Below are 144179 nucleotides of genomic sequence, written 5' to 3'. Positions count from 1 at the left end.
GTTATCTCAGTCAGATGCCTGGTCTATCTGTGGTCTCCAAATACTTGCTTTTCAGGAATACATTCCACTTTTTTGCCTGCTACCCTTTGTCCATACAGTATTTTGTGGTTAAAAAATAAAAAAAAACTCCAGGCCACATATTGAAACAGTCTGTCATGTCCATTTGATGTCTGGTCTATCTGTGGGCTACAAAAACTTGTTTTTCAGGCATACATTCCACTTTTTTGGCGTTGTGTTAGCCTACTTCATGACAGCAATTTTCTTTTCAAAAAATAAAAAAAGGCCACATATTGAACATTGTGGTTTTTCTGTCAGACGCCTCCTCTATCTGTGGTTTAAAAATTGTTCCATTTGAGTGCTCCTTTGAACTGGTTTTGGTGTGTCTTACCCTAGTTATTAATAAAATTTGTTAAAACCAAATAAAAAAATTACCAACATTCCATTGAATTAAAAGTGTGTTTTTTGGCACACTGATCACATATCACTTTTCTCAAAATTAATCCATTTATATTGAACTTTTAAAATATTTCCGTAGTCCATTTAAAATGGGCAAGGCAAGGTACAGGGAAGTGGACGTGATGCTGAAGGTTCATGCAGAGGACGAGGCCGTGGCCAAGCTGAAAGTGGGCCACAACAAAGACTCAAATCTTCTTGCTTTACCTTCTTGTCACAGTTTCTAGGGGACTGCAGCACACTACTATTGAAGCCAGAGCAGTGTGAATCTTGAAGTGGGGCAAGATGAGATCGCATGTAGCAATGCCCAAAGATTTGAGCAGCCACGGTCACACAAAGGCAATGGTGGGAAAGTGTCACAAGAGTTTGCCGATGATGAGACACAATTGCCAGAAAGTCAGGAGGAGAAGCAGGATGCAGATGTGGAAGATGAGGTGGTGGATGACATAGTAACTGACCTAACCTGGTAGGAGGACATGCAGAGCGAGGACAGCAGCACACATGGGGAAGGAGGCATATCACCCCAACAGGCAGGAAGAAGCAGTGCAGTAGCTGCAGACAGATGGCATGCATCCATTCCCCGTAACACCAACATGACAGAAGTTGCCATTTCAACTGTTAGATCTTTCCGAGTCTGGTTATTTTTTAAAAACTCTGATGATAACCCCAAACAGGCCATTTGCAGCACCTGCCATGCCCACATCAGCAGGGGTAGCAAAACTACTAGCCTGGCCACAACCAGCATGATCAGGCACATAGCAGCAAAGCACCTGACTTTGTGGGCTCAACCCCAGGCTCCAGGATCGCTGTCTGCAGGTAACACCACTGCTTCTTCCACTGTCTTGCATATAAGCCAATTCCCAGTCCACGGTGCATGCAAAGATGTCTCGTGCCCTGCACCTGTTGTTGCCTACAGTCAACCAGCACCATCATCAAGCCTGTCCACCTCCTTGTCCCGGCACAGCCTTCAGTTGTCTATACCCCAGTAATTGGAACGCAAGCAGAAATACTCAGCCAATGCCCCATAGGCCACAGTACTAAATTCTCACATTTATCTGCTTGTGCTCAAAAAGTTGCCTTTTAGGCTAGTTGAGATGGAAGCTTTCTGCAACCTGATGGTGGTGGCCGTCCCAAGGTTCTCGGTCCCCAGTCACCACTATTTCTCCCGGTGAGCCGTACCAGCAAAACACCAGCACGTGTCCAACAATATTACCGTGCCCTCAACTATGCTGTTACTGGGAAAGTCCACCTAACCACAGACAGGTGGGCAAGTGCTTGTGAGCAGGGATGGTACATCTCACTAACGGCACACTGGGTTAACAGAGTGGAAGCTGGGACCCAGTCAGACCTTGGGATGGAACACATCCTCCCGATGCCGAGGATTGCGGACCCTACTTCAATCAGGGTGGCATCCACAGTCTACAGCTCCTGCACCTCCTCCTCCTCCTCTTCAGCCTCCATCTCTGAAATTAGCACATCTGTCAGAAGCTGGAAGCACTGCAGCACTGCCTCAGCCAAGCGGCAAGAGGCTGTGCTGAAGCTCATCTGCTTAGGTGACAAACCGCACAATGCTGAAGAGTTATGGACAGCACTGAAAAAGCTGTCAGATTTTTGGATGACACCGCTGAACCTACAGCCAGGTATGGTCATGTGTGACAATGGCCGGAACCTGGTGACAGCGCTGAGGCAAAATAGATCAATGGCCAAACTTATCTGTGCTAAAAAACAAGGAAATGTGAAATATGTGAAATGTGAATAGCATACTGGCTTATGAACTTTATGAACACATGAGATTTTTAGCACAAGCTCTGAGGCAAAGTGAGCTCACACACGTTCCTTGCCTGGCCCATGTGCTTAACCTCATCATTCAACGTTTTCTCAAAAGCTCCCCGGAGCTGCCAGATCTGCTAGTGAAAGTCAGCTACAGCTTCAGCCACCCTTGCCTTGCCTCAGCAGCGTTTGCTTCTTCCGGCTCACCGACTGATGTGTGATGTCCCACGCATTGGAACTCTACACTACATACAGTATGTTGGAAAATATTTGAGAGCAGGAGAGGGCAGTTGTTGACTACCAGCATCAACAAGGCTGTCGTTATTCAGTTCCGACTCCACACATAAGACCTCAGGAGTGTTCATGGGTATGCACCATCCTCCAAAACTTTGAGGACTGAACCAAGATGGTGAGCGGACATGATGCCATAATTAGCATCACCATCCCACTTCACTGCATTCTGAAAGCCTCTCTGCTCACAATTAAAGAGGATGCATTACAGGTGGAGCATGAGGACATGGAGCAAGGAACCATACAGGGTGATTACACACAGCCCAGCCTTATGACGTGGATTGGTAGACAATGAGGAAGAGGAGGAGGGGTTAGAACAGGAGTTACTTTCCTCTTCTATAGACGGTTTTACAAGCACAGCTGTCGTACCGTCTGTTCAGCGTGGATGGCCTGAGCACAGAGAGGAGGAGGATGAGGAGGAGAAGGACAGCATAGTCAGTTGTGCTGTCGGTGAGGATACGGAAGTCTTGCCTGTTAGCAGTCTGGCATGCATGGCTGACTTTATGTTGTGCTGCGTTTCTCGTGACCCTCGCATTATTAAAATTTTCGGTGACACTCATTACTGGTTGATGACATTTCTAGACACATGCTACAAGGTGAACTTTCAATCTCTTCTTCCAGAGGCAGACAAATGTACTAAAATGGTGCAGTACCAGAGGGCCCTTGTAGCGGTATTACTAAAAAAATTCCCATCTGAGAATGCTGGCAGTAGATGTTAGAGTTTGTTGTACAACCAAGGAGTACAAGCGAGAGAGACAGAAGTACAATCCAGCACAGGCATGGGAACAATGGCAAAGTTCTGGGACAGTTTTCTCAGACCCTCCCATCGCGCTGGCACAGAGGTAAGGGATGCTGTCACAAGAAGTGCAATGCTTGGGAAGATGCTGAGGGAGTACCTTGCTGAATGTGCAAATTTGTCCTCCGAGATTCCTCTGTGCCTTTTAATTATTGGGTATCCAAGCTGGACATGTGGCATGAACTGGCTCTCTATACCTTGGAGGTCCTGACCTGCCCTGCTGCTAGCGTTATGTCAGAGCGGGTTTTTAGTGCCCCTGGTGGAATTATAACTGATAAGCGCATCCGCCTGTCAACTGAAAATGCTAACAGGCTTACTCTTATAAAAATGAACAAGGGCTGGATTGGGCAAGACTTCTGTACACCACCGAATGAAAACAGGGAAACATAACCTCAAATACATTGTCTTTTTTGTGGAGGTGTATTCTCATGCACCTCTTCATAACCAATAACCACACATGGGTATACGCTTCCTGATTTGGTCAATTTGGTGTTATCCTCCTCCTTATCCTCATCCTCATCATTCACAACCACTAGAACACGAGGGTTAGCATATTCTGTGATGCAAAAGTCACTCAATTTTTGTGCAAGGGTGCTTTTATGATGCCCGTTACTAATTTGATACAAAAAAAAACTTTACTCCCCCAGGGGGAGATGTTTGTCAGCCAATACATTTAGTGCATGGGCATTACGAGTCTAGGAGACCTGCTCCTTTAAATTAGGCCGAGTTTTTAGTGAGGACTTCCTCCATGTCTCATTCTCTGCCACTAGAGCACCAGGGTGAACGTGTTCTATGCTGCTACAGCAAGTCAATTTTTTGGCAAGGGTATCTATGATCCGCATAAAAAAAATTAAAAATGTGCCCACCTTGGGGAAATGTTTGTCAGCCCATGCACTTAGTGTATAGGTGTCACAGAGTTACTGCGACAGAGCAGTACCAGAAGACCACAGCGTCTGATGGCTCCTGCTTTGCCACTGAGGAGAAGCACTTCTCCAGTGTATTAAATGTGTTTGTTGTCAGGACAGTGGTTAATCGGCCATGTGGAAATCCCTGCTTTCAGCTGTGCTCGGTTAACCACTCCTCTCTCCTATAAAAGCTAGGCCTTCTGAACAGATCCTTGTCTGAGTTAGCACTTGCTAGAGACAGACCTGGAGAAAGGAGAGCTGGTGTCTGAAGAGCTGGAGGAGTTTATTGTGCGACTGTTGCTTGGTTTGTACGCTTGGAAATTCCTCATCCTTACCTGCCTTATATTTTTTCCCCGTCCTTCATACCCTGGTGAATACCTCTGTTATTTGTGAGAGTATATTTGTGTGAGTGGAATTTTCTTTTACCCTTGTCTTTGTTCCCCTGTCTGTCAGGTTGGTGTACTGCGGTACACGGTAGCACCTCTCTTTCCTGGGTGGGGAAGGGGACAGACGCAGGGCTGCAGTTAGGAGATATGGCAAGGGTGGAGGCCCCGGCATCCTCGCCATCTCAGGTATCCTTGGGAACAGGGTGAGTTAGGGCACCCCCTAGTGCTAGGGCCAGGAAAGGTGCCCCTGGTCCCAGTTTACTCGCCAGTCCTATCATGACAATGGGCATTATAAGTCTAGGAGACCCGCTCCTTTAAATTGGGCCTAGTTTGTAATGAGGCCTTCCTCCATGTCTCATCATCCACCGCCACTAGATCACCAGGGTTAACGTGTTCCGCGCTGCTACAGCTGGTCAATCTTTTGGCAAGGGTGTCTATGATCCCCATAAAAAATTTTTAAAAAAATGTACCCCTCATGGGTAAATTTTTTTCAGCCCATGCACTTAGTGTATGGGCATTTCAAGTCTAGGAGACCCGCTCCTTTTTAATGGGACAGGCTTTTTTTTAGGAGGCTATCCTCCATGTTTCTTCCAAGGGGGGATTGAGGTGCGTGCAAATTTGGGTCAAGGCGGCTCTAGCATTCAATGAATAAGGAAACGGTATGGCAGAACCAACTGAAGAATGTGAAGTGGGTTTTCCTGTGGCCATCCAGTACCTGGGTTCAAAGGATTCTTGGGGTGCATATGACTTGATTAGCTGGGCAGGCCTAGCATTCAATGCAACATTTTTTCAGGAAGCCCTCCTGTACCTCTCGTGAAAGGGGTATTAGGGTACGCTGTAATTCTTGGCAGCCAAGCCACTCACTGCATAGGCAATAACAGCATAGGAGACCCACTGTTTAATAATGGCCCTTTAGGAATATTAATGCCGCCTGAAGCCCCTCTAAAAATAGGCTTTGTGACTTTAAGAGTCCCTCCTTCATAAATGAAACAAGATGTGTCTCCTTATGTGTCACACACCACATGGCCAGCTAGAGTTGTTAAAAGTTACAATGACATTTCCCAGTGAATGCATTTGTATTGGTTGAAAGCAATGTTAAAGTTGAAAAACGCATCAAAAACGCTGCGTGTGAACATAGCCCAAGTGGTGGAGGAACAATTTGGTCTGGGGTTAATTATTTTGCCTTATATGCAAGTCATTACCCTGGAAAGGATGTGCCTTAACATATTTCCCAGCAAAATACATTTTGGTTTCGTTTTTGTATGTTTTTTGGTGCACCTGTAAAAATGGCGTGAAACTCTGACAACATTGCTTACAGCTGTGACCTAGGAGTCAGAAATGCTTCCAGGGGCGATCCCCATGATGTTACCGTGTCAGTTGAGCAGTGTTTCCATCATTTTCTGATGCTTTTTGACCTTAAAAGGACCCCCCGGGGATCACTGTAAAAAATGCTTTGGTTTCCCATAAACTTACATTGGGCTCGTTGCTCGTGTCGAGTACCCGAGTATTCCAATTTGCTCAACCCGAGCAATTAGCACCCAAGGATTTTAGTGCTCGCCCATCACTATCCATGTATAGATTACAGGAGTTTGAATGCTATTAACATCAAAAACAATTACCCTCTACCGCTCATCTCAGAGCTCTTCGACAGGCTGCGAGGAGCTAGGGTATTTACTAAACTAGATCTGCGTGGTGCGTACAACTTGATACGAATATGCTCCTGCTGTCTTCCAAGACTTTGTTAATGACATCTTCCAGGAGTTGTTATCCACTTCAGTGGTTGTCTATCTGGATGATATTCTTCTCTTCTCTTCAGATATTGATACCCACCGTAAGGATGTCTGCAAGGTCTTCAAACTCCTGCGTGCCAATTCCCTGTATGCCAAATTGGAAAAGTGTGGGTTTGAACAGGAGTCCTTGTCTTTCCTAGGCTATATTATCTTGGCCAAAGGTTTGGCCATGAATCCTGCCAAACTGAAGTCCGTGATGAACTGGCAGGAACCACATTCCCTTTAAGCGGTGCAGCGCTTAATGGGGTTCATCAACTATTATCGCCAGTTCATCCCTCACTTTTCTACCTTAGTGGCTCCTCTGGTAGCCCTCACCAAATAAGGAGCTAATCCTAAGGTGTGGTTGGAGGAGGTCTCCAAGGCATTTACCTCCGTGAAGGCGCATTTCACTAGGGCTCCCATGGTACATCTCCCTTCATATTGGAAGTGGATGCCTCTTCCGTCGGTGCCGGAGCTGACGGAACGCTCAAGGTTGTAAACATCCATGTTTTTTCTTTTCAAAGACCTTCACACTGGTGGAGAGGAACTATTCCATCGGGGACAGGGAGTTACTGGCCTTGAAGTTGGCCTTCTCGGAGTGGAGACATCTCCTAGAAGGGGCTCGATTCCATTTCCAAGTTTTCACCGACCACAAAAACCTGCTGTACCTGCAGACGGCTCAGCGGTTGAACTCTCGCCAGGCCAGATGGTCCTTATTCTTCTCCCGATTTAATTTCACCCTTCATTTTCTCTCTGGGGAGAAGAATTTCCATGCTGATGCTCTATCCCTTTCCGTTGTCTCATCTGAGGAGGTGGACGAGCCTCGGCTTATTGTCCCGTTGGAGAGTCTGTGAACGGTAGCTCCGGTTTCGCTTTCCTCTGGGCAAGACTCTAGTACCACAAAATCTGTGCCCAGAGCTCCTCTCTTGGGCTCACATGTCTAAGTTGGGTGGACAATTCGGGACTAAAAGGACATCTGAGCTTCTGGCAAGGGCATATTGGTGGCCGTGAATGGCGCGTGACGTCAGGGACTACGTCCAGGCATGCACCAAGAATCAGCCTTCCTGGCAGAGGCCCGCAGGCTTCTTACATCCTCTGCCGGTGGCAGATAGGCCCTGGGAGATGGCCGGGATGGACTTCATTGTGGGTTTGCCCAAGTCCCATAACAAAACAGTCATCTGGGTAGTCACTATTCATTTCTCCAAGATGGTACATTTAGTTCCCCTTCCGCGGGGACTGTCGGCAAGGGCTATGGCAGTGCTTTTTGATAAACACGTCTTCCATCTACACGGCATGCCTGACAAGATAGTCAGTGATCGGGGTCCCCAGTTCGCTTCTCGGCTCTGGAGAGAGCTCTGTCGGCTGCTCAGTATTGAGCTTAATCTCTCTTCAGCATATCATCACGAGATGAATGGGTTGGTGGAGAGGGCCAATCAGACTCTGGTCACATGCTTACGGCACTTTGTCACTGCCAGGCATGATGACTGGGCATCCTTGTTGACAGGGGCAGAGTTTACCTTTAACAATGCCATTGCAGACTCTACAGGGCAGACTCCATTTCTTCTTAATTACGGTCAGCATCCATGTGTTCCCGTCCCCATGCCAATTTCGTCCTCCAACTCTAGGGTGGTAGACTGGGCTATGGAGTCTCATGACATCTAGGACCACACACAGGATGCCATCAAAGCCTCAAAGGAGAGAATGAGGGTCTTTGCTGATGTGCATTGCCGCCCCACTCCTGTCTTCGCGCCCGGCAACTTGGTATGGTTCTCAGCCCGTAATATCAAGCTGCGTGTAGAGTCCACTAAGTTTGCTCCCGATATCTAGGTCCTTTCAAAGTCCTTGAGCAGGTAAATCCTGTAGTATATCGCCTGTCCCTTCTGCCGCACCTTAATATTACTGACACCTTTCACATCTCCATCTTGAAACACATTCACAAGTCCCGGTTTTCTGAGTCTTCTGCCGGGACTTCGAGTACGTCTTTGGATGAGTATGAGGTGAACGCAATTGTTGGCTCCAAGGTGGTGCATGGCAAAAAATGTTTTTGGGTCCACTGGAAGGGTCATGGGCCGGAGGATAGGACCTGGGAGCCGGTTGAGCACATTCGTGCCCCCCAGATTATTGCAGCCTTTGGGCGTGGCAAGGCTCACAGGGGGCTCTAGGAGGGGGGTAATGTTAGGCGCTGGGATTCTCCCTTTGCACAGGATGGATACCAAGCCTTATCTTCTCCTGCAGTCTGCCATTCAGTCTCAACCGCAGTGGATGCTGCTCAGCAAGGACGTCGGTCTCAGCATCTTGCTCAGACTAGGGCTGTGCGCATTGTTACCGCTGCCTTTGCAGGTTCAGCTATGGTAACTAACAATAGACAGAAGTGAGCAGCCATTCCTGAGACTAAGTCCAGGATTCACTCTATTGAGCATGCTCGTCAGGTGGCAACCTCTCATTGGTGGTCGGTCGTCAGATGCTCAGGTCCTGTGCTGGCTCCGGATTGGTCCACGAGCAAGGTCCTTTCTGATTGGCACAATCTATAAAAGGATCTTTGGCATGCCCATCGGTGTGCTAAGATCATGTGTATTTGCTGTATGTGTGTAGGTGGGACAGTTACCACTCTGTATGCACGTGTGCCTCTATTAGCAGCACGGGTGCGTTTCTAGTCAGGCAGTGTAGGGTAGGAACTCCCACTTGAACCAAGCATCTACACCGGGCATCCTCAGGCGCAGTGTTCAAAAGCTACCAAGTGTTAGAGCAGGTTCAATTACCAGCATAGTGGAAGGAGAGTTATAGGGACCCCAACTAGCTGAGATTGCTCTCAGTTTTTGTACTGCTCTGTGGAGCAACAGTCAGGCACGTTGCACTCTTTTCACACCGAGTGACATTTAACTTGGTGTGTTTACAGTGCTTACTCACAGCTACATTCTGCTATTGTCCTCTAGCTGAGCTGCGGTTTTTCCATCACGGACGGTGGACCCCGGGTTGCGATCGCACCTTCCCATTACTTACATTTGGTGCTATCCACAAACCCCAACAGTGTGTTCCGTCCCAGGGTCTGACTGGGTCTCAGATTCCACAATGTTCACCCAGTGTGCTGTCAGGGAAATGTAACATCACTGGCCACAAGCATTTGTCCATTTGTCATAGCGTTCGTCAGGGCACGGTTAATGTTATGGGATACGTGTCTGTGTAAGGCAGGGACAGCACACTAATAGTGATAAGCTAGTTTGTTCGGAAATTGATCACCTAACAAATTCGGCACATTCAGATTCGTGATCAGAAACATGAGCAAAATTTATAAAATTGGAAAAATTTGGTAAGATTCGGTAAAAAGTGCGGTAAAATATTTGCATTGCCACAAAATTTTTTCAGAACTTTAGCAATGATAATGGTGATATATCAGATTCATCAGCGTTTGGCACGTGTTTGATGAGGGTGAGGGGGTTTGCAGAGCTCTGAGGTGCGGCATTCTTGTAAACAGTACTTGTAATTTTTTTCCTCACTTTATGTGTGTACATTGCTGCTAGTCAATCAAAGAGCAGGAAACACCCACAGTGTCCTGACACAATGGCCAGTGTGGCTGTGAAATTGACCTTTCAGGATTTTTTTTGCCATTACTGAGGTCCACAGACAAAGCCAGCAGGGCACATGTCATACAAGAGTGTTGTGCACTGCTTCTATTGTGCTCCATGCACAAGTATAGCATTCTAAATCTTTTTTTTTTCACTAGCTAAATGTAAAACAGCCTGCTGTATCCCACCTTGTCATTTAGTACTGTGGTGATATGAAACTGTCTGCAGACACGTAGTGATGCAGCCACAATGAGCAAAGCATCCTCAGCCACAACTGTGGCTGTAACCAGTAGCATCTGAGGTTATGCATTTGTATTATCAAGTATCAATAGAACCAAACAAAACGAAACGACCAAACAGGTGTCACTTATGATCCAGCGAAGGCGTAAGACCAACACATGTGTACCAAATTTAATCTGAATATCAAATTATAATAAACCTTTTGAAATCAAAATAGGAATAATAAGTTTGTTTACTGAGGCTGAAATAGGAGGAGGAGACTCTATCACACTAGTATAAATGGGGATCATTTCTTAGGCTGTCCCAAACACCGAAGAATACAAAAGAAAAATTTAAGTCAGACAATGCTCTGATTTTGTCCAATCCAGTTGGACCAAGGGGTCCAGATCTTTAGGAAAGGTCGTGAGAGAGCATTTCCCAGCTTGTCAATTCTTCCAGATGAAAAATATCCCTAACCTTCTCAATCCAATTCCCCAGGGATGGTGGGGTTGTTTGCTTCCTTTTCAACGCAATCAGATGTTTTGCTGCTCCCAGCAGTAGAGGTGGGAGATTGTATTTCTTAGGTTTAAAATTCGGTGAGGGAAGAGACAGAAGGACTTCTGGGGCTGTGAGATCCGACTTCAAAACTTCCATGGCTCTCATAGATTGATTGATTTGATGCCAGAATTACTGAAGTTTCTGACAAGACCAAAAAATGTGTGTTGGTGTACCCCTAGAAGACTTACATCTCCAGCACATTGGAGAATCAGTGAGGCCTAAATGAAAAAGCCTCTCCGGGGTATAATACCAACGTGATAGTATTTTATAAGCAGATTCCTGGAGTAGGATGCATCTAGAAAAGCCGTGTGAGTTCGAACAAATTCTCTGTATGTCTTCGGATGATAGGGAAATTCCGAGTTCAACCTCCCAGGAATGGAGGAACATGGGTTTAGTATTGATTTTAGAGACTAGGAGGTTAACGTAGACTTTTGATAATAATCTCGGGATAGGTGGCTTAATTTTGGTCAGTAAGTCCAACCAAAGCCATTCTGAGGGTGGAGTGGATAGTGTTTGAACTAGTGTCATAAAATATGTCACATGTGCCTGTTGAATAAAATTACATGGACGCTTTGAGGCCTCTAAGGGCCATGAGTTATAACATGGAATCTTGCTACTTAGTAAGTGGGAGATTGGTATATTCAGAAGGGAGGACCATAAACCATAGGGGTCTGTGAAATCCAGATCGAAGATGTATGGGATCAAACCAATTCGAATTTTGTCCAGGAGAAGACCAGAAGGTGGCTGATTAGGAATCAGTGAGCATTTAATTAGAATGGTCGTGGAAAGGATTTAATTAAAGCTTATGTTTGAGGTAGGGTAATTGGTCCATAAGAATTTTTCCAAATCCTGACCCAATAATTGCATTTCAAAATGTGCTTGTGCGTCTTTATTTACCAAATGTGTTAATTTTAACCATCTGGTTATATGTATGGCATGATAATACGATTGGAGATCCGGAAGGCCCAGGCCCCCTTGTTGTTTTGGGAGGATAAGTGTCTTAAAGAGTAATCTAGCTTTTTTAGCTTTCCAGATGAATTTTGAGATAATTTTATTTAGTGTGTTAAAGAAAGATTTCGGAAGTGAGATGGGAACCATGTTCATGACATAGAGGATATTGGGTAGGATATATGACTTAATAATGTTCACTCTACCTATCCAGGACGGACAGGCTAAGTCAAATGAGGTGAGAAGGCTTCTAATGTTCTCCAGGATAGGGAAAAAGTTATGAAGGAAAAGAGAGTTTGGGTCTTTGGAGATAAAGATGCCAAGATATTTAATTTTGTCTTTAGGCCATTTAAAGGGCAAAGTATTTTTCAGGAAGTGAATATCCAATGCGTTTGCTGAAATATTAAGGGCTTCGGACTTATGAAGGTTGATCTTAAAATTAGAAAGGTCCCCAAATAACCTGAAGGTTTGTAACAGCTTTGGGAAAGCGGTAAGAGATCGTATGCAAAGGCCGCTGCTTTTACTTCTAATTGGTTTATTCTAACTCCTCTGATTTCCCTGTCTTGCCTAATATGTTGTATAAGTGTCTCCATGACCAGAATAAATAAGGAGGGGGAAAGAGGGCAAGACTGCCTAGTACCATTGCTTATCTTAAAGGATTCTGATAGGATTCCATTAACTCTGACTTTAGCCGTGGGTTGAGCATACAAGGACATTAAAGCTTCAATAAATGGAGCGGGGAAGGCAAATTTCTGTAAGACACACACCAAATAGTGCCAACTTATACAATCAAAAGCCTTCTCGGCGTCAGTAGAGAGAATCGCGAGTGGCTGATGAGTATGTTTTGCATAGGAGATGGCCTGCAAAATCCTGGTGGAGTTGTCTTTACCTTCTCTGCTTCTTACGAACCCAGCTTGGTCGGGGTGGATCAGGTCCGCCAAAACCAAATTGATTCTAGTTGCCAAGAGCTTGGCCCATAATTTAACGTCTGTGTTAAGCAATGATATAGGGCGGTAACTGCTGCACAGGGTGTCATCGCTCCCCTCCTTAGGGATTATTGTAATATAAGCTTCTAAGGTCTGGGGAGAGGGTGTTGTGCCTCGTAGGAAAGAGTTAAAGAGTTCAACTATGCATGGGATTAAAATATCTGCACATTTTTTGTAGTAGACTATGGGAAAGCCGTCTGGACCTGGGGATTTCCCGTTTGGGATAGTCGCTAATATATCGGTCACTTCTTGGGTCATGACTTCTTTCAAGACTAAGGCTTGGCCCAGAGGGGAAATCCCTGGTAAAGAGAGTGGTGTAAGGAAGTTATGTATGTTCTGTGAAGCCTGGAGGAGGTCTATCATGGAAACGGGTGTGTCTAAATTATACAGCGAGTGGTAGTAATTTTGAAAGGCTTGAGCTATGTCCTTTGATTTGTTAGTTCTAACATTGCCGTTTAAGCGAATCTGTTTTATGAAATATTTTTCTTTTTGTTTTTTAAGTAACCTGGAAGTAAGTTTACTACCTTTGTTGATGTGCATATAGACTTTTTGTGTACATTGTGCAAACATTTTACCAGTAGAAATGTTTAGTAGATCTTTAAGTCTGCCACACAGAGCACAAAGGTCAGCTAGTGAACATTCAGATCTATCTTTTTTATGAAGCCTTTCCATCAGACCAATTTGATGTAAGAGAGAATAGATTTCCTTATTTCTCTCTCGTTTAATGTAGGCGCTCAATGCTATTAGTTCACCCCTAAGGACTGCCTTGTGGGTTTCCCAAATAATGGGAGTAGTGCCGTTCTCCAATATATTTTCTCTAAAAAATCTAGTGATAGAGACTTTTAATTGGGATACATGGTTCTTATTGTCTAATAGGGAATCGTTTAATCTCCATGTCGGGACGGTTCGTTGAAGAGAGGTGATACATAATTTTAGAAAGATAGGAGCGTGGTCTGATATTGTGATAGAACCTATTGATGTGTCTTCAATTAGTGAAACAGATGAAGATTGCAACAATAAATAATCTAGTCTTTGATATGAGTTATGTGGTGTTGAATAAAAAGTAAAGTCTTTTGTAGTGGGGTGCAGAAGTCTCCATGGATCAATCAGATTTAATGAATTTAGGTTGTGTGAAATATTTTTCCTCTTGTTTAGTGGTATGGAGGACTTGCCATTTGAAGTATCAAGATGTGGGTTTAGTGTTAAGTTAAGGTCTTCCCCTAGAACCAAAAGACCCTCCTTGAACAAGGCCAGTGTATCTAGGGTTGTAGATAACCAACGCACTTGTCCATTGTTAGGGGCATATAGATTCCCGAATGTGATCATGGTATTGGCTAGGAAACCTTTCACAAAGATCTATCTACCATCTGCATCTGCTAGGGTGTCTTTTAAAGTGAAAGGAAGCCCTTTTTTTAAAGCAATGCTAACTCCCTTTGTTGCTGAGGGAGAGCAGCTATTGAACCATGTAGGGTAGTGAGAAAATGATGTGTTAGGGGCTCTGCCTACCTTGAAATGTTTATTAGAAAAATACTGAAGCACCACTATAGTGGGTATTAGAGGGACATATATAACACAGGTTCCCTCTTCATGCCTTAAAGGCCACTCAGGATAACTCCAAGCCAAGATATATACAGAAAAACGGAGCAGAAATATCCACAACAACATATTTATGTATAAAACCAATAAAGTTTATTTGAATAACTCATCAATATATATATACATATACAAAATACTACGGACGCTGTATGCAGCCCGCAGATATATGGAGGTAACACAAGAGGGGAAAACTAATGGTAGCCAATCACAAGGAGGAGCGGCACCATCATTGTGCCCAGTAAGACCTACCCCTAATTCAATAAGGTGCCCAGCACAGAGCCATTTGAATACCATGCAGCATCTCACAATATCTCCTGTTCCTAGTCAGTGACCAGCCAATGCATCAATAGGCGATGTGCTAAAATCCATAGGGCTTACCCATAATGAAGTCCTGGATAGAGTCTCTCCTCCTGGTGTGGCCCCCTGGACGCGCGTTTCGCGTTGTCGCTTTTTCAACAGGGCTTGTGATTGGCTACCATTAGTTTTCCCCTCTTGTGTTACCTCCGTATATCTGCGGGCTGCATACAGCGTCCGTAGTATTTTGTATATGTATATATATATTGATGAGTTATTCAAATAAACTTTATTGGTTTTATACATAAATATGTTGTTGTGGATATTTCTGCTCCGTTTTTCTACCTTGAAATGTGTTCCCTGGAGGAAAAGAATCAGTGCACCACTTTTCCGAAGTAATATGAGTATTTGACTACGCTTTGCAGGAAGGTTAATACCTTTTACATTGAATGAGGCCACCGTGACCGAGTCTCCCTGATTCTTTTCAGTCATTCGTAATAGGAGTAGGAGGTCTTAACACCAGAAGTGTACACCTGAGGTAGAATAACCAATTAATTAACATGAAACTATATACATAAATGGATCGCCCCCAGGCGCAGGGCAATGGGGTACTCGGCACCGGGTCCCTCGGTCTCGGTTCTGGGGATGTCACGGTGGCCCGACCCGGTCCGTGGCCCTGCTGAGGGGCGCCCAATTAAAGGTTTAGGTTAAGTTTGTACGGTGTTCGTGACGCCACCTGTGGTATTCGGTCAGGGTGACCGACGCTGCTGGGGGTCCACTGGGGTGATGGAATGGCAGCCAGATGGTATACCTTCCCACAGGTGAAGTATGTCCCCAGGGCTTCCCAAAGTATGTGGATGATGATAGTGGTCGTTGTAAGGCGCGATGAATAACGAGGACACAAAGGTTGCAGTCTTCCTATTCCTATTAGGTATATACTCACCCTCGGACGCGCCCTGCTTCTTTCCGGCAGCCTTCCTTCCTAAGAATGAGCACGTGAAGGACCTTAGATGATGTCGCGGCTTGTGATTGGTCGCGTGACCGCCCATGTGACCGCTCGCGACCAATCACAAGCCGCGACGTCACCGCAGGTCATTCACGCGCTCATTCTTAGGAAGGAAGGCTGCCGGTTAGTACCAGGGCGTGTCCGAGGGTGAGTATATCAATATTTTTTATTTTGATTCTTTATTTAACACTTAAATATGGATTCCGATACCGATTCCCGATATCGCAAACATATCGGAACTCGGTATCGGAATTCCGATACCAGATTCAGAAGATCGCCGACCTCATGGCCGACCCCACACAGGGGTCGGGCCGGGTTTCATGAAACCCGACTTTGCCAAAAGTCGGCGACTTCTGTAAATGGCCGACCCGTTTCGCTCAACCCTACTAACAACCTTTGTAGATGTTTCTGATGTTCTCTCTCTCTGTCCCCCAGATGATATGGATAGGACAACCCGTATGACGGGGTAGGCCTGGAGTTAATTTATAGGGACCCTAGAGACGCCCCTCTCCCACAATTGCCTCTGTGTCTTCTTAGGTATTTAGGTTGGGCAGCCAACTTGGAATTGACTGTCCTGCCGTTGTCTGGAGTAATGCGTAGAGTCAGTACTCCCTCGGTGTTCCGGCCACCTGCTACGCGCCTCAGAAGGAGGCTGCTGATCTCGGGGCAGGACTCCTCCCGGTATTATCTCCTTGTGCTGTGACTTCGGTTCTCACTCTCCACAATATACTTTGCTTCGTGTCCTTTCTTAGGATGCTGCCGCAATGATGTGCAGGCGCAGCTCCGTAACGTTCTATCTCTTGCTAGGCCTCTGTCAGGATCCCACCCCCGACAGGACCTCTCTGGGTCAAACCCAGGCTGCTTCTCCCTCGATGTTATCTGGTCGAAGCCCAGTCTGCTTCTCTCTCTAAGGGTACCGTCTGACAGTGGCACTTTGGTCGCTACCACGGCACGATCCGTGACGTTCCAGCGATATACATACGATCTCGCTGTGTCTAACACGCTACTGCGATCAGAGACCCCGCTGAGAATCGTACATCGTAGCAGATCATTTGAAACTTTATTTCGATGTGTTCGCTTGTAACCAGGGTAAATATCGGGTTACTAAGCGCAGGGCCACGCTTAGTAACCCGATGTTTACACTGGTTACCATTGTAAATGTAAAAAAAACAAAAACACTACATACTCACATTCCGGTGACTGTCACGTCCCTCGCCGTCAGCTTCCCACACTGACTTTGAGCGCCGGCCGTAAAGTAAAATCAGAGCACAGCGGTGACTTCAGCGCTGTGCTGTGCTTTACGGCTGGCACTGACACAGTGGCCCTGCGCTTAGTAACCCGATGTTTACCCTGGTTACCCGGGGACTTCAGCATCGTTGGTCGCTGGAGAGCTGTCTGTGTGACAGCTCTCCAGCGACCACACAACAACTTACCAACGATCACGGCCAGGTCGTATCGCTGGTCGTGATCGTTGGTAAATCGTTTAGTGTAATGGTACCCTAACTTCCTATCCAACCCACCAGTTTTACCCGTGTGTGAGGAGTGCCCTAGTAGATAGACGCTTTGCTCCCCCTGGTGGACTGGAGTGTAAAGTGTAGTGTGTGACTGTGATACCTGGCTAGGTGAACTCCTTTAGTACCATCAGACGTAACATCACTCCCCCTGGTGGAAGAGCGACATTACTGCAACGACCAGGACTCTGGGGTGCTGCATAAACATTCTCATCTTTGGCGGGGGGGATTAAAGACCCCAACATTAAAGATGAGACATAAATAGACCCAATCAGCAATCGAAGAAGATAAAACAGAAGAAACAGCCTCAAAAGCACTCACAAGAAATTGAGCTCAACCAAAAATTGTCCTCTTCCTCCAACACCCACAAACGACATCGACATTGGTGAACAGTACAAATATTAACAATCAATGTCAATAAACAATGTAAATATAAAAGGGGTATTGATGAGGATGAGAGGTCACCGGAAACCCTGTTCAGATCCAAGGAACAACAATGGCTCCTCGTCCACCAGTAGAACTCAAGGACGGGTTCAGGTCCGACGAAATAGAGAGAAAAAGAAAGACCCTAGAGCAGTTCATGTTAGATGTCTTTTGAAGGAGTTCTTCTTGACCTTTGGCGAGGTGGATTTCTTCTTTGTGGACCATTCCTGTTACCTGTCTAGTTTCGGAATGTCCAGTCCAAGATCCATAGGCATCCAGGAGGGAGCTTGAATCGGATTAATATTCAATAAGTCCCAAGAGTTTTCCAAATCTTCCTGGGTTCGAATGGTGACTTGACGTCCATCTTTAGTGATCCCGATACCGAATGGAAAGAGCCATTTGAATCGTAGTCCGTTAGCTACCAGTAGATCTGTCAGCGGTTTCAAAATTTTCCTCTTAGATAGAGTAGAGGGTGAAATATCCTGAAAAATTAGAAAAATTTGTGTCCGCATACATCAATGGGGATTTCTCTCTGGCTCCTGCCAAAATTGCAACAGTGTCAAGGTAATTTAGAAGACCACAGATGATACCCCTGGGTGGATCAGAGATTATAGGTTTCGGTCTGAGCGCTCTATGGACTCTTTCAATTATAATAGCGTCCGCTCGGTCTTGGCTCAAGATGGTGGAGAAAATCTCTTTGCAGACTTTATTAAGTGATACTGGGGCAAAGGACTCTAGTATACCCCTTAGTCTGATATTTTTCCTCCTACTTCTGTTCTCTTGATCTTCTATGGCCAGAGAGACTGAATTTATGTGTTTTTGGTGAGCCAATAGGTGTTCTCTCATCATATCAGAGGCTTCAATCATGTCACACTGTGTGCTTTCCAGTGTTTCCACTCTATGGCCAATGTGTTTCACATCGGACCTCAGGCCCGCAACATCTTCAATCAAAGGTTTCATGCTGGTTGCTAACAGTTTTTTCATGAAATTTCGCGAGATAGGGACCTGATCTTCTGTTATAGATTCGCATTATGACTCATCCGGACTAACGTCTGAGTTTTCGGGTAATACCGAGGATTCATTATCCTGTCCTTGTAATTTGTCCATAGACCGTCTAGCCTATGATTTTTTCATTAGAATTTTATCAAGTTCACCGCGTGGGGTAGACTTCAGGTTTACAGAGGGGTTTCTGGTTAAGCTTTTAGCCCGTTCTTTACTGGAACGCACCATAAACGCACCATTTTATTAGCGGTTGAATACAGGCGTGCTGTGATCGCTGATTGGGTCCACAAATGTGGTTAGATACACATATTCATGGAATAGACTTTATTCAAGAAATTCAAGATGAAATGGACACTAGGTGTCACTGTTGCATCATTAAGAAGATATATTTGAGTTCAAGCTCTTGTAACCTCAGTTTGTTAGAGGACAATAAATGTAGGCTCCAAGACAAAATATATAGGAAGTTTGCCCCTCACTGTGATTCACCAGGGGGTTCAGGGGAACAAAACGCCCTAGCTCCAGAATGACAGGCAAGCAGTGCTTTATGATTGATGTCTGTGGGAGTGCATTGCTCGGTATGATAAGGTAGGTGAGAGTTGTCCACTGTGTGTCCCCAGGTGAGAGCACCATTCCAAGGACACAAGCAAAACTAGGTGTAATGTCTAATATTGCCTTTGATCAACTGATAGGTCAAGCCGAGGTTACCTCAAGTCCAGAATTAATGTTCTAGATGCTGGCTGTAATAGATGTTATGATTATAGAGTCTAAAGGAGCTAAATGCTGGGTACACAGTTCAGATCGATCATATACCCCCTTTAGGGACAGTCCAGAAGCCACCAGCAGAGCTATGAACACTGCTGAAAAGCTATTGTCCCGAAATTGAGCTGTTATCAGCCACTAGGTGCAGCGTTGAGTAATACTGCTGCTGGAGTATGGTGCTTTATTGGGGCTGATAACTAAGGTTGTGGCCATGTTATTATGTAAAGGCCGTTACCCCTGTGGGCGTGTAGCACTCAGTCACAGTCATACTAGGGGGTTAAAGTTCGAAAGCCCCGCAGCTCCCGGGACTTCCTACCTTCCAGCCTTGTTTTCTCTGCAGAGGGTCCGATGCGCTGCTCTGAGTCCTCCCTTTGATTTCCAGCGAGACTGCTCTGGTCATGCAGGGCTCCGGGGAGTTACGGCACCTTTAGTCAGCGTAGGAGGATCTGGTCCAACTCCAGACAGCCAGGGAGACCGGGGAAGTATGTAAAGGGGTGGAACGCCTGTATAAGTAGGAGATCCGGTATTTCAGAGGGTCCTCCACGGGTGGCTACCCTTGATTCTTGATTGGAGGTCAGGGTCTGAGGAGGATCAGAAGTCCTCTTGCTGCCAGCAAGAAAAGTTTATAAAAGAGCTGGTGGGTGAGCCACTTAGTAGCCCGGGGGTGGGCCTCAGCCATGCGGTCCAGGCAAAGTTCTCCAAGCTGCTCCAAAAATGATAATTTTGATATCAAAATACTCCTGCTGATGTGTGGAGGAGGTGTGTAAATATAGAAAAAATTATTTCTTGCCGCGATGAATGTCGATTTGTGAGCCTGGGCCTTATTTGACAGTACAAAGGATGAGCCAACTCACGTAATCTGCCTACTTTGCAAAACAAAACCTCAGTAGAAGTAAAAAGTGCAATAATTTGACTACAACATGTATACACCTTCACATGCGCAATCAACATGTGTTACTCTGGGAGTCCCACTGCGTAAAAATGCTGACCAGCGGACGTCAACAACCATCAGCCGTCCCATCAATTTGCATCTGCTGCTTCTTCCATCTCCTCTGTTACCGTGACAACTATTGAGATGCAGGTCTTCGACCTCAGAACCTTGGGTTCTTTACCTGCTCCAGTCACGCTGACTGAGAGCCTGCCGACAGCTGTAACGGAAGCGGACATGTCTGCTGTTTTTGACCGATCTCAGAGAACAAGCACACCACAACTTTCTCAATCCACCATAACATATCCGCCTGCACCTTTGTCACAGTCCAGCACTTTGTCCGGTTCACTGTACTCCACCCTCTCTCAGCACTACAGCCAACTAGTGTTGAGCGATACCTTCCGATATCGGAAAGTATCGGTATCGGAAAGTATCGGCTGATTCAGTCAAAGTATCGGATCTCGCCGATTCCGATACCCGATACCAATGCAAGTCAATGGGACGAAAATATTGGAATTAAAATAAACCCTTTCTTTCCTTGTAGGTTCATTCTACATGAAGGAAAACAACTAAGAATAATGTAGGATGTATTGGGGGAGGTGGCGGAGACATTAAAGTGAAACAAAACATGTGAGCACAGCCGCTAAGGTGCACGGGTAGGTTCCCAAACCATATACGTGAATATACAAAGAACCCGGCACTCAACTTAAACTGAGAATTTTTTATTCTGTAGTACGAGCAAAACGTTTCGGCCTGGTCTGGCCTTCGTCAGTTACTACAACATTGTGAAATAAAATAAAAAATAAAAAATAAATAAATACATACATCTGTAAATACACTTGTGTATATATATATATGGTATTTTGTGAAACAAAAGAAAATCAGAAAACAGAAAAAAACCAGAAAAAGCAAGGTATATACAATGAGTAATGAGGTCATAATTCTCTTATATTAGAAAGGTCAGAGGGGAGGAGCCACTAAAACCACCTAAAACCCCTATTACTGGTGGAAAAAAAGAAAAAGAAAGAATAAGGCTGTGCGTACCGTACTATGAGAGAACTGAGAATCCACTCAGTAAGTCTGTTGGATATGTAGTTAAACACTACGATATGAAAGGGGGAAAAAAAGGGGAAAAAAACGCTATGTCAATCTTGGAGAACATAACTATGAATGTCCATCATAGCAGAACATCTAAAGTATCTCAAAAGACAGTACCTGGAGGATTATGTCCGTTGTGAAAAGAAAAGAGGAAGCAGCACATCTGAATGCTGTAGAGGGAAACAGAAGTGCTCCGGTAAAAATTAAATAGATAGCGTCATCATGCCGCGATATGGGGCAAGAGGTGGTAGTGGGAGTGTTACCTGGTGCAGTGCGGGTCCTGACGCGGTGTCCACCGCTGTCGGCGAGATGCCCGAGTGTAGGGACGCCATAGTGGCGTTCCTTATGTGTGTGCCGGCTGGACCGGAAGTGACATACCGGAAATGGCCGTACGAAACTGCCATGACTGACAGATTTGTGTCAGACAACCAGGGGACGCTAAGGGAGAGGGGAGGGACTAAAGAGGACGTGCACTGTGTACATGGATGCAGCAGGGAAGTTCCGAATGATACAGAAGGTGATAGGCGCGCTGGTGGATGAGAAGGTGGCGGTGATGCATATTCTATCCATAGTGACCCGGAGAAGAGAGGAAGAGTCCTGGAGAATCAATATAACCGGCTCTAGGGAAACAGATAAATTTGTTAGAAACACAGTAATTACAAGAACAAGGTTATTAGCATAGAACAATCATCCTTATAAGCACGATTGTATACAGTTACAATAGAGGAGTTGGTAAGGAGCAATTAAAAGGAAAAAACGTACATTTATGTGAAAGTAAGGTCATACTCTCTGTTGAGACCTTTGGGGTGTAGGGTATCAAGGGTATGTATCCAGAATGATTCCCTTTGTTTAAGGGAGGCCAGTCTGTCACCTCCGCGTCTAGATGATGTGACCTGCTCAATCACTTGAAATCTTAATTGAGAGATGTTATGGCCTTTGGATATAAAATGTTGTGGGATGGGTAAAAGCTTATTCCCACATCTGATCGTGGACTTGTGTTTGGAGATACGTTCACGGATAGAAGGTTACACACACAAAGGTTCCTCCAGAATCCCCGCCTAGGGACCTTTCCATGTCTCCACTGCGCTCAGTGCAGCAATGTCCTAAAGGATAACTCATTCCATCATCCACACTTGGGTAGATCCTTTCCAATCAAAAGCTATTTCACGTGTGAATCATCATATGTGGTCTACGTTATTAAGTGCCCATGTGGCATGCTTTACGTGGGTGAGACCACCCGGCCTATGCGTGAACGTATCTCCAAACACAAGTCCACGATCAGATATGGGAATAAGCTTTTACCCATCCCACAACATTTTATATCCAAAGGCCATAACATCTCTCAATTAAGATTTCAAGTGATTGAGCAGGTCACATCACCTAGACGTGGAGGTGATAGACTGGCCTCCCTTAAACAAAGGGAATCATTCTGGATACATACCCTTGATACCCTACACCCCAAAGGTCTCAACAGAGAGTATGACCTTACTTTCACATAAATGTACGTTTTTTCCTTTTAATTGCTCCTTACCAACTCCTCTATTGTAACTGTATACAATCGTGCTTATAAGGATGATTGTTCTATGCTAATAACCTTGTTCTTGTAATTACTGTGTTTCTAACAAATTTATCTGTTTCCCTAGAGCCGGTTATATTGATTCTCCAGGACTCTTCCTCTCTTCTCCGGGTCACTATGGATAGAATATGCATCACCACCACCTTCTCATCCACCAGCGCGGCTATCACCTTCTGTATCATTCGGAACTTCCCTGCTGCATCCATGTACACAGTGCACGTCCTCTTTAGTCCCTCCCCTCTCCCTTAGCGTCCCCTGGTTGTCTGACACAAATCTGTCAGTCATGGCAGTTTCGTACGGCCATTTCCGGTATGTCACTTCCGGTCCGGCCGGCACACACATAAGGAACGCCACTATGGCGTCCCTACACTCGGGCATCTCGCCGACAGCGGTGGACACCGCGTCAGGACCCGCCCTGCACCAGGTAACACTCCCACTACCACCTCTTGCCCCATATCGCGGCATGATGACGCTATCTATTTAATTTTTACCGGAGCACTTCTGTTTCCCTCTACAGCATTCAGATGTGCTGCTTCCTCTTTTCTTTTCACAACGGACATAATCCTCCAGGTACTGTCTTTTGAGATACTTTAGATGTTCTGCTATGATGGACATTCATAGTTATGTCCTCCAAGATTGACATAGCGTTTTTTTCCCCTTTTTTTTCCCCTTTCATATCGTAGTGTTTAACTACATATCCAACAGACTTACTGAGTGGATTCTCAGTTCTCTCATAGTACGGTACGCACAGCCTTATTCTTTCTATTTCTTTTTTTCCACCAGTAATAGGGGTTTAAGGTTGTTTTAATGGCTCCTCCCCTCTGACCTTTCTAATATAAGAGAATTATGACCTCATTACTCATTGTATATACCTTGCTTTTTCTGGTTTTTTTCTGTTTTCTGATTTTCTTTTGTTTCACAAAATACCATATATATATATACACAAGTGTATTTACAGATGTATGTATTTATTTATTTTTTATTTTATTTCACAATGTTGTAGTAACTGACGAAGGCCATACCAGGCCGAAATGTTTTGCTCGTACTACAGAATAAAAAATTCTCAGTTTAAGTTGAGTGCCGGGTTCTGTGTATATTCGCAGAGACATTAAAGGCATAGAGGTTTAGCCCAATCAAATAGAATAGCAGGAATTTTAATTTTTTTTTAAGACGTTCGGAGTTACAAAGATATTGACTATGTTAAGATTTTTTTTATTTTGTCAGATAATGATGTTTCACTACTTCCACGCCCTTCACCCTCTTTTTTACTTCTCCCACACTATCTTCTTCATCATCATCAGCATCTTTGACATCAAGTTCTTCTTCACCTTATTCATCTTCTTCTTCATCTTCTACCTAGAATTTTTTTTTGTTACATTGTTCATATTTTTTTTATTTAACTCTTATTCTTCTTCATATTCAAGTTCTTCATCATATTCTTATTTGTGACAGGCATTCCCGTAGTTGTTATCTATAAAAGTTTGAAGATTACACTTTCCGTTCTGCCTGTCACAAAAGAGTTACATTTGTCCGCGTTCAGTTTGGCCTGCAGCATCAGGCTTTATCCAGGGGCACCACGAGGAGGAACGGACTCACCCCCATACACTGCTTAGTCTTCTTCTGCTTATAATTTAGATAATATCTTTTGCTCTGATATTTAGTCTTATGCTTAATGTTCTTCTGCTCTTTGTTCTGCAGCCTCTTGTTCTTCTGCTTCTCGGTCTCCCATGTCGTCGTCGTCTCCGGGGTCGTCGTCATCGGGGTGGTCTTCAGGGTCATCGTCTCCAGGGTCGTCGTCATCTCAGTGGTTGTCGTCTCTGGTGTCGTCGTCATCTTAGGGGTGGTCTTCCGGGTCGTCGTCTTTAGGGTCTTGAACTTGGAAATGTAGCAGAAGGTACAAGAAGGCTGAGAAAATGCCGAGAAACAGCTGATGGAACTGGAACTCGGATGGCTACCCGAAGATCCAAGAGCCAATGGAACTACCGAGGACCAGCTGACGTTACTGGAACCCGGTTACTAAGCAGGAGGTACCCGTGCCTGAAAGCACTACCAAGGACCACCTGACGTTGGTGGAACTCGGATACCCAGAAGGAGGCACCTAAGCCAAAGGCTCTGCCCGGAACCAGCTGACGGTACTGGAACCAGGATGGGGAGCAGAAGGTACAAGAGCAAAAGACACTGCCGAGAACCAGCTGACGGTACTGGAACCCGGATGGGTAGCCGAAGGTCCAAGAGCCAATGGAACTACCGAGGACCAGCTGACGTTACTGGAACCCGGTTACTAAGCAGGAGGTACCCGTGCCTGAAAGCACTACCAAGGACCACCTGACGTTGGTGGAACTCGGATACCCAGAGGGAGGCACCTAAGCCAAAGGCTCTGCCCGGAACCAGCTAACGATGCTGGAACCAGGATGGGGACCTTTTCAAGCTTGTCTTCTTACAGCCCCAACTAGTGGGTTTGGAGCAAAGGGTCAGCAGGGGGAGCAGAGTGTAGGCCGAAGCCTGCACTGGAGGCATTTGGAGGTCTGTTGTGTCTGAGTGGCATTTGCAGGACACGTTGCCAGCTACATAGCAGGGGAACAGCTGGCGGTGCTGAACCCCACTGACAGAGTGGCGGGTGTTTTGCTCTGTGCAGCCAGCACTTCCGGGCACCAACTGGCAGTGTTAGAGCCCAGGGACAGCAGGAGGAGAGGGAGCATAGTGTAGGCCGAAGCCTAATTGAACCAATTTTAAAGGTAACCTTTAACCCCCCCTCAGGTGTTACAAACTAGAAGAGCCACACCTTGGGCAGCAGTAATGCTGCCCAAGTCAAAGGTTGCTCTTTTAATTTTGTTCCTTGCACACGCTGAGTGAAACACGTACCACATTTAGGCCCTTATACAGTCAAAACTGTCTTGGAGGAGGGAGTTCCCTTCTTAATGAGACGCAGCACAGCTGGCAAAAATACCACCTTGGTGCTTGGCGCGGCCTCCTGAGCATCGCATTTTGCTGTACAGGAGTCTGCGCTGTTGCGTTATCCCTTGGCCATGCGCTGTCCGTCTTCTGACATCATTTCATGTCGGCTGGTGCGGTTCGCGATGCCCATGAATCCCAGCCCAGCAGTGTCTTTACATTGTTAAAACACTGCGGGGCTGGGATTCATGGCCTTGCGCAGTACATATGTTCGCTTCTCACTCGGGTCCTTACACCTGCTTCAGACTGTGCGGCGTCAGCTGATCCCTTATTGCATGCCACGGCCATGAAGCCGCACAGTCTGAAGAAGGCGGAAGGAGATGAGTGACAGGCGAACATATGCACTGCTCATGCCCGTCAATCACACCCTCGCAGTCAAAATAAATAAGACACCGAGGGGCGTTGTGTCGGGCAGGGCGGCTGTTGTGGATTCTGTTTGTGGGCTCCCTCTGGTGGTTATTGCTGGTACTGGGTGACTTTGGTGGGTTGCGGCCTTTGGTTTCCACCTGTCCATCAGAGGCTGGGTGTTTCCTATTTTACCTGGCCTTTCTGTCATTCCCTTGCCGGCTATCAATGTATTCAGATGTGCTCTGTTTGGTTCCTGCCTACCTGCTCCCAGATCTTTCAGGATAAGCTAAGTGCTGATTTTCAGTTGTTGGTTTTTTTGTCCAGCTTGCTTATTATGTCTCTATGCTAGCTGGTAGCTCTAGTGGACTGAGGTTCTCCCCATGTGCCATGAGTTGGCACATGGGTTCTTGTAATCTCAGGATGGTTTTTTGATTAGGGTTTTTTGCTGACCGCTCAGACCCCTTTTGTATCGTTCTGCTTTCTAGTTTACAGCGGGCCTCAATTTGCTGAACCTATATATATCATCTCTATGTGTGTGCCTTCCACTCATTTCACCGTCAATACATGTGGGGGGCAACTATACCTTTTGGGGTTCATTCCTCTGGAGGCAAGTGAGGTCTTTATTTTCTCTGCAGTACTAGTTAGCTCTTAGGCTGGTGCATGGCGTCTAGAACCAACGTAGGCACGCTCCCTGGCTATCTCTAGTTGCGTTTGTCAGGCGTAGGGCAGCGGTCAGCCCAGGTTCCATCACCCTAGAGCTCGTCCGATATTTTGTATTACTTTGCTTGTCCCTTGCTATCCCTAGCCATTGGGATTCATGACAGTATAGCCGGCCCACAAAGTGTTAATTGTTTGGGCTGAAGCAGGAGAAAAAGAAGTGTATAAGGGAATTTTTTTTTTTTTTTTTCCTTCAGAGTTTTGCTGCCTAGCCCTTAATTGCTGTCTAGCTGCTTCTTACCTCCTCTTAACCCTTGAATGGCTCTGATATTAGCTGTTTAACATGGATGTCCAGAGTTTGGCTTCCAGCCTGAGTAATCTCGCGGCAAAAGTTCAAAACATACAGGATTTTGTTGTTCACACTCCCATGTCTGAACCTAGAATTCCTATTCCAGAGTTCTTTTCTGGAGATAGATCTACCTTCCTGAATTTCAGGAACAATTGTAAATTGTTTCTTTCTTTAAAATCTCGCTCCTCTGGAGACCCTGCTCAACAGGTCAAGATTGTAATATCTTTCCTGCGAGGCGACCCTCAGAATTGGGCATTTGCATTGGCACCAGGGGATCCTGCATTGCTCAATGTGGATGCGTTTTTTCTGGCATTGGGATTGCTCTATGAGGAACCCAACCTGGAGATTCAGGCTGAAAAGGCTTTATTAGCCCTCTCTCAGGGGTATGATGAAGCGGAAATATATTGTCAAAAATTTCGGAAATGGTCGGTGCTTACTCAGTGGAATGAGTGCGCCCTGGCTGCAAACTTCAGAAATGGTCTTTCCGAGGCCATTAAGGATATTATGGTGGGGTTCCCTACGCCTACAGGTCTGAATGAGTCGATGGCTATGGCCATTCAGATTGATCGGCGTTTACGGGAGCGCAAACCCGTGCACCAGTTGGCGGTGTCTTTTGAACAGGCACCTGAGACTATGCAATGTGATAGAATTCAGTCCAGAAGTGAACGGCAAAATTATAGGCGGAAAAATGGATTGTGTTTTTATTGTGGTGATTCAGCTCATGTTATATCAGCATGCTCTAAACGCACAAAAAGGGTTGATAAATCTTTTGCCATTGGTACTCTGCAGCCTAAGTTCATTTTGTCTGTGACTCAGATTTTTTCACTGTCTTCCATTTCCGTCGATGCCTATGTGGATTCGGGCGCTGCCCTGAGTCTTATGGATTGGTCATTTGCTAAACGCTGCGGTTTTAGTCTGGAACCTCTGGAAGTTCCTATTCCTCTGAAGGGAATTGACTCTACACCATTGGCTATGAATAAACCGCAGTATTGGACACAAGTGACCATGCGCATGACTCCCGTTCATCAGGAGGTGATTCGCTTCCTTGTACTGTATAATTTACATGATGTACTAGTGCTTGGTCTGCCATGGTTACAAACTCATAATCCTGTCCTGGACTGGAAAACAATGTCTGTGTTAAGCTGGGGATGTCAGGGGGTTCATGATTATGCACCTCCGATTTCAATCGCTTCATCTACTCCTTCTGAGATCCCTGCGTTTTTGTCTGACTATAGGGATGTTTTTGAGGAGCCTAAGCTCAATTCGCTCCCTCCGCATAGAGATTGTGACTGTGCTATAGAATTGATTCCTGGCAGTAAGTTCCCTAAGGGTCGTTTATTTAATCTGTCACTGCCAGAGCATACTGCTATGCGGAATTATATTAAGGAGTCCTTGGAAAAGGGACATATTCATCCATCTTCGTCCCCTCTGGGAGCAGGTTTTTTTTTCGTGGCAAAAAAAGATGGTTCCCTGAGGCCTTGTATAGATTATCGCCTTCTGAATAAGATTACAGTCAAGTATCAGTATCCATTGCCATTATTGACTGATTTGTTTGCTCGCATTAAGGGGGCTAGGTGGTTCACTAAGATAGATCTTCGCGGTGCGTATAATCTGGTGCGGATAAAGCAGGGTGATGAGTGGAAAACCGCATTTAATACGCCTGAGGGCCATTTTGAGTATTTGGTAATGCCTTTTGGACTCTCCAATGCTCCGTCAGTCTTTCAGTCCTTTATGCACAATATTTTCCGTGAATATCTGGATAAGTTTATGATTGTGTATTTGGATGATATTTTGGTGTTTTCTGATGACTGGGAGTCTCATGTTCTACAGGTCAGGAAGGTGTTTCAGGTTCTGCGGGCCAATTCTCTGTTTGTGAAGGGCTCAAAGTGTCTCTTTGGAGTCCAGAAGATTTCTTTTTTGGGGTACATTTTTTCTCCTTCTACTATTGAGATGGATCCCGTCAAGGTTCAGGCGATTTGTGACTGGACACAACCTACATCTGTTAAGAGCCTTCAGAAGTTCTTGGGGTTTGCTAATTTTTATCGTCGGTTCATTGCTAATTTTTCCAGTATTGTTAAACCTTTGACTGATTTGACTAAAAAGGGTGCTGATGTTGCTGATTGGTCTCCTGCGGCCGTGGAGGCCTTTCAGGAACTTAAGCGCCAGTTTTCTTCTGCTCCTGTGTTGTGTCAACCAGATGTTTCACTTCCTTTTCAGGTTGAGGTTGATGCTTCCGAGATTGGAGCGGGGGCGGTTTTGTCACAGAGAAGTTCTAATGGCTCGGTGATGAAGCCATGTGCATTCTTCTCTAGAAAATTCTCGCCCGCCGAGCGCAATTATGATGTTGGTAATCGGGAGCTTTTGGCCATGAAGTGGGCATTTGAGGAGCGGCGTCATTGGCTTGAGGGTGCTAAACATCGTGTGGTGGTCTTGACTGATCACAAGAATCTCATTTACCTTGAGTCTGCCAGGCGTTTGAATCCTAGACAGGCTCGTTGGTCGTTGTTTTTTTTCTCGTTTCAATTTCGTGGTTTCATACCTGCCAGGTTCAAAGAATGTGAAGGCAGATGCTCTTTCCAGGAGTTTTGTGCCTGACTCTCCTGGAGACTCTGGGCCTACTGGTATCCTTAGGGATGGGGTAATATTGTCCGCCGTATCCCCAGACTTGCGACGTGCATTGCAGGAGTTTCAGGTGGATAAACCGGATCGTTGTCCACCAGAAAGACTGTTTGTTCCGGATGATTGGACCAGTAGAGTCATCTCCGAGGTCCATTCTTCTGTGTTGGCTGGTCATCCTGGAATATTTGGTACTAGAGACTTGGTGGCCAGGTCTTTTTGGTGGCCTTCCTTGTCTAGGGATGTGCGTACCTTTGTGCAGTCTTGTGAAGTGTGTGCTCGAGCTAAGCCTTGCTGTTCTCGGGCCAGTGGGTTGTTGTTATCCTTGCCCATCCCGAAGAGGCCTTGGACGCACATTTCCATGGATTTTATTTCTGATCTCCCGGTTTCACAGAAAATGTCCGTTATCTGGGTTGTGTGTGACCGCTTTTCTAAGATGGTTCATTTGGTGCCCTTGCCTAAGTTGCCTTCCTCCTCTGAGTTGGTCCCTTTATTTTTTCAGAACGTGGTTCGTTTGCATGGGATTCCGGAGAATATCGTTTCTGACAGGGGATCCCAGTTTGTGTCTAGATTTTGGCGGACGTTTTGTGCCAAGATGGGCATTGATTTGTCTTTCTCGTCTGCATTCCATCCTCAGACGAATGGCCAGACGGAGCGAACTAATCAGACCTTGGAAACTTATTTGAGGTGTTTTGTTTCTGCTGATCAAGATGACTGGGTTACTTTTTTGCCACTGGCCGAATTTGCTCTTAATAATCGGGCTAGTTCTGCCACGTTGGTCTCTCCTTTTTTTTGTAATTCGGGGTTTCATCCTCGTTTTTCCTCTGGTCAGGTGGAGTCTTCGGATTGTCCTGGAGTGGACGTGGTGGTGGACAGGCTGCATCAGATTTGGAACCAGGTGGTGGACAATTTGAAGTTATCTCAGGAGAAGACTCAGCAGTTTGCTAATCGCCGTCGCCGCGTGGGTCCCCGACTTCTTGTTGGGGATTTGGTGTGGTTGTCTTCTCGTTTTGTCCCTATGAAGGTCTCTTCTCCTAAGTTCAAGCCTCGGTTCATCGGTCCTTATAGGATCTCGGAGATTCTTAACCCTGTATCTTTTCGTTTGGATCTCCCAGCATCGTTTGCTATTCATAATGTGTTCCATCGGTCGTTGTTGCGGAGGTATGAGGTTCCTTCGGTTGAGCCTCCTGCTCCGGTGCTGGTGGAGGGAGAATTGGAGTATGTTGTTGAGAAGATCTTGGATTCTCGTGTTTCCAGACGCAAACTCCAGTATTTGGTTAAGTGGAAGGGTTATGGTCAGGAGGATAATTCCTGGGTGGTCGCCTCCGATGTTCATGCGACTGATTTGGTCCGCGCCTTCCATAGAGCTCACCCTGATTGCCCTGGGGGTTCTCGTGAGGGTTCGGTGACCCCTCCTCAAGGGGGGGGTACTGTTGTGGATTCTGTTTGTGGGCTCCCTCTGGTGGTTATTGCTGGTACTGGGTGACTTTGGTGGGTTGCGGCCTTTGGTTTCCACCTGTCCATCAGAGGCTGGGTGTTTCCTATTTTACCTGGCCTTTCTGTCATTCCCTTGCCGGCTATCAATGTATTCAGATGTGCTCTGTTTGGTTCCTGCCTACCTGCTCCCAGATCTTTCAGGATAAGCTAAGTGCTGATTTTCAGTTGTTGGTTTTTTTGTCCAGCTTGCTTATTATGTCTCTATGCTAGCTGGTAGCTCTAGTGGACTGAGGTTCTCCCCATGTGCCATGAGTTGGCACATGGGTTCTTGTAATCTCAGGATGGTTTTTTGATTAGGGTTTTTTGCTGACCGCTCAGACCCCTTTTGTATCGTTCTGCTTTCTAGTTTACAGCGGGCCTCAATTTGCTGAACCTATATATATCATCTCTATGTGTGTGCCTTCCTCTCATTTCACCGTCAATACATGTGGGGGGCAACTATACCTTTTGGGGTTCATTCCTCTGGAGGCAAGTGAGGTCTTTATTTTCTCTGCAGTACTAGTTAGCTCTTAGGCTGGTGCGTGGCGTCTAGAACCAACGTAGGCACGCTCCCTGGCTATCTCTAGTTGCGTTTGTCAGGCGTAGGGCAGCGGTCAGCCCAGGTTCCATCACCCTAGAGCTCGTCCGATATTTTGTATTACTTTGCTTGTCCCTTGCTATCCCTAGCCATTGGGATTCATGACAGGCGGCCGCAGAGGCGCAGCCAGCCAAAAAATGATGTGAGAAGACAGGCAGCGCTACCAAGGGGGGTGCAGCGTGTCATTACAAAGGAAAGTCACACCTGAGGGACGTTTTAATGGTCTCAGGGGACACATTTTATACGTGTTCAGTTCCACGTGTGCAAGGAGAATAAGTTTATGAGCCACCTTGCACAAATGCAGCATGACTGCTGTACAAGGTGGCTGTAATACATACAAACGCCTGGGGGGGGACAGGTTCCCTTCAATTTCAGTTCTTGTGTCTGCGTGGCTTTTGCAGGACATGTTGCCAGCTACACAGCAGGGGAACAGCTGGCGGTGCTGAACCCCACTGACACATTGGCTGGTATTTTTCTCTGTGCAGCCAGCACTTCTGGGCACCAACTGGCGGTGTTAGAGCCCAGGGTCAGCAGGAGGAGAGGGAGCAGAGTGTAGGCCAAAGCCTGCACTGGCGGCAGCTTTGTGTCTGCGTGGCTTTTGCAGGACACGTTGCCAGCTACACAGCAGGGGAACAGCTGGCGGTGCTGAACCCCACTGACACATTGGCGGGTGTTTTGCTCTGTGCAGCTAGCACTTCCGGGTGCCAACTGGCAGTGTTAGAGCCCAGGGTCAGCAGGAGGAGAGGGAGCAGAGTGTAGGCCGAAGCCTGCACTGGCGGCAGCTTTGTGTCTGCGTGGCTTTTGCAGGACACGTTGCCGGCTACACAGCAGGGGAACAGCTTGCGTTGCTGAACCCCACTGACACATTGGCGAGGTGTTTGGCTCTGTGCAGCCAGCACTTCCGGGCACCAACTGGCAGTGTTAGAGCCCAGGGACAGCAGGAGGAGAGGGAGCAGAGTGTAGCCCGAAGCCTAATTGAACCAATTTTAAAGGTAACCTTTAACCCCCCCTCAGGTGTTTCAAACTAGAAGAGCCACACCTTGTGCAGCTGTAATGCTGCACAAGTCAAAGGTTGCTCTTTAAGTTTTGAATCTTGCAGACGCTGAATGAAACACATATAACATTTAGCCCCTTATACAGTCAAACTGTCTTGGAGGCGTGACTTTCCTTCTTAATGAGACGCAGCCCAGCTGTCAAAAATCCCACCTTGGTGCTGGGCGCAGTCTCCTGAGCGTTGTTATTAGCTGTACAGGAGTCTGTGCTGTTGTGTTATCCCTTGGCCATGCGCTGTTTGTGCAGCCCGTCTTCTGACATTATTTTATGTCGGCTGGTGAGGTTCGCGATGCCCATGAATCCCAGCCCAGCAGTGTCTTTACATTGTTTCACACTGCGGGGCTGGGATTCATGGCCTTGCGCAGTACATATGTTCACCTCTCACTCGTGTCCTTACACCTGCTACTGACTGTGCGGCGTCAGCTGATCCCTTATCGCATGCCACGGCCATGAAGCCGTACAGTCTGAAGAAGGCGGAAGGAGATGAGTGACAGGTGAAGATATGCACTGCTCATGCCCATCAATCACACCCTCGCAGTCAAAATAAATAAGACACCGAGGGGCGTTGTGTCGGGCAGGGCGGCCGCAGAGGCGCAGCCAGCCAAACAATGATGTGAGAAGACGGGCAGCACTACCAAGGGGGGTGCAGCATGTCATTACAAAGGAAAGTCACACCTGAGGGATGTTTTAATGGTCTCAGGGGACACATTTTAGACATGTTTAGTTCCACGTGTGCAAGGAGAATAAGTTTATGAGCCACCTTGCACAAATGCAGCATGACTGCTGTACAAGGTGGCTGTAATACATACAAACGCCTGGGGGGGGGACAAGTTCCCTTCAATTTCAGTTCTTGTGTCTGCGTGGCTTTTGCAGGACACGTTGCCGCCTTCACAGCGGGGGAACAGCTGGCGTTGCTGAACCCCACTGACACATTGGCGAGGTGTTTGTCACTGTGCAGCCAGCACTTCCGGGCCCCAACTGGCGTTGTTAGAGCCCAGGGTCAGCAGGAGGAGTAGAGGGAGCAGAGTGTAGGCCGAAGCCTGCACTGGCGGCAGCTTTGTGTCTGCGTGGCTTTTGCAGGACACGTTGCCGGCTACACAGCGGGGGAACAGCTGGCGTTACTGAACCCCACTGACACATTGGCGAGTTGTTTGGCTCTGTGCAGCCAGCACTTCCGGGCCCCAACTGGCATTGTTAGAGCCCAGGGTCAGCAGGAGGAGTAGAGGGAGCAGAGGGTAGGCCGAAGCCTGCACTGGCGGCAGCTTTGTGTCTGCGTGGCGTTTGCAGGACACGTTGCCAGCTACACAGCAGGGGAACAGCTGGCGGTGCTGAACCCCACTGACAGAGTGGCGGGTGTTTTGCTCTGTGCAGCCAGCACTTCCGGGCCCCAACTGGCGGTGTTAGAGCCCAGGCTCTGCGGGAGGAGCAGAGTGTAGGCCAAAGCCTAATTGAACCAATTTTAAAGGTAACCTTTAACCCCCCCTCAGGGGTTACAAACTAGAAGAGCCACACCTTGGGCAGCAGTAATGCTGCACAAGTCCAAGGTTGCTCTTTTAAATTTTGTTCCTTGCACATGCTGAAAGAAACACATATAACATTTAGCCCCTTATACAGTCAAACTGTCTTGGAGGCGGGAGTTTCCTTCTTAATGAGACGCAGCCCAGCTGTCAAAAATCCCACCTTGGTGCTGGGTGCAGCCTCCTGAGCGTCGTTATTTGCTGTACAGGAGTCTGCGCTGTCGTGTTATCCCTTGGCCTTGCTCTGTTAGCACTGCCCGTCTTCTGACATCATTTAATGTCGGCCAGTGCGGTTCGCGATGCCCATGAATCCCAGCCCCGCAGTGTCTTTTCCTTAATTCACACTGCGGGGCTGGGATTCATGGCCTTGCACAGTACATATGTTCGCCTCTCACACTCGGGTCCTTACACCTGCTTCAGATTGTGCGGCGTCAGCTGATCCCTTATCGCATGCCACGGCCATGAAGCCGCACAGTCTGAAGAAGGCGGAAGGAGATAAGTGACAGCCTGGCGAAGATATGCACTGCTCATGCCCGTCAATCACACCCTCGCAGTCAAAATAAATAAGACACCGAGGGGCGTCGTGTCCGGCAGGGCGGCCGTAGAGGCGCAGCCAGGCAAACAATGATGTGAGAAGACGGGCAGCGCTACCAAGGGGGTTGCAGCGTGTCATTACAAAGGAAAGTCACACCTCAGGGACAGTTTAATGGTCTCAGAGGACACATTTTAGACGTGTTTCGTTCGGCGTGTGCAAGGAGAATAACTTAGTGAGCTACCTTGTACAAATGCAGCATTACTGCTGTATAAGGTGGCTGTTATACATACAAACGCCTGGGGGGGGACAGGTTCCCTTCAATTTCAGTTCTTGTGTCTGCGTGGCTTTTGCAGGACACGTTGCCAGCTACACAGCAGGAGAACAGCTGGCGGTGCTGAACCCCACTGACACATTGGCGGGTGTTTTGCTCTGTACAGCTAGCACTTCCGGGCGCAAACTGGCGATGTTAGAGCCCAGGGTCAGCAGGAGGAGAGGGAGCAGAGTGTAGGCCGAAGCCTGCACTGGCGGCAGCTTTGTGTCTGCGTGGATTTTGCAGGACACGTTGCCAGCTACACAGCGGGGGAACAGCTGGCGTTACTGAACCCCACTGACACATTGGCGAGGTGTTTGGCTCTGTGCAGCCAGCACTTCTGGGCCCCAACTGGCATTGTTAGAGCCCAGGGTCAGCAGGAAGAGTAGAGGGAGCATAGTGTAGGCCGAAGCCTGCACTGGCGGCAGCTTTGTGTCTGCGTGGCATTTGCAGGACACGTTGCCAGCTACACAGCAGGGGAACAGCTGGCGGTGCTGAACCCACTGACACATTGGCGGGTGTTTTTCTCTGTGCAGCTAGCACTTCCGGGCCCCAACTGGCGGTGTTAGAGCCCAGGCTCTGCGGGAGGAGCAGAGTGTAGGCCGAAGCCTAATTGAACCAACTTCCGGACAACAACTAGCGGTGTTGGAGCCCAGGGACAGCAGGAGGAGGAGGTGGAGGAGATAGGAGGGATTGCCACACGCACAGCTGGGGAACAGCTGATGTTACTGAACCCCAATAACAGAGGAGCGACTGTTGACTGTGCGGACAGCACTTCCAGGCAACAACTAGCGGTGTTGGAGCCCAGGGACAGAAGGAGGAGGAGGTGGAGGAGATAGGAGGGATTGCCACACACACAGCTGGGGAACAGCTGATGTTACTGAACCCCAATAACAGAGGAGCGACTGTTGACTGTGCGGACAGCACTTCCAGGCAACAACTAGCGGTGTTGGAGCCCAGGGACAGAAGGAGGAGGAGGTGGAGGAGAGAGGAGGGATTGCCACACACACAGCTGGGGAACAGCTGACGTTACTTAACCCCAATAACAGAGGAGTGATGGTTGACTGTGCGGACAGCACTTCCAGGCAACAACTAGCGGTGTTGGAGCCCAGGGACAGAAGGAGGAGGAGGTGGAGGAGGTAGGAGGGATTGCCACACACACAGCTGGGGAACAGCTGACGTTACTGAACCCCAATAACAGAGGAGCGACTGTTGACTGTGCGGACAGCACTTCCAGGCAACAACTAGCGGTGTTGGAGCCCAGGGACAGAAGGAGGAGGAGGTGGAGGAGATAGGAGGGATTGCCACACACACAGCTGGGGAACAGCTGACGTTACTGAACCCCAATAACAGAGGAGTGACTGTTGACTGTGCGGACAGCACTTCCAGGCAACAACTAGCAGTGTTGGAGCCCAGGGACAGCAGGAGGAGGAGGTGGAGGAGAGAGGAGGGATTGCCACACACACAGCTGGGGAACAGCTGACGTTACTGAACCCCAATAACAGAGGAGCGACTGTTGACTGTGCGTACAGCACTTCCAGGCAACAACTAGCAGTGTTGGAGTCCAGGGACAGCAGGAGGAGCAGATAGGAGGTATTGCAGCACACACAGCAGGGGAGCAGCTGACGTTACTGAACCCCAATAACACGGCAGTAAGTGTTGACTGTGCGGACAGCACTTCCAGGCACTAACTAGCGGTGTTGGAGCCCAGGGACAGCAGGAGGAGCAGAGGAACACAGTGTAGGCCGAAGCCTGATTGGAGAAAGTCGAAAGGGAACCTTTAACCCCCCCCAAGGCGTTTGTAGCTGAAAGAGCCAGCTTGTGCAGCACAAAGGATGCAAAAGGAAAAGGTGGCTCTTTTCATTATGCTCCTTGCAAACACAGAACTAAACACTTATAAAATGTGTCCCCTGATACCGTGAGACCGTCCCGGAGGTGGGACTTTCCTTCGTAATATGACGCAGCACAGCCGTCATTCCTACCCCCTTGGCGCCGTGCCCCGGCTCCTCAGCGTTGTTTGATTCCGTCCTGGAGCCTGCGCTGTTATGTTATCCCTTGGCCAGGCACACTTAGTGCTGCCCATCTTCTGACATCATTTGGTGTCAGTCTGGCTGCGCCTGTGCGTCCGCGCTGGCCGAGATCCCGCCTCGCAGTGTCGTCTAATGTAATCCCACCGCGGGCCTGGGATCCGTGGCCATGCGCAGTGCATATCCTCGCCTCTCACTCCCCTCCCTCCGGCTTCTTCAGACTGTGCGGTGTCACGGCCGTGGCATGCTATTAGGGATCAGCTGACGGCGCACAGTCTGAAGACGGCGAAGTGAGATGAGTGAGAGGCGGAGGTGAAGATATGCACTGCGCATGCCCATGGATCCCAGGCCCGCAGTGTGATTAAATCAGAAGACACTGTGAGGCGGGATCTCGGCCAGCGTGGACACACAGGTGCAGTCAGGTTGACACCAAATGATGTCAGAAGAGGGGCAGCGCTAAGTGTGCCTGGCCAAGGGATAACATAACAGCGCAGGCTTCGGGACAGAATCAAACAACGCTGAGGAGGCGGCGCACGGCGCCAAGGGGTTAAGAATGACGGCTGTGCTGCGTCACATTAATTAGGAAAGTCCCACCTACGGGATGGTTTTACGGTATCAGTGGACAGATTTTATAAGTGTTAAGTTCTGCGTGTGCAAGGAGCTAAACAAAAATAGCTACCTTTTCCTTGTGCAGCATTACTGCTGCACAAGGTGGCTCTTTCAGTAACAAACGCCTGGGGGGGGACAGGTTCCCTTACATTTCAGTTGTTGTGTCAGCGTGGCGGTCGCAGGACACATTGCCGGCTACACAGCTGGGGATCAGCTGACGTTACTGACACCCAATAACACTGGGTTGTATGTTTTGACTGTGCAGACGGCACTTCTGAGCCTCAACTGGCGGTGTTGGAGCCCAGGGATTAAAGTTCAGGTGGTAGAAAGATGAACACAACAGGAGACCTGGATACTGTAGACAGTCACCTAATTATTTAATCAGGAAGAGGAGTGGCAAATTCCTGCGAGATCCAGGCCTGGTTCATTTTCAGGAAAGTAAGCCGGTCAATGTTATCGGAGGATAGTCGCATGCGACGGTCAGTTAGTACACCACCTGCAGCACTAAAGACGCGTTCCGATAATACACTAGCCGCAGGGCAAGCCAGCACCTCCAATGCATACTGGCTTAGCTCTGGCCATGTATCCAGCTTTGAGACCCAAAACTTGAAAGGGGAAGAGCCGTCTGGGAGTACAGCAAGAGGGCAAGACATGTATCTGTCACCATCTGACGGAACCATTGCCTCCTGCTGACTGGAGCCGTCTGTGATGGTGTAGACTTTTGTGGCGGGCACACAAAACTGTGCCACAGTTGGGCCATACTGGTCTTGCCTTGGGCAGAGGCACTGCTTCTGCTCCCTCTTTGTGCAGAGCCTCCTCCACTGCCTTGACGCACTGAGCTGCTTTGTAATGCACTAGCAGCACTTCTCTCAGTTGGACTGGAGAAGATGATGGAATTCACCAGTGTGTCTTGGTACTCCCACATTTTTCGCTCCCGGTTCAACGGTGTGATGAGGCTTTCTACGTTGTCCCGGTAGCGAGGATCGAGGAGGGTGAACACCCAATAATCAGACATGTTGAGAATGTGGGCGATGCGGCGGTCGTTTCTCAGGCACTGCAGCATGTAATCCACCATGTGCTGCAGACTGCCAACTGGCCAAGAAACGCTGTCCCCTGCTTGAGGCGTGATCTCTGCCCGCTCGTCTTCACCCCACCCTCGCTGTACACACTGAGTACTGGACAATTGTGTAACTCCCTCCTCTGGACGGATGTCTTCCTCCTCCATTGACTCCTCCTCATCCTCCTCACAAAGTGTCCCCTGCCTACGCGTTTGTGAGGAACCACGTGGCGCTGACTGTCCAGAAGATGATGGAAATGGTGAATCCTCATCCTCCACCTCTTCCACAACATCATCCCTTAGCGCTTGCAGTGATTTTTCAAGCAGGCAGATAAGGGGGACAGTCATGCTGACTAGTGCATCATCTGCACTCGCCATCCGCGTGGAATAATCGAAGGGACGCAAAACCTGGCAGACGTCCTTCATAGTGGCCCACTCTGTGGTTGTGAAGTCTGAACGGCGCGGAGTGCGACTTCTTTGCGCCTGATGCAGCTGGTACTCCATTACAGCTTGCTGCTGCTCACACAACCGCTCCAACATATGTAACGTGGAATTCCACCTGGTAGGTAGGTCACATATGATGCGATGTTCCGGAAGGCGGAATCGGCGCTGCAGAGCCGCAATGCGCGATTTTGCCGTGCTGGAACGCCGCAAGTGAGCACACTCTAGGCGGGCCTTGTGCAGCAGTGCATCAAGATCCGGATAGTCCCTCAAAAAACTCTGCACGACCAAATTGAGCACATGTGCCAGACATGGGATGTGAGTGAGGTTGCCGAGGCCCAGAGCTGCCACCAGATTTCGGCCATTATCACACACCACCATGCCTGGCTGGAGATTCGCTGCCACAAACCACACATCGCTCTCCTGCTTGATGGCATTCCAGAGCTCCTGCGCTGTGTGGCTTCGATTCCCCAAAAAAATTAATTTCAAGACGGCCTGTTGACGTTTGGCCGCGGCTGTGCTCATGTCGGTCGTAACAGGTAAACTTTCACGGGTCCATGTGGAGGTGGACTGTGACAGCTCCTGCAGCGACGATTCTGAGGAACTTGTGTAAGAGGAGGAGTCAATGCGTACAGACTGGATTCCTGCAATCCTTGGAGTGGGCAGGACACGTCCTGCGCCACTCGCATGATCTGTACCCGGCTCAACAACATTAACCCAATGGGCAGTGAGGGAAAGGTATCGCCCCTGTCCATGTTGACTGGTCCATGCATCGGTGGTGAGGTGGACCTTGCTACTGACGGCGTTCAGTAGCGCGTGTTTTATGTGTCCCTCCACATGCTTGAGCAGGGCAGGGACGGCTTGCCTGCTGAAATAAAAGCGGCTGGGCACATTGTACTGTGGGACTGCCAATGACATCAAGTCACGGAAGCTGTCAATCTCCACCAGCCTGAATGACAGCATTTCCAGTGACAGAAGTTTGGCAATGCCTGCAGTCAGAGCCTGTGCTCTTGGGTGGTTTGCTGAGAAAGGCCGCCTTTTCTCCCATGCCTGTACTACCGATGGCTGTAGACTGGCCTGGGAGTGTGAGGATAACTGGGAACGTGGTGCTGCGGGTGGAATTACAGTGGGTCTCTGGACAACAGTGCCAGAGGTTCTTCCACGGCGATCCTGGGAGGAAGCCGAACCAGCTGCGTGTGAGCTGGAGGAAGAGGCAACATGAGCTGAAGAGGTGGTAGCTGCCGCTGTTGGTTGGCCTAGTGTTGTGAACTCTGTTTTTGGGCTCCCTCTTGTGGTCACAAGTGGTACTGTGTGAGTGCTGTCTTTGGGCTTCCTCTGGTGGCTCTTTCTGTCATTCTGCAGGTCTGAGGCTGGTTCAGCTGTCTCGTTATCTGTTAGCTGTTTTCCTATTTAGCTCACCTGGACTTTCAGTGGTTGCCTGCTGTCGATGTATTCAGTGCTATTTTGATCTCTCCTGAATTCCTTCATTATCTGTCTCGCCAAGAGAAGCTAAGTTTCTGTTTGGTTATTTTTTGCTCATCAGTGTTCAATATGTTTCTTGGTTATTTATTTGTCCTTGTCCAGCTTGCTAATATGTGATTTCCTTGCTTGCTGGTAGCTCTAGGGGGCTGAGTTTCTCCCCTCACACCGTTAGTTGGTGTGGGGGTTCTTGAATTCTCAGCGTGGATATTTTGTATAGGGTTTTTTACTGACCGCACAGTTCCCTGTCTGTCTTCTGCTATCTAGTATTAGTGGGCCTCATTTGCTGAATCTGTTTTCATTTCTACGTTTGTATTTTCCCCTTACCTCACCGTTATTATTTGTTGGGGCTTCCTATATCTTTGGGGTCATTTCTCTGAGGCAAGTGAGGTCTTACTTTCTCTATAGGGGTAGCAAGTTTCTCAGGCTGCGTCGAGACGTCCAGGAATTTAGGCATGTTCACCGGCTACCTTTAGTGTGTTTGGTCAGGATCAGGTTGCGGTCAGTCCAGTTACCACCTCCCTAGAGCTTGTTCTATGTTCAATAACTTAGCTAGTCCATTCGGTGATCCTCAGCCACTAAGGATCATAACAGTACAGCAGGCCCAAAAGTGTTTAATGCATCGCAGAAGTGGGATAAGAGAAGTCCTGAGTACAATTTTTTTTTTTTTCCTCTCCCTTTGCTGCAGTCTGTCCAGCTTCTCTCATCCCCTTAATCTCTGAGTGGCTTTGAGTTCAGCTGCAGACATGGATATTCAGAGTCTGACTTCTAGTGTGGATCATCTTGCTGCAAGGGTGCAAAGCATTCAGGATTTTGTTGTTCACAGTCCTATGTCTGAGTCAAAAGTACCTATTCCTGAGTTGTTTTCTGGAGATAGATCTAGGTTTCTGAATTTTAAGAATAATTGTAAATTATTTCTTTCTTTGAGACCTCGTTCCTCTGGTGATTCTGCTCAGCAAGTTAGAATTGTTATCTCCCTGTTACGTGGCGACCCTCAAGATTGGGCTTTCTCCCTGGCGCCAGGAGATCCTGCATTGCTGAATGTTGATGCGTTTTTTCTGGCGCTTGGATTGCTTTATGAGGAACCTAATCTTGAAAACCAGGCAGAAAAGGCCTTGCTGGCTCTCTCTCAGGGCCAGGATGAAGCTGAGGTGTATTGTCAAAAATTTCAGAAATGGTCGGTGCTTACTCAATGGAATGAGTGTGCCCTGGCTGCAAATTTCAGAGAAGGTCTTTCTGAAGCCATTAAGAATGTTATGGTGGGGTTCCCCATGCCTGCAAGTCTGAATGACTCAATGGCTTTGGCCATTCAGATTGATCGGCGTTTGCGGGAGCGCAAATCTGCGCACCATCTAGCAGTGTTTTCTGAACAGAGACCTGAGTCTATGCAATGTGACCGAATTCTGACCAGAATTGAGCGGCAAAATCATAGACGTCAAAATGGGTTGTGCTTTTACTGTGGTGATTCAACTCATGTTATCTCAGCATGCTCTAAGCGCATAAAAATATCGCTAAATCTGTCACCGTTGGTACTATACAGCCTAAATTCATTTTGTCTGTTACTTTAATTTGTTCTTTGTCATCCTACTCGGTTATGGCTTTTGTGGATTCAGGTGCTGCCCTGAACCTGATGGATTTGTCATTTGCCAGGCACTGTGGTTTGGTCCTGGAGCCTTTGGAATTCCCTATTCCACTGAGGGGAATTGATGCTACACCATTGGCTGAGAATAAGCCTCAGTATTGGACTCAAGTGACCATGTGCATGACTCCTGTACATCAGGAGGTGATTCGCTTTCTTGTGCTGCATAATTTGCATGATGTTGTCGTTTTGGGTCTGCCATGGCTGCAGGCCCATAATCCAGTTCTGGATTGGAAAGCTATGTCTGTTTCAAGTTGGGGTTGCCAGGGGATTCATGGCGATGCTCCTTTGGTGTCAATTGCTTCTTCCACTCCTTCTGAGGTCCCTGAGTTTTTGTTGGACTACCAGGATGTATTTGATGAGCCCAGATCCGGTGCCCTGCCTCCTCACAGGGATTGTGATTGTGCTATAAATTTGATTCCTGGTAGTAAGTTCCCTAAGGGACGACTTTTTAATTTGTCTGTACCAGAACATGCCGCGATGCGGAGTTATATAAAGGAGTCTTAAGAGAAGGGACATATTCGCCCGTCCTCCTCCCCTCTTGGTGCAGGATTCTTTTTTGTGGCCAAGAAGGATGGTTCTCTGAGACCTTGTATAGATTATCATCTTCTAAATAAAATCACGGTCAAATTTCAGTATCCTTTGCCATTATTATCTGATCTGTTTGCTCGGATTAAGGGGTCCAGTTGGTTCACAAAGATAGATCTTCGAGGTGCGTATAACCTTGTGCGTATTAAGCAGGGGGATGAATGGAAAACAGCATTTAATACGCCCGAAGGCAATTTTGAGTACTTGGTGATGCCTTTTGGACTCTCTAATGCTCCTTCTGTGTTCCAGTCCTTCATGCATGACATCTTCCGAGAATATCTGGATAAATTTATGATTGTGTATCTGGATGACATTTTGGTCTTTTCTGAGGACTGGGAGTCCCATGTGAAGCAGGTCAGGATGGTAATTCAGGTCCTGCGTGCTAATGCCTTATTTGTGAAGGGCTCAAAATGTCTCTTCGGAGTACAGAAGGTTTCCTTTTTGGGTTTTATTTTTTCTCCTTCTACTATTGAGATGGAACCGGTCAAGGTCCAGGCTATTCATGACTGGACTCAGCCTACATCTGTTAAGAGTCTTCAGAAGTTCTTGGGTTCTGCTAATTTTTACCGTCGCTTCATTGCTAATTTTTCTGGCGTGGTTAAACCCTTGACGGATTTGACCAAGAAGGGTTCTGATGTGAATAATTGGTCTCCTGCGGCCGTGGAAGCCTTTCGGGAGCTGAAGCGCCGGTTTTCTTCGGCTCCAGTTTTGTGTCAGCCTGATGTCTCTCTCCCTTTTCAGGTCGAGGTTGATGCTTCTGAGATTGGAGCAGGGGCTGTTTTGTCGCAGAGAAGCTCTGATTGCTCTGTGATGAAGCCTTGTGCTTTCTTTTCAAGAAAGTTTTCACCTGCCGAGCGGAATTATGATGTTGGTAATCGGGAGTTGTTGGCTATGAAGTGGGCATTTGAGGAGTGACGACATTGGCTCGAGGGAGCTAAGCATCGTGTGGTGGTCTTGACTGATCACAAAAATCTGATTTATCTCGAGTCTGCCAAGCGGCTGAATCCTAGACAGGCTCGTTGGTCGTTGTTTTTCTCCCGTTTCGATTTCGTGGTCTCGTACATGCCTGGTTCGAAGAACGTGAAGGCTGATGCTCTTTCTAGGAGTTTTGTGCATGACTCTCCGGGAGTTTCAGAGCCGGCTGGTATCCTCAGAGAGGGAGTGATTTTGTCTGCCATTTCCCCAGATTTGCGACGAGTGCTGCAGAAATTTCAGGCGGATAGACCTGACCGTTGCCCACCAGAGAGACTGTTTGTCCCAGATAGATGGACCAGCAGAGTTATTTCCGAGGTTCATTCTTCGGTGTTGGCAGGCCATCCTGAGGTTTTTGGTACCAGAGATTTGGTGGCTAGGTCCTTCTGGTGGTCTTCCTTGTCACGGGATGTGCGTTCCTTTGTGCAGTCCTGTGGGATTTGTGCTCGGGCTAAGCCTTGCTGTTCTCGTGCCAGCGGTTTGCTTTTGCCTTTGCCTGTCCCGAAGAGGCCTTGGACGCACATTTCCATGGATTTTATTTCGGATCTTCCAGTCTCTCAGAGAATGTCTGTCATCTGTGTGGTGTGTGATCGTTTTTCCAAAATGGTCCATTTGGTGCCCTTGCCTAAGTTGCCTTCCTCCTCCGATTTGGTTCCTCTATTTTTTCAGAATGTGGTTCGCTTGCACGGCATCCCTGAAAATATTGTGTTTGACAGAGGATCCCAGTTTGTGTCCAGATTTTGGCGGACCTTTTGTGCTAAGATGGGCATTGATTTGTCTTTTTCGTCGGCCTTCCATCCTCAGACGAATGGCCAAACCGAGCAAACTAATCAGACCTTGGAAACTTATTTAAGATGTTTTGTTTCTGCTGATCAGGATGATTGGGTGACTTTTTTGCCGTTGGCCGAGTTTGCCCTTAATAATCGGGCTAGTTCTGCTACTTTGGTTTCGCCTTTTTTCTGCAATTCTGGTTTTCATCCTCGTTTTTCCTCGGGTCAGGTTGAGTCTTCTGACTGTCCTGGGGTGGATTCTGTGGTGGATAGGTTGCAGCAGATTTGGAACCATGTGGTGGACAATTTGAAGTTGTCACAGGAGAAGGCTCAGTGCTTTGCCAACCGCCGTCGCGGTGTGGGTCCCCGACTTCGTGTTGGGGATTTGGTATGGCTGTCTTCTCGGTATGTTCCTATGAAGGTCTCCTCTCCTAAATTCAAGCCTCGCTTCATCGGTCCTTATAAGATTTTGGAAATCCTTAACCCGGTGTCATTTCGTTTGGACCTCCCAGCGTCGTTTGCCATTCATAACGTGTTCCATAGGTCTTTGTTGCGGAGGTATGTGGTGCCTGTGGTTCCTTCTGTTGAGCCCCCTGCCCCGGTGCTGGTTGAGGGCGAATTGGAGTACGTGGTGGAGAAGATCTTGGATTCTCGTATTTCTAGACGGAGGCTTCAGTATTTGGTTAAGTGGAATGGCTATGGTCAGGAGGATAATTCCTGGGTTGTCGCCTCTGATGTTCATGCGGCCGATTTGGTTCATGCCTTCCATGTGGCTCATCCTGATCGCCCTGGGGGTTTTAATGAGGGTTCGGTGACCCCTCCTCAAGGGGGGGGTACTGTTGTGAACTCTGTTTTTGGGCTCCCTCTTGTGGTCACAAGTGGTACTGTGTGAGTGCTGTCTTTGGGCTCCCTCTGGTGGCTCTTTGTGTCATTCTGCAGGTCTGAGGCTGGTTCAGCTGTCTCGTTATCTGTTAGCTGGTTTCCTATTTCGCTCACCTGGACTTTCAGTGGTTGCCTGCTGTCGATGTATTCAGTGCTATTTTGATCTCTCCTGAATTCCTTCGTTATCTGTCTCGCCAAGAGAAGCTAAGTTTCTGTTTGGTTATTTTTTGCTCATCAGTGTTCAATATGTTTCTTGGTTATTTATTTGTCCTTGTCCAGCTTGCTAATATGTGATTTCCTTGCTTGCTGGTAGCTCTAGGGGGCTGAGTTTCTCCCCTCACACCGTTAGTTGATGTGGGGGTTCTTGAATTCTCAGCGTGGATATTTTGTATAGGGTTTTTTACTGACCGCACAGTTCCCTGTCTGTCTTCTGCTATCTAGTATTAGTGGGCCTCATTTGCTGAATCTGTTTTCATTTCTACGTTTGTATTTTCCCCTTACCTCACCGTTATTATTTGTTGGGGGCTTCCTATATCTTTGGGGTCATTTCTCTGAGGCAAGTGAGGTCTTACTTTCTCTATAGGGGTAGCAAGTTTCTCAGGCTGCGTCAAGACGTCCAGGAATTTAGGCACATTCACCGGCTACCTTTAGTGTGTTTGGTCAGGATCAGGTTGCGGTCAGTCCAGTTACCACCTCCCTAGAGCTTGTTCTATGTTCAATAACTTAGCTAGTCCATTCGGTGATCCTCAGCCACTAAGGATCATAACACCTAGCTCTTCAGTGTGTTTTTGTAACTCCGCCGCGTGCCTGGTCCGCACATGTTTCCACATGTTGGAGGTATTGAGGTTGCTGACATTTTTCCCTCTTTTGACTTTGTGATGACACACCTTGCATTTGACATAGCAAATGTCATCTGCAACTGTGTCAAAAAAGGACCAGGCACTGCAAGTCTTGGGAGCGCCCTTTTTGGCTTTTGGAAGAGACACGCTCCTAACGGGTGCCAAAGTGGAGGCTACAGGATCCGCAGTCTTCCCCCTCCCTCTCCCTCTTTGGCCGTTCGGGGAATCTCTTCCTCAGAGCTGCTCCCACCACCTTCCTGTCCCTCACGCCAAGATGGGTCAAGGACCTCATCATCTACACTACCCTCTGCCACCAACTGCTCCTCCTGGGTAGTCTCAGCAGCAGAGCACGCACCAGTAAGTGGCACCTGAGTGTCATCATCAGCTGATGCGTCCTGCGATGTGGTGACCGGAGGCACTGGCCCACCCGCCTCTTCAGACTCAGAGAGAAAAAGCTGTTGGGCATCACTGCACACTGCCTCTTCTTCCATTTCTCCAATGCTGCTTGGCTGGCCCCCTGTTTCCAAGCCAAGAGATTCAGAGAACAGAAGTAGAGACGGCTCCTGTCCTGGGCTCTCTGTCTGCCTGGGCAATTTGGCAGGTGGTGAAGAGACAGATGGGTGCTCTCCAGTGCTCTGTGTCTGAGAGGATGCGGCACTAATTGAAGTCGATGCGTTAGCTGCCTTCCATCCGACAACGGCTTCAATTTGGTCTTCACGCAGCAGCGGTGTAGTGCGCTCTACGACAAAGCTGCACATGAAGGACTGTTCCCTGCTGAAACTGGGTGATGATGAGTCACCGGTGCCCGCAGCAGGCACAGAATCCCCACGTCCTCTCCCTGCTCCGCGCCCACGCCCACGTGCCTTACTCCCTGCCTTCTTCATCTTGGTTGACTGATAAAGATAAGCAGAAAAGTACTAACGGCTTTGTGTGCTTATTCCTGAACAGCTCCTAACAGGTATAAGAAACAATAATTTTCTAAAGTGTGGACTAGACTTTAATATGAGCTAATGTGGCAACTGTAAAGTGGTGTGTTTGGTGAACTTTATTATTTATTTATTTTGTGGGGGCTGAACTGACAACAGGGAGAGCTGCAGTCACACGGAGACCGTGCAGACAGCCGTAAACGGCGCTGCAAGGCCCCAAAAACCTCCTCTGCGTTATCCTATGTAGTGTTTTTCCACAATTTAGGTGGATACGGGTGGAAAGACACTAATAGGAATTTTTTTAAAAAATGTGCAGCAGCCTGCACTACTTAAAAAAAAGGAAAATGGATTTTACGGTACGACGCAGTGACGCACCCTGAGCTGGATACAGCCGGCTATGGCTGCACACAGACTACAGGGCGAGCTGCAGTCACACGGAGACCGTGCATACAGCCGTAAACAGCACTGCAAGGCCCCAAAAACCTCCTCTACGTTATCCTATCTAGTGTTTTTCCACAATTTAGCTGGATACGGGTGGAAAGACACTAATAGGAATTTTTTGAAAAAATGTGCAGCAGCCTGCACTACTTGAAAAAAAAAAAAAGAAAATAGAACAGTATGAGGCAGTGAACCACCCTCCCTGAACTGAATACAACCAGCTATGGCCTATGGCTGCACACAGACTAGAGAGTGGGCTGCACACACACACACACAGAGACCTTGCAGATCGCTGTGAAAACAGCGCTGCAAGGCAAAAGCAAGGTGATTAGTAGGTGAATACAGCGGTTGCTAAATTAGCCTTGGAAAAGAACAATGAAGCAAATCGCTATCTCAACTGGCCCTCAGTCAGCACACAGCGTCCTGTCACTAACTGAATTCACAGCAGAGTGAGCGCAAAATGGCGCCAGCGACTTTTAAACTGCAGCATGACATCATTTCAGCAGCCAATCACAGCCTTGCCAGTAGTTACATGCCCGCCATGCTGAACAGGATGTGCGCACACTCAGAATTATTCCTCATTGGCTGAATTCGTGCAGTTTGAATCCTGGGAACTTCCGATTCCGGTATCCGATATGCGGCAAGTATCGGATCTCGGTATCGGAATTCCGATACCGCAAATATCGGCCGATACCCGATACTTGCGGTATCGGAATGCTCAACACTACAGCCAACCCATGGTATCGCAGTTGTGGTCTTGTAGAAGATTACTTGCTCATATGCATGACAAAGCTAAGAGGTTGAAATCCACTATCTCCAATCTGTTGGCCATGGAAATGCTGCCTTTGTGCCTGGTAGATACAGACGGTTTCAGATAGCTGATGGCCGTCACAATCCCCCAGGATCAATTTCCCAGTCGCCATTACTTTTCTAAGATAGCTGTGCCTGCGCTACACCCGCATGTCGCAGACAACATCACCTTTTCCTTGACTAAATCTTTGTCTGCCAGGTTGCATTTCACCACAGACACTTGGATGAGTAAGCATGGCCAAGGTTGTTAACTCTCGCTGACTGAGCACTGGGTGACTGGTGGCTGTGGGGGCAGGCGCTCCTCCACAAGTCTTGGAATTACCAAGGCTTGCAAGACAAACCTCTACATTTCTGTGGATGAGCGGGGTCTGTTCAGACTGACATTCATCGTAAGGAAACTTCTGTGAACTCAGTATACCATTCATCATCGGCACATACGTACTCCACTATTAAGGCTATCCCTATAGGCCAATTTTTGAGGGTGAAACGTACCTGCTCAACTGTGGATAAGTTTGAATGACATGCCAAAGATCTTAGGCATCGGCATGTAGATAGGGGTTATAGTCGAAATGGATTGCCCCCACGTCAGAGCAATGGGGTACTCGGTACCGGGTCCTATGGTTCGGGGGATGTCACGGTGGCCCGACCCGGTCCAATTAAAGGTGTAGTTTATATAAGGTTCATGACGCCACCTGTGGTACTCGGTCAGGGTGACCGACGCTGCTTAGGGGTCCACTGGGGTGGTGTAATGGCAGCAAGATGGTATACCTTCCCACAGGTGAAGTGTTTCCCCAGGGCTTCCCTTTAGTGGAGGTAATGATGGTAGATGATGCAGGGCGCAGTAAATAATGAGGACACAAGGTTGCAGTCTCTTTACCTTTTACTGAAGACTTCAGCATCCACAGTCCAGAGTACAGATCACAGGGCAGGCAGAGTCTGGCCGGTTCGAAGGCAAATCCAGAGTTCTCTTATCCCGGTGGAAATCAGTAGCCTTCCTACTTGCGCCTGTGTGTTGTAGTACTTCCCTGCTGAGCACCACGGGATAGTCCTCACAACTTTCGTGGATGTTCTAGATGTCTTTCTCTCTCTCTGTCCCCCAGATGGTATGGATAGGACAAACCCGTTTGACTGATGGCCTGAGGCTTGTTTATAGGGACCCTAGAGACGCCCCGACCCCCACAATTTGCCACTGTGTCTTCATAGGTATTAAGGTCGGGCAGCCAACTTGGAATTGACTGTCCTGCCGGTCTCTGAAGTAATGCGTAGAGTCAATTACTCCCTCGGTGTTCCGGCCACCAGCTACGTGCCTCAGAAGGAGGCTGCCTGTCTTGGGGCAGAACTCCTCCCGGTGTTTTCTCCTTGTGCTGTGACTTCGTTTCTCGCTCTCTACAATACAATTCTCTTTGTGTCCTTTTTTAGTATGCTGCCGCACGTGGGGCAGGTGCAGCTCCGTGTCTTTCTGTCTCGTGCCAGGCCTCTGCCAGGATCCCACCCCTGACAGAGACCCACTGTCTGCAGCTCAGATGTTCCTCCTTTCCCCCTGTCTGCCTGACAGGTGTTGCCTGGGTCAAGCCCAGTCAGCTTCTGACTAACTTCCTATCCAACTCACCAGTTTTACCCTTCTGTGAGGAGTGCCCTACTAGATAGGAGCATGGCTCTCCCTGGTGGTCTGGAGTGTGAAGTGTGTTGTGATGCTGTGATACCTGGAAAGATGAACTCCTTTATTACCTTCAGGCGTAATATCACTCCCCCTGGTGGAAGAATAATATTACTGCAGCAATCAGGACTCTGGGGCGCTGCAATAGAACCATCAAGAACGGTTACCACAGGGCTTAACACATCCCACGTGAGATATTGCTCAGACCTACAAAAAAGAGTAAAATAAGATTTATCTCAACCTTTAATTGTAAATGGGATGCTATGCATATGATCCTGAATAAGCATTGGTCGGTTTTAAAAACTGATCCTCTGCTTGGTAAGGTAATCTCTGATACTCCATTGATGACAGTGAAGAGAGGCAAAAATCTCCAAGAACATTTGGTAAGGGAGCAACTACACAAAAAACTTTTTGTGTTACCAGCAAAACGTTTTGTGGGGGTGTTTCCCTTGTGGTAACTGGCTTGTAATCAGAAGAACATTCAAAGGGCCGTTTCATTTAGATCAGCTGATGGTGTCCGTGAGTATGCCATCACTAATTACATTACATGTAGTACATCTTTTGTAATTTATTATGCTCAGTGTCCGTGTGGGAAAATCTATGTTGGCCTCACTTCGAGGGAGTTACATATCAGGACAAGGGAGCATGTCTGGGATATTATTGCGGCGGGAGAGGTGGATAATCCTGCACATCTGAAAATCATTCCAAAACATTTCAGATTATATCATAATTATGTTACTCACGGTTTTCACATTAGGGGTATCGATAGGGTACATGGTGGCATTAGAGGAGGTAATCTCAAGCAAATTCTTGCGCAAGTTGAAGCCAGGTGGATTGTGGATTTGGGCACGATGTCCCCAAAGGGACTCAATCAAAAACTGAGCTTCGCTTGCTTTCTATAGTTATGCTTAGCTTTTTAACCTTATTTTGTGTGTGTCTTGTAATTATTTTAACTTTTCTTTCCTATTAATTTTAGTACTTTTTCCATACTCACTCTCCCTGATGTGATCCCATATCTACTGCCTGGATGGGGCATATTGACATAATTATCAGAACTTGAATATTCCCCAATAATGCAATGAGATATATCATATAAGGTCAACATGAATGAAGAAATGGAATTATTAGTGCTACTACGCGGTCTTCCTTTGGACAATTTGCAGCATTTGTATGTCATATGACTCTGTACTTTTGATGATTTGCGGCATTTGTATGTTATGTGACTTATTTAGATGCACTATACACTTTGATTATATGTGGGTTGTTTAGTTCTGTATTACATACAATTTTCTCCATTTTAGTTATGATTATAATCCAGGGTTATGGAGATTTTTTCTTAATCGACATACTATGTGGTATTTGTGTATATACAGGTCCTTCTCAAAAAATTAGCATATAGTGTTAAATTTCATTATTTACCATAATGTAATGATTACAATTAAACTTTCATATATTATAGATTCATTATCCACCAACTGAAATTTGTCAGGTCTTTTATTGTTTTAATACTGATGATTTTGGCATACAACTCCTGATAACCCAAAAAACCTGTCTCAATAAATTAGCATATTTCACCCGTCCAATCAAATAAAAGTGTTTTTTAATAACAAACAAAAAAACCATCAAATAATAATGTTCAGTTATGCACTCAATACTTGGTCGGGAATCCTTTGGCAGAAATGACTGCTTCAATGCGGCGTGGCATGGAGGCAATCAGCCTGTGACACTGCTGAGATGTTATGGAGGCCCAGGATGCTTCAATAGCGGCCTTAAGCTCATCCAGAGTGTTGGGTCTTGCGTCTCTCAACTTTCTCTTCACAATATCCCACAGATTCTCTATGGGGTTCAGGTCAGGAGAGTTGGCTGGCCAATTGAGCACAGTAATACCATGGTCAGTAAACCATTTACCAGTGGTTTTGGCACTGTGAGCAGGTGCCAGGTCGTGCTGAAAAATGAAATCTTCATCTCCATAAAGCATTTCAGCCGATGGAAGCATGAAGTGCTCCAAAATCTCCTGATAGCTAGCTGCATTGACCCTGCCCTTGATGAAACACAGTGGACCAACACCAGCAGCTGACATGGCACCCCACACCATTACTGACTGTGGGTACTTGACACTGGACTTCAGGCATTTTGGCATTTCCTTCTCCCCAGTCTTCCTCCAGACTCTGGCACCTTGATTTCCGAATGACATGCAAAATTTGCTTTCATCAGAAAAAAGTACTTGGGACCACTTAGCAACAGTCCAGTGCTGCTTCTCTGTAGCCCAGGTCAGGCGCTTCTGCCGCTGTTTATGGTTCAAAAGTGGCTTTACCTGGGGAATGCACGGTGGCTCTGGATGTTTCCACACCAGACTCAGTCCACTGCTTCCTCAGGTTCCCCAAGGTCTGGAATCGGTCCTTCTCCACAATCTTCCTCAGGGTCCGGTCACCTCTTCTCGTTGTACAGCGTTTTCTGCCACATTGTTTCCTTCCAACAGACTTACCATTGAGGTGCCTTGATACAGCACTCTGGGAACAGCCTATTTGTTGAGAAATTTCTTTCTGGGTCTTACCCTCTTGCTTGAGGGTGTCAATGATGGCCTTCTTGACATCTGTCAGGTCGCTAGTCTTATCCATGATGGGGGTTTTGAGTAATGAACCAGGCAGGGAGTTTTTAAAAGCCTCAGGTATCTTTTGCATGTGTTTAGAGTTAATTAGTTGATTCAGAAGATTAGGGTAATAGGTCGTTTAGAGAACCTTTTCTTGATATGCTAATTTATTGAGACAGGTTTTTTGGGTTATCAGGAGTTGTATGCCAAAATCATCAGTATTAAAACAATAAAAGACCTGACAAATTTCAGTTGGTGGATAATGAATCTATAATATATGAAAGTTTAATTGTAATCATTACATTATGGTAAATAATGAAATTTAACACTATATGCTAATTTTTTGAGAAGGACCTGTATATGCACTGAACATTTTTAGCAATATATAGTCAATCAATTATTATGGAGATATTGCTGCTCTGAATAGTCTTATATTAGACAGATATGACATATATACTGTATGTTTTTGATACAGCATTCTGAGCAGTTTTTATGTGACACCATCAAAATAGCCTCTTATATTGAACCTTATGGCGACCTTATTATATATATGGACTGCAGCTTTAGCCGTGTTATAGTATGGTGGGTGTATGCTATTCTGGGAAGTAAATTATCAATGATTATGTTATCCCTCTATTGCAAGATTATGACATATCCATACTTATAAGATGGTATTGTGGGCAGTTTGTATGTGACTTCTTGAAAATGGCCACATACATGGAACTTCTAAAAAAGGTAACTCCACTGCACATGTGCACTGGCTTTTTGGGACACTACGGCTTACGCCGCTGTCCCCTGACTGCTGCGCCTCCCCCTGTGTTGGGAAAGCAGATCTCCCATTTAGTGAGACCAAGCTGAATATGGGGTTAACTCCCCGCGGAGGGGGCGGGGCTTATCCCCTGCCTTTGGCGCCGGGAAGCGCCGAAGTCACATCCGGATCCCTGGACCCGGACCTGTTTGGGCAGCCGGCATCATGGACCCGCTGGAGCATGCGGTGAGGGATAGGATCGGCAGGGAAGGCAGCGCTTGGTTAGCAGCTTTGCTGACCGGAAGCGACTCCTTCCCTGCCAGGGTGCAGGCGGTGCCGCCGGAGGGTCGGCATTCTCGCAGAGCCACCCGGCCTCCGGCACGGCTGAGCCCGCCATTATATTCAAAGAAGAGCGCGCACAGCTCGCGTGCGCGCGCTTCTTCTGCTCTGGGCGCCAGGCGCGATAGTACGGTGGGAGGAAGTGTATTACCTCAGGTGAGGGAGGCTCAGGGGTCGGCGCCGCGTGACCCAATCATTATACCCCCTTCTGCCCCGGGCACACTAGGAGGGAGTACAGGTACGCAAGTGCCAGCATTGTTAGCTGGAGCTGCGCATTTACTTGGAGACAGCATGGGGGGAGCCCAGGGAACGTCTGCTTCCTCGCAGGACTCAGGCATTGCAGGAAAGGAGACTGAGGCTCTGCAGGGAGGCATCCTTCCACTTTCAACGAACGTGGGGGAAGCTATTGCTAATACTGACAGGAGCAGGGATACGGCAGCACTAGCGCAGCGGAATATGGGATCACCTCACATAATATCAGCGCCCGGACAGCACAGCGCATACTCCCAGTCAAGTATAGGGGCGAGTCACAGTTTCCATCTTACCCACTCATCTTTAGTACTCCGTATTCGCAAATACCGGGCGGGCAAATAACTCCCTCTCAGGCGGCGGTAGTCGAACATCAGAACGCCCCAGCATCACTATCACTGATGGCAACCAGTGTTCGTCCCCCAATTCAGGGTGCTGGCACCCGGCTCTGGATAGCAGACAGAGTGCGGGTATCCGCCCCACGTGCAGATCATCGTCGTCATCATCGTCATCCCCCAGAGAGCACCGCAGAAGCAGACATAGGAAGCGCGGTCGTTCTGATAGCAAGCGGCGCTCGTATCGATCCAGGTCCAGCCGGCGCAGTAGGCGGTCTAGAGCTTCGCGTTGGCCCTCGCCTTCTTCATCCGGTAGTTCTTCAGGCAGGTCGCACAGGCAGGAGTCTTCTCATCATAGGTCCGTACATCGCACGGAGCGGCAAGGTTGGATGACTCCCGTGGCACGGGACACAAGCCGTCCGGATGCTGGTGCACCAATTGGTGAGTACCCCTTTGTTGGGGCATGGGGGGGGGAGAGAACCAACACCAACCTCTCAGACACAGTAGCCAATGTGGCCACAGGGAACAGGATTTATGTTAACCCAAAATTGCTACAACCAACAGGATTGTGCAGGCAGGCCCCCCCTCCTCGCCTGGACGTTTATAAGGATGGCCTGTTTTGTGGTGTCCCTCCGTTAGGGGCTCACTTGGACAGCGCCATCAAGGAACAAATTCGGGCCAATGAGTTCGTCGATATATGGTCCCTGGTTTCCACGGACCAGCACTCAATTGATAGGGAGAGGCGGTTGGGTGATAAAACGTATGAATGAGAACCAAAAGTTGCAAAAACCATTAATAACTGGTTGCAAGCTTTTGCGGTCCTAGGATGCGTTATGGGGGAGAAGCACCCGGAAAGGTGCTCTGAGCTATTTATATACTTAGATAGCATCTACAATTCCTATAAGGCCCACGGGAGATCAGCATGGTGGAAATATGATGAAGATTTCCGCCGTTGCTTAGCCGTCAATCCCCAATTAGGCTGGGGTGTGAAAGCCACGGATTCGTGGCTTCGCCTAATGATGGCTCAAAGAACAACCCGATCCTTTCCTGGGCCCGCTGCCGGGTCCAATAACAACGCGGCAGCAGCGTCCATTCGTAGACCAGGTTCGTGCTGGTTATTTAATGAAGGACACTGTAAGTTTTATGGACTCTGCAAATATAGGCATGAGTGTTCAGCGTGCGGAGGATCCCATCCCGTGGCGAAATGCACACGGCCGCCCCAAAAAGCTAATCCCGGAAAAAAAAACCCTACAGGTGAGGTTACCGACGCCAGTGAGCGTAAAAAGAATGGGGCCGTGGCTGGACAAATACCCCAATAAATCGACTGCGGCGCAATTGCGGTTCGGTTTCTCCTATGGCTTTTTCATCCCGTTTAATTGGTCCCTTGAGCCACAGTCAGCCCCAAATTTACAATCAGCTAGGGAATTACCCAACGTATTAGCAGAGAAGTTGGGCAAGGAAATCGGGTTGGGTCGCTTCCGCGGCCCCTTCAAGACCCCCCCTTTCCCTAACTTACGTGTTTCACCCCTGGGTATAGTTCCCAAAAAGGAGGTAGGTAAGTACCGGTTGATTCACCACCTGTCCTACCCCAAGGGGATGTCGGTTAACGATGGTATACCCAGTGAGGACACAGCCGTTACTTATATCTCCTTCGACAAAGCGGTGGATTTAGTCAGAAATGCCGGCCCGGGGGCCCTTATGGCCAAGTCGGACATAGAATCCGCTTTCCGTCTACTCCTGGTTCACCCGGATTGTTACCACTTACTGGGAGCTAAGTTTGAGGATTTATACTATTACGACACATGCCTCCCCATGGGGTGCTCAATTTCCTGTTTTTATTTTGAGTTATTTAGCACGTTTTTAGAATGGGTTGCTCGCAGGATCACCCGGCTAACCGCCATTACTCATTATCTCAATGACTTTTTGATAGTCGGTCCAGCTGATTCAGACGTCTGTTCCACAGCCCTGGCCCAATTCAACGATGCTATGGCACATTTTGGGGTCCCACTTTCCCCCGAGAAGACGATAGGGCCAGTATCAGTGATCACATTCCTCGGGATTGAGATCGACACGGTCGCCATGGAATTTAGGTTGCCGAAAGACAAAATTGACAAACTGCTGGATCTCATTAACGGATGCATTTCGGTTGGCAAAGTCACATTGATGCAAATGCAGTTGCTTCTTGGCTCATTAAATTTTGCCTGCAGGGTCATGCCAGCGGGTAGGATATTTTCTCGCAGATTGACGATTGCCACGAGAGGAGTAAAACAACGCCATCACAGAATCAGGATTACAGCACAGTTACATTCTGATTTAAACACATGGAAGCTGTTCCTCAGCAATTACAATGGTAGGACTTGCTTTCAGGAGGCAGAGTGCTCAAACGATGACATGGGTTTGTTTTTTGCAGCGTCAGGCCACACGGGTTTCAGTGTTCGCTTCGGTGGCCAAATATGTTTTGCAAAATGGCCTGCTTTCTGGGTTAACAGAAAGTGGAATGGGGACCCAACCTTGATTGACCTCTTCCCCGTTGCAGTGGCCATGGAAATCTGGGGCCCACTGTTGGCCAACAAGCGAATTTGTTTACAACTTGAAACCGTTGGCGGGGCGCATGCCATCAACTACCTAGCGTCTCCTTCACCGCTGGTTTTAGACCTGATTAGGTTCATAGTATTGAAATGTTTAATGTTTAATGTTTGGTTCAAAGCTAATGCATTACCCGATAACAATGAGTCTGTTTCAGATTTAGTAACTGGGATTTATTCACAGGAGCATCTGGGATTGCGACTTCAGGAGCGATTGGAGGAGGTGGATTGCCCACATTCGATCTGGGATGTCCTGGGGACCTGATGCCGTTAATACGCTCGTCGGTAGCTCCGTCGACCTGGAGAGCCTATGGTAAGGCGTGGGAGGAGTGGTGTCTTTTAGCAGACGGCAAACCGGTGGGGTCTTCGGATGATGCTCGGATGCAGGTGACGATGGCATTTTTATCCAAAATGCATGCCGAGGGAGTATCGGGTGCGGTAGCGCGCAACCGTGTGTCTGCGTTAGCTTTCCATTTTAAACTGCGAGGTTGGTCAGATTCCACGAAACATTTTCTAGTCAGTCAGCTACTGAAAGGTTGGCGCCGAGTGGATAAACACTGTGATAACAGGCGTCCTATCTCCTTTGATTTGTAAGTTAGCTTGGTTAAGTCCGCGAATCAGTTTGCGATTCTAACTATGAAGCTGCACTTACATCAGCGGCTTTTGGCTTGGCGTTTTTTGGGGCCATGCGGGTCAGTGAGTTTTTACCTACTGCCCTGAATAAACCGGGTGGCCTGAGGCGAGAAGATGTATTAATTTGTGACGATGGCCTAAGGATCAGAATATGTAAATCTAAAACTGATCAGGAGGGCAGGGGGACTTGGTTCCCAATATTTGCCATCAACAAGGATATCTGCCCATTAACGTTAATTAAGAATTACTTGCGGGTAAGAAAGGATGGTGTCCAATTTTTCATTCATGAGAATGGTCTCCCTCTAGTGTCGGGTCAATTCTTAGCCATATTGAGAAGCTCGTTGTCGTTTTTGGGAATGCCCGCAGCAGATTTTGGGACTCATTCTTTTCGGATAGGTGCAGCCACTGAAGCGTCCAGAGCGGGTTTATTCGAATCAGAAATTCAAAGGGTGGGTAGATGGAAATCCCGCTGTTTTGCTAGGTACATCAGGCCTGACTTATTGTTATAAAGATTTTGGTTTTGTTTGTTAAAATAATAATATAGAAGCAGCTTCGTGGATACATTGAAAATTTATTGTGGGTGTTTGGTTATTGAATGTTGGCTAACTGTATACTTTATTTCCTAGATGGGGTGCGACCCAGCATCTGGATTGTGGGTCACTCATACATCTATTGGGCGGCTTGTCGTGCTGAATTGTGCCCAGGAGGGCGATCATTGGGTTTCGACGAGGTCGACGTGATATGGCGTGGTATGAGAGGTCTGATGTGGTCCCAAGTGCTTCCGGAGGTTGTTCACATCGCACGGGTGGCTTCATCTCCCACCATTGTTGTTATCCATGCCAGAGGAAACAACCTGGCGTCGTCTCCACTCGCTGAACTACTTACGCTCATCAGATCCGACATGGACAAGTTCCCGAGTTTTTTCCCGCTGATGCGACTAGTCTGGTCTGAAGTAATCCCAAGACTGGTGTGGCGGGATGCCAGGGAATTGAATGCTATGGAGAGATCCAGACGCACTCTGAATCAGAGGATATCACGCTTCGTAAGGTTCAAGAATGGTGTAGTGGTACGGCACCACCGTCTAGAGGGAGACAATTCCGGTTTTCTTCTTCCTGACGGAGTTCACTTGAACGAGGCGGGTTTAGATATCTTCCTCAATGGTCTTCGTGAAGGTGTGGTTCAGGCGATGCATTCGTTGGGGGGGTCGTAGCTCTCTGTATTCGCTCCTCCTTGGCGGAAGGGTGGAGTTTTTGTTGTTGGTGAAGATACCTGCCCAGGAGACCGGAAGGCAGTTAATCTCCCTACACCCCAATTTGTTGGCAGATATTGCCTGTTTTAAGCTGCGACCAAAATAATTTAACCCAAAGTAAAAGATGGAAATTTTATAATTATATTTCCCAATAAAAAGTTTTCAAGTTCTGATAATTGTTGTGTGTCACTTAATGGGAGTAAACGGTTATGGGTCGTAGCAGTCTTTGGGACACTGCGGCTTACGCCGCTGTCCCCTGACTGCTGCGCCTTCCCCTGTGTTGGGAAATCAGATCTCCCATTTAGTGAGACCAAGCTGAATATGGGGTTAACTCCCTGCGGAGGGGGCGGGGCTTATCCCCTGCCTATGGCGCCGGGAAGCGCCGAAGTCACATCCGGATCCCTGGACCCGGACCTGTTTCCCGCCCTCCCTCCCCTTTTGTTATGTGTTGTTTCAGTTGCAGCTGCAGAAGGGTGGAGTTTTTGTTGGTGGTGAAGATACCTGCCCGGGAGACCGGAAGGCAGTTAATCTCCCTACACTCCAATTTGTTGGCAGATATTGCCTGTTTTAAGCTGCGACCAAAATAATTTAACCCAAAGTAAAAGATGGAAATTTTATAATTATATTTCCCAATAAAAAGTTTTCAAGTTCTGATAATTTTTGTGTCACTTAATGGGAGTAAACGGTTATGGGTCGTAGCAGTCTTCCTGTCGGTGCATAGTACGATGGCTTTTCACAGTTTTTGGCAAGTGATTATGATGTCATGGGTGGTATTCTGGATAGTTTCTGTGTGACTGCCAAAATGGCTCCATACATGGAACTTCTAAAAATATGGTGATTCTACTGCGCATGTGTAGCGCCCCCACTGCCGCAGGGCCGAGGGGTACCCGGTACCGGGCCTCTCTGTCTCGGTTCTGGGATTGTCACGGTGGCTAGACCTGGTCCGTGACCCTGCTGAGGGGCGTCCAGTGAAAGTAGAGAATGATGTGGTGTGGTGCAGGTCGCGGTGAATAACGAGGACACCAGGTTGCAGTCTCTTTACCTCTTTACTGAAGGCTTCAGGATCCTCAATCCGGAGTACGGTTAACAGGGCTGTCTGAGACTGGCCGGTCCGATGGCACCTCTAGAGTTCCCTTTTAAAATGCGCGCGTCTCCTGCCTCCCGTGACGTCACAGCTTGTGATTGGTCGCGTCGCCCATGTGACCGCGACGCAACCAATCACAACGCCGGAACGTAATTTTAAAATCCTGAAGGACCTAAAATTACGTCACGGCTTGCTGTGATTGGTCGCGTCGCGGTCACATGGGCGGTGCGCGACCAATCACAAGCCGGGACTTCAAGTAAGGAAGTTAAAGCGCGAATTTTAAGCAAACAACGCTGCCGGTTCCCTCGGTGAGGTCCAGGCTGCGTCGGAGAGTATAGCAATATTTTTTATTTTAATTCTTAATTTTACACATTAATATGGTTCCCAGGGCCTGACGGAGAGTTTCCTCTCCTTCAGACCCTGGGAACCATCAGGAATACCGTCCGATACATGAGTCCCATTGACTTGTATTGGTATCGGGTATCGGTATCGGATTAGATCCGATACTTTGCCGGTATCGGCCGATACTTTCCGATACCGATACTTTCAAGTATCGGACGGTATTGCTCAACACTACATACCACTTGAATGGAATAATCAGTTATGTGACTGGGCGAACTGCAAGAGAGGGATATGCATATTATTAATTATATTCCCTCTCTTGCAGTTCGCCCAGTCACATAACTGATTATTCCATTCAAGTGGTATGGAGTCTTTTTTCTAGTTCATTTCTATATTTTGTTCTTCTTTATATTTATTTTTTTATTTATTTCCTAATTTTTATATTATTTTGTACTTATTTACCCACAACTTCATTTTTTCATTCATTAACTCATATTCTTATTCTTTATTTTATTTTTATTTTTTTCAAGGTTACATTTTTTCTAATTGTTTTTTATTATTATTTTTGGTTAGTTCTCAGTTTTTGTATACCTCCATGAACCCACTTATGATGGCCACTTACCGTAATTCTATAGTGACTTGGCCTTGCTGCATCGAGACCTTTTTCTAATGTCTAGTTCATATATAATGAATTACTGATATGTCTGTGGCTATGCATCTGATACTATACAGTCCTTTTTTTCATATTGTTCCTATTTTTTTCCTTTTTATTAAGGAACCTTGAGCCAGATATTTTTTCAATTTTGAGCAAATATACACAGGGAGATTGTGCAACCTATTTTTTTATTTTTTTGTCTTTTGTATGAGTATCTATACACAGGATTTCCGTTACTTTGTGTCAGTATACACATGTCTGTATTATTGCATATCCCTTTCTTTCCCTAGATGTACAAGTGTATACATTATGTTTTTTAATACTTATGTTATGGACTTTATGAATCTCCTTACGGACACACATTATACTTAGGATGTAATCTCCACGGACCGTCTACTGATATGGCTGTTGATTCTGACTATATTTTGATGGTCTCTTCGAGTGTCATATTTTGAATTGACAATTAGTTTTGATGTTGTACATAGATAGGCGTCTATATATGTATTGTTTCTTATCGTTTGTTTACTTTTTCAATTGTAGTCTGAAGAAGGTCTAAGTTACAGACCGAAACGTTACATAAAGTCTGGGATTGCATTTGAATAAAACCTATTTGCATCAACTCTTGAGTGCCGGATATTTTTTCTGATTTATATAAGGGAGTGGTACCCCTTTCCGTGCACCTATTTTTTACAGAGTGACGTGTATTTACTTTTTTATAGGTTTGAAGTAAGGCCTGGAGCTCAATACTTCCTCGGCGTTTCCGGCCACCGGCTACACGCCTCAGTAGGATGTTGCCTCGGTCTTACAGCACGACTCCTACTGGTGTTTCTCCTTGTTGCATTGATCTCGTTTCTCACTCTTCACAATAAACCTCGCTTCTTGTCCTTTCTTGGGGTACCGCCGCAATGAAGTGCAGGCGCGGTCCCGTAACATTCTTTCTGTTCGCTAGGTCTCTGTCAGGATCCCACCCCTGACAGGGACCCCCCTGAATCTTCCCCTGCAACACCCTCTGCCACAGGATGTTGCCTGGTTCCAACCCAGTCAGCTTTCTCCCTAACTTCCTATCTAACCCCCAGTTTTACCAGATTGTGAGGAGTGGCCTAATACATAGCACCCTTAGCTCCCCCTGGAGGCCAGACTGTGAAGTGTATTGGTGTCTGTGATACCTGGTCAGGTGAACTCCTTCAGTACCATCAGACGTACCAACACTCCCCTTAGCGGCGGAGCATCAGCACTGCAACTACCAGGAATCTGGGGCCCTGCACATGCACACTTGCACTTCCTGTCGGCACATAGTATGATGGCCTCTTACAAGTTCCGGCAAGTGTTTATGACGTCATAGATGGTTTTCTTCCACACACTGGCTGGACTTGAGTGCCCTAACAAAATGCAGCTGTGATGGAGAGGCGGTGTTGACATGCGCTGTGATCTGATTTGCCCTTCCCAAACTCTGAGTGGTGTATATGGGTGCCATTAGGGATGGGCAGACACACTCCCCTTCAGAAAGCACATCCGCAAAACATGCGTCGGAGCATTCAGTGGCATCACAGACAGAGGGTTACAGCAACATTGGTAAGATCAGTTGATGAATTACTGTTCATTTGGTCGTTTTTTTGTTTTTGTTTTCATTTCTGACCTGGTGGAGCTTTACTACGATCATTTAACTGTGTTACAGCCTGATTTTTGGTCTGTTCCACTATATGTATGGACTTGATACCCTTTTTTTCTATACCTCATACATGTCTCGTGGTACACACAGTTCATGCTATCTTTATATTTGTATGTTGATATTTCTAATAAAGATTGATGTTTTTATTAATTCTTCCTTTGTGAAGTGGTGTTTCTTGGATAATTATTTATCCTTTTTTGATGTCATATGTTTCATGAACACCTATTTACTATTATGAGGTAATTGCTTCAGGCTATCTGAGGCCCCTCTTATAGATTGATATGTTGGTGGACACTATTTTGATTTAACACTTCCTCCACTTCTTCTGCCTCCTCCTCTATCTCCTCTAGGGCCTCTACCTGCCCCATCAACCCCTGCCATAACGAGACATGCGTTTCAACAGTGCAGAGCGAATCCCCACCACCTGCGCACTGCACAGCCAGGGCTCACTGCTAACAAGAAGTGTTAAAATTGATATGCCTTGGAGATCGAAGTCATACAGCTGAAGAGTTGTGGACTAGGGTTGAGCGACTTTCATTTTTTTAAGATCGAGTAGGGTTTTGGGAAACCCGATTTTGTCCAGAGTCGAGTCGAGTGCAGTCGGCCGATTATCGCTAAAAGTCGGGGATCGACCGAAACACGAAACCCAATGCAAGTCAATGGGGAAGCATAGTCGGCAGTGAGTGGAGGCCAGGAAAACACCTACAGTGCCCATTTTAATGCCAAAAACATCCATTCTTGTTTCTGAAGCTTGCCAATCTTAATTAACTGTATAATAATAGTTGGGCATAGGGAATTGGGGGAAAGTTGTGGGGGGAGTAGGGCTGGCTCAAGTTTTTCGTGGGCCCAGGAAATGCGGACTACGTCACGGCGGTGTTGCAGGGAAAGGTAAGTATTTAAAAGTTGCAAGTGCTGTGATCCTGAGCAAGCAGGGGGGGGCCCACTCGTTCGCATTGCCACTGGCACAGGGCCCCTCAAAGTACGGCGGTGTGTTTGCATGGCGGGGGCGCCTCCCACCAGCAGCGACACTTTTGCGTACTCTGAGGGGCCCTGTGCCAGTGACGTCGCCAACGAGTATGCCCCCCCACCTGATGAAGGAACCTGCACTTTCATCTGCACCTTCCTCTTTGTCCCTGTGTAAGGTGGTATAACATGCGGGAAGGGGAACCTTACTTTCAGCAGGGACAGATTCTGGCTGTGTAGAGTACAAGGGGAATGTAGTGGTCTAGGTCAATGTACCAGCAGACTCATTTAGCAGTGGCTGGGCAATGGGCAGGATGAGGAGGAAACAGATATAGGGCCAAAGAATAAAGTAGGCTACATGCAGTTCAAAATTGGTAACAGGACTAAACAGGCGGCATTGCTTTGTTCAGTGGAGTAGCAAACCCAAGAGCAGCAGACACTGTTTCAAGGGCCTAACCACACTAGTAGGCCAAATGCAGTTTAATATCTGATAGTATAGGGCGAAAGCCAGAATGTGGAAGCTCAGCTTTGTTCAGTTGAGGACAACACCAGGGAGGGGCAGACACCTTTAGTAGGCCGGAAAAGCCTATTGCATTTTTTAAAATGGTAATTTGGAGCAGAAGGTTGAAGCTCAGCTTTATTTAGTTGAGGGCAACACCAGGGAGGGGCAGAAGCCGTTAGTAGGCCCTAACCACCATTTTTTTTTTTAAAACCACTTAATGAGAGCCGGAAGGTTGAAGCTCAGCTTTATTTAGTTGAGGACAACACCAGGCAGGGGCACACAGACAGACACCTTTAGTAGGCCGGAAAAGCCTATTGCATTTTTCAAAATGGTAATTTGGAGCAGAAGGTTGAAGCTCAGCTTTATTTAGTTGAGGGCAACACCAGGCAGGGGCACACAGACAGACACCTTTAGTAGGCCGGAAAAGCCTATTGCATTTTTCAAAATGGTAATTTGGAGCAGAAGGTTGAAGCTCAGCTTTATTTAGTTGAGGACAACACCAGGGAGGGGCAGAAGCCGTTAGTAGGCCCTAACCACCATTTTTTTTTTTTAAAACCACTTAATGAGAGCCGGAAGGTTGAAGCTCAGCTTTATTTAGTTGAGGACAACACCAGGGAGGGGCAGAAGCCGTTAGTAGGCCCTAACCACCATTTTTTTTTTAAAAACCACTTAATGAGAGCCGGAAGGTTGAAGCTCAGCTTTATTTAGTTGAGGACAACACCAGGCAGGGGCACACAGACAGACACCTTTAGTAGGCCGGAAAAGCCTATTGCATTTTTTAAAATGGTAATTTGGAGCAGAAGGTTGAAGCTCAGCTTTATTTAGTTGAGGACAACACCAGGGAGGGGCAGAAGCCGTTAGTAGGCCCTAACCAAAGTTGAAGGCCAAATGCAGTTTAATTTCTGATACTATAGGCCGAAAGCCAGAAGGTGGAAGCTCCGATTTAGACAGTGGAGGACAATTTGAATTAGGGACTGCAGACAGACTTAGTAGGCTGTCCCCTGTGGACCATGCATCCACCACATTAACCCATTGCGCCGTAATGGACACGTAATCTTCCGTGGCCATGCCTACAGGTCCATGCGTCTGTTGTCAGGTGCACCTTTGTACTCACAGATTGCCAGAGTGCATGGACAATGCGGTCTTCTACATGCTGGTGGAGGGTTGGGATGGCTTTTCTCGCAAAAGAAGTGTCGACTGGTTAGCTTGTAGCGTGGTACAGCGTAGTCCATCATGGCCTTATTAATAGTAAATAAAATATATAACTAGGCTCTATGAACTTTTAAATAGGTTCCAGGGGTACACGGGCAGCATTGGTGTGGTCAGTGGAGGAGTATTGCAAGTAGGGGCTGCAGACAGGCTTCAAAGGCCTAAAATAACAAACAATAGGCTCATTGCAGTTTTACAGCGGTTACATGGATAGACGGGCAGGCAGCTTGGTGGTGAGTGGAGGAGTATTTAAAGTAGGGACCGCAGACAGGCTTCAAAGGCCTAACATAAGAAAATGGGCTGGCTGTAGGCACTTTATAATTGGTTCCAGGGGTACACGGGCAGCAGTGGTCTGGTCAGTGGAGGAGTATTTAAAGTAGGGGCCGCAGACAGGCTATCAAAGGCCTAAAATAACAAACAATAGGCTCATTGCAGTTTTACAGTGGTTACATGGATAGACGGGCAGGCAGCTTGGTGGTGAGTGGAGGAGTATTTAAAGTAGGGACCGCAGACAGGCTTCAAAGGCCTAACATAAGAAAATGGGCTGGCTGTAGGCACTTTATAATTGGTTCCAGGGGTACACGGGCAGCAGTGGTCTGGTCAGTGGAGGAGTATTTAAAGTAGGGACCGCAGACAGGCTATCAAAGGCCTAAAATAACAAACAATAGGCTCATGGCAGCTTTACAGCGGTTACATGGATACACGGGCAGGCAACTTGGTGGTGGTGAGTGGAGGAGTATTTAAAGTAGGGACCGCAGACAGGCTATCAAAGGCCTAACATAACAAACAATAGGCTCATGGCAGTTTCACAGCGGTTACATGGATACACGGGCAGGCAACTTGGTGGTGGTGAGTGGAGGAGTATTTAAAGTAGGGACCGCAGACAGGCTATCAAAGGCCTAAAATAACAAACAATAGGCTCATGGCAGTTTTACAGCGGTTACATGGATACACGGGCAGGCAGCTTGGTGGTCAGTGGAGGAGTATTTAAAGTAGGGACCGCAGACAGGCTTCAAAGGCCTAACATAAGAAAATGGGCTGGCTGTAGGCACTTTATAATTGGTTCCAGGGGTACACGGGCAGCAGTGGTCTGGTCAGTGGAGGAGTATTTAAAGTAGGGACCGCAGACAGGCTATCAAAGGCCTAAAATAACAAACAATAGGCTCATGGCAGCTTTACAGCGGTTACATGGATACACAGGCAGCTTGGTGGTGAGTGGAGGAGTATTTAAAGTAGGGACCGCAGACAGGCTATCAAAGGCCTAACATAACAAACAATAGGCTCATGGCAGTTTTACAGCGGTTACATGGATACACGGGCAGGCAACTTGGTGGTGGTGAGTGGAGGAGTATTTAAAGTAGGGACCGCAGACAGGCTATCAAAGGCATAAAATAACAAACAATAGGCTCATGGCAGTTTTACAGCGGTTACATGGATACACGGGCAGGCAGCTTGGTGGTCAGTGGAGGAGTATTTAAAGTAGGGACCGCAGACAGGCTATCAAAGGCCTAACATAACAAACAATAGGCTCATGGCAGTTTTACAGCGGTTACATGGATACACGGGCAGGCAGCTTGGTGGTCAGTGGAGGAGTATTTAAAGTAGGGACCGCAGACAGGCTTCAAAGGCCTAACATAAGAAAATGGGCTGGCTGTAGGCACTTAATAATTGGTTCCAGGGGTACACGGGCAGCAGTGGTCTGGTCAGTGGAGGACTAGTGGAAGGAGGGACCGCAGACAGGCTTCAAAGGCCTAAAATAACAAACAATAGGCTCATGGCAGTTTTACAGCGGTTACATGGATACACGGGCAGGCAGCTTGGTGGTCAGTGGAGGAGTATTTAAAGTAGGGACCGCAGACAGGCTTCAAAGGCCTAACATAAGAAAATGGGCTGGCTGTAGGCACTTTATAATTGGTTCCAGGGGTACACGGGCAGCAGTGGTCTGGTCAGTGGAGGAGTATTTAAAGTAGGGACCACAGACAGGCTATCAAAGGCCTAAAATAACAAACAATAGGCTTATGGCAGTTTTACAGCGGTTACATGGATACACGGGCAGGCAGCTTGGTGGTGAGTGGAGGAGTATTTAAAGTAGGGACCGCAGACAGGCTATCAAAGGCCTAACATAACAAACAATAGGCTCATGGCAGTTTTACAGCGGTTACATGGATACACGGGCAGGCAGCTTGGTGGTCAGTGGAGGAGTATTTAAAGTAGGGACCGCAGACAGGCTTCAAAGGCCTAACATAAGAAAATGGGCTGGCTGTAGGCACTTTATAATTGGTTCCAGGGGTACACGGGCAGCAGTGGTCTGGTCAGTGGAGGACTAGTGGAAGGAGGGACCGCAGACAGGCTTCAAAGGCCTAAAATAACAAACAATAGGCTCATGGCAGCTTTACAGCGGTTACATGGATACACAGGCAGCTTGGTGGTGAGTGGAGGAGTAGTGCAAGGAGTGTCTGTCCCAGTACTCCCAAAATATAAATAGATGTTAATGTCTCGCAAAACAACCACAACAAAAAAAAAGGTGGCATACTTAGGTACAGGGGTGGGCTCATCTACTGAGTTTCTGACATAGTAATTTGGCAGTAACTATTTAATGGTGCCAATATAGGACACAGACACAGACTACTTTAAGTTGCATCATAGATGTCTACAAATTTGTATTGTCAGTGCCAGACATTGAATGATGTCAGCGAATAGACTAAAGATTGGTGGAGCTGTGCGACATAATTTTGGACGTGGTAGAGCACATTTTGAGCTGGGGTAGGGGGGAACTCTCTTGAGGCCGGCGGGACCGCCCCAGGGCCCCTCATGTTACAACGGTGTGTCTGACGTTGGGTGCGCACCACCACCGCCAGAGACACTACATTGTACTATGAGGGACCCAGTAGCAATGCCGTCAACCAAAAGCGAGCACACCCACCTCTTCAGACAAACAGCAGTCTCACGGGTGCTTGCGCCAAGTCGCGATACCACGGCCCCGTGTGGGGAGTTTTGCCATTTAGGGAGGTGTAAACATGTCGTATGCTGTACAATCAGCTGCAGCAAATTAGACATTAGAAAAGTAATTCACAGGCAAGAGCTTTTCATAGGAAAGCTAGGTGTCGGCCGGGCAAGGTGGGGCAAAAGATTTCGAAATCCAGTTGTGGTTCATTTTAATGAATGTTAGATCGTCAACATTTTGGGTAGCCAGACGAGTCCTTTTTTCGGTTAATATTGAACCTGCAGCACTGAATACTCTTTCTGATAGGACACTTGCTGCCGGGCAAGCAAGCTCCTGCAATGCATATTCTGCCAATTCTGGCCAGGTGTCTAATTTGGAGGCCCAGTAATCAAATGGGAATGACGGTTGAGGGAGAACATCGATAAGGGATGAAAAATAGTTAGTAACCATACTGGACAAATGTTGTCTCCTGTCACTTTCAATTGATGCAGCAGTACCTGTCCTGTCTGCGGTCATAGCAAAATCACTCCACAACCTGGTCAGAAAACCCCTCTGTCCAACGCCACTTCTGATGTGTGCACCCCTAACACTCCTAGTCTGCTGCCCCCTGGAGCTCGTGTGAGAACGATCACGTGCGCTGTGTGCTGGGAATGCCTGAAGCAAACGGTCAACAAGAGTTGATTGTTTGGTTGCTAATATTAGTTCCAAGTTCTCATGTGGCATAATATTTTGCAATTTGCCTTTATAGCGTGGATCAAGGAGGCAGGCCAACCAGTAATCGTCATCGTTCATCATTTTCGTAATGCGTGTGTCCCTTTTTAGGATACGTAAGGCATAATCCGCCATGTGGGCCAAAGTTCCAGTTGTCAAATCTCCGGTTGTGATTGGTTGAGGGGCAGTTGCAGGCAAATCTACGTCACTTGTGTCCCTCAAAAAACCAGAACCCGGCCGTGACACGCAACCAATTTCCTGTGCCCCCGGGAAAGGTTCGGCATTAAAAATATACTCATCCCCATCATCCTCCTCGTCCTCCACCTCCTCTTCGCCCGCTACCTCGTCCTGTACACTGCCCTGACCAGACAATGGCTGACTGTCATCAAGGCTTTCCTCTTCCTCTGGTGCAGACGCCTGCTCCTTTATGTGCGTCAAACTTTGCATCAGTAGACGCATTAGGGGGATGCTCATGCTTATTACGGCGTTGTCTGCACTAACCAGCCGTGTGCATTCCTCAAAACACTGAAGGACTTGACACATGTCTTGTATCTTAGACCACTGCACACCTGACAACTCCATGTCTGCCATCCTACTGCCTGCCCGTGTATCCTCCCACAAATAAATAACAGCACGCCTCTGTTCGCACAGTCTCTGAAGCATGTGCAGTGTTGAGTTCCACCTTGTTGCAACGTCTATGATTAGGCGATGCTGGGGAAGGTTCAAAGACCGCTGATAGGTCTGCATACGGCTGGCGTGTACAGGCGAACGTCGGATATGTGAGCAAAGTGCACGCACTTTGAGGAGCAGGTCGGAGAACCCAGGATAAGTTTTCAATAAGCACTGCACCACCAGGTTTAAGGTGTGAGCCAGGCAAGGAATGTGTTTCAGTTGGGAAAGGGAGATGGCAGCCATGAAATTCCTTCCGTTATCACTCACTACCTTGCCTGCCTCAAGATCTACTGTGCCCAGCCACGACTGTGTTTCTTGTTGCAAGAACTCGGACAGAACTTCCGCGGTGTGTCTGTTGTCGCCCAAGCACTTCATAGCCAATACAGCCTGCTGACGCTTGGCAGTAGCTGGCCCATAATGGGACAACTGGTGTGCAACAGTGTCATCTGCCGATGGAGTGGTTGGCAGACTGCGTTCTGTGGAAGAGCTGTAGCTTCTGCAGGAGGACGAGGAGGAGGAGGAGGAGGGGGTGCGAATGCCTACAGCCAACTGTTTCCTAGACCGTGGGCTAGGCACAACTGTCCCTAAATTGATGTCGCCTGTGGACCCTGCATCCACCACATTCACCCAGTGTGCCGTGATGGACACATAACGTCCCTGGCCATGCCTACTGGTCCATGCATCTGTAGTCAGGTGCACCTTTGTACTCACAGATTGCCTGAGTGCATGGACGATGCGCTGTTTAACATGCTGGTGCAGGGCTGGGATGGCTTTTCTGGAAAAAAAGTGTCGACTGGGTAGCTCGTATCGTGGTTCAGCGTACTCCATCAGGGCTTTGAAAGCTTCGCTTTCAACTAACCGGTAGGGCATCATCTCTAACGAGATTAGTCTAGCTATGTGGGCGTTAAAACCCTGTGTACGCGGATGCGAGGATAAGTACTTCCTTTTTCTAACCAGAGTCTCATGTAGGGTGAGCTGGACTGGAGAGCTGGAGATCGTGGAACTTTCGGGTGTGCCGGTGTACATGGCAGACTGAGAGACGGTTGGAGACGGTATTGTTTCCGCCGGTGCCCTAGATGCAATATTTCCTCCTACAAAACTGGTGATTCCCTGACCCTGACTGCTTTTGGCTGGCAAAGAAACCTGCACAGATACTGCCGGTGGTGCGGAAAATGGTGGCCTTACAGTGACGGAAGGGATGTTGTGTTGCTGACTAGCTTCATTGGCCGAGGGTGCTACAACCTTGAGGGACGTTTGGTAGTTAGTCCAGGCTTGAAAATGCATGGTGGTTAAGTGTCTATGCATGCAACTAGTATTTAGACTTTTCAGATTCTGACCTCTGCTTAAGCTAGTTGAACATTTTTGACAGATGACTTTGCGCTGATCAGTTGGATGTTGTTTAAAAAAATGCCAGACTGCACTCTTCCTAGACTCGGATCCCTTTTCAGGGATTGCAGACTGAGCTTTAACCGGATGGCAACGCTGTGCTCCAACAGGTTTTGGCTTTGACACGCGTTTTGGGCCAGATACGGGCCCGGCAGATGGAACCTGTTGCGATGTTGATGCCTGCTGCGGCCCCTCCTCCACCTCCGCTTCTGAACTACTGCCGCCTGCACCCTGTTCCCCCAATGGCTGCCAATCGGGGTCAATAACTGGGTCATCTATTACCTCCTCTTCGAGCTCGTGTGCAACTTCGTCTGTGTCACTGTGTCGGTCGGTGGTATAGCGTTCGTGGCGGGGCAACATAGTCTCATCAGGGTCTGATTGTGGATCTGTACCCTGAGAGGGCAATGTGGTGGTCTGAGTCAAAGGAGCAGCATAGTACTCTGGCTGTGGCTGTGCATCAGTGCACTCCATGTCAGAATATACTTGTAATGGGCATGGCCTGTTAAATGTTTCACTTTCTAAGCCAGGGACGGTATGTGTAAAGAGCTCCATGGAGTGACCCGTTGTGTCGCCTGCTGCATCCTTCTCTCTTGTTGTAGTTTTTGCTGAGGAGGACAAGGAAGCGACTTGTCCCTGACCGTGAACATCCACAAGCGACGCGCTGCTTTTACATTTACCAGTTTCGGAAGAGGAGGCAAAAGAGCTAGAGGCTGAGTCTGCAATGTAAGCCAAAACTTGCTGTTGCTGCTCCGCCTTTAAAAGCGGTTTTCCTACTCCCAGAAAAGAGAGCGTTCGAGGCCTTGTGTAGCCTGACGACGAAACTGGCTCCACAGCTCCAGACTTAGGTGGAATATTTTTATCCCCATGACCACCTGATGCTCCACTACCACTACCATCATTACCAGCTGACAATGAACGCCCACGACGACCTCTTGCACCAGACTTCCTCATTGTTTTAAAATCTTAACCAAAGTAACTTTATTTGTTGCTGTCAAACAACTTACACGGTGAGCTATAACTTCAGTATGATTTCAATATCCCTTAACAGGTTGGTGAGACCACAAGGAAAATCAGGCACAATGTTACACACTCTGTTTTCTGTGGCACAAAATCACAGAGATGACACACACGCAGGACTGTCACTCAAGCACTAATGTCAATATTAATCTCCCACCTAATTTTTTTTTTTTTTTTTCTCAGGGAGACTTTAGAAACCAAATAATATTAAAAAAAAAAAAAAAAAAAAGGCTTTCTATGGCCCACAATTAGAGAGAGAGAGGTGTCACACCCAGGAGTCAAGACTGGCGCACAAGCTGAAAGGGCAATATTACTCTCCCACTGTTTTTTTAAGTTTTTTTTTTATTTCAGGGAGACTTTAGAAACCAAATAATATTAAAAAAAAAAAAAAAAAAGGCTTTCTATAGCCCACTGAATGAGAGAGAGAGGTGGCACACCCAGGAGTCAAGACTGGCACACAAGCTGAAAGGGCAATATTACTCTCCCACTGTTTTTTTAGGTTTTTTTTTTTTTTTCAGGGAGACTTTAGAAACCAAATAATATTAAAAAAAAAAAAAAAAAAATAGGCTTGCTATAGCCCACTGAATGAGAGATAGCACACACAGCAGTGGCACACAAGCCCTGACTGAGGCCAATATTTTTCTCCCACTGATTGATGTAGTGTTTTTGTGTTGAGGTAGAATTTAGAACACAAATCACGGAAAAAATAAATAGGCTTTCTATGGCCCACTGAATGAAAGGGAGAGAGGTGGCACACCCAGGAGTCAAGACTGGCACACAAGCTGAAAGGGCAATATTACTCTCCCACTGTTTTTTTATGTATTTTTTGTTTTTTAAGGGAGACTTTAGAAACCCAATAATATTTAAAAAAATAAAAATAAATAGGCTTTCTATGGCCCACTGAATGAGAGGGAGAGAGGTGGCACACCCAGGAGTCAAGACTGGCACACAAGCTGAAAGGGCAATATTACTCTCCCACTGTTTTTTTAGGTTTTTTTTTTTTTTTCAGGGAGACTTTAGAAACCAAATAATATTAAAAAAAAAAAAAAAAAAATAGGCTTGCTATAGCCCACTGAATGAGAGATAGCACACACAGCAGTGGCACACAAGCCCTGACTGAGGCCAATATTTTTCTCCCACTGATTGATGTAGTGTTTTTGTGTTGAGGTAGAATTTAGAACACAAATCACGGAAAAAATAAATAGGCTTTCTATGGCCCACTGAATGAAAGGGAGAGAGGTGGCACACCCAGGAGTCAAGACTGGCACACAAGCTGAAAGGGCAATATTACTCTCCCACTGTTTTTTTATGTATTTTTTGTTTTTTAAGGGAGACTTTAGAAACCCAATAATATTTAAAAAAATAAATAAATAGGCTTTCTATGGCCCACTGAATGAGAGGGAGAGAGGTGGCACACCCAGGAGTCAAGACTGGCACACAAGCTGAAAGGGCAATATTACTCTCCCACTGTTTTTTTAGGTTTTTTTTTTTTTTTCAGGGAGACTTTAGAAACCAAATAATATTAAAAAAAAAAAAAAAAAAAAAATAGGCTTGCTATAGCCCACTGAATGAGAGATAGCACACACAGCAGTGGCACACAAGCCCTGACTGAGGCCAATATTTTTCTCCCACTGATTGATGTAGTGTTTTTGTGTTGAGGTAGAATTTAGAACACAAATCACGGAAAAAATAAATAGGCTTTCTATGGCCCACTGAATGAAAGGGAGAGAGGTGGCACACCCAGGAGTCAAGACTGGCACACAAGCTGAAAGGGCAATATTACTCTCCCACTGTTTTTTTATGTATTTTTTGTTTTTTAAGGGAGACTTTAGAAACCCAATAATATTTAAAAAAATAAATAAATAGGCTTTCTATGGCCCACTGAATGAGAGGGAGAGAGGTGGCACACCCAGGAGTCAAGACTGGCACACAAGCTGAAAGGGCAATATTACTCTCCCACTGTTTTTTTAGGTTTTTTTTTTTTTTTTCAGGGAGACTTTAGAAACCAAATAATATTAAAAAAAAAAAAAAAAAAATAGGCTTGCTATAGCCCACTGAATGAGAGATAGCACACACAGCAGTGGCACACAAGCCCTGACTGAGGCCAATATTTTTCTCCCACTGATTGATGTAGTGTTTTTGTGTTGAGGTAGATTTTAGAACACAAATCACGGAAAAAATAAATAGGCTTTCTATGGCCCACTCAGTGAGAGATGGCACACACAGGGATGGCACTGTAGCAGAAATGCCAATCTTAATCTCCCACAAAAAAAAACAAAACAAAAAAAAAAACTGTCCTACAATTACTATCTCCCTGCAGTAATGTAAGCCAGGTATGGCAGGCAGCAATAGGAGTGGACTGATGCACAAATTAAATAAAAAGTGTGGACAAACAAAAAAGATAGCTGTGCAGAAAGGAAGGAACAAGAGGATATGTGCTTTGAAAAAAGCAGTTGGTTTCCACAGTGGCGTACACACAGCAATACAGCTATCACGGAGCCTTCTAGGGCAGCCCAATGAGCTACAGCGCTGAGGGGAAAAAAAAAAAAAATAGCTTCCACAGTCCCTGCACACCGAAGGTGGTGTTGGACAGTGGAAATCGCTGCAGCACAAGCGGTTTGGTGGTTAGTGGACCCTGCCTAACGCTCTCCCTGCTTCTGACGAAGCGGCAGCAACCTGTCCCTAAGCTCAGATCAGCAGCAGTAAGATGGCGGTCGGCGGGAACGCCCCTTTATAGCCCCTGTGACGCCGCAGACAGCAAGCCAATCACTGCAATGCCCTTCTCTAAGATGGTGGGGACCAGGATCTATGTCATCACGCTGCCCACACTCTGCGTTCACCTTCATTGGCTGAGAAATGGCGCTTTTCGCGTCATTGAAACGCGACTTTGGCGCGAAAGTCGCGTACCGCATGGCCGACAAGCACAGGGGTCGGATCGGGTTTCATGAGACGCCGACTTAGCCAAAAGTCGGCGACTTTTGAAAATGATCGACCCGTTTCGCTCAACCCTATTGTGGACAGCTCTCCAGGCTCAGGTTGATCAATGATTGTCTCCGCTGAACCTGCATCCAGAGAAGGCTGTGTTCAGTAACAGTGCGATTGCATGGTTCACGTCCTCAACCTGGTGGTACAGCATTTTTTTCACCACTAGCCTGGCCTGGATGAGCTGCTCCAGAAAGCAGAGTGCTCATTTCCGCCATTCGCACCCTCATTGACTTGCATCGATACAGAGGTCTTTGTCCATGCCAGTTAATAGGTTGATATGCCTTGTGCCCACATGGTGGAATTCCACTCTGCACATGTTGCAGTGACTGCGGCAGCAGCAAAGAGCCCTAACACAGTATATCATGTCGTATAGCCTGGGCCAATGCAAGTATGGACGTTGCAGATATCACGTTTACGGAGTGGACACAGATGAAAAACCTCTGCACCCTTCTGCACAGTTTGGAAATGACTACTAAGATGGTTAGCTCTGACGACGCCATCATCAGCATCATTATTCCAGTCATCTATATGCTAGAGTAGACTTTAAATAGCCTGTGGGAGTAGATGGTGGTCTCAGAAGAAGAGAAGGAAGCAGCAGAGGATGAAGGGATAACATTGTCTCTAAGTTCCAGACTGTCGTCACACAGGCAGGTGCCAAGGGAGGGTGGATTACTGCGATAGCGTGGGACTGGTGATAACAAACTGGAAAGCAACTGTCAGAAGATGAAGAGGATAATCCTCCCCTCTCTGTTGTTTGTGGTTGACAAGAGTGGACAGAGGAAACAAGCATCAATGTTACCCAGCCACCATAACAGCATGGGGTTGTTCCTCATGGCAGAGCCTGACATATGAGCGCCTTCTTGCTGCACAATCTGCAACATGATCTGCGTATAGTTATGATTAGAAATAGTGTTAACTACTGGGTTGCCACTGTGTTAGATCCACGTCATAAAACCAAATTTTACCAGATGCTTCCCGCCCTGAAATAGGACCCGCGAAAGCTAGAGTATCAAAACATGCTCTTACACAACCTTAAGAGAGCTTTTCTCCAAGACAGCAGTGAAGCACACAATTCGCATCGCAGCTCTAAATTTCCAGACTCCGGCACATCATTTCGTCAATGCCAAAACATTAGCAGCAGCAGCAGTACTGTAAGTGAAAGTAGCAATTTCTGTGAGTCCTTTGACACTTTTTTCACACCAGCACAACAGAGTCCATGTCTTATATGTGGTGAACTAATGGAGAAGATGGTGCAGGAATAACTAGAACTGAATATCAATACCATCAGGGAAGGTTTGGACACTATCACATTTTGATCTTCAAAAATGGATGAGTGCCTGAGCTCGCCTCACACGCCTTGGAGGTTTTATCGTGCTCAGCTGCCAGCATTCTCTCAGAATGTGTCTTCAGCACTGCTGGAGGTATCCTGACAGATTAGTGCAGAAGGCTGTCCCCTGAAAGTGTAGACCGCATAACTTTCAACATGAACAAGTCCTGGATCTCCAGGAACTATTGAACCCCAATCACAGACTGTACAAACTATCGCGCAACTGCACTCTTGACGTCTTGACGTCTATGACGTCGAGCGTGGAAAAAAGTTCCCAGGCTGCAGTTCATGAGGACATCCAGCAGGGGGCGCATCACCGCGACTGAAGGTAACTATAGGTCATTGACCTACATTTCCTTCATTCCCCGGGGTTTACAGGCACGAGCACAGCTGCATTAGCAGAGCTCCTGCCTGTAAAATATTTTAACCCTTTCAGATGGATTTACATCGTTGGACGTTACAGATCTACGGATGGTATGTATATTGTTGGTTTATTATGTTTCCTTTGTTACAGAGCGAGGGTCTTCAGGTGGATTGAGAGAGCAATAAAATATTACAACAACCTGTGTGTTCATTTCATTAAAATACTTTTTAATAATGTGTGTGTTTTTTTTAACCCTTTCATACAATTGGATTAATAATGGATAGGTGTCATAATTGATGCCTCTCCATTATTAATCTGGCTTAATGTCACCTTACAATAGCAAGGTGGCATTAACCCTTCATTACCCCATATCCCACCGCTACACGGGAGTGGGAAGAGAGTGGCCAAGTGCCAGAATAGGCGCATCTTCCAGATGTGCCTTTTCTGGAGTGGCTGGGGGCAGATGTTTGTAGCCAGGGCGGGCCAATAACCATGGACCCTCTCTAGGCTATTAATATCTGCCCTCAGTCACTGGCTTTACCACTCTGGCGGAGAAAATTGCGCGGGAGCCCACGCCAATTTTTTCCGCGATTTAACCCTTAAATTTAATAGCTACAGCGCCGAAATTTTGCACATACACACTACTAACATTAGTAGTGTGGAATATGCAAAAAAAAGGGGGATATGACATGGTTTACTGTATGTAAACCATGTCTCATATCATGTCGGGTTTAGGCAGGAGAAATGAAAAGCCGGCAATTGAATTACCGGCTTTTCACATATATCGCACTGAAGTAAATATAAATATAAATATATTTATATATATATATGTGTCTCAATGACATATATATATACACTCACCGGCCACTTTATTAGGTACACCATGCTAGTAACGGGTTGGACCCCCTTTTGCCTTCAGAACTGCCTCAATTCTTTGTGGCATAGATTCAACAAGGTGCTGGAAGCATTCCTCAGAGATTTTGGTCCATATTGACATGATGGCATCACACAGTTGCCGCAGATTTGTCGGCTGCACATCCCAAAGATGCTCCATACAAGGCAGGATGGATCCATGCTTTCATGTTGTTTACGCCAAATTCTGACCCTACCATCCGAATGTCGCAGCAGAAATCGAGACTCATCAGACCAAGCAACGTTTTTCCAATCTTCTACTGTCCAATTTCGATGAGCTTGTACAAATTGTAGCCTCAGTTTCCTTTTCTTAGCTGAAAGGAGTGGTACCCGGTGTGGTCTTCTGCTGCTGTAGCCCATCTGCCTCAAAGTTCGACGCACTGTGCGTTCAGAGATGCTCTTAGGCCTACCTTGGTTGTAACGGGTGGCGATTTGAGTCACTGTTGCCTTTCTATCAGCTCGAACCAGTCTGCCCATTCTCCTCTGACCTCTGGCATCAACAAGGCATTTCCGCCCACAGAACTGCCGCTCACTGGATTTTTTTTCTTTTTCGGACCATTCTCTGTAAACCCTAGAGATGGTTGTGCGTGAAAATCCCAGTAGATCAGCAGTTTCTGAAATACTCAGACCAGCCCTTCTAGCACCAACAACCATGCCACGTTCAAAGGCACTCAAATCACCTTTCTTCCCCATACTGATGCTCGGTTTGAACTGCAGGAGATTGTCTTGACCATGTCTACATGCCTAAATGCACTGAGTTGCCGCCATGTGATTGGCTGATTAGAAATTAAGTGTTAACAAGAAGTTGGACAGGTGTACCTAATAAAGTGGCCGGTGAGTGTATATATATATATATATATATATATATATATATATATATATATATATATATAAAACGAAACCCGACTTTGGAGCGAAGATCGCCAACGGCCAACCCGATCCCATAGTGAGGTCGGGTTTCACGAAACCCGACTTTCCCAAAAGTCCCTAGTGAACACTCATGTTGGGTATCCATTTGTTGAATTAGGCATAGTGGAAGACCTGTCAGTTTCTATTATACTATTTCTATTGTGATGAAATTGAGGTCACTTTGGTGGTGTCTGCCAATAATTTTTGGAAATGTGAACACTCCTGGTTGAATGTCCATCTGCTGGGTTGGGTGTAGTGGAAGACCTGTCGGTTTCTATTATACTATTTTTACTGTGGTAAAATTGATGCCACTTTGATGATGTCTGCCAATAATTTTAGGAAATGTGAACAATCCTGTTCGGGTGTCCATTTGCTGGGTTGGGTGTAGTAGAAGTCTTGTCGGTCCCTATTATACTATCTATACTGTAGTGAAATTGATGCCATTTTGGTGGTTACTGCCAATAATTTTTTAAATGTGTAGACTCCTGGTTGGGTCTCCTTCATGCATGTTGCCTGTAGCAGTAGGCACCGGAGACTGTCATTCCTTCATTTTCTTGTAGTCAACTACCTGTGTTACTATCCTTAGATTTTTCTGACAATAGTAGTCTCCAAAATTTATATGATATTTGTGCCACCTGAGTGTGGCTAAGCATGAAAGAAGGTAAAGCTGTTGCATGTGGTATGAGGGCCCCCATTACTGGAAGCTTACACTGATCCCTCCCCCACCGATGTTCAATTGAAAGCAGGAATTGCTGGCCCAGACCCAGGTACCTAATGTCTGGCTGATTGCTGCCGTGCCATGTTGCAATTTGTACTGTGGGTGAATTTAGTCCACTTTCCCAGTGTCTCCCCGTACTTTAATGTGTTTTGGATGCTTTTGGGGCCATTAGAAGTTGTACATGCATTTTTTTGCCTCCCATTGCCTTCAATGGAGTTCAGTTATGCTCGGCGAATATTCGATGAATATATTGGAAAATATTGCAAATTCGGCGATCGTAATCCAAACCGAACATTGAAATATTCGCTCATCTCTACATACTAGGAGAAATAGTGGTGGCTGGGGACCAAGTACAGTGGGATGGCGGCCACCATGAGTTTGCGGAAAGATTCCGTCTCCATAAGTCTAAACTACAAGATTTCCAGGGCAAGCAGTCTGGAAATGTGGCTGTTAAGAACTTGGATCCCAAAAGTTGTTGTCCAATTTGCCCCGAGTACGCTGATACCCTATATGTTGGGGTAAACCCCTGTTTGGGCACATGGGAGAGCTCGGAAGGGAAGGAGCACTGTTTTACTTTTTCAATGCAAAATTGGCTGGAATTGAGATCGGACGCCATGTCGTGTTTGGAGAGCCCCTGATGTGCCTAAACAGTGGAAACTCCCCAATTCTAACTGAAACCCTAATCCAAACACGCCCTTAACCCTAATCCCAACGGTAACCCTAACCACACCCCTAACCCTGACACACCCCTAACTCTAATCCCAACCCTAATCCCAATAGTAAATGTAATCCAAACCCTAACCCTATCTTTAGCCCCAACCCTAACCCTAACTTTAGCCCTAACCCTAACTTTAGCCCCAACCCTAACTTTAGCCCCAGCCCTAACCCTAGCTTTAGCCCCAACCCTAGCCCCAACCCTAACCCTAACCCTAGCCCTAACCCTAGCCCTAACCCTAACCCTAGCTCTAACCCTAACCCTAGCCCTAACCCTAGACCTAACCCTAACCCTAGCTCTAGCCCTAGCCCTAACCCTAACCCTAGCCCTAACCCTAGCCCTAATGGGAAAATGGAAATAAATACATTTTTAAATTTTATTATTTTCCCCTAACTAAGGGGGTAATGAAGGGGTGTTTGTTTTACTTTTATAGCGTTTTTTATAGCGGATTTTTATGATTGGCAGCTGTCACACACTAAAAGACGCTTTTTATAGCAAAAAAGTTTTTGCATCTCCACATTTTGAGACCTATAATTTTTCCATATTTTGGTCCACAGAGTCATGTGAGGTATTGCTTTTTGCGGGATGAGTTGATATTTTATTGGTAACATTTTCGGGCACGTGACATTTTTTGACAGCTTTTTATTCCGATTTTTGTGAGGCAGAATGACCAAAAACCAGCTATTCATGAATTTCTTTTTTTGGGGGGGCGTTTATACCGTTCCACGTTTGGTAAAATTGATAAAGCAGTTTTATTCTTTGGGTCAGTACGATTACAGCGATACCTCATTTAGATCATTTTTTTATATTTTGGCGCTTTTATACGATAAAACCTATTTTATAGAAAAAATAATTATTTTGGCATCTCTTTATTCTGAGGACTATAACTTTTTTACTTTTTGACTGATGATGCTGTGTGGCAGCTCATTTTTTGCGAGAGAAGATTATGTTTTCAGCGGTACCATGGATATTTATATCCATCTTTTTGATCGCGTGCTATTCCACTTTTTGTTCGGCAGTATGATAATAAAGCGTTGTTTTTTGCCTCGTTTTTTTTTTTTTTTTTTTTACAGTGTTCACTGAAGGGGTTAACTAGTGGGACAGTTTTATAGGGCGGGTCATTACGGACGCCGCAATACTAAATATGTGTACTTTTATTGTTTTTTTTTTTTATTTAGATAAAGAAATGTATTTATGGGAATAATATATATATTTTTTTCTTTATTTAGGAATTTTTTTTTTTTTTTACAAATGTGGAAACATTTTTTTTAACTTTTTTACTTTGTCCCAGGGGGGACATCACAGATCGCTGATCTGACAGTTTGCACAGCACTCTGTCAGATCAGCGATCTGACTTACAGTGCTGCAGGCTTACCAAGCGCTTGCTCTGAGCAGGCGCTTGGTAAGCCACCTCCCTGCAGGACCCGGATGCAGCCCCGTGGCCATCTTGGATCTGGGCACCTGCAGGGAGAGGAGGTAAGAGACGCTCGGAGCAACGCGATCACATCGCGTTGCTCCGAGGGTCTCAGGGAAGCCCGCAGGGAGCCCCCTCCCTGCGCGATGCTTCCCTATACCGCCGGAACACTGCGATCATGTTTGCCGGGTGTTAATGTGCCGGGGGCGGTCCGTGACCACTCCTGGCACATAGTGCCGGATGTCAGCTGCGATAGTCAGCTGACACCCGGCCGCAATCGGCCGCTCTCCCCCCGTGAGCGCGGCCGATCGCATATGACGTACTATCCCATCACTGGGGATTAAGTCCCAGGTCACCTTGACGGGATAGTACGTCATATGGGATTAAGGGGTTAAAAAAGCACTAGAATCTTTAACCGCCAACTAGTGATGAGCTAATATGTCTGAAAAGCGATTACCAAACATAAACTCGGCACAAATATGGCACATTCGGATTTGTGATCGGAAACACGAGCAAAATTTTATAAAATTGGAAAAAAATTGGTAACATTTGATAAAAAGTGTGGGAAAATATTTGCGTTGCCACAAAATTATTTTCAGCACTTTAGCAGCGATAATGGTGGTGTAGCATGAGTGTTTGGCACGTGTTTGAGGGGAAGGGGTTTGCAGAGCTCAGAGGTGCGGCGTTGTTGCAAGCAGTCTTTTTTTTCCCTAACTTAATGTGTGCACACTGCAGCTTGCGAATAAGGGCACAAAAAACACCCACAATGTCCTGACACAACGGCTTGTGTCATTGGCTGCTCAAATCACATATTAATCTCCATATAAATAGCGGACATCTTGTTTTAGCGCCATTTTGACACTGTAACAGCGCAGAGATGCTGCTCCTGATGCTGGCACTGTTAACAGCAAGATTTTAGCTAGTTAGTTAGTTGATTGTATATCAGTCAGATAGTGTAGCGAGCTACTGTCAAGAGTGGCTGTTAAATTTATCTTCCAGCATTTTTTTTTCTTTTTTAGACATTACTGAGGTCCACAAAGAAAGCCAACAAGGTATGTGTTGTGCACTACTTCTATTGTGCTCCATGTACGAGTATAGCATTCAATGTGAAACCGCCTGCTGTATCCCACCTTGTAATTTAGTTCTGTGGTGATATGAACTTGTCTGCAGACCTAAGGCACATTAAAAAAATATATAATTTTTCAGTTGCAAAAACTTAGACAACCCGCTGTATCACACTTTGTCATTTGGTTGAGTTGAAATTAAGCTGAGGAGGCCTGATCCAGAGGCCACAAAAGATACTTCTATTTTTAATGCCATACAGTATGGGACCTGACTTTAAAATAGTTTATAGCATCTAGTGTGTTATAGAGGCCTGATCCATAGACCACAGAAAATTCTTCTATTCTTAACGTCATATAGACAAAAAACGTTTATTGAACAACATAGAAAATGTTATTAATAGCAACAACAAGACATTGTACATATTAAAAGAATGTAGCCAGTGGTGCTTGAAAAGAGCCAAAAAGGATCTCTGTGGCACCACCCTGGGAAGACAGGCAAGCAGCTATTTAACAACAGTTTGGCAAAAGCGATATTATATACCCATATATGGACTAACACATTGCTTATCCATAAAAATAGTTTAGGTCAAAAGACATCTACCAATAGAGATCCATATGTGATAAGAAAAGAGACTTCGCAATAGCCAAAGGCGGTAAAGAGAATCTAAGATACTATGTATAGAAATGCCTTACCTATACCCAGATGGTGGTGCAATGCAATGATAAGCAATGTGTTAGTCCATATATGGGTATATAATATCGCTATTTTTTTGCCGAACTGTTGTTAAATAGCTGCTTGCCTGTCTTCCCAGGGTGGTGCCACAGAGATCCTTTTTGGCTCTTTTCAAGCACCACTGGCTACATTCTTTTAACATGTGCAATGTCTTGTTGCTATTAATAAAATTTTCTATGTTGTTCAATAAATGTTTTTTGTCTATATGTTCCTATCTGACTTACGTTGAACTATATATTTAATCTAGTCCTGTATTTTCAGTGTTGTTTTTTTTCTAACAATTTTTGTACCATTTCCTCTTTACATCCATTAAGGATACTAATTTGTTTCTATTCTTAACGTCATACAGTAAGGGACCGGACTGTAAAATAGTTTGTAGCATCTAGTGTGTTATAGAGGACTGATGCGGGGCAACAAAAGTTCTTCTGTTCCTACTATTATACAACAGGGGACCTGACTTTAAAATAGTCTGTAGCATTTAATGTGTTATAGAGGCCTGATGCATAGGACACCAAAAAACTCTTCTGTTCTTAACGTCATACTGTAAGGGACCTGACTTTAAAATTGTTTGTAGCATAACTTCTTTGTCAAACAGGCCTCATACACACTAAAACAATTATTTTTTTCTGTGACTAACACGATACAGCATGCCATATTTCAACTTTGAATTTATTGTCGCTGAAAATGAGCTGTTTGCAGAGGTGATGCAGAGTTTAAAATCTAATTTTTTGTTGCTAATATCTTGCTCCTGCCCACTATCTGAGCAACATGACTGGGAAAAAGCAAGGCTGTTGTGAAAGGGGAATTAGGCTGCACGTAGGGTAGGTGGTAATGTTTGTGAAAGCACTAGTGAAGCAATGTCCTATGCAATGACAACTGACAACTTATGTTACTGGACACGCTACACAACTACCTTTCTTTGGCAGATGCACAGCGGTACGCCTTGTTGATGATGCCCAGAAAGAGCATGTACTCGAGTGGATGGCAAATGCAGCTTCAAGTGGCCTCCCCTCTTTTTCCTCCACCTCAACATTACACCCAGTACAGCCCACAATGGTGGCACCCAAATTCCCCTTGCTTCACCCTGTGTCCCAACTATCCAACCGTTCAACTGACTGTATGGAACCACAGATGAGTGAGTCTGAAGAACTGTTTACACATTCCATGACATGTTCATGAGAAGTGTACTCAGAAGCTTTGCAGAGTCAAGAGGAGGAAATCTGCACCGATGTCCAATATTTTTTAAGCTTGGATCTGGGGCAGGACGAAGTATGGTCTGAACAGCATCCTGACCCTCGTCATAAGATGTTAACCCCTGGGGGAAGGTGATCCTGATGAGACTCAGATATCTGAGGCTCATGCGGACTGTACTGTGCTATTAGGGCAAGAAGAGGAGGAGGGTGACTCCGAAGGCGAGGAATATGAAAACACAGAGGATGATGATGAGGTGTTAGATCCCAATTGGCATGAACATAGAGGCACACAGCTGAGTAGGTCATCTGAGGAGGTTACATTGCACTGTATGTCGTAGGCATGTAGTGATGCCGATACGACAAGTGATGCATCCTCAACCACAACTGTGCCTGTGACTAGCAGCATCCAAGGATCTGCAGCTCGCATGAGTATAGCATTCTAAATCTTTTTTTTCACTAGCTAAATGTAAAACAGCCTGCTGTATCCCACCTTGACATTTAGTGCTGTGGTGATATGAAACTGTCTGCAGACATGTAGTGATGCAACCATGACGAGCAATGAATCCTCAGCCACAACTGTGGCTGTGACCAGTAGCATCTGCAGGTCTGCAGCTCCCAAGGGTGGAAAGGGATGCCTAACCTGGGACTTTTTTGACACTGCAAAGGATGAGCCAACTCACGTAATCTGCCAACTTTGCAAAAAAAACTGAGTAGTGTAAAAAGTGCAATAATTTGACTACTACATGTATGAACCTTCACATGCGCAATCAACTTGCTTTGCTATGGGAATTCCACTGCGCAAAAATGCAGACCAGCGGACCTCAACAACCATCAGCTGCCCCATCAATTGCATCTGCTTCTTCTTCCTCCTCCTCTGTTACCGTGCCAACTATTGAGATGCAGATCTTCGACTGCAGAACCTCGGTTTCTTTACCTGCTTCAGTCACGCTGACTGAGAGGCCACATTCAGCTGTAATGGAAGCAGACATGCCTGCTGTTTTTCACCGATCTCAGAAAACGAGTATACCACAAGTTTCTCAATCCACCATAACATCTCTGCCTGCACCTCTCTCATGGTCTAGTAGAGTGCCCGCTAGGACCTTGGGGTTCTCGGAACCGGGCCGGTTCTTAAAGGGATGTGTCAGGGTGGCAGTGACCCAGTCCGTGGCCCTGGGCATCCAATAAAAGGGCACAGCATAAGGAAGTAAAGTCTATGGTAGTAGTGTTCATGACACCACCTGTGGTATTCGGTCAGGGACGACCGACGCTGCTTAAAGGGGTCCACTGGGAATGATGGTATAGCAGCAGGGATGGTATGGCTTCCCACAGGTGAAGCTGGATCCCCAGTGCTCCTGATGTAGTAGGCAAAGACGGTGTGGTGCCAAAAAGAATTAGATGACATCAAGTTGCAGTCTCTTTACCTTTTACTGTAGTAATCAGCCACAGTCCAGGATACAGATCACAGGTGATGGTGAGGTCCGGCCAGCTTGGAAGCGATTCAGAAATCCCCCTAGCCAGGTCGGGTTGGAAGCCTTCCTTACTGCGCTGTGCTGTAGTCCCTTGCTGCCTAAGGTGTCAGGACTCTGAACATTTTTTATTACCTTTTTGTGCATTACTGCCCTTTTCCAAGATGGCGTCTTTGGTCTCATATGCACTGTGTCTTCCTGCTATAAAACTCCACCCCAGCCTTCAGTCTGTGCTAGAGTATTCTGCCTTGCATCCAGCTCCTGACCTCTGGTGACTCCCTGGCTATATACCTGCTCATGTGAACCTGTGGGGTTATGTCACGGGGAGACTAGGTGAGCGAGAGCTAATAACCCGGGCCCCTGCAATTTCCATCAGACTAGGGAAATCCTGACTGACCCTCTACCTGGAGTTTGCACTGATGGTGTGCATGTCCAGGCCTTGAACCTCACCCTGTCTCCTGTTTCAACCCTAGGCTGAAACCTCCGCCCACCACCCAGTGTTGGTAATACACCAATACCCACAGTTAGGACAGACAAGGATAAAGGAAAATATACACCACGCCGCAGTCACTCAGGAATACACTATAAATGTGCAGGGCAAAATAAATACAAATATAGGAAGGAGTAAATAAGACAAAGGAAAATACACCACCAGCAACGAATCTCCAACAACCAGCTCTCCACTCCAGACCGAGATAACAACGCACAAGACAGAAGCTATAATCGGCGACGCCCAATGATCAGGAGAACTATTTAAAGGCAATGGGCATGGCCCAGCTTCCAATCCGAGGATCAGGTAAATTAACCCCGGAACAGCTAGATAAAATCTAGCCGACGCCAATGAGCAAATAGTGGTCAAAAGCGGAATTACCGCTGTCTGTCGAACGACCTGGTCTGAACAGCGTCCGACATGACAGTACCCCGCCTTCTACGAGGGACCCCAGGGCCCTCACGGCTTATAGGACCCGGCTTGTCTGGATGGCGACGATGAAAAAACCTGACCAGCCGATCCGCATGAATATCCGAGGCTGGTACCCAGGACCTCTCCTCAGGCCCATAACCACGCCAGTGTACCAAGTACTGTAAAGTGCGACGCACTACACGAGAGTCAACCACCTTGGAGACTTCAAACTCCAAATTACCATCCACCAAGACTGGAGGTGGCATAGGCGCCGCGTCCACAGAACCCACCACCTTCTTTAGAAAAGACCTGTGGAACACGTTGTGTATCTTATACACCGTAGGGAGCTCCAATCGGTACGCTACTGGGTTAATGACAGCGGTGACCCTAAATGGACCAATAAACCGTGGACCCAATTTAAGGGACGGTATTTTGAGTCTTATGTTTTTTGTGGATAACCACACCCAGTCATCCACACTCAGGTCCGGACCTGGCACACGCCTACTGTCAGCCACACGTTTGTACCTAGCACCCACACTCAACAGGCGCTGTTTAACTCTCCTCCAGACTGATGACAATTGTGCTCCTAACTGATCCTCCTCCGGAACGCCGGAAGAGCCCCTCTGACTCAAGGTACAAAATTGAGGATGTAGCCCGTAAACACAAAAAAAGGAGACTCCCCAGACGACTCCTGGCGGTGATTATTGATGGCAAACTCAGCCAAAGGAAGAAAGGTAGACCACTCCCCCTGGTTATCAGAGACAAAGCAGCGTAGGTACTGTTCCAAATTTTGGTTCATACGCTCAGTCTGACCATTTGACTGAGGATGGAACGCCGAAGAATGAGACAACTTGATCTCCAGCCGTGAACAAAATGCTTTCCAAAATTTTGCCACAAACTGAGACCCCCTATCAGACACGATGTCAGAAGGAACCCCATGAAGTCTGACCACCTCCTGCACAAATACCTGAGCCAGAGTCTTAGCGTTAGGCAATGAAGGCAAAGACACAAAGTGCGACATTTTAGAAAACCGATCAACAATCACCAAGATGACCGTGTTCCCAGCTGATGAGGGCAACTCAGTGATGAAATCCATGGAGATTTCTGTCCATGGCTTACTAGGTACTTCAAGAGGAAGTAGTGTGCCAACAGGACAGGAGCGGGGCGTCTTAGCCCTAGCGCACGCGGTACAAGCTGACACGTATGAGACCACGTCCTGTCGGATCTTGGGCCACGAAAACCGACGTGACACCAACTCCAAGGTACCTCTAACCCCTGGGTGGCCAGCCAGGAGAACATCATGATGCTCAGCCAAAACCTTTAAGCGGAGATGAAGCGGTACAAAAGATTTGTTGATGGGAAGCTCCAGAAAACACCTGGACAGAGCATCCGCCTTAGTGTTTTTAGACCCCGGTCTGTAAGTGACAACAAAATTGAACCGCGTGAAAAACAATGCCCAGCGAGCCTGCCTGGGGGACAGACGCTTGGCTGACTCCAAATACAGCAGATTCTTATGATCGGTAATAACAGTAACCTGATGTACCGACCCCTCCAAGAAGTGTCGCCATTCCTCAAAGGCCAACTTGATTGCCAACAACTCCCTGTTGCCGATATCGTAGTTACGTTCGGCGGACGACAGTTTCTTGGAGAAATAGGCGCACGGATGCAAACCACTCAAAGATGAGCCTTGAGATAGTACCGCCCCCACACCAACCTCAGACGCATCGACTTCCACAACAAAGGGTTTTGATACGTCTGGCTGCACAAGAATGGGGGCTGAAACAAAACTGTTCTTAAGAAATTCAAATGCGCGCACAGCAGCCTCAGACCAAACTGAGAAATTGGTACCCTTTTTAGTCATGTCAGTTAGCGGTTTAGCAATGATGGAAAAATCCTTGATAAATTTCCTATAGTAGTTAGAAAACCCAAGGAACCGCTGAAGTGCTTTCAGGTTATCAGGACGTTCCTACTGCAGCACCGCTTGCACCTTAGCGGCGTCCATTTTAAAACCAGAAGCAGACACAATATAACCCAAGAAAGGCAACTCTTGAAAAGAAAATACACATTTCTCAAGTTTAGCATACAGCTCATTCTCTCTGAGAAGCTGTAACACCTGACTGACATGATTTAAATGAGCATCACGGTCGCAAGAATATATGAGGATGTCATCTAGGTAGACGATAACGAATTTCCCCAAAACATGCGAGAACACATCATTGATGGAATGTTGGAACACTGCAGGTGCGTTAGTCAACCGAAAAGGCATCACCAAATTTTCAAAATGACCCTCAGGGGTATTAAAAGCCGTCTTCCACTCATCACCTTGACGGACTCTTATGAGGTTGTACGCCCCCCTGAGGTCAAGCTTGGTAAACCACTTAGCACCCGCCACCTGGTTGAACAAATCTGGTATCAGTGGCATCGTGTATGGATCACGAACCGTAATCTGGTTCAACTCCCTGAAACCCAAACACGGGCATAATCCGCCATCTTTCTTCTTCACGAAGAAGAACCCTGCTGCCACCGGCGAGGATGACGGCCTGATGTGCCCTTTGCTCAAGCTTTCAGCAATATAATCTTTTAACGCTTGTCTCTCCGGACCGGAGATGTTACACATCCTTGCTTTAGGCAACTTGGCCCTTGGTTTAAACCTGATAGAACAGTCATAGGGACGATGTGGTGGCAACTCTGAACAACCCTCTTCAGAGAACACATCCACAAAATCCAGAAGTGACTCCGGAACGCTTGAAGTCACCGCAGCCACACATGTGGCCAGGCAATTCTCCAGGCAGAACTCGCTCCACTGAATTATGTCGTGAGTTTTCCAGTCAATTACCGGGTTGTGCATGGACAACCAAGGAAAACCCAAAACCACCTGAGCAGGAAGATTCCTGAGCACCTTACATGTAACCCGCTCGGAATGTAGAACCCCAATGTGGAGTTTCACCTCAGCCACAAATTCAGTAATCTCCCCCTGAGAGAGAGGAGCAGCATTCATGGTGACCACGCGGATAGGATGAGACAGTTTTTCAATCCTAAAACCTGCTGTGCGCGCAAACTCCTCATCAATGAGATTTGTGGCTGAACCACTATCCACAAAAACAGTAATTGGCAGCTCACTACCAGCGATAAAAACCTTAGCAGGGAGCATGCATTGAGAAACCACCATGGAGGATATACATAAGCTCAGATTGGTCTCTGTTATGACCCCAATGGCAGAGGGTCTCAGAAATAAATACCAAGTCTGCAAACACAAAAAACCAGCTCATAGGGCAGTGGTAACTGGGCTGACCGTATATCTAATCCTAGCACCACAAATAGCAGCAGCCGGGGAACATGCCTACGTTGGTTCTAGACGTCTCGCGCCAGCCGGAGAACTAACTAACCCTAGAAGGGAAAAGATAGACCTTTCTTGCCTCCAGAGAAAAGACCCCAAAAGTTGGATACAAGCCCCCAACAAATAATAACGGTGAGGTAAGAAGAAAAGACAAACGTAAGAATGAACTAGGTATTTAGCAAAGAGAGGCCCACTGACTAATAGCAGAATATAGTAAGATGACTTATACGGTCAGCAAAAACCCTATCAAAAATATCCACGCTGGATATTCAAGAACCCCCGAACCGTCCCCCGAGGGGAGAATACCAGCCCCCTAGAGCTTCCAGCAAAATCAGGAATCACATTAAGTACAAGCTGGGCAAAAAATAAGAGCAATACAAATAACCAAAAAACAAGGAAGCAGGACTTAGCTTAATTTTGCAAGAACCAGGACCAGCAGACAGGAGCAAACAGAAAGGACTGATTACAACGATGCCAGGCACCAGACTGAGAATTCAGGAAGTTCATATAGCAACACCCCTGGACTAACGACCCAGGTGGGTGCCAAACTGAGGAAAGACAATCCCAGAGTCATATCACTAGTGACCACAAGAGAGAGCCAAAAAAGTCTAATTCACAACAGGTCTCCTCCACACCCTCTGAGCTTAGAAGTTTTCCGCCGTTGCGTTTTTCTTAGACAGCAGAGGACAGATGTTAATAAAATGACCAGTTTTACCACAGTAAAAACAGGCTCCCTGCTTCCTGAGCTCAGGGGCTCGACGCTTCACATGTGACACCCCTGCGATTTGCATAGGCTCCGTGGGCTCACCTGCAGCAACCTCACGTGAATCTAAACCCTCTCCCATAGGCGTGACTCATGCTCCCCCTGACGCAAACGGCGATCAATGCGGACAACCAGACTCATAGCGGAATCTAGAGAAGCAGGAGTCTCGTACATCAGAAGGGCTTTTTTAACCCTTCCAGAAACCCCATGAATAAACTGACTCCGCAATGCTGGATCATTCCATTGTGTATCGATCGCCCAGCGACGAAATTCAGAACAGTAATCCTCTGCAACTCGCTCCCCCTGGCGAATAGTGCGTATCTTAGATTCTGCTAGAGCCATTCTGTCAGGTTCATCGTAGATTTTTCCAAGAGAGGAAAAAAAACTCTCCACAGAGTCAAATGCAGCAGAATCAGATGGCAAAGAAAACGCCCATGCTTGGGGATCCCCGCTTAATAATGACAACACCAGGCCCACACGCTGAGCCTCATTACCCGAGGAGATCGGGCGCATGTGGAAATATAGTTTGCAAGCTTCTCAAAAAGAAACAAATTTACTGCGTTCCCTGTTGTGAATTTGGATTCTGGGCTCCCCCGGTGGCTACTGGTGGAATTGAACTGGTGTTTTCATCTTCTCTGTTCACCTGTTCCCATCAAGATGTGGGAGTCGCTATATAACCTTGCTGCTCTGTTAGTTGCTTGCCGGTCAACAATGTTATCAGAAGCCTCTCTGTGCTTGTTCCTGCTCCTAGACAACTACTAGATAAGTTGGACTCCTGTCCATGTTTGTTTTTGCATTTTTGTTCCAGTTCACAGCTGTAGTTTCGTTACTGTGTCTGGAAAGCTCTTGTGAACAGGAATTGCCACTCTGGTGTTATGAGTTAATGCCAGAGTTTTAAAGTAATTCCTGGATGGTGTTTTGATAGGGTTTTCAGCTGACCATGAAAGTGTCCTTTCTGTCTTCTGCTATGTAGTAAGTGGACCTCAAATTTGCTAAACCTATTTTCATACTACGTTTGTTATTTCATCTTAATTCACCGCCAATACTTGTGGGGGGCCTCTGTCTCCTTTCGGGGTATTTCTCTAGAGGTGAGCTAGGACTAATATTTTCCTCTGCTAGTATTATTTAGTCCTCCGGCTGGTGCTGGGCATCTAGAATCAACGTAGGCATGCTACCCGGCCACTGCTAGTTGTGCGTTAGGTTTAGTTCATGGTCAGCTCAGTTCCCATCTTCCAAGAGCTAGTTCCTATATATGCTGATGCTATGTTCTCTTGCCATTGAGAACATGACAGTTTGACCGGCCCACAAAGTGTTAATTGTTTGGGCTGAAGCAGGAGAAAAAGAAGTGTTTAAGGGAATTTTTTTTTTTTTTTTCCCTCAGAGTTTTGCTGCCTAGCCCTTAATTGCTGTCTAGCTGCTTCTTACCTCCTCTTAACCCTTGAATGGCTCTGTGTCCACCTGTTTGTAATGGATCTTCAGAGTGTAACTGCAGGTTTGAATAATCTCGCCACGAAGGTACAAAATTTGCAAGACTTTGTTTATCATGCACCTGTATCTGAGCCGAGAATTCCTTGGCCGGAATTTTTCTCGGGGAATAGATCTGGGTTTCAGAATTTTCGAAATAATTGCAAATTATTTTTGTCCCTGAAATTTCGCTCTGCCGGAGACCCTGCACAGCAGGTCAGGATTGTGATTTCCTTGCTCCGGGGCGACCCTCAAGACTGGGCTTTTTCATTGACACCAGGGGATCCTGCGTTGCTCAATGTGGATGCGTTTTTTCTGGCCTTGGGGTTGCTTTATGACGAACCTCATTTGGAGCTTCAGGCAGAAAAAACTTTGATGTCCCTATCTCAGGGGCAAGATGAAGCGGAAATTTACTGTCAAAGATTCCGTAAATGGTCTGTGCTTACTCAGTGGAATGAGTGCGCCCTGGCGGCGACTTTCAGAGAGGGTCTCTCTGATGCCATTAAGGATGTTATGGTGGGGTTCCCTGTGCCTGCGGGTCTGAATGAGTCCATGACAATGGCTATTCAGATCGATAGGCGTTTGCGGGAGCGCAAACCAGTGCACCATCTGGCGGTGTCCACTGAGAAGTCGCCAGAGAGTATGCAGTGTGATAGAATTCTGTCCCGAAGCGAGCGGCAGAATTTTAGACGGAAAAATGGGTTGTGTTTCTATTGTGGTGATTCTACTCATGTTATATCAGCATGCTCTAAGCGCACTAAAAAGCTTGATAAATCTGTTTCCATTTGCACCTTACCGTCTAAGTTTATTCTATCTGTGACCTTGATTTGCTCTTTGTCATCTATTACCACGGACGCCTATGTCGACTCTGGCGCCGCTTTGAGTCTTATGGATTGGTCCTTTGCCAAACGCTGTGGGTATGATTTAGAGCCTTTGGAGACTCTTATTCCTCTGAAGGGGATTGACTCCACCCCATTGGCTAATAATAAACCACAATACTGGACACAAGTAACTATGCGTATTAATCCGGATCACCAGGAGATTGTTCGCTTTCTGGTGCTGTATAATCTACATGATGATTTGGTGCTAGGATTGCCTTGGCTGCAATCTCACAACCCAGTCCTCGACTGGAGAGCTATGTCTGTGTTGAGCTGGGGATGTAAGGGGGCTCATGGGGATGTACCTGTGGCCTTCCCTGTCACGAGATGTGCGAGGCTTTGTGCAGTCTTGTGACGTTTGTGCTCGGGCCAAGCCTTGTTGCTCTCGGGCTAGTGGATTATTGTTGCCCTTGCCCATTCCTAAGAGGCCTTGGACGCACATCTCGATGGATTTTATTTCAGATCTGCCTGTTTCTCAGAAGATGTCTGTCATCTGGGTGGTGTGTGACCGTTTCTCTAAGATGGTCCATTTGGTTCCTCTGCCCAAGTTGCCTTCTTCTTCCGAGTTGGTTCCTCTGTTTTTTCAAAATGTTGTTCGTTTGCATGGTATTCCTGAGAATATCATTTCTGACAGAGGGACCCAATTCGTGTCTAGATTTTGGCGGGCATTCTGTGCTAGGATGGGCATAGATTTATCTTTTTCGTCCGCTTTCCATCCTCAGACGAATGGCCAGACCGAGCGGACTAATCAGACCCTGGAGACATATCTGAGGTGTTTTGTGTCTGCTGACCAGGATGATTGGGTTGCTTTTTTGCCATTGGCAGAGTTCGCTCTCAATAATCGGGCCAGCTCTGCCACTTTGGTGTCCCCGTTTTTCTGTAATTCGGGGTTTCATCCTCGATTTTCCTCTGGTCAGGTGGAATCTTCGGATTGTCCTGGAGTGGATGCTGTGGTGGAGAGATTGCATCAGATCTGGGGGCAGGTGGTGGACAATTTGAGGTTGTCCCAGGAGAAGACTCAGCTTTTTGCCAACCGCCACCGTCGTGTTGGTCCTCGGCTTTGTGTTGGGGATTTGGTGTGGTTGTCTTCTCGTTTTGTCCCTATGAGGGTCTCTTCTCCTAAGTTTAAGCCTCGGTTCATCGGCCCGTATAAGATATTGGAGATTCTTAACCCTGTTTCCTTCCGTTTGGACCTCCCTGCATCCTTCTCTATTCATAACGTTTTTCATCGGTCATTGTTGCGCAGGTATGAGGTACCGGTTGTGCCTTCCGTTGAGCCTCCTGCTCCGGTGTTGGTTGAGGGTGAGTTGGAGTACGTTGTGGAGAAAATCTTAGACTCTCGTGTTTCCAGACGGAGACTCCAGTATCTGGTCAAGTGGAAGGGATACGGCCAGGAGGATAATTCTTGGGTGAATGCATCTGATGTTCATGCCTCTGATCTGGTTCGTGCCTTTCATAGGGCCCATCCTGATCGCCCTGGTGGTTCTGGTGAGGGTTCGGTGCCCCCTCCTTGAGGGGGGGGTACTGTTGTGAATTTGGATTCTGGGCTCCCCCGGTGGCTACTGGTGGAATTGAACTGGTGTTTTCATCTTCTCTGTTCACCTGTTCCCATCAAGATGTGGGAGTCGCTATATAACCTTGCTGCTCTGTTAGTTGCTTGCCGGTCAACAATGTTATCAGAAGCCTCTCTGTGCTTGTTCCTGCTCCTAGACAACTACTAGATAAGTTGGACTCCTGTCCATGTTTGTTTTTGCATTTTTGTTCCAGTTCACAGCTGTAGTTTCGTTACTGTGTCTGGAAAGCTCTTGTGAACAGGAATTGCCACTCTGGTGTTATGAGTTAATGCCAGAGTTTTAAAGTAATTCCTGGATGGTGTTTTGATAGGGTTTTCAGCTGACCATGAAAGTGTCCTTTCTGTCTTCTGCTATGTAGTAAGTGGACCTCAAATTTGCTAAACCTATTTTCATACTACGTTTGTTATTTCATCTTAATTCACCGCCAATACTTGTGGGGGGCCTCTGTCTCCTTTCGGGGTATTTCTCTAGAGGTGAGCTAGGACTAATATTTTCCTCTGCTAGTATTATTTAGTCCTCCGGCTGGTGCTGGGCATCTAGAATCAACGTAGGCATGCTACCCGGCCACTGCTAGTTGTGCGTTAGGTTTAGTTCATGGTCAGCTCAGTTCCCATCTTCCAAGAGCTAGTTCCTATATATGCTGATGCTATGTTCTCTTGCCATTGAGAACATGACAGTTCCCCAGCAAATTTTTCAGGCAAAGGAAATTTAGGCTCAGCAACTCTTCCTGTCGCTCCAGCTTGCACATTAGATACTGCTAGTCCCTGTTGCTGCACTGCCCCCCTCAACTCAGTGACCTGTAGGAACAGCGCCCTCAACTGGTGGGTTATGGAAGTCATGGGATCCATGACAAAACAAAAAAAAAAGAAACCCCTCTTTTTTTTTTTTTTTTTTTTGTTGGGCCGATTATAATGTCACGGGGAGACTAGGTGAGCGAGAGCTAATAAACTGGGCCCCTGCAATTTCCCTCAGACTAGGGAAATCCTGACTGACCCTCTACCTGGAGTTTACACTGATGGTGTGCATGTCCAGGCCTCGAACCTCACCCTGTCTCCTGTTTCAACCCTAGGCTGAAACCTCCGCCACCACCCAGTGTTGGTAATACAATGCGCCCAATGATCAGGAGAACTATTTAAAGGCAATGGGCATGGCCCAGCTTCCAATCCGAGGATCAGGTAAATTAACCCCGGAACAGCTAGATAAAATCTAGCCAACGCCAATGAGCAAATAGTGGTCAAAAGCGGAATTACCGCTGTCTGTCGAACGACCTGGTCTGAACAGCGTCCGACATGACAGGTTATCCTGCTACTCTGCTCTGAGTTCCTGCTGCATACACCAGTTCCAGTAATCCTCCTTCATCTGCTGCTCGTGTTTACTTCCATCTGCATTTGCTGGACATGTAAGCTGTTGCTGCTCTGCAAGAACCTGAGACTATTACCCAAACCTCCCTGGTTGAGCTAAGATATTATTTGAACTGCCTTATAAGCAAATCTATCTGTGTTTTGGACTAAGCAAGAACTTATTCGTGTCAAGTATCCTCAAGAATAATTGTGCTTCATAGACTTTCTGCGTGATTGCATTTTCTTCTGAAGTTTCCTATAGACTGCTGAGCTGCATTAGATATTTGCACCAAGTGTTGTGGACTTGAGTTTCTCTCTGCACCTGTTTGAATCACCGTGTGATAATATAGACTTTACCACTTATAAAACTGTGTCCTGTAGTTGTCTTGTTCCAGGCAGAGTCTCCTGAGTTATCCCCTCTAATTATTACATAAGGCTTCACACAAGGTCATCACTTTCTCTCTGTTTCCTTTTGGTAGGACACTACCCACATAGCAGCTAACTTGAGCCTTTTTACAGGTGTCTCTGGTTATAACTCCGGGCTTTACGTGCTGCTGTGCCTTAGGGTGTTAGTAGTGGACAGGCGACTTGAAATCTCCTGTATGCTGGTTTCTGCTGTGGAGCATACAGTTACCCCCACAACCTCGGAATTCCGGCCTCCGGTATTCCACACTTCTGTGTGGAGGGAGCTCAGTCACAGCTCCCCACCAGCTCTTTACTCTCCTTTCCTTCTCTTTCCCTATCAGGCTCCCATAGACTGCTCTTTTTCTCTCTTCTCCTTCCAAGAGCTGCAGAACCACTTGTCTGCACGGCCCCAGCTTTCCACTCCTCAATCCTCGCTCCTCTCTCACAGACTGACCAACTAACTCCTCCCCCAGCCAGAATATATAGGAAGTCACCTTGAATCCAGGTCTAGAGCTCCCCCTTCTGGCCTGGAGTCAGAACAGTGTTTTATTTACTGGTTACCTGTTAAAAGGATCCTTGTCGCTTCCAAGCATGGCATCACCCTCCCCGTGAGGAAGGCAATACCACTGTAACAATCGGTTATCTGGGGTGTTACACTAGCAGTTTGTCTGCTTCACCGTACTCTGCCCTCTCTCAGCTGCAGCCAACCCACGGTTCCGCAGTTGTGGCCATGTAAAAGATTGCTTCCTCCTACGCATGACAAAATTATGAGGTTGAACTCCACCATCTCCAATCTGTTGGCCATGGAAATGCTGCCTTTCCACCTGGTAGATACAGACGGCTTCCGAAAGCAGATGGCCGTCATAGTCCCCCAGTACCAATTACCCAGTCACCATTACTTTTCTAAGAAAGCTGTGCCTGCACTACACCAGCATGTCACAGTCAACATCACCCATTCCTTGACAAAATCTGTCTGCCAGGGTGCATTTCACCACAGACACTTGGATGTGTTACATCTCGCTGACTGGGCACTGGGTGTCTCTGGAAGCTGTGGGGACAGGCACTGCTCCACAAGTCTTGGAATTACCAATGCTTGCAGGACAAACCTCTACATTTAAAACTTCCTCCACTGCTTCTGACTCCTCTATCTCCTCTAAGGCCTCCACCTACGCCCTCAACCCCTATCTTAATGAGACACATGTTCCAACAGTGCAGAGAGAACCCCTCCGTACCACTTCTGAGTCACCCACCGGGGCATTGGGGTACTCGGTACCCAGTCCGGTAGCTCTTAAAGGGGATGTCACGGTGGCTGCGACCTGGTCCGTGGCACTAGGACTCAATTAAAGGAGAATGGTCATTAAAAGGGGTTTTGGTATGAAGTCTATTTTCATGACGCCACCTGTGGTTCTCGGTCAGTAGGGACCGACACCGCTTAAAGGGGTCCTCTGGGGTGACGGTATGGCGGCTGGATGGTGACGCTTCCCACAGGTGAAGCGGGGTCCCCAGGGCTCCCAAGGTATATGGCAGTCAGAGAAAAGAAGGAGACACAAAAGCGCAAATAGGGTCTTATCAAACATTACACAGAGTTACCAACCAAGAGAACAACTCACCTGGTGAGAGTGAAGGAAGGACATATATTAATGGTGGCTGTTGCAGATCCACAGGTCAGTGCAAGACCTGATTGAAACGTACACTTAGGTAGAAAAAAGGATCATCCCCATGCAGCGGCAATAAGAGTTCCAAAAATTGTAGAGGTGTCAACGTGGTTTATTCTACGCGTTTCAGGGTTCAGGTGACCACTTCATCAGGACGTACCACAAATATTGTACCAATACAATACAATATTGGTACAATAATTGTGGTATGTCCTGATGAAGGGGTCACCTGAACACTGAAAGGCGTAGAATAAACCACGTTGAAACCTCTACAATTTTTGAAATTCTTCTTGCGGCAGCGCGGGGATGATTGTTTTTTCCTATGTAAGTGAAGGTATATGGCAGGGATAATGTGTTGCTGGTAAATAACAGAGGACTCAGGGTTGCAGTCTTTACCTGGTTTACTGGTGGTAGCAGGCCACAGTCCAGGGTACCAGCAACAGGTCCAGAAGGAGTCCAGGCAGCCCAGAAACAAGCAGAAATCCTCTTGGCAGGTCAGGTTTGGAGCCTTCCACTATGTGCTGGGTTTCTAGTACCTTGCTATGTGTGGTTTGCTGGCAAAGCACTCCTTTCTCTCTCCTGTCCTGGGAAAGAACCTGCACAGCAGGCAGCTTGTACTGTACTCTGGTTAGTCTCTGACACGGTGACTCCAGGCTCTATCTGCTGCTTTGCCTCAGGTATGGTATAGGCACTATACTTGTAGTCCTGTGCTCTCCGGCTCTGCTGTGGACCTTACAGCTATCCACAACCTCGGGCTTCCGCTGCCCGGTTTCTACGCTCTGGCTCTTAGGGGCCTAATCGTCACCACTTGAGCCCTCAATCTCTCCTCTGCTACTCTCCTGTCTGCTCCAGACTGAACTAAACTCTCTGGTCTCTCTGGACCAACTGTCTGACTCTTCCTCCAGACCAGGATCCTTATTCAGGGAAGCTGCCCTAAAACTGGGTTTTGAGCTCCCCCTCCTGGCCTGGATTCAGAAGGTGTTGTGTGTGAGAATTACCTGCCAAAAGGATCCCTCTTGTTTTCAGGCATAGCACTACCCTCCCCGAGAGGAAGGCAGCACTACTGTGGTACCCGAACTCCTGGGGTGCCACACTTCCGTACTGCGCAGCCAGAGCTCATCGCAATCAGGCAGCATTAACCCCTTTTTACCATCTGACATTTGTGCCCTGGACCCATCTGACCATGGACAGGATAGTATGTCCTAGCAATCGGCCGTGCACACGGGTGGTGTGCGGCCGATCATGGCCGGGTGTCAGCTGATTCTCACAGCTGACACCTGGCACTAAGTGCCAGAAGCAGTCACAGACCGCTCCCAGCACTCTAACCCACGAAATGCTGCGATCAAACACAATCGCAGCATTCCGGGAGCAGGCAGAGGGCTGACAGCCCCTTTGTCTTTGGACCGGAGACCCCACGAAGAGACGCAGGGTACCGATCGCTGCCATGGAGACCCGATGTCATCATTACGACATCCGGGTCTCCAGAGCTGAGAAACTTCCTGTCATGCGCAATTCATGTCAGGAAGTCTTTCAGGTCAGTGTACAGAAACTGCAGCGCTGGCAGCTTCTATAACATGCTGAGGCTCCTTCATCTGCATGCTATAGAAGTGATCAGCCTGCAAAAAATTATTGTCCCATAGTGGGACAAAGTGTGAAACTTTGAATGAAATAAAAACATTTTTTTTTAAATAATTGTAAAAATATATATATATATATATATATATAAAAAAAATAATAGTGCAAAAATCAATATTTATTCTACCATTAAATAAATATTTGAATGCAAAAAAAATCTAAACAATAAAAGTACACATATTTGGTATCGCCACATCCGTAATGAGCCGCCCTATAAAACTGCCCCACTAGTTAAACAATGCTTTATCCTCATACCGCCGAACAAAAAGTGGAGTAACACGATATCAAAAGGATGGATATAAATAAACATGGTACCGCTAAAGACGTCATCTTGACCCGCAAAAAACAATCCCCAATACAGCTACATCACCAAAAAAATAAAAAAGTTATAGCTCTCAGAATAAAGCAATGCAAAAATAATAATTTTTTTTATATAAAATAGTTTGTATTTTATAAAAGCGCCAAAATATAAAAATATTATATAAATGAGTTATCGCTGTAATCGTACTGACCTGAAGAATACATTTTACCACACATGGAACGGTATAAACGCGCCCCCAAAAGAAATTCATGAATTGCTGGTTTTTGTTCATTCTGCCTCCCAAAAATCAGAATAAAAAGTGATAAAAAATGTAATGTGCTCTCAACTCGTTCAGCAAAAAACAAGACCTCACATGACTCTATGGGCCAAAATATGGCAAAATTATAGCTCTCAAAATATGGTGATGCAAAAAATAAAAAGCGTTTTTTTAGGCCACATTCACACTTTCAGTATTTAGTCAGTATTTTACCTCAGTATTTGTAAGCCAAAACCAGGAGAGGGTGAGAAATACAGAAATGGTGACGTTTCTTTTCTACTTTTCCTCTGATTGTTCCACTCCTGGGTTTGGCTTACAAATACTGATGTAAAATACTGACCAAATGCTGAATGTGTGAATGTGGCCTTAGTGTGTGACAGCAGTTAAACATAAAAACCCGCTATAACGCCTCTTTTACATGTCCTGATATTTCCAGTACCGGAGATGTCAGTGTCCGTGTGTGTAATGCTTGCGGCACATGTGTGGCAAGCGTGTGCCGCATCAGTACCCAAGGACCGGGGCCAGGGAAGAAGCGTTACAGTAAGCGCTGTTCCCCGCTTCCAGGTGCTGAACACCACTCTCATCATTCTCCCTTGCTCTGCTGGTGATCGGCACAAGCAGAGGAGAATGATGAGAGTTACATTTAAGTAATAAAAGAGACAGCAGGCGGCAGCTGATGGGACTATTACTCCTATCAGCCTACCCCTGCTGCTGCTAATAACAGTGACAGCAGGAGCGGCGGATAGGAGTATTCATCTGCTGCTCCTGCGCTGTAAATAAATACAGTCATTATTTGAAAAAAACAGCGTGGGTTCCCCCCTGTTTTTGATAACCAGCCAGACAAAACTCACAGCTGGGGGCTGCAACCCTCAGCTGTCAGCTTCAGCAAGGCTGGTCATCAAGAATAGAGGGGTCTCCACACTGTTGTTTTTTAATTATTTATGATGAGAGTCGTGTTCAGCACCCGGCGCCGGGGAACAGGGCTTACTGTAACTCTTCTTCCCTGGCGACAATGCGTGTCACATGGATGACATCCATGTGTGTTATGCATATACACGTGTGCTGGATGTTTTGTGGCCCTTACTGACATTACAAAACGGACATGTCAGCGTAATTTTTCCCACGGACACACGGTTCGTGGAAACACACTGACATGTGCACAGACCCATTCACTTGAATAGGCAAATAGCGCTCCTTTCTTCCCGAGTCTCTCCACATGGCTAAGTAGCACTGTACAGCCACCTTTGGGGTATTGCCACGTTCAGTAGAAATTGTGGGACAAATTTTGGTGCCATTTTTACTCACTTCTTGTGTGAAAATATAAAATATTTGGCTAAAACGAAATTTTGGTAGTTATTTTGTCTTCACTGCCCAATGGTATAAAATTCTGTGACACACCCATGGTGTCAATATGATCACTGCACCCCTAGATGAATTCATAGAGAGGTATAGTTCATAAAATGAGGTCACTTATGGGGGTTTCTGCTGTTTTGGCACCTCATGGGCTCTCCCAGTGGGTCGTGGCACCTGCAAATCATGACAGTAAAATCTAGCACTCCTTCGCTTCTGAGCTCTGCCATGTGCCCAAACAGTGGTTTATCTCCACATATGGGGTATCAGCGTACTCAGGACAAATTGCACAATAACTGTTGGGGTCAAATTTCTTCTGTTACCCTTGGGAAAATAACAAATTGGGGGCGAAAAGATCATTTTTGTGGAAAAAATATGATTTTTTATTTTTACAGCTCTACATTATAAACTTCTGTGAAGCACATGGTGGTTCAAAGTGCTCACCACACATCTAGATAAGTTTCTTAGGGGGTTTAATTTCCATAATGGTGTCACTTTTGTTTTTTTTTCACTGTTTAGGCACATATGGGGTTCTTCAAACGCAACATGGGGTCCGATCTTAATTCCAGCCAATTTTGCATTGAAAAAGTAAAATGGCGCTCCTTCCCTTCCGATGCTTTGACTTGCGCCCAAACAGTAGTTTACCTGAACATATGGGGTATAAGCATACTCAGGACAAATTGCACAACAACTTTTTGGGTCCAATTTCTCCTGTTACCCTTGGTAAAAAAAATGGATCTGAATTAATTTTTTTGTGAAAAAAGTTAAATGCTCATTTTTTTAAACAATCTAAAAATTCCTGTGAAGCACCTGAAGGGTTAATAAATATCTTGAATGTGGTTTTGAGCACCTTGAGGGGTGCAGTTTTTAGAATGGTGTCACTTTTGGGTATTTTCTATCTTATAGACCCCTCAAAGTCACTTCAAATGTGATGTGGTCCCTAAAAAAGAATTATGTTGTAAGAATGATAAACTGCTGTTTAATTTTAACCCTTATAACTTCCTAACAAAAAGAAATTTTGGTTCCAAAATTGTGCTGATCTAAAGTAGACATGTGGGAGATGTTAATTATTAAGTATCTTGTGTGACATATCTCTGTGATTTAAGGGTACGAAAATTCAAAGTTGGAAAATTGCAAAATTTTAAATATTTTTGCTAAATTTCAGTTTTTTTCAAAAATAAACGCTATTCATATCAAATAATTTTTACCACTATCATGAATTACAATATGTCACAAAAAAACAATGTCAGAATCACCGAGATCTGTTGAAGCTTTCCAGAGTTATTACCTCATAAAGGGACAGTGGTCAGAATTGTAAAAATTGGCCCGGTCATTAACGTGCAAACCACCCTCAGGGGTTAAGGGGTTAAAATAGATATGCCTTGGAGATCGCAGTCATACAGCTAAAGAGTTCTGTACAGCTCTCCAGGCTGAGTTTGATCAATGGTTGTCTTCTCTGAACCTGCATCCAGGGAAGGCCGTGTCCGTTAACGATGCGAACCTGGTGGCGGCCCTATGACAAGGCAAGCACACACACGTGCCTTGCATGGCTCACGTCAATGTAAGGGGTGTGCCAAGACTGTCTTGTACACTTTCCCTTTTGCTAGTTAATGTAATGTAAATATTATCATTTTCCTGACAATATTTAAAAAGGGAGCGCCTTATAGTTTAGCAGCCACTACTCTGCTAGTAGTTTGCACACTTTGCATAGTTAACATATGAGGGGCCATTGTGGGATAAGAAGGAAAGCATTTCCTGTTTTTAGTTAGTTAGAGCCTGGGAGCTGAACAATTCAGTAGTGCCTTAGTGCCCAGATCGTCCAGAGGGGCTTAATGCCCAGGACCGCACAGTGAGAGCTCCGCAATGCTAAGCACAGTAACCAGCCATTCAGAGTCTGGATGGACAGAAGTGCAGCTGAAGCAGCAGCGTTACCATAGTTTGGGACAGGAGCTTGAGAAGTGGTCCTTGACCAAGTACAGGGACACAGGTCGCTTACCATGTGGCAGATCATTGCTTGGGCTCATGCCCTCCATACCGGTGTGACACGGATGAGGGAACTCTCAGGCATAGTGAGCTTGTACAGGGAGGACGCTGTGTTATCACAAGAGGCGATACGACCCTGTAATGTACTGCAGGATGTAGGAGAAAGCATAGGGCGAGCGGAGAACGTGAACTGCATGGAACCTAATGCTCATGATGTAACTGACAAGAATGTGCTGCCACAAACAAATAGGAAAGTTCATCTTTTTAAGTTTGAAAAGAACTCTGTCTTTTATTGTACCACAATGGAAGCAGCGAACTTCAGCCAGCTCGATGGGACCCAGATGGTGGTGAAAGGTATGCTGCAGAAGGGACATTGTTTGCATGTGCAGCGCCCCAGAGTCCTGCAGTACTGTGGCTCCGCCACTATGGGGAGCTATGGTGCGTCTGATGGCACTGAAGGAGTTCATCTGATCAGGTATCACAGACACCAATACATTTCACAGTCGGGCCTCCGGGGGGAGCTAAGGGTTCTATTCACTAGGCCACTCCCCACCATAGTGGGTAAACTGGGGGTCAGGCAGGAAGTTAGATCAGAAAGCTGACTGGGTTGGAACCAGGCAACACCTTGTGGCAGAGGGTGTTGTAGGGGAAGATACAGTAGGGTCTCTGTCGGGGGTGGGATCCTGACAGAGGCTTGGCAACTTGAACGAACGTAACGGGACCGTGCCTGCTCCAGGTAGCGGCGGTGCCCAAGGAAGGATTAGAAGAGAGATAGATTGTGCTGAGTGAGAAACGAGATCACAGTCGTGCTGTAAGACCGAAGCAACATCCTACTGAGGCGCACTACCGGTGGCCGGAACGCCGAGGGAGTATCATAACATTCAGCTTCAAGCAATACTCCAAACAGCGGCAGGACAGTCAGTCTAAGGCGGGCTGTCTAACTTTAATCACCTATGCAGTCTTGGGAGGCAACTTGTGGAGAGGGGCGACTCTAGGGTCCCAGAAGAGCTCCGAGCCTACCCGTCAAACGGGTGCCGTCCCAACCAGAACAACAGGGAGGGACGGAGGATTAGCAGAACATCATCTAATCGAGTTGTGAGGGAACTTAAGAAACAGACACAACAGTTGTGGGGGACTTTCTGTAAGCACAGCAGGGAAGGACCACAACACATAGCGCTAGAAGGAAGGCACCGATTTCCACCTGTGAAGAGAACTCTGGAGGTGCTATTGGACCGGCCGGACTTGCGCAGCCTGGTGAACCGTGTTCTGGACTGAGGACCCAGAGATCTTCAGTAAAGAGGTAAAGAGACTGCAACCTGGTGTCCTCGTTATTTACTGCACTGCACCACTACAGCCTCATCACCACCATCTACATCATATCTATCACTGTACGCCCCTCGGCAGGGTCACGGACCGGGCCTAGCTACCGTGACAACCCCAGAGCAGAGACTCAGAGGTCCGGTACCGGGTAGCCCCTACGGCCCTGCGGCGGTGGGGGCGCTACACATGTAACTGGGGGTCAGGGCTCATGTAACCAGTTGTCCTCATCCACGACTACGGCCCTGGCCAGCCTTTTACATCCTCAACCTGGTGGTACAGCATTTTTGCTGCCATTATCCTGGCCTGGGTGAGCTGCTCCAGAAAGTATGTAAGCTTTCTGCTCATTTCCGCCGTTCGCACCCCTCTGGTTATCGACTTGCATCTATACAGAGGTCTTTGTCCATGCCAGTTAACAGGTTGATATGCCATGTGCAAAAGTGGTGGAATTCAACTCTGCTCATGTTGCAGCGACTGTGGCAGCAGCAACGAGCCCTGACACAGTATGTTATGTTGTATAGCCTGGGCCAATGCAGTATGGACATGGCTCATATCACGTTTACAGACTGGACATAGTTTAAGGACCTCTGCACCCTTCTGCACAGTTTCAAAATGGCTATTAAGATGGTTAGCGCTGATGCCACCATCATCAGGATCACTATTCTGGTCATCTGTATGCTGGAGCAGACTTTGAATAGCCTGCGGGAGGAGAGGGTGGTCCCAGAAGAACAGGAGGAAGCAGAGGAGGCTGCGGAAAGGATAACATTGTCTCTAAGTTCAAGACTGTCATCACACAGGCCAAGGGAGGATGGATTACTGCGAATGAGGGGGCTGGTGATAACAGACAAATTGTTATCAAAGGTGCAAGTGCAGCGCCCCAGAGTCCTGGTCGTTGCAGTACTGTGGATCCGCCACTATGGGGAGCCATGGTGCGTTCGATGGCACTGAAGGAGTTCCTCTGAGCAGGTATCACAGACACCAATATGTTTCACAGCTGGGCCTCCGGGGGGAGCTAAGGGTTCTATTCATTAGGCCACTCCCCACCATAGTGGGTAAACTGGGGGTCAGGCAGGAAGTTAGAGGAGAAAGCTGACTGGATTGAGCGAAGCAACACCTTGTGGCAGAGGGTGTTGTGGAGGAAGAGACAGTAGGGCCTCTGTCAGGGGTGGGATCCTGACAGAGGCTTGGCATTGGAAAGAACGTAACGGGACCGTGCCTGCTCAGCATAGCGGTGGTGCCCTAAGAAAGGACTAGAAGCGAGATAGATTGTGCTGAGTGAGAAACGAGATCAAGCGAAAGGAGAATACCAGTAGGGGTCATGCTGTAAGACCGGAGCAACATCCTACTGAGGCGCACTACCGGTGGCCGGAACGCCGAGGGAGTGGAATAGCATACAGCTTCAAGCCATACTCCAAACAGCGGCAGGGCAGTCAGTTTAAGGCGGGCTGTCTAACACATATCACCTATGAAGTCTTGGGGGGCAATTGCGGGAGAGGGGCGTCTCTAGGGTCCCGGAAGAACTCCAGGCCTACCTGACAAACGGGTGCCGTTCCAACCTGAATAACAGGGTGGGATGGAATACGAGAAGAACATCAAGTAATCGAGTTGTGAGGGAACTTAAGAAACAGACACAACCGTTGTGGGGTACTTTCCGTGAGCACAGCAGGGAAGGACTACAACACACAGCGCTAGAAGGAGGGCACTGATTTCCACCTGTGAGGAGAACTCTGGAGGTGCCATTGGACCGGTCGGACTTGCGCAGCCTGGTGAACCGTATTCTGGACTGAGGACTCAGAGATCTCCAGTAAAGAGGTAAAGAGACTGCAACCTGGTGTCCTCGTTATTCGCCGCGACCTGCACCGCTACACCACCATTAACCCCACCTATTGCATCGGACGTCCCCCACTGACAGACAGGGCCACGGACCGGGCCTAGCCACCATGACAACCCCAGGACTGAGACTCAGAGGCCCGGCTCCGGGTACCCCTCGGCCCTGCGTCGGTGTGGGGGCGCTCCACAACTTGGCGTCACGAACAGGATCTACTTAAGCCTGAGGAATCAGGTCATGTGTGCCTTGGAACTGTGATTTGTTGTGCTTGAACTGTACTTTATTGCAAAAACTGTGTGCTGCGCCAGTTGCCGCCAAAATCCGCCGCCATTGCAGCGCTGAGGAGAGCGCAGGAGAAGAAGAAGGGCGTGAGGTGGGCGTAGACAAGCTGGAGAGCGCAAACCACAATGGCCGCCCAGTCTAAGTATTTCTGCACGGTGAGGACGTGTCCGTCAGCAGCAGAGATCCGCCTCCTAATCCTTAATGGGGGGCGGAGGCAGAGAAAACGAAACCGCTCACGAAGGAGAGAGCGGGAAAAAGACCAGGAAGTGACCCACGTGGAGGACGCTATGGCCAGCAACTCCAGACCCGACAGTGGGGTTGAAGTGGAAGTCTCCCCCGACTACCCGGATGAGCCCAGCCGCCCGTCCTCCGTGGATAACACCAGATTCCTGAGAGCCGAGATGGAGGACTTATATAACCAGCTCCTCCAACTGAATGTGGGAGTCCAGGCTCCGCACCCGGTAGTGCCGGCAGAGGGTTCCCGGACATCGGAGTTCTCACCGGAAGAACCAGCGGGACCTGTTGTGGAAAGTGAACTCGTACCAGTTGGTGAGTCCGCCGATCCTGCCCCGCCAGCCGAGGGTGTGTTAGTGGGTCCCGTAGCGGCACCACCTCTCCCGGGAACCCATAAACTCCAGCGCCTGCTACCATGGGAGGAAGCCACGGGCATGGAACACTGTATGCGAGCCCCAATCACCCCTACTCCCTTGCTGTGTGAGGTCCACGCGGAGCGCACGGTGTGCCGCTGGGTGAACCCCGGATCTAATCTTATGGGGTTCCCCAGGGTGGAGACCCAGAAGGGGGAGATGGTACAGGCTCTAAGCTGGGAGGAGTACCGAATCCAGCTAGAACAACGGTGGCGAGAGGAGGAGAAAATACATCAGGCTGGGCGGGAGGCCCACCATCAAAAGGATTTGGCGGTCAAGGACCGGGCCCGTAAGGACCCCACCACTCACCAGGCCCCGCGTAGGCAGGGCATCGTCACCACCTTTAAACTCCGAGGAGGCTGGGGCTTCATTAAAGAACCGGGGCTATATGCGGAGGTCTTTGTTAACCGACGGGATGTCGAGTCGCACCTTAGGGAGGGCCACCCCGATCGGGACCTCTACCTGGGGGACAGCGTTACTTACACCCGGCATTTTAGGGAAAAGGGGTGGTTCGCTCTGAACGTTTACAAGAAAGAGAAACCAGCCCCTGTAGCCAAGGTGTCACCGTGTGACCGATCTGTAACCACCCTGGTCGCCCCCACCTGTCTGATCACAGAACCTGCGATCTGCCGCTTGATCCCTGCAACCACCGTAGTGGTCAAGGAGGTGCCTTTTCAAGTAACCGATGTTCCTGATGTACCAGCGCAGACAGAAGTGGGAACGCAGACCCTCATCACCGCACACGATCTGGTTGTGCAACAGACCCGCACCCATGGGGTGTACCTGGCCGCGGGAGTGAACCTGGAGCCTGAACTGCCTGTATTGCAGGGGTTCACCCGCCAGGTGGCGCCTCATGGGGGATTCTGAAATTGAATGCTTCAAAAATGTAAATAGTTTTGTCCGTTAACTGTTTGTATACTGTTTGCTGCTAAACCCGTTCAGGGTTAACTCTTTATGGATCCCTTAGTTGACCCGGGATCCCTATTGTTTGTTTTTCCTACCAGTTTTTGCATAAGTTTTACAAACTGAGAAATCATGAACAGTGCATGATCCAAACTTTCGTGTAAATAGTTTGCACCTTCTTAAAGGCGCTTTCTACTGGTTTTACTTAAAGACTCTTTGCGAAGATACCGTTCTGGAACCTTTGCTGAGCAAAGACTGGTAGGCTGAGAAGACGAGCTACCTCAGAAAGACTTGATCCCCTCTTAAGGGGGATGTGTGACCTAAACTTGAAAGTGATACTGTTTTAGAACCGTAATATGATGATGCTCTGGAAGAAATGTAACTGTTATGCATAAAGAAAAGTTATGTGTGTTTAATCTGTTTGAAATGTGAAACCTAGATAATGTTCTTTAAAAGGAAAGATGCAGAGAGCCCGTAGGGGAAGAATTAGAGTCCTGCATAGTTGAAAGAAAGGAAGTAATAACGAAGGTGAGGATAGAAGGTAAACCCTGAGTCCCCATAGAAAGTTAGTTCGTTACTAAGGACAGAGAGTGAACCCGTAGGGGTTAGGGAGCGAGTCCTTATAGGAGCCAAGTAGAGCCGGCTCAGTGTTCTCAAATTGAAAGTAAAGTTATGTTCTATACTATGTATAGTAGTTGAAAAGGCAGTAGGCCCTGGCTGAACGGGGCGGTCCTGTAACAGAAAGGAGAGGCAGTAGGTCTGGCGCCGATAGGACAGGCGGTCCTGCAGATTCCAAAGAAGGCGAATGAAAAGTTAGAATACCTTATAATGTGATTATAGGAAGGTCTTTAGTGGATTTAGAGTGTGAATCCTTAAAGGCAATGTTAAATTATTGTTCACAAAATTTGCACTTAGTAGAATACCCGGTTGGGTAATGAGAGTTAATTGGAGCCTGTTGCTATGATATTTAATTATGTTTGTAACGTTAAAAGTGTCCTCACCTCCCATAAAGGGAAGCCTGTTCAAGTATACTTATTGTTTTGCACTCAACAAAATTGTATGTCTTTTGGCTAACCTGTATTGTTGTTTTCTTCCCAGTCCCGGAGTACTGTGTTTAACCAGGGGGGAGTGCAGCGCCCCAGAGTCCTGGTCGTTGCAGTACTGTGGATCCGCCACTATGGGGAGCCATGGTGCGTTCGATGGCACTGAAGGAGTTCCTCTGAGCAGGTATCACAGACACCAATATGTTTCACAGCTGGGCCTCCGGGGGGAGCTAAGGGTTCTATTCATTAGGCCACTCCCCACCATAGTGGGTAAACTGGGGGTCAGGCAGGAAGTTAGAGGAGAAAGCTGACTGGATTGAGCGAAGCAACACCTTGTGGCAGAGGGTGTTGTGGAGGAAGAGACAGTATGGCCTCTGTCAGGGGTGGGATCCTGACAGAGGCTTGGCATTGGAAAGAACGTAACGGGACCGTGCCTGCTCAGCATAGCGGTGGTGCCCTAAGAAAGGACTAGAAGCGAGATAGATTGTGCTGAGTGAGAAACGAGATCAAGCGAAAGGAGAATACCAGTAGGGGTCATGCTGTAAGACCGGAGCAACATCCTACTGAGGCGCACTACCGGTGGCCGGAACGCCGAGGGAGTGGAATAGCATACAGCTTCAAGCCATACTCCAAACAGCGGCAGGGCAGTCAGTTTAAGGCGGGCTGTCTAACACATATCACCTATGAAGTCTTGGGGGGCAATTGCGGGAGAGGGGCGTCTCTAGGGTCCCGGAAGAACTCCAGGCCTACCTGACAAACGGGTGCCGTTCCAACCTGAATAACAGGGTGGGATGGAATACGAGAAGAACATCAAGTAATCGAGTTGTGAGGGAACTTAAGAAACAGACACAACCGTTGTGGGGTACTTTCCGTGAGCACAGCAGGGAAGGACTACAACACACAGCGCTAGAAGGAGGGCACTGATTTCCACCTGTGAGGAGAACTCTGGAGGTGCCATTGGACCGGTCGGACTTGCGCAGCCTGGTGAACCGTATTCTGGACTGAGGACTCAGAGATCTCCAGTAAAGAGGTAAAGAGACTGCAACCTGGTGTCCTCGTTATTCGCCGCGACCTGCACCGCTACACCACCATTAACCCCACCTATTGCATCGGACGTCCCCCACTGACAGACAGGGCCACGGACCGGGCCTAGCCACCGTGACAACCCCAGGACTGAGACTCAGAGGCCCGGCTCCGGGTACCCCTCGGCCCTGCGTCGGTGTGGGGGCGCTCCACACAAGATCCAAGGAACAAATAGAGGAGAAAGAGGTGATGGGTGAGCAACTGTCAGATGAAGAGGATAATCCTTCCTTCTCTGTTGTTCGTGGTTGGCAGGGGGAGAAGGAGGAAACAAGTCTCATTGTTACCCAGCCACCAACACAGCATTGGCTTGGACATCATGGTAGAGCCCAACACATGAGTGCCTTCTTGCTGTACTAACTGCAACATGATCCCCATGTAGTTATGATTAGGTATACTGCTGACTAGTGGGCTGCCACTCTGTTTGATCCTCGTTATAAAACAAAATTTGGGCAGATGATTGGAAAGGGACCTGCCAATGCTGGAGTATCAAAGCACACTTTAACACAACCTTAAGAGAGCTTTTCCCCAAGACATCAGTGAAGCACACAGTTCGCATGGCTGCTCTAGACTTTCAACCTCCGGTACATCAATTTGTCAATGCCAAAACATTAGCAGCAGCAGTGGTGGAAGTGGAAGAAGCAATTTCTGTGAGTCCTTTGACACTTTTTTAGACCAACTCGTGCACCAGCACAACAGAGTCCAAGTCTTACAAATGGTGAACGAAATGGAGAGGATGGTGTAGGAGTATCTAGAACTGAATATCAATACCATCAGGGAGGGTTTGGACCGTTTAACATTTTGATCTTCCAAAATGGATGAGTGACTGAGCTCGCCTCACACGACTTTGAGGTTTTATCGTGCCCAGCAGCCAGCATTCTCTCAGATCGTGTCTTCAGCGCTGCTGGTGGTTTCCTGATGGATACGCGCAGCCAGCTGTTACCTGAAAGTGTAGGCCACCTAACTTTCATCAAGATGAACAAGTCATGGATCTCCAGGGACTTTTTAACCACAATCGCAGACTGTACAGACTAGGTGATATTGCATTTTTTAATGTGATGCACTGCACTGCACTCTGTGATATCTTTAGTGTGGCTGCTGCTGCTGATGTTAACACAAATTTGTGGAAATGTGAACAGTCATGGTTGGCAGTGGCGTATCCAGGGGGGGCAGCCGGGGCATGTGCCCCGGGCACAGCCGACGGGGGCGCCAGCGGGCCGCCTGATGATGCGGCGGTCCAAGGAGGGGGTTGGCAGGGCCAGGGAGCGGGGGCTGTCTAATTATACTCACCTACTCCTGGTGCAGTCCCTGCAGGTCCCTGGCTGCCCGGTGCCCCGGCTTCTTCCTGTACTGAGCGGTCACATGGTACCGCTCATTACAGTAATGAATATGCGGCTCCACCTCCCACAGGGGTGGAGCCGCATATTCATTACTGTAATGAGCAGTAACGGTGACCGCTCAGTACAGGGAGAAGCAGCAGCGCCGGGGAAGCAGGGACTGCACCGCGCCAGGAGCAGGTGAGTATACGGGGAGGGGAGCGCTGCGCTGCAATATTCACCTCTCCTCGTTCCAGTCACCGGTCTGTCTTCAGCAGTGACGCTGAGGTCAGAGGGTGCGATGACGTAGTTAGTGCACGCCCTCTGCCTAAACGTCAGTGCAGAGGAGGCGGGAGATGAAGCGGCGGCTGGAACGAGGTCAGGTGAATATTGAAAGTGCCGGAGGCCTGAGCGACGGAGAGGGGAGTGTGTGATTTTTTTTTTTTTATCGCAGTAACAGCAAATGGGGCAAATATCTGTATGGGGCATCTTATGGGGCCATAACGTTTGTGCAGCTCTATATGGGGGCCATAATGTTTGTGCAGCACTATATGGGGGCCATAATGTTTGTGCAGCACTATATGGGGTTATAATGTTTGTGCAGCACTATATGGGGGCCATAATGTCTGTGCAGCACTATATGGGAGCCATAATGTTTGTGCAGCACTATATGGGGCTATAATGTTTGTGCAGCACTATATGGGGGCTATAATGTTTGTGCAGCACTATATGGGGGCCATAATGTTTGTGCAGCACTATATGGGGTTATAATGTTTGTGCAGCACTATATGGGGGCCATAATGTCTGTGCAGCACTATATGGGAGCCATAATGTTTGTGCAGCACTATATGGGGCTATAATGTTTGTGCAGCACTATATGGGGGCTATAATGTTTGTGCAGCACTATATGGGGGCCATAATGTTTGTGCAGCACTATACGGGGTTATAATGTTTGTGCAGCACTATATGGGGGCCATAATGTTTGTGCAGCACTATATGGGGGCCATAATGTTTGTGCAGCACTATATGGGGCCATAATGTTTGTGCAGCACTATATGGGGGCCATAACCTTTGTGCAGCACTATATGGGGCCATAATGTTTGTGCAGCACTATATGGGGGCCATAATGTTTGTGCAGCACTATATGGGGGCCATAATGTTTGTGCAGCACTATATGGGGCCATAATGTTTGTGCAGCACTATATGGGGGCTATAATGTTTGTGCAACACTATATGGGGGCCATAATGTTTGTGCAGCACTGTATGGGGGCCATAATGTTTGTGCAGCACTATATGGGGGCCATAATGTTTGTGCAGCACTATATGGGGCCATAACATTTGTGCAGCACTATATGGGGGCTATAACCTTTGTGCAGCACTATAACGAGGCAAGTGTCTGTATGGAGCATCTATGGGGCCATAACATTTGTGCAGCACTATAACGGGGCAAGTGTCTGTATGGAGCATCTTATGGGGCCATAACGTTTGTGCAGCACTATATGGGGCAAATGTCTCTATGGAGCATCTTATGGGGCCAGTATTAACCTTTATGCAGGATTATATGGGGCTCCTGATTCAATATGGATATTCAAAAACGCTTAACCTACTGATGTCTCAATTAATTTTACTTTTATTGGTACCTATTTTAACATTATGGAGATTCAGGAATGTACCTTGGCTTGGTCATACAGTTTCAATAGAGTTAAGGTTCAAATGGGGGAGAGTTTGAGGAGGGTTTGGGGGGGTGAGGTGCCAAACTGATCCTTTGCCCCGGGTGCTGGAAATGCTAGATACACCTCTGATGGTTGGTCTACATCAGCTGGGTTAACTGTAGTAGAAGATGTCTCTGTCTTAATTATACTATTTCTATTCTTGTAACAGTTATTCCACTTCAGTGGTGTCAGACCCTCATTTTTTAAAAACATGAACACTCCTGGTTGAGTGTCCATCTGCTGGATTGGGTGTAGTGGAAGACCTGTTGGTCCCTATTATACTACTTCTACTGTGGTGAAGTTGATGCCAGTTCTGTGGTGTAAGGCCCTCATTTGTTTAAATGTGAACACTCTAGGTTGGGTGTTCATCTGCTTTATTTCGTGTAGTAGAAGAACTGTCGGTCTCTATTATACTATTTCTACTGTAGAGAAATTGATGCCACTTTGGTGGTGTCTGCCAATAATTTTTGGAAATGTAAACACTCCTTGTTGGGTCTCCTTAATGTGTGTTGCCTGTAGCAGTAGGCCTCCAACACCGTCAGGTCTACACTTCCTTATACTCATCTACCCGTGTTACTATCCTTACAATTTTCTGACAATGGTAGTCTACAAAGCTGATATTTGTGCCACCTGAGTGTGTTTCAACATGAAAGCAGGTAGAGGTGTTGCATGTGGTATCAGGGCTCCCAGCAAAGAGGTCTACGCCGATCCCTCACCCACCTCGTCTTACTGTGACGTTCAATTGAGAGCTGTAAATGCTGTCCCAGACCATGCTAAAATCTATACAGTGGGTGAATTGAGGCCACTTTCCTGGTGTCTGTCCCTCATTTGATGTGTTTTGGCAGCATTAGGGCCATTATAAGGTGTCGTGCATGCGTTTGTTTTTGACTCCTATTGACGTGAATAGCGTTGGGTTGTGTTCGGCAAATATTTGACGAATTGATTGGTGAATATTATAAATTCAGCGATCGTAATCCGAACCTAACACTGAAATTTTCCCTCATCTCTACCCCCAACCCTTGGCTTGGCAACTTCACCCATGTTGGTGCTATGGGGATCAGTTCCCTGCCTTGTGTATATGGTCAACCCACTGCCTCTTCCTGCCTGCTGTGGTGCTGCGGATGCCTCCCCCTGTGCACTGCTGTCCTTGCTCTACATGTCACCTTCCCAGGTTGGGTCAGTATCTTCATCGTCCACCACCTCGTCTTCCACTTCCGCACCCTGGTCCTCCTCCTGACTTGCTGACGTAACTATACCACTTGCTGGCAATTGTGTTTCATCATCATCTAGCTCTTGCAACAGTGATTGCATTTACTTACCATTGTCTTCTTGTGAGCATGGCTGCCCAAATATTTGAGCATGCGATCTCCTCATGTCCCGGTTGGAACGGGCAGATGGAGACTCCTGAATCTTTAAACGGAAATGTGAACATTTCTTCCAAGTGTTCAAGTGTGGGATCACTTGTCTCCGGGCATTTTGCACGGTGGGAGGAAGGAGGATCAGGGTGAGGATTATGTGGTTCAGAATCACAGTTACTGAAACTGGACAGTGTGGTAGACAGTGTGACACTGGCAAAGTGACTGGAAGCAATATCTGCTATCCATTCAACAACCTTTTCACACTGGTCTGGATTCAAAAGTGCCCTTACAACGTGTGACAGGAAGCTAGAGCAACATGATGTGTGTGTTTGTTGTGCTCCCGCAGCAGGCACAATTTCATCTTGCCCACTACCTCAGCCTCTGCTCTTACTATGAGCATCACGTCCACTTCCCCATCTCTTACCACACTCCTTTCCCATTTTAAGCTATGCATGACATTTCCCTGTTCAAAAAACGTTGCAGACAGTATTACAATGCCAGCAAAATTTGCATACTACAAAGGGACGTACAAAACTGTAGCATCAATATAGCAATGCCATTTGAAACAAAATTTTGTGTGTTTGGAGGCTCAACTCTTTTACGATAAATGCCGTATAAAATGTCACTGCTGAAAAAAATTGCAGTATTACAATGCCAGCAAAATGTGCAGACTTCAGATGGATGTATAAGACTGCAGTATCAACATAGCAATGTGATTTTTTTTAACAAAGGTTTTTTTGGGGGTGCTTTTGAGGTTTACTCTAGCATGATAACTGCTGTATAAAATGTCACAGCTCAAAAAAAGGCTGTGTTACAATGCCACTCAAATTTCAACACCTACGATGGATGTATGAGACTGCAGTATAAATATGGCAATGCAATTTTTTTTAACAAACTTTTTTTGGAGGGGGGTTTGAGACACAACTATAGTATGCTACATGGCGTATAAAATTTCAGCTAAAAAAAGGCTTATCACAATGCCAGGCAAATTTGCTCTATTCAGATAGACGTATCAGACTGCAATATAAATATAGCAATGCAATTTTTTTATCTTTTTTGGGAGGATTTGAGGCACAACTGTAGCACAATCAATGCAGTTTAAAATTTAACAGCTCAAAAAATTGCATTACAATTCCATGCAAATGGCATGAGATGGATGTATGAGACTGCAGTATAAATATAGCGATGCTTTTGATATCCAACCAAGTCTGTCTCCTGCAGTAAGAATGGTGTGTAATATTTCCCTGCCCAGAACAATTTGCAGGATTAAGAACAAAGAGCATATTATTAGCCCCGAGAAGGGGTTATGGTTATGAGTTGCAGGCGGCAGCATAAAGGATGTGCAAGTCACCCTTTCCTGTCCCTCACAATACCTTCAGCACAATCTCTCCCTAAGTGGTGCTAACAGCAGTATTACTATCGATTATCATTAGCCCTAACAAGGGCTGTTGTTGTAATTCACAGAAATATAAATGTGGTTGAATCACTGGCTAATACACAGCTACAATTCTGTCCCACTCTCATCAGCACCTTTCTCTACACTGCCTGTGTCTGGGATACAGTGTGCCGAGCATAGCATCACGAGTCTTAAATAGACCTGATGACACTATGCGGCCAGCCAATCACAGTAATGCTACAACCAAGATGGCTATGGCATTAGCGTGACTGGCAGGCAATCCCCACATGTTCATTGGCTGTATACAAAGCGACAAACCTGTAAACACCAATTAGACAAATAATACACAGGGTTAATTCACCAGAATCCCTGGGGCGCTCAGCCAATGAACGGTGCCATGCGGCTTTGGCGGGGATTTGAATCCCGCACCGCTCAAAGCTGCGCGGCACCGCTCATTGGCTGAGCCGCCCGCCGGCTGCGCCAATGAGCGGCGCAGGATTCAAATCTGAGCGGTGACACACGGGATTGTAATCCCCCGGCAAAGCCGCGCGGCCAGGGGTGGCTCAGCCAATGAGCGGCGCGGGATTCAAATCCCCCACCCCGTCGGCTGAGCCAATGGGCCGTGCCGAGTGGGATTTGAATCCCCCACTAAAGCCATGCAGACTTGGACAGCTCAGCCAATGAGCAGTGCTGCGCAGGGGATTTGAATCTCGCACCAAAGCCACGCGGCACAGCTCATGGGCTGAACCGCCCTCTGGCTGAGCCAATGAGCGGTGAGGGAATCTAATCCCCCACCCCGCCGGCTGAGCCAATGAGCGGTGCCGCACGGGATTTGAATCCCCGCCAAAGCCGCGTGGCCAGGGACGGCTCAGCCAATAAGCAGCGCGGGATTCAAATCCCCCGCCCCGATGGCTCATTTCACCGCACTTCCGTTGCAATAGCATCGGGCCTATTTCTAGTTTGATATAATTTGCCTCCTGTCTGTGGTGCCTCACTTTTTTGGTACTTTTCACCATTTCTTTATATTACTCATCATCATTATGTTTTAATTGTTATTACCCAATACAATTATATATTTTATTGATTTAGTTCTGGTGTGCAAAGTTTTCCTATAGGGTAAAAGTGCCAAACATGTAGCTGGGAATCGAGCTCCCACTTCAACATGCAAAAAATGCTCGCCAAGTAATGAGCATCCCAAGCACAATGATGCTTCAGTGAGTAGCGAGTAATAACGAGCACGCTCACTCATCACTAATAATAACTCCTGACCTACTGAATTTTATGTCTGGAAAATTAACCCCTTCATGATATGCTCTGTACATGTAAGACACATGTCAGGTCTCCTCACATCTTTTCTGGCACATGATAGCTGATTTCATCCTTTTCATCCCTTTTTTTTCTTCTTCACATCTGATGTACATAATTTGATTATATTATTTCATCATATTATGTGCTCCCCATGGGCACACTTATGATCACTTGCCCATGGTGAGCACTTTTTATTATTAATAATAATATAATTTATAATTATAATAATGAGCTTAACACTCATATTGATGTACTTTCATTTCTTACTATTTATATCTTTTAGCTTAGTGTGCAGTGTGCTGATAATAGGTTATGAGTGATATAATATTGGATTAAGTTATGGGAGAGACCAACTCATTCTAAACCCTCCTCTTATAATTAATGAAACTCACCACTGTTTTATTATATTTTTTGATGTCTGTATTATATGTACCGTAATTATGATTACCGGTATGTGAATTAATAAATTATGTACAGTATGTACCAGTGCCACATTTTGTCCAGACATCCTTTAGGTTTTGTCTGCTCTTATATCTACAGCAGAGTGAGAACTGGTTCTGTTTAAACCAAAAATCACAGACGAATGTAACGTTTTAAGATCTCGTTCTGTCATAAAATGGGAATGCCAAGAATTTATTTTAATATTTTCATTAGCTGATGCATATAGAATTTTGAATTAAAATGTCATTGTACAAATAATTTTATATAAAAATTTGATCTTTGCTATCTTTGCTGATTTGATACATACATATAAATAAACATTAGGAAACTACAAGAAATTAGTCACTGAAGGGTTACCTCCAGTAAATATGTATGCTTAATTCAGATGACACATCTTCCGTGACAAAGAGAGCGCGGTTCAGAATGTTATATTCTTTTTCAGAAACCGTTGGTGGCGAATGTGGTCAGTTGCTAGATGTGTTACTGAGAAACAATACTTTACTGTGTCACATTACTCACTTTATAAAATGACAACAATAGTCAACTATTCCAGGTTTGCATTTTAGGGACAATGAAATAAAGACATAACATATATTAGAATGTTTGCATATCATTAACTATCATTTAAAAACAATCTCCATTTAACTCACAGTTACTGAGTACTGATGTGGATGATAAAACATAAGCATGTTTTATATAATTAATGCAATTAGGTTTAAGAGCTCATCTAACAGACCTAGCTAAAAATCTCATTTTATTTTAGGGGAGGACTAGTTCAGCTGCACATGTGTGGGATGGGGCTTCCCTAGGATTCATTCTCAGAACCTCCTGCATAGAAGGCAGCAGCAAGTCACATGCAGCAGTGATATATAGAGGAGGATTTTCTGTGCCTGAGGGCTCATTTCCACATGCGAGAGACAAAACGGTCCGATTTACGGACCGAAAAAATGGAGGAAAATCATGCAATTGTCATGCGAGTGTCATGCGAATTTTTATCGCAACATCCGTATGACATCCGTATGACATCCATATTTCTGTCCAATTTTTACGCACTAGTGTCCTTTGAAAAGCCGGCAAATCAGTGCTGTGTACAGTAAAATCACACTGACAGGTTAGAATAGAATAGATATATACACATAGAATAGGTATATATACATATATATATGTCAGTGAGACACCTATATATATATATATATTTATATTTAATGCAGCACTAGATAGCATAAAAGCCGCTAATTTAATTGCCGGCTTTTGCTATCTCCTTCACAAACCCGACAGGATATGAGACATGGTTTACATACAGTAAACCATCTCATATCCCTTCTTTTATTACATATTGATCTTCACTAATGTAAGAAGTGTCTGTGTGTCAAATTTGGGGGCTCTAGCTATTAAATTAAAGGGTTAAATCACGGAAAAAATTGGCGTGCGCTCCCGTGCAATTTTCTCCGCCAGAGTGGTAAAGCCAGTGACCGAGGGCAGATATTAATAGCCTAGAGAGGGTCCATGGTTATTGGCCCCCCCTGGCTAAAAACATCTGCCCCCAGCCACCCCAGAAAAGGCACATCTGGAAGATGCACCTATTCTGGCACTTGGCCACTCTCTTCCCACTCCCGTGTAGCGGTGGGATATGGGGTAATGAAGGGTTAATGTCACCTTGCTGTTATAAGGTGACATTAAGCCAGATTAATAATGGAGAGGCGTCAATTATGACACCTATCCATTATTAATCCAATAGTATGAAATGGTTAATAAAACACACGCACATTATTACAAAGTACTTTAATGAAATAAAGACACAGGGTGTTGTAATATTTTATTATTCTCTTAATCCACCTGAATACCCTCGTTCTGTAAAAAAAGTAAAAATAAAAAATTAACAATATCCCTTATCTTCCGACGATCAGTCACGTCCCACGATGTAAATCCATCTGAAGGGGTTAAATCATTTTACACCCAGGAGCTCTGCTAAAGCAGCTGTGCTCGTGGTTGTAAAAATATGGGGAATGAATGGAGTGCAGGGTAATGTCCTGTAGTTACCTTGAGTCTCGGTGATACGCCCTCTGCTGGATGTCCTCATATGAACTCGAGCCTGGGAAAAGTTCTGGGTCTTGGTAGATTTGCAGTGGTATGATACTTCTTCCATTCCAATATGATTGCTTGCTCAGTGTTCCTTGGGATGGTTAAAGTTTTGGAAATCATTTTGTATCCAAATCCGGCTTTAAACTTCTCCACAACAGTATCACGGATCTGCCTGTTGTGTTTCTTGGTCTTCATGATGCTCTCTGTGCTTCAAAGAGAACCCTGAGACTATCACAGAGCAGGTGCATTCATACAGAGACTTGATTACACACAGGTGGATTATATTTATCATCATTAGGCATTTAGGACAACATTGGATCATTCAGAGATCCACAATGAACTTCTGGAGTGAGTTTGATGCACTGAAAGTAAAGGGGCCGAATAATATTGCAAACCCCACTTTTCAGTTTTTGATTTTCCACAAAAATTTTAAATAACCAATAAATTTCGTTCAACTTCACAATTTTGTTCCACTTGCTGATTCTTCACCAAAAATTTACATTTGGTATCTTTATGTTTGAAGCATGATGTGTGGGAAAAGGTTGAAAAGTTTCAGGGAGCTGAATACTTTCGCAAGGCACTGTAGGTGATTGACAGGTGTGGCTTAAGGTTGTGAAACAGCAGGTTAAAAGAGGGGAAGGGTAAATAGAACATGAGTGGGAAAAACAAGGTCATGGGGTGATGGTGGATGGGGGAATAGGCTTGGTATTCGCTCTCTATGTGGGTTAGGTGTAGAGATGAGCGAATCTATCAAGGTTCGGTTTGATTCGTCGAACAGGTCGACGAACGTACTCAAACACCATTAGATTCAATGGGAGGCCAAACCAATCATATACACAATGCTTTAAGTGGTGACAAAAAGGTTCTGTTCCAGCATTTACAGCTTGGAATAGAAGTTTCATTGAGGACTTGATGGGCAAGGGAGTGATGCAAGCCTTCTTAGCTGGAAGCCCAGATATCTTATGCAGCACCTCCAATTTTGTTTTTTTATTCCAGCCACACTCAGATGACACAAACATAAGTTTCACAGAGTACTAATTGTAGAAACATGTAAGGATAGTAACACAAGTAGAAATTAAGTGCAGGCCTGCCTGTCTGGGAGCCCTACTTCTACAGACAACACACATGAAGGAGGCCTAACTTGGATTCTACACATTTAAAAAAAATATTGTCACACAAGATTAAAGTGGCATCAATTTCCACAGAGTAGAAACAGTTTAATAGGCCTCTGACACACCTTCACTACATGAAAACATAGCAAGATCCAGAATAGAATAAAAGAAACATATTTTAGAGAAACTCTCTATGCAATATAATGAGCAATAAAGGACCTGTGGGAGCTTAGATCCCTAATGAATCAAATGAATATATATGTGTTAGGTAATGAAGAATTCAGTCTCAGACCCGTATTTACAAAAGGGCAAAAACAACTTTATTCAACACAGTAAATCAGGGCAAGAGAATTGTTTAAAATTATGCAAACAAGTTACATTACACATATAGTGAAAAAACACACTGTTTAAGGGCTGTCCCACACGTCCAGATAATTCCGGTACCGGAAAAAATCTGTACCGGAGTTATCCGTGTCCGTGTGCCCGTGAGCTCACGTAGGCCATACGTGCAGCACACGTGTGCCGCCCGTGTGCCGAGTGGGTACCACACGGAGCGTGTGGTACACTGCATCGTGCTGAAGCCGCGATTCATATCTTCTGTGCAGCAGCGTTTGCTGCCTAGAAGATATGAATAATAGTGTTTAAAAGAAAGATCTATCTGTCTGCCACCCTCCCACCCCCTGTGCGCCCCCCCGCTGTTCTGAAAATACTCACCCGCCTCCCTCACAGTGTCCTTTCCTGGCCGCTCCTTCTACTGTATGCGGTCACGTGGGGCCGCTCATTTACAGTCATGAATAGGCGGCTCCACCCCTATGGGAGGTGGAGCCACATATTCATGACTCTAATCGGCGGCCCCACGTGACCGCATACAGTAGAAGGGTCGGCCAGCACAGGAAGCATCGACAGCCAACAAGGGAAGCGGGTGAGTATTTTCAGAACAGCGGGTGGGGCACACAGGGGGTGGGAGGGTGGCAGACAGATAGATCTTTCTTTTAAACACTATTATTCATATCTTCTAGGCAGCAAACGCTGCTGCACAGAAGATATGAATCGCGGCTTCAGCACCATGTGGGGGGGACAGCGCTACTGTAGCGCTGTCTCCTGCACGCCACACGGACTGCACACGGAGAAGGTCCGTGTGTGGTCCGTGTTTTACACGGACCCATTGACTTTAATGGGTCCGTGTAATACGTGCGCTCCCACGAACACTGACATGTCTCCGTGTTTGGCACACGAAGACACAGTCCGCAAAAAATCAATGACATCTGCACAGATGCATTGATTTTAATGGGTCTACGTGTGTTAGTGTCTCCGGTACGTGAGGAAACTGTCACCTCACGTACCGGAGCCACTGACGTGTGAAACCGGCCTAAGACCAGAGAATAACAATGCAACCATAGTGCGACCACACAGGCAAGAAATAATTAGATCGAAGACCAATATTATCTAATGACATAACAACTGAGTTAAATGTCCTGATCCTAGACATATGGGAATTAAGAGAAGCCACACAGGATATACTAATATATGTAAAATCGAATCTATATAGGACTTTTTAAATAAAAACCATGTGGATCAACCAAAGTTCCATGTCTCATCAAGGACAGAGACCCATAGCAACGTATATCCAAAAAAAGATGGTAATTAAAGGCATATAAAATACAATAAAGTATTATAAAGGATGTTTCCCAGACGATGATATAAGAAATCTTCATCATGCTGTACATGACCGGGAGTTGCCACGCTTGGGAGAAAGGCACTTCCAAAGCAAAAATCATCCTCCAGGGGTATTGATAAAACAAAAAAGCCGAAGAGTCAAACCTCATTATAAAAAAGACGAAAAACTTAGTTTTTCATTCAGACCTTTAGGGGTTATCGTATCCAGTTTTACTATCCATCTACATTCAAGCTGAGACACCCTGCATTTTAAATCACTATATCTAATCCCACCATGAACACAGTCAATACCCGGCCTGAGACTGAATTCTTTGTTACCTAACACATATATATTCATTTGATTCATTAGTTAGGGATCTAAGCTCCCACAGGTTCTTTATTGCTCATTACACCTTCACTACATGCAGCCCACCAGATGGAGAGCCAACTTGGATTCTCCACATTTCCAAAATTATTGTCACACACCACTAAAGTGACATCAATTTCCACAGAGCAGAAACAGTATAATGGCTCCCTGACACCCCTTCCACTACAGGCAACCCACCAGATGGAGACCCAACTTGGAGTCTCCACTAGGGTTGAGCGAAACGGATCGTTCATTTTCATAAGTCGCCGACTTTTGGCAAAGTCGGCGTCTCATGAAACCGAGCCGATCCCTGTGTGGGGTCTGCCATGCGGTACGCGACTTTCGCGCCAAAGTCGCGTTTCAATGACGCTAAAAGCGCCATTTCTCAGCCAATGAAGGTGGACGCAGAGTGTGGGCAGCGTGATGACATAGATCTCAGTCCCCACCATCTTAGAGAAGGGCATTGTAGTGATTGGCTTGCTTTCTGCCGCGTCACAGGGGCTATAAAGGGGCGTTCCCGCCGACCGTCATCTTACTGCTGCTGATCTGAGCATAGGGAGAGGTTGCTGCCGCTTCTTCAGAAGCAGGGATAGTGATAGGCAGGGTACATAAAGCCACAAACCGCTTGTGCTGTAGCGATTTCCACTGTCCAACACCATCTTTTGTTTGCAGGGACAGTGGAAGCTACATTTTTTTTTCCTCAGCGCTGTAGCTCATTGGGCTGCCCTAGAAGGCCCCCTGATAGCTGCGTTGCTTTGTGTGTACGCCGCTGTGCAAACCAACTGCTTTTTTCAAAGCACAAATCCTGTTTTTCCTTTCTGCACAGCTATCTTGTGTGTTTGTCCACACTTTTGTGTGCAGCAGTCCTTTTTATAGCTGCCTGCCATACTTTTCTGACATTACTGCAGGGAGATAAATATTGGCAAGTCTGCCTCTGTGCCATTGCTGTGTGTGGCATCTGTCTCTCATTGTGTGCCACCGAAAACCACTGTGTAATACTTGGCCATTTTTTTTTTTTTTTACAAATTCTCCCTTTTCAAAAAAAAATAATTAGTGGGAGATAAATATTGGCAAGTCTGCCTCTGTGCCATTGCTGTGTGTGGCATCTGTCTCTCATTGTGTGCCACCGAAAACCACTGTGTAATACTTGGCCATTTTTATTTTTTTTTTACAAATTCTCCCTTTTCCAAAAAAAATAATTAGTGGGAGATAAATATTGGCAAGTCTGCCTCTGTGCCATTGCTGTGTGTGGCATCTGTCTCTCATTGTGTGCCACCGAAAACCACTGTGTAATACTTGGCCATTTTTTATTTTTTTTTTACAAATTCTCCCTTTTCAAAAAAAAATAATTAGTGGGAGATAAATATTGGCAAGTCTGCCTCTGTGCCATTGTTGTGTGTGGCATCTGTCTCTCATTGTGTGCCACCGAAAACCACTGTGTAATACTTGGCCATTTTTTTTTTTTGGGTAAATTCTCCCTTTTCCAAAAAAAATAATTAGTGGGAGATAAATATTGGCAAGTCTGCCTCTGTGCCATTGCTGTGTGTGGCATCTGTCTCTCATTGTGTGCCACCGAAAACCACTGTGTAATACTTGGCCATTTTTTTTTTTTTTTACAAATTCTCCCTTTTAAAAAAAAAATAATTAGTGGGAGATAAATATTGGCAAGTCTGCCTCTGTGCCATTGCTGTGTGTGGCATCTGTCTCTCATTGTGTGCCACCGAAAACCACTGTGTAATACTTGGCCATTTTTTATTTTTTTTTTACAAATTCTCCCTTTTCAAAAAAAAATAATTAGTGGGAGATAAATATTGGCAAGTCTGCCTCTGTGCCATTGTTGTGTGTGGCATCTGTCTCTCATTGTGTGCCACCGAAAACCACTGTGTAATACTTGGCCATTTTTTTTTTTTGGGTAAATTCTCCCTTTTCCCAAAAAAATAATTAGTGGGAGATAAATATTGGCAAGTCTGCCTCTGTGCCATTGCTGTGTGTGGCATCTGTCTCTCATTGTGTGCCACCGAAAACCACTGTGTAATACTTGGCCATTTTTTTTCTTTTTTACAAATTCTCCCTTTTAAAAAAAAAATAATTAGTGGGAGATAAATATTGGCAAGTCTGCCTCTGTGCCATTGCTGTGTGTGGCATCTGTCTCTCATTGTGTGCCACCGAAAACCACTGTGTAATACTTGGCCATTTTTTTTTTTTTTTTACAAATTCTCCCTTTTCAAAAAAAATAATTAGTGGGAGATAAATATTGGCAAGTCTGCCTCTGTGCCATTGCTGTGTGTGGCATCTGTCTCTCATTGTGTGCCACCGAAAACCACTGTGTAATACTTGGCCATTTTTTATTTTTTTGGGTAAATTCTCCCTTTTCCAAAAAAAATAATTAGTGGGAGATAAATATTGGCAAGTCTGCCTCTGTGCCATTGCTGTGTGTGGCATCTGTCTCTCATTGTGTGCCACCGAAAACCACTGTGTAATACTTGGCCATTTTTTTTCTTTTTTACAAATTCTCCCTTTTAAAAAAAAATAATTAGTGGGAGATAAATATTGGCAAGTCTGCCTCTGTGCCATTGCTGTGTGTGGCATCTGTCTCTCATTGTGTGCCACCGAAAACCACTGTGTAATACTTGGCCATTTTTTTTTTTTTACAAATTCTCCCTTTTCCAAAAAAAATAATTAGTGGGAGATAAATATTGGCAAGTCTGCCTCTGTGCCATTGCTGTGTGTGGCATCTGTCTCTCATTGTGTGCCACCAAAAACCACTGTGTAATACTTGGCCATTTTTTTGGGGGGGGTAAATTCTCCCTTTAAAAAAAAAAATAATTAGTGGGAGATAAATATTGGCAAGTCTGCCTCTGTGCCATTGCTGTGTGTGGCATCTGTCTCTCATTGTGTGCCACCAAAAACCACTGTGTAATACTTGGCCATTTTTTTTTTTTTTACAAATTCTCCCTTTTCAAAAAAAAATAATTAGTGGGAAATAAATATTGGCAAGTCTGCCTCTGTGCCATTGCTGTGTGTGGCATCTGTCTCTCATTGTGTGCCACCGAAAACCACTGTGTAATACTTGGCCATTTTTTTTTTTTTTTTTACAAATTCTCCCTTTTCCAAAAAAAATAATTAGTGGGAGATAAATATTGGCAAGTCTGCCTCTGTGCCATTGCTGTGTGTGGCATCTGTCTCTCATTGTGTGCCACCGAAAACCACTGTGTAATACTTGGCCATTTTTTTTTTTTTTTTTACAAATTCTCCCTTTTCCAAAAAAAATAATTAGTGGGAGATAAATATTGGCAAGTCTGCCTCTGTGCCATTGCTGTGTGTGGCATCTGTCTCTCATTGTGTGCCACCGAAAACCACTGTGTAATACTTGGCCATTTTTTTTGGGGGGGGTAAATCCCTTTTCAAAAAAAAATAATTAGTGGGAGATAAATATTGGCAAGTCTGCCTCTGTGCCATTGCTGTGTGTGGCATCTGTCTCTCATTGTGTGCCACCGAAAACCACTGTGTAATACTTGGCCATTTTTTTTTTGGGGGGGGGGTAAATTCTCCCTTTTCCAAAAAAAATAATTAGTGGGAGATAAATATTGGCAAGTCTGCCTCTGTGCCATTGCTGTGTGTGGCATCTGTCTCTCATTGTGTGCCACCGAAAACCACTGTGTAATACTTAGCCATTTTTTTTTTTTTTACAAATTCTCCCTTTTCAAAAAAAAATAATTAGTGGGAGATAAATATTGGCAAGTCTGCTTCTGTGCCATTGCTGTGTGTGGCATCTGTCTCTCATTGTGTGCCACCGAAAACCACTGTGTAATACTTGGCCATTTTTTTTTTTTTTTTTTACAAATTCTCCCTTTTCAAAAAAAAATAATTAGTGGGAGATAAATATTGGCAAGTCTGCCTCTGTGCCATTGCTGTGTGTGGCATCTGTCTCTCATTGTGTGCCACCGAAAACCAGTGTGTAATATTGGGCCATTTTTTATTTTGGGTAAATTCTCCCTGTAAAAAAAAAAATTAATAGTGGGAGATAAAGATTGGCATTTCTGCTTGAGTGCCGGTCCTGTGTGTGTCATCTGTCTCAAATTATTGGGGTACAGAAAACCTGGTGTGTAACATTGGGCCTGATTTTCCTTTCAGTTTCAGGCATCTATAAAGGTATATATAAATCCTACAGAAGTTTGAGTTCACCTTATAAGTTGTTTTACAGTAACAAATACCGTTACTTTGGTTACGTTTTGCAAACAATGAGGAAGTCTAGTGGAAGAGGTCGTGGCCGTGGGCGGTCATTGTCAGCTGGTAATGATGGTAGTGGTGGTGGAGCATCAGGTGGTCGTGGTAAAAGCAGTACAGCACTTAAGTCTCGAGTTGTTGAGCCAGGTTCGTCATCTGGCTACACAAGGCCTCGAACGCTCTCTTTTCTGGGAGTAGGAAAACCACTTTTGAAGCCGGAGCAGGAGGAACAAGTCTTGGCTTTCATTGCTGACTCTGCCTCTAGCTCTTTCGCCTCCTCCTCAGAAAGTGCCAAATGTCAGAGCAGTGCATCGTCAGTGGATGCTCACGGTCAGGAACAAGTCGCTTCCTTGTGTCCTTCACCCAGAACAACAGTGAAGGATGCGTCAGTCGACACAACAGGTTGCTCCATGGAGCTCTTTACACATACCGTTCCTGGGTTAGACAGTGAAACAGTTAACAGGCCATGCCCATTAGAAGTTGAATCGGACATGGAGTGCACAGATGCACAGCCACAGCCAGATTACTATGCTGTTCCTTTGACTCAGACCAGAACATTGCCCTCGCAGTGTACTGAGGCAGAATCAAACCCAGCGGAGACTATGGTGCCCCGTCACGAACGCTATACCACCGGCTTACATGGTGACACAGACGAAGTTGCACACGACATAGAAGAGGAGGTCATAGATGACCCAGTTGTTGACCCCGATTGGCAGCCATTGGGGGAACAGGGTGCAGGCTGCAGTAGTTCTGAAGCGGAGGAGGAGGAGCCGCAGCAGGCATCAACATCACAACAGGTTCCATCTACCGGGCCCTTATCTGGCCAAAAACGCGTGGCAAAACCAAAACCTGTTGGAGGACAGCGTGGCCATCCGGTTAAAGAAGCTCAGTCTGCAATGCCTGAAAAGGTATCCGATAGTAGAAAGAGTGCAGTCTGGCATTTTTTTAAACAACATCCAAATGATCAGCGCAAAGTCATCTGTCAAAAATGTTCAACTACCTTAAGCAGAGGTCAGAATCTTAAAAGTCTAAATACAAGTTGCATGCATAGACATTTATCCACCATGCATTTGCAAGCCTGGACTAACTACCAAACATCCCTAAAGGTTGCAGCACCCTAGTCAGCAACGCTACATCTCTTCCCTCACTGTAAACCCACCATTTCCCGCACCACCTGCACTATGTGTGCAGCTTTCGTCGCCAGGCCAAAGCAGTCAGGGAATCACCAGGTTTGCAGTAGGAAACACTGCATGTAGGGCACCGGCAAGAATAACATCTCCAACCCTCTGTCACTCACCCATGTCCACCGGCACCACCGCTAGTTCCACGATCTCCAGCTCTCCAGTCCAACTCACCCTACATGAAACTCTTGTTAGGAAAAGGAAGTACTCATCCGCGCATCCGCGTACACAGCGTTTGAACGCCCACATTGCTAGACTAATCTCATTAGAGATGATGCCCTACCGGTTAGTTGAAAGCGAAGCTTTCAAAGCGCTGATGGACTACGCTGTACCACGCTACGAGCTACCCAGTCGGCACTTCTTTTCTAGAAAAGCCATCCCAGCCCTCCAACAGCATGTTAAAGACCGCATCGTCCATGCACTCAGGCAGTCTGTGACTACAAAGGTGCACCTGACAACAGATGCATGGACCAGTAGGCATGGCCAGGGACGTTACGTGTCCATCACGGCACACTGGGTGAATGTGGTGGATGCAGGGTCCACAGGGGACAGAAATATTGGGACAGTTCTGCCTAGCCCATGGTCAAGGAAAGAGTTGGCTGTAGGCGTTCGCCCCCCCTCCTCCTCTTCCTCCTCCTCCTGCAGAAGTGAGAGCTCGTCCACAGACCGCAGTCGCACATCCACTCCATCCGCAGCTGCCACTGTTGCACACCAGGTGTGCCATTATGGGACAGCTAGTGGCAAGCGTCAGCAGGCTGTATTGGCAATGAAGTGTTTGGGCGACAACAGACACACCGCGGAAGTTCTGTCTGAGTTCTTGCACCAAGAAACTCAGTCATGGCTGGGCAGTGTACATCTTGAGGCAGGCAAGGTAGTGAGTGATAACGGAAGGAATTTCATGGCTGCCATAGCCCTTTCCCAACTGAAACACTTTCCTTGCCTGGCTCACACCTTAAACCTGGTGGTGCAGTGCTTCCTGAAAAGTTATCCGGGGTTACCCGACCTGCTCCTGAAAGTGCGCAGACTTTGCTCGCATATCCGCCGTTCGCCCGTACACTCCAGCCGTATGCAGAACTATCAGCGTTCTTTGAACCTTCCTCAGCATCGCCTAATCATCGACGTTGCAACAAGGTGGAACTCCACACTGCACATGCTTCAGAGAGTGTGCGAACAGAGGCGTGCTGTTATGTATTTGTGGGAGGATACACGGGCAGGCAGTTGGATGGCAGACATGGAGTTGTCAGGTGTGCAGTGGTCGAAGCTACAAGACCTGTGTCAAGTCCTTCAGTGTTTTGAGGAATGCACACGGCTGGTGAGTGCAGACAACGCCATAATAAGCATGAGCATCCCCCTAATGCGTCTGCTGATGCAAAGTTTGACGCACATAAAGGAGCAGGCGTCTGCAGCCGAGGAAGAGGAAAGCCTTGATGACAGTCAGCCATTGTCTGGTCAGGGCCGTGTAGAGGACGCGGTAGCGGGCAAAGAGGAGGAGGACGAGAAGGATGATGGGGATGAGTACTTTTTTAATGAGGAAGCTTCTCCTGGGCCAACAGAAATTAGTGGCGTTGCAAGGCCGGGTTCTGTTTTTTTAAGGGAGACAAGTGACGTAGATTTGCCTGTAACTGCCCCTCAAACCAGCACAACCGCAGATTTGACAACTGGAACTTTGGCCCACATGGCGGATTATGCCTTACGTATCCTCAAAAAGGACACACGCATTATTAAAATGATGAGCGATGATGATTACTGGTTGGCCTGCATCCTTGACCCTCGCTATAAAGGCAAATTGCAAAATATTATGCCACATGAGAACCTCGAACAAATATTAGCAACCAAACAAGCTACTCTTGTAGACCGTTTGATTCAGGCATTCCCAGCACACAGCGCCGGTGATGGTTCTCACACAAGCTGCAGGGGGCTACAGGGCAGAGGTGTTAGAGGTGCACAGATCAGAAGTGGCGTTGGACAGAAGGGTTTTCTGACCAGGTTGTGGAGTGATTTCGCAATGACCGCAGACAGGACAGGTACTGCAGCATCTATTCAAAGTGACAGGAGACAACATTTGTCCAGTATGGTTACTAACTATTTTTCATCCCTTATCGATGTTCTCCCTCAAGCGTCATTCCCATTTGATTACTGGGCATCCAAATTAGACACCTGGCCTGAATTGGCAGAATATGCACTGCAGCAGCTTGCTTGCCCAGCAGCTAGTGTGCTATCAGAAAGAGTATTCAGTGCTGCTGGTTCAATATTAACCGAAAAAAGGACTCGTCTGGCTACCCAAAATGTGGATGATCTCACCTTCATTAAAATGAACCACTCCTGGATTTCAAATTATTTTGCCCCACCTTTCCCGGCTGACACCTAGCTTTCCTATAAAAAGGTCTTGCTTGTGGACTGGTCTTACTGAGTGTTCCAATCTCTTAATTTGCAGCAGCTGTTTGTCCAGCATACGACATGTTTACACCTCCCCCAATGGGAAAACTCCCCCCACAGGGCCGTGGTCTCGCCACTTGTCGCAAGCACCCGTTACAGTGCTGTTTGTCTGAAGAGGTGGGTGTGCCCACTTTTGGTCGACGGCACTGCCACTGGGTCCCTCATAGTACAATGTAGTGTCTCTGGCGGTGGTGGTGCGCACCCAACGTCAGACACACCATTGTAACATGAGGGGCCCTGGGACGGTACCGCCGGCCACAAGAGAGTTCCCCCACCCCCCCAGCTCAAACTGTGCTCTACCACGTGCAAAATTATCTCGCACAGCTCCACCAATGTTTAGTCTATGCGCTGACATCATTCAATGCCTGGCACTGACAATACCAATTTGTTGACATCTATGATGCTAGTTAAAGTAGTCTGGGTCAGTGTCCTATATTGACACCAGTAAATACTAAGTTACTGCCAAATTACTTTGTCAGAAACTCAGCAGATGAGCCCACCCCTGTACCTAAGTATGCCACCTTTTTTTTTTGTTGTTGTTGTTTTGCGAGACATTAACATCTATTTATTTTTTGTGAGTACTAACTGTGTCAGACACTCCTTGCAATCGTCCTCCGCTGACCACACCAATGCTGCCTGTGTACCCCAGCGAGATAACTCTAAGTGCCTTGAGCCTATTTTTATTTATTTTAGGCCTATTAAGCCTGTCTGCGGTCCCTCCTTGCAATCGTCCTCCGCTGACCACACCAATGCTGCCTGTGTACCCATGTAACCTATTTAAAACTGCATAGAGCCTGCTATTTTATTTTAGGCCTAGTAAGTCTGTCTGCGGTCCCTCCTTGCAATCCTCCTCCGCTGACCACACCAATGCTGCCTGTGTACCCATGTAACCTATTTAAAACTGCATAGAGCCTGCTTTTTTATTTTAGGCCTAGTAAGTCTGTCTGCGGTCCCTCCTTGCAATCCTCCTCCGCTGACCACAATGCTGCCTGTGTATCCATGTTACCGATTTAAAACTGCCATGATCCTATTTTTTGTTATTTTAGGCCTTTGTTAGCCTGTCTGCGGTCACTCCTTGCAATACTCCTCCACTGACCACAATGCTGCCTGTGTATCCATGTACCCTATTTAAAAATGCCATGATCCTATTTTTTGTTATTTTAGGCCTTCGTAAGTCTGTCTGCGGTCACTCCTTGCAATCCTCCTCCGCTGACCACAATGCTGCCTGTGTATCCATGTTACCGATTTAAAACTGCCATGAGCCTATTTTTTGTTATGTTAGGCCTTCGTTAGCCTGTCTGCGGTCACTCCTTGCCATACTCCTCCACTGACCACAATGCTGCCTGTGTATCCATGTAACCTATTTAAAAATGCCATGATCCTATTTTTTGTTATTTTAGGCCTTCGTTAGCCTGTCTGCGGTCACTCCTTGCAATACTCCTCCACTGACCACAATGCTGCCTGTGTATCCATGTAACCTATTTAAAAATGCCATGATCCTATTTTTTGTTATTTTAGGCCTTCGTTAGCCTGTCTGCAGTCACTCCTTGCAATCCTCCTCCGCTGACCACAATGCTGCCTATGTATCCATGTTACCGATTTAAAACTGCCATGAGCCTATTTTTTGTTATGTTAGGCCTTCGTTAGCCTGTCTGCGGTCACTCCTTGCAATACTCCTCCACTGACCACAATGCTGCCTTTGTATCCATGTAACCTATTTAAAAATGCCATGATCCTATTTTTTGTTATTTTAGGCCTTCGTAAGCCTGTCTGCGGTCACTCCTTGCAATCCTCCTCCGCTGACCACAATGCTGCCTGTGTATCCATGTTACCAATTTAAAACTGTCATGAGCCTATTTTTTGTTATGTTAGGCCTTCGTTAGCCTGTCTGCGGTCACTCCTTGCAATACTCCTCCACTGACCACAATGCTGCCTGTGTATCCATGTAACCTATTTAAAAGTTCATAGAGCCTATTTATATATTTTATTTAATATTAATAAAGCCATGATGGACTACGCTGTACCACGCTACGAGCTACCCAGTCGGCACTTCTTTTCTAGAAAAGCCATCCCAACCCTCCACCAGCATGTAAAAGACCGCATTGTCCATGCACTCTGGCAATCTGTGAGTACAAAGGTGCACCTGACAACAGACGCATGGACCTGTAGGCATGGCCACAGAAGGTTACGTGTCCATTACGGCGCAATGGGTTAATGTGGTGGATGCATGGTCCACAGGGGACAGCCTACTAAGTCTGTCTGCAGTCCCTAATTCAAATTGTCCTCCACTGTCTAAATCTGAGCTTCAACCTTCAGGCTCTCATTAAGTGCTTTTTTAACCAAAAATTGGTGGTTGGGGCCTACTAACGGTGTCTGCCCCTCCCTGGTGTTTTTCCTCAACTGAATAAAGCTGAGCTTCAACCTTCTGGCTCTCATTAAGTGCTGTTTTTTAAAAAATTGGTGGTTAGGGCCTACTAACGGTGTCTGCCCCTCCCTGGTGTTTTTCCTCAACTGAATAAAGCTGAGCTTCAACCTTCTGGCTCTCATTAAGTGCTGTTTTTTAAAAAATTGGTGGTTAGGGCCTACTAACGGTGTCTGCCCCTCCCTGGTGTTTTTCCTCAACTGAATAAAGCTGAGCTTCAACCTTCTGGCTTTCGGCCTATAGTATCAGATATTAAACTGCATTTGGCCTTCAACTTTGGTTACGGCCTACTAACGGTGTCTGCCCCTCCCTGGTGTTTTTCCTCAACTGAATAAAGCTGAGCTTCAACCTTCTGGCTCTCATTAAGTGCTGTTTTATAAAAAATTGGTGGTTAGGGCCTACTAACGGTGTCTGCCCCTCCCTGGTGTTTTTCCTCAACTGAATAAAGCTGAGCTTCAACCTTCTGGCTCTCATTAAGTGCTGTTTTTTAAAAAATTGGTGGTTAGGGCCTACTGACGGTGTCTGCCCCTCCCTGGTGTTTTTCCTCAACTGAATAAAGCTGAGCTTCAACCTTCTGGCTTTCGGCCTATATTATCAGATATTAAACTGCATTTGGCCTTCAACTTTGGTTACGGCCTACTAACGGTGTCTGCCCCTCCCTGGTGTTTTTCCTCAACTGAATAAAGCTGAGCTTCAACCTTCTGGCTTTTGGCCTATAGTATCAGATATTAAACTGCATTTGGCCTTCAACTTTGGTTACGGCCTACTAACGGTGTCTGCCCCTCCCTGGTGTTTTTCCTCAACTGAATAAAGCTGAGCTTCAACCTCCTGGCTTTCGGCCTATAGTATCAGATATTAAACTGCATTTGGCCTTCAACTTTGGTTACGGCCTACTAACGATGTCTGCCCCTCCCTCGTGTTTTTCCTCAACTGAATAAAGCTGAGCTTCAACCTTCTGGCTCTCATTAAGTGCTGTTTTTTAAAAAATTGGTGGTTAGGGCCTACTGACGGTGTCTGCCCCTCCCTGGTGTTTTTCCTCAACTGAATAAAGCTGAGCTTCAACCTTCTGGCTTTCGGCCTATAGTATCAGATATTAAACTGCATTTGGCCTTCAACTTTGGTTACGGCCTACTAACGGTGTCTGCCCCTCCCTGGTGTTTTTCCTCAACTGAATAAAGCTGAGCTTCAACCTTCTGGCTTTCGGCCTATAGTATCAGATATTAAACTGCATTTGGCCTTCAACTTTGGTTATGGCCTACTAACGGTGTCTGCCCCTCCCTGGTGTTTTTCCTCAACTGAATAAAGCTGAGCTTCAACCTTGTGGCTTTCGGCCTATAGTATCAGATATTAAACTGCATTTGGCCTTCAACTTTGGTTACGGCCTACTAACGATGTCTGCCCCTCCCTGGTGTTTTTCCTCAACTGAATAAAGCTGAGCTTCAACCTTCTGGCTCTCATTAAGTGTTGTTTTTTAAAAAATTGGTGGTTAGGGCCTACTAACGGTGTCTGCCCCTCCCTGGTGTTTTTCCTCAACTGAATAAAGCTGAGCTTCAAACTTCTGGCTCTCATTAAGTGCTGTTTTTTAAAAAATTGGTGGTTAGGGCATACTAACGGTGTCTGCCCCTCCCTGGTGTTTTCCCTCAACTGAATAAAGCTGAGCTTCAACCTTCTGGCTCTCATTAAGTGCTGTTTTTTAAAAAATTGGTGCTTAGGGCCTACTAACGGTGTCTGCCCCTCCCTGGTGTTTTTCCTCAACTGAATGAAGCTGAGCTTCAACCTTCTGGCTCTCATTAAGTGCTGTTTTTTAAAAAATTGGTGGTTAGGGCCTACTAACGGTGTCTGCCCCTCCCTGGTGTTTTCCCTCAACTGAATAAAGCTGAGCTTCAACCTTCTGGCTCTCATTAAGTGCTGTTTTTTAAAAATTGGTGGTTACGGCCTACTAACGGTGTCTGCCCCTCCCTGGTGTTTGTCCTCAACTGAATAAAGCTGAGCTTCAACCTTCTGGCTTTTGGCCTACAGTAGCAGATATTAAACTGCATTTGGCCTACTAGGGTGGTTGGGCCCTTAAAACAGTGTCTGCTGCTCCTGGGTTTACTACTCCACTGAACAAAGCAATGCAGCCTGTTTAGTCCTGTTACCAATTTTGAACTGCATTTAGCCTACTTTATTCTTTGGCCCTATATCTCTTTCCTCCTCATCCTGCCCATTGCCCAGCCACTGCTAGATGAGTCTGCTGGTACATTGACCTAGACCACTACATTCCCCTTGCACTCTACACAGCCAGAATCTGACCCTGCTGAAAGTAAGGTTCCCCTTCCTGCATGTTATACCATCTTACACAGGGACAAAGAGGAAGGTGCAGATGAAAGTGCAGGTTCCTTCATCAGGTGGGGGGGGCATACTCGTTGGCGACGTCACTGGCACAGGGCCCCTCAGAGTACGCAAAAGTGTCCCTGCTGGTGGGAGGCGCCCCCGCCGTGCAAACACACCGCTGTACTTTGAGGGGCCCTGTGCCAGTGCCAATGCGAACGAGTGGGCCCCCCCTGCTTGCTCAGGATCAAAGCACTTGCAACGTTGAAATACTTACCTCTCCCTGCTCCACCGCCGTGACGTAGTCCACGTTTCCTGGGCCCACTAAAACCTTGAACCAGCCCTACCCCCCACAACTTTTGCCAAATGACCCCCAAGTTCCAATGCCCAACTATTATTATAAAGCTAATTAAGATTGACAAGCTTCAGAAACAAGAATGGATGTTTTTGGCATTAAAATGGGCACTGTAGGTGTTTTCCTGGTCTCCACTCACTGCCGACTATGCTTCCCCATTGACTTGCATTGGTTTTCGTGTTTCGGTCGATCCCCGACTTTTAGCGATAATCGGCCGACTGCACTCGACTCGACTCTAGACAAAGTCGGGTTTCACAAAACCCGACTCGATCTTAAAAAAATGAAAGTCGCTCAACCCTTGTCTCCACATTTCAAAAAATTGTTGTCACACACCACTAAAGTGGCATCAATTTCTACAGAGTAGAAACAGTATAATAGGCCTCTGACACACCTTCCTCCTCAGGCAACCCACCAAATGCAGACCCAAATTGGAGTCTCCACATTTCAAAAAGACTGTTTCTAACATCAGCAGCAGTAGCAACAGCATGCACAGAAGACACCACAAAGGTGGCACAGACTGCAAGAATGCAAGATTAATGCATGACTCTAAAAACTACACCATCGCCTCGTCTGCCCAGTCTGCAACTGGGGAGCAAAAGTCATTGGAGATCCATGACTCGTTCATTTTAATTAAAGTTAGGTGGTCTACACTCTCAGGGGACAGCTGGATTCACTTTTCTGTCAGGACACCACCAGCAGTGCTGAAGACACGTTCTGAGAGCACATTAGCTGCTGGGCATGACAAGACCTCCAAAAGAATGCAAAAGGGTCCAACTTCCCCTAACAGCATTGATATTTAGCTCCAGATACTCCTGCACCATCCTCTCCATTCGTTCACAACATGTCAGACTTGTACTGTATTCTGCTGGTGCACGGGCTGGTCTAAAAAAGTGTGAAACGACTCACCGGAATTGCTTATGCCACTTACACTGCTGCTGCGGCTGCTACTAATGTTTTTGCGATGACATCTTGCATTTCCCAGGGTTGGACATCTAGAACATGTGTTATGCTGTAAGAATCAGGCTGCACTCAGATGTCACCCTTGTCTTATGCAGGCGTGTACTATGGAGGACAGAGAATGAACTTCAATCCAATATTGCAACCAGCATGCAGCCAGCGGGTAAGGAAAGGGTGAATCAAACACCCGAAAACCCCGCCTCTATGGCTGAAAATTGTTCCCTCCAAATTCAGGTGACAGAGTCTCTTTAAGGAGAGATACATGAAAGGAATTAGGGATACGAAGAGAGGCAGGTAACTTAAGTTTGTAAGAAACGTTGTTAATACGTGCCAAAACCTCGAAAGGACCAATATAACTGGGACCCAGTTTATGTGAAGGGACTTTAAGGCGAATAAATCTAGAAGAAAGCCAGACCTTATCCCCAGGATGGAACACAGGAGAATTGAGATGCCTTTTATCTGCATGCCTCTTCATCCTATGCTGAGCTAGTTCGAGAGCAAACTTGGTCTCCTGCCAAACCCTGGAGAATTCTCTAGACAGAAGATCTGCCGACGGCACAGTAGAGACAGGAGGAACTGGTAGAGGAAGACCAGGGTGTTGTCCATAGACGACAAAAAATGGAGATTTGGTAGAAGCTTCGCTGGTGTGGTTATTATAAGAAAACTCGGCCCATGGTAGTAAGTCTGACCAATCATTTTGATGAGCGTTGGAGAAATGCCGGAGATAAGTAGCCAGGATCTGATTGGTACGCTCCACTTGGCCATTGGACTGTGGATGATAGGCTGAAGAGAAATCAAGCGAAATGTTCAGTGACTTACAGAGAGATCTCCAGAAATGAGCCGTGAACTGAACTCCCCGGTCAGAAACACTGTGCTGTGGAAGACCATGAATGCAAAAAATATGTTGAACAAAAATCTTCGCCAGTTCAGGAGCCAAAGGCAGACCAGGTAGAGCAATGAAATGTGCCATTTTAGAAAAATGGTCCACAACCACGAGGATGACGGTACAACCACAGGAACGAGGCAGATCAGTTAAGAAATCCATTGCAATATGTTGCCACGGAGCAGTAGGCACTGGAAGAGGAAGAAGAAGCTCGGAAGGAAGCTGCCTGGGTACTTTGTTCTTGGCACAGGAAGGACAAGAGACCACAAAAGCTTGGACATCCTTCAAAAGAGTCGGCCACCAGTAGTAACAAGATATTAGATCAAGGGTTTTCTTGAAACCGACATGTCCCGCTAGCTTGGAAGCATGGCCCCAGAGTAACACACATCTCCTGTTCCTCTCAGAAACGAAAGTCTTACCCGGAGGTAAAGAGGTCATAGATACTGGAGCAAGTGTGATGATTCTAGCGGGGTCAATGATGTGCGAGGATTTCTCCTCAGTGTCCACTGACAAGAAGGACCTGGATAGAGCGTCAGCTTTGAAGTTCTTTTCTCCAGGCAGGAAGCGAAGTTCAAAGTCAAATCGGGCAAAGAACAAGGCCCACCTGGCCTGTCGTGGATTCAGTCGGTGCACTAAACGGATGTATGCCAAATTCTTATGATCCATAAAGATGACAAAGGGATGTAAGGCTCCTTCCAACAGATATCTCCACTCCTCTAAGACCAATTTAATGGCCAAAAGTTCTCTGTCGCCAATGGAATAATTTCTTTCAGAAGAAGAGAAAAACTTGGAGTAGAAACCACAGGGCACAAGACGACCAGTAGAAGACTTCTGAGAAAGCACAGCTCCGGCACCAACAGCAGAGGCGTCAACCTCTAGGAAGGGTTTATTAGCTTCAGGGCGATGGAGTAAAGGAGCGGAGGCGAATGCTTCTTTGAGAGAGTGGAAAGCTTTTTCAGCCTCTGCTGGCCAAAGACGAGGATTGGCACCCTTCTTTATCAAAGAGGAGATGGAAGCCGACAAGGAGGAGAAATGAGGAATAATTTGCCGATAGTAATTCGCAAATCCTAGAAAGCGCTGAATCGCCTTAACCCCAAGCGGACGTGGCCAGTTGAGTACGGCAGAAACTTTAGCCGGGTCCATACACAGACCAGAATCAGAGATGATGAAGCCCAGGAAAGGCAGGGACGACTGTTCGAAGGCACACTTCTCAAGTTTAGCATACAGACGATTCTCCCTCAGACGGAGAAGAACTTGCCGCATATGTCTCCTATGAGAAAGCAGATCCGGTGAAAACACAAGTACACCAATACACAGGTGTAAAGTAGGTCCCGAAAAAATCATTCACCAACTCTTGAAAAACTGCAGGAGCATTACATAAGCCGAAAGGCATCACCAAATACTCATAATGACCGTCTCTGGTGTTAAACGCAGTCTTCCATTCGTCTCCCGAACGAATTCGGATCAAGTTGTAAGCTCCTCTGAGATCCAGTTTAGTGAAGATTCGTGCTCCACGCAGACGATCAATAAGTTCTGGGATGAGAGGAAGTGGATACTTGTTTTTAATGGTGATGTTATTGAGGCCACGGTAATCAATGCAGGGACGAAGGGAACTGTCCTTCTTCTTGACGAAGAAAAAAACAGCGCCTGCAGGTGAGGAGGATTTCTGTATAAAGCCTCTGGCCAGATTCTCTTGAATGTATTCAGACATGGCTAGAGTCTCGGAGGGTGACAGAGGATAAATACGACCTCTAGGAGGAGTAGAGTCAGATACAAGATCTATCGGACAGTCGTAAGGGCGATTCGGAGGTAAGACCTCTGCTTCCTTTTTGTTGAAAACGTCCGAAAAAGAGTGATAAGCTGCGGGTAGATTCGCTAGTTCCGGAGACGAGGGAGAGAGACTAGCAGGCTTGACGGGAAGCAGACATCTGTTTTGACAAAACTGTCCCCAGGATAGGACGTCCCCAGTATGCCAATTCAGAGTAGGTTCATGGTTTCTTAGCCAGGGGAGTCCTAAAAGAAATGCATGGGATAAAGACGGTAAAACATAAAATGCCAACTTTTCTCGATGTAAAGCTCCAATTTGAATCTCAATCTCCTCTGGGACAGAAGAAACGACGTCCCGTAAAGGCTGACCATCGACAGAAGCTATTTGCCTAGGAACCTCCAAGGATCTGACAGGAATCCCAAGCCTCTCGACCAGCTCAAGTTGAACAAAATTCCCAGCCGCACCAGAATCTACATAAGCCTCAAGAGAGAAGCGACAGGAACCCATGTGTAAAATGACAGGCAAAATCAAAGGTGGAGAGGAATCATGGCTACCTAGGGAGACCTCTCTTACCTGACCTAGGCGGAGGCGTTTCCCGGCTTCTGGGGACAAGAACGCAGAAGATGGGAAGCGCTGCCACAATAAAAGCATAAGCCCTGTGCAAGTCTCTCCTTTCGGCGTTGTTCGGCAGGCTTGAGGCGATCAACCTGCATAGGCTCAGGGGAAGAAGAGGAAGAAGCTGCAGTGGTTTGGGAAAGAGAAGTACCACGTGTAACGGAGGATAAACGAGGAGGTCTCCTCTCTCTGACAACCTCACGATAAAGCTCCAGGAACCACAAATCAATGGAAGTCGCCAAAGAGATAAGGTCATCTAAAGCAGAAGGAGTATCCCGCCCAGCTAGCTCATCCTTAATACGGGAGGACAAACCTCGCCAAAATGCTCCCACCAAAGCCTCATTATTCCAACCTAAATCAGAGGACAGCGTCCGGAAACGGATGGCATATTGAGCTACAGAAAGGGTCCCCTGACTAAGGTTGAAAAGAGACTCAGTAGTCGATACCAGACGACCAGCTTCATCAAACACCTTGCGGAAGGTGTCTAAAAAGAGAGCAAGTTGAGAAGCCACAGTATCATCTCGCTCCCAAAGAGGGTTCACCCAAGACAAAGCCTCGCCCTCCAAATGGGACACCACAAAAGCCACCTTAGCACGGTCAGTTGGGTACAGTAGTGGGGATAATTCAAAGTGTAGTTGACACTGGTTGAGAAACCCGCAACATAATTTAGGATCCCCACCATACCGAGGTGGCCTGGCAAGACGGGGCGAGGGCTGTGGAGCGGACGCCTGTACAGGAGCAGAAGCGGCAGTCTGAAGAGAGAGAAGTCGATTATCGACAGAGGCCATAAAATTCAAAATATGGGACTGAGTGTCCCGTTGTTGACTTAACTCTTGCTGAAGAGACGCCAACTGAGTAGCGTTACCAGGGTCGGTAGACTGTAACGTCGCGACACGAGACTCCATGTTCTTAAGAAAGGACATGATTCTAGTCTGGTTCTCCCGCAAAAAAACTAACTCCTTTTGAGTGGCAGAGACACCAGCGGGGTCCAGGGCCTGGTTATACTGTTATGCTGTAAGAATCAGGCTGCACTCAGATGTCACCCGAGTGTAGTCCTATTTAAGTGTGACGATTCAAAGAGGGAAAAAGGAGAGTGGACCCTCTAGAATGCGACGATGAACCAATCACGGACGAGCTGACCAGATAGGCCGCCTCCTATACAAGGAGCGTTAGGGGCAGGCCCGTGAGGGACTATCGCCATGGAAGCTGGAGGACCAGGACAGGAGAGGACCAAGAAGAGGCGGAGATAGTAGGACCACAGGATAGGTGAGTACTGCAGAGAAACAGGACTGATGGGTAAAACAGGACTGATGGGTAAAACAGGACTGATGGCTAAACTGCAGCAGTACAGGGACTGGCGGAGGAACTGAGGAAACGCAGAGGCTAGCAGGATACAGGAAAGACAGGATAAACCCAAAGTCAGAGGGAAAAGAACTTCACAGAGACTAAGAGCGGCCAGGAACACCTGAAGAAACAAATGATAACCAGGCACAGAGGGACGGCAGGAAGCAGTTTAACCCCTTCACCCCCAAGGGTGGTTTGCACGTTAATGACCAGGCCAATTTTTACAATTCTGACCACTGTCCCTTTATGAGGTTATAACTCTGGAACGCTTGAACGGATCTTGGCGATTCTGACATTGTTTTCTCGTGACATATTGTACTTCATGATAGTGGTAAAATTTCTTCGATATAACTTGCGTTTATTTGTAAAAAAAAAAACGGATATTTGGCGAAAATTTTGAAAATTTCTCAATTTTCAAACTTTGAATTTTTATGCCCTTAAATCACAGACATATGTCACGCAAAATACTTAATAAGTAACATTTCCCACATGTCTACTTTACATCAGCACAATTTTGGAACCAAATTTCTTTTTTGTTATTGAGTTATAAGGGTTAAAAATTGACCAGCAATTTCTCATTTTTACACCATTTTTTTTCAGGGATCACATCTCATTTGAAGTCATTTTGAGGGGTCTATATGACAGAAAATACCCAAGTGTGACACCATTTTAAAGACTGCACCCCTCAAGGTGCTCAAAACCACATTCAAGAAATTTATTAACCCTTCAGGTGTTTCACAGGAATTTTTGGAATGTTTGAAAAAAGTTAAATGTTCATTTTTATTTACACAAAATTTATTTCAGCTCCAATTTGTTTTATTTTACCAAGGGTAACAGGAGAAAATGGACCCCAAATGTTGTTGTACAATTTGTCCTGAGTATGCTAATACCCCATATGTGGGGGTAAACCACTGTTTGGGCGCATGGCAGAGCTCGGAAGGAAAGGAGCGCCATTTGACTTTTCAATGCAAAATTGACTGGAATTAACATGGGACGCCATGTTGCGTTTGGAGAGCCCCTGATGTGCCTAAACATTGAAACCCTCAACAACTGACACTATTTTGGAAAGTAGACACCCTAAGGAACTTATCTAGATGTGTGGTGAGCACTTTGACCCAACAAGTGCTTCACAGAAGTTTATAATGCAGAGCCGTAAAAATAAAAAATCATATTTTTTCACAAAAATGATTTTTCGCCCCCATTTTTTTATTTTCCCAAAGGTAAGAGAAGAAATTAGACCACAAAAGTTGTTGTGCAATTTGTCCTGAGTACAACGATACCCCATATGTGGGTGTAAACCATTGTTTGGGCGCAGGGCAGAGCTCGGAAGGGAAGGAGCGCCATTTGACTTTTCAATGCAAAATTGACTGGAATTGAGATGGGACGCCATGTTGCGTTTGGAGAGCCCCTGATGTGCCGAAACATTGAAACCCCCCACAAGTGACACCATTTTGGAAAGTAGACCCCTTAAGGAACTTATCTAGATGTGTGTTGAGCACTTTGACCCAACAAATGCTTCACAGAAATTTATAATGCAGAGCCGTAAAAATAAAAAATCATATTTGTTCACAAAAATGATCTTTTCGCACCCATTTTTTTATTTTCCCAAGGGTAAGAAAAGAAATTAGACCACAAAAGTTGTTGTCCAATTTGTCCTGAGTACGACGATACCGCATATGTGGGGGTAAACCACTGTTTGGGCGCATAGCAGAGCTCGGAAGGGAAGGAGCGCTATTTTACTTTTCAATGCAAAATTGACTGGAATTAAGATGGGACGCCATGTTGCGTTTGGAGAGCCCCTGATGTGCCTAAACATTAAAACCCCCCACAATTTACACCATTTTGGAAAGTAGACCCCCTAGGGAACTGATCTAGATGTGTTTTGAGAGCTTTGAACCCCCAAGTG

The sequence above is a fragment of the Ranitomeya variabilis genome, chromosome 6 (assembly GCF_051348905.1).
Source record: "Ranitomeya variabilis isolate aRanVar5 chromosome 6, aRanVar5.hap1, whole genome shotgun sequence".
In the NCBI taxonomy this organism is placed as follows: domain Eukaryota; kingdom Metazoa; phylum Chordata; class Amphibia; order Anura; family Dendrobatidae; genus Ranitomeya; species Ranitomeya variabilis.
This window is presented reverse-complemented; position numbering follows the sequence as displayed.